Source organism: Mobula birostris, chromosome 15 (assembly GCF_030028105.1).
Source record: "Mobula birostris isolate sMobBir1 chromosome 15, sMobBir1.hap1, whole genome shotgun sequence".
Lineage (NCBI taxonomy): Eukaryota > Metazoa > Chordata > Chondrichthyes > Myliobatiformes > Myliobatidae > Mobula > Mobula birostris.
Window position 1 is genome coordinate 61,093,908 of NC_092384.1, and position 144,179 is coordinate 61,238,086.

Sequence of the window (144,179 nt, forward strand, 5' to 3'; positions counted from 1 at the left end):
TTTGATAACTACACAGTTACAAGAGATTAAAAATGATTTTCTGCACATAATTTATATGTAGCTATTCTGTATTTTTCTTTTAAAGGAAATTACCTTAATTGGGAGGGTTACTGTAGTGCCTGTTTCTTCAGCACTTAAAAATTCTTAGGTTCAGAGAAGATTGACTTTGTGCAGACTATACTGTCTATGTGAGTCATATTCTGTCTCACCTCCAACTTATTGCAGATGGGGTGTTGTCAACAATAGCTTATGTATTTCCTGTTATTTGGAGAACTACATTATCCACAAAGTTCTCTGGGATGTCCCTTAGAATAAGTAAAAATTATAGTCTGCTTGTTTGTCATTCAGTGGTTGTGTGTTGTGATTGTAGCATAAATAGAAATACAAGACTTTCTTTCTCCAGTCTGTTGTGTGGTATTTTTTATTATGGTGATAGAGATACATCAGAGCATTATCTTATGGCAAATCATTTTGATGGTAATAATCTACACCAGTGATTCCCAATGGGGGCGGTACCACCACCCAAGGGGGTGGTTACGTGTCCTAAGGGGAGCATGAGGGGAAAGAGAAGTCATTAATTCTTGGAGGGTGGGGTAAGCAGCACCCTACTTGAAGCATGGGACCTGACCAACCGTTGGTAGAGCAGGCACTTCCATAAAAATGAATGAGGCACTGGAACACAGGAAGAACCATAGCTCTGCAGGTGGTGAGCACTCATCATCACAACACGTCTGAAACTCAGCAATCTCATCGGACCTGACCTACCAAACAGACACTATCCCGGATGCATAATTTAGCAACCAGAGTGCCCAGTAGTTCCCCTTGACTCACAGCATGGAGTGAGTTCATGCAACTTAACAGTTGTAAAGTCAAATACACCCTGTCAACTTTCTCTACAGATCTACAGAAAACAGGTCACACAATGATACAGGACTATCTAGAACCATAGAAACTACAGCACAGAAACAGGCCTTTTGGCCCTTCTTGGCTGTGCCAAACCATTTTCTGCCTAGTCCCACTGACCTGCACACGGACTATATCCCTCCATACACCTCCCATCCATGTATCTGTCCAATTTATTCTTAAATGTTAAAAAAGAACCCACATTTACCACCTCGTCTGGCAGCTCATTCCATACTCCCACCACTCTCTGTGTGAAGAAGCCCCCCCTAATGTTCCCTTTAAACTTTTCCCCCCTCACCCTTAACCCATGTCCTCTGGTTTTTTTTCTCCCCTTGCCTCAGTGGAAAAAGCCTGCTTGCATTCACTCTATCTATACCCATCATAATTTTATATACCTCTATCAAATCTCCCCTCATTCTTCTACGCTCCAGGGAATAAAGTCCTAACCTATTCAACCTTTCTCTGTAACTGAGTTTCTCAAGTCCCGGCAACATCCTTGTAAACCTTCGCTGCACCCTTTCAACCTTATTTATATCCTTCCTGTAATTTGGTGACCAAATCTGAACGCAATACTCCAGATTCGGCCTCACCAATACCTTATACAACCTCATCATAACATTCCAGCTCTTATACTTAATACTTCGATTAATAAAGGCCAATGTACCAAAAGCTCTCTTTACGACCCTACCTACCTGTGACGACACTTTTAGGGAATTTTGTATCTGTATTCCCAGATCCCTCTGTTCCACTGCACTCCTCAGTGCCCTACCATTAACCCTGTATGTTCTATGTTGGTTTGTCCTTCCAACGTGCAATACCTCACACTTGTCAGTATTAAACTCCATCTGCCATTTTTCCGCCCATTTTTCCAGCTGGTCCAAGTCCCTCTGCAGGCTCTGAAAACCTTCCTCACTGTCTACTACACCTCCAATCTTTGTATCATCAGCAAACTTGCTGATCTAATTTACCACATTATCATCCAGATCATTGATATAGATGACAAATAACAATGGACCCAGCACTGATCCCTGTGGCGCACTACTAGTCACAGGCCTCCACTCAGAGAAGCAATTCTCTACCACCACTCTCTGGCTTCTTCCATCGAGCTAATGTCTAATCCAATTTACCACCTCTCCATGTATACCTAGCGACTGAATTTTCCTAACTAACCTCCCATGCGGGACCTTGTCAAAGGCCTTACTGAAGTCCATGTAGACAATATCCACTGCCTTCCCTTCATCCACTTTTCTGGTAACCTCCTCGAAAAACTCCAACAGATTGGTCAAACATGACCTACCACGCACAAAGCCATGTTGACTCTCCCTAATAAGCCCCTGTCTATCCAAATGCTTGTAGATTCTGTCTCTTAGTACTCCCTCCAATAACTTACCTACTACTGATGTTAAACTCACCGGCCTATAATTTCCTGGATTACTTTTCGATCCTTTTTTAAACAACGGAACAACATGAGCCACTCTCCAATCCTCCGGCACTTCACCTGTAGACAGCGACATTTTAAATATTTCTGCCAGGGCCCCCGCAATTTCAACACTAGTCTCCTTCAAGGTCCAAGGGAACACTCTGTCAGGTCCCGGGGATTTATCCACTTTAATTTTCCTCAAGACAGCAAGCACCTCCTCCTTTTCAATCTGTACAGTTTCCATGGTCTCACTACTTGATTCCCTCAATTCCATAGATTTCATGCCAGTTTCCTTAGTAAATACAGACGCAAAATACCTATTTAAGATCTCCCCCATTTCCTTTGGTTCCGCACAAAGCCGACCACTCTGATCTTCAAGAGGACCAATTTTATCCCTTACAATCCTTTTGCTCTTAATATACTTGTAAAAGCTCTTTGGATTATCCTTCACTTTGACTACCAAGGCAACCTCATGTCTTTTTGCCCTCCTGATTTCTTAAGTATTTTCTTGCACTACTTATACTCCTCAAGCACCTGATTTACCCCCTGTTTCCTATACATTTCATACAACTCCCTCTTCTTCTTTATCAGAGTTGCGATATCCCTTGAGAACCAAGGTTCCTTATTCCTATTCAATTTGCCTTTAATCCTGCCAGGAACATACAAACTCTGCACTCAAAATTTTCCCTTTGAAGGCTTCCCACCTACCAATCACATCTTTGCCAGAGAACAACCTGTCCCAATCCACGCTTTTTAGATCCTTTCTCATTTCTTCAAATTTGGCCGCCTTCCAGTTCAGAACCTCAACCCTAGGACCAGATCTATCCTTGTCCATGATCAAATTGAAACTAATGGTGAAATATAGCCAGTCAGTGAACTTCCAACCCTGAGGATTCCTCTTGAGGTGTTCAAATAAATTTTCTTTTATAAAAAAGGTAAAAACAAGTATCAACAGAGAACCAATCCACGACAAGCTCAAAATGTATATTGAGGATAAAAGTCTTTTGATTAGGAACATGATTTCTTCTGCAACAGATGGAGCAGCATATATGATAGATCGCATGCTGGTTTAGTGACATTTTATGAAAAAAGAAATTCAAAAGTCTGTTTGCAATCCATTGTGTAATTCATTGTCAACATCTCACAGCTGAAAACCTCAGCTAGCGCCTTTTTTCAAGCGTGACTCTTGTAGTATCTGCTATCAACAAAATTAAAGCTCATTCATTAAATAGTAGAATATTTCACCAGTTATGCCGAGATAACGATGAAGAGTTTGAACGCTTGCTTCTTCACACTGAAGTGCGACAGCTGGTGAAAGTCTGCTACTTAAAACATTTCTTTGATCTTTTGACACTGGTTGAATGTTTGCTTAAAGTCAACAAAACCTTGGGAAACAAAATTAAACTTTTGCAGGAGATGTGGTGTACCTGGCTGATGTTTATGACAAAATGAACATTCTAAATATGAAACTGTAGGGTGAAAATTTCAATTTGATCCAGACAATAAGTGCTGTGTCTTCATTTATTAGAAAATTGGAAATATATAAGCAAAACATGGGGAGTGGCACACATCAAAGTTGCTGGTGAACGCAGCAGGCCAGGCAGCATCTCTAGGAAGAGGTGCAGTCGACGTTTCAGGCCGAGACCCTTCATCAGGACATGGGTTTCCCTGCATGGAAAGTAAGGCACTCTTTTACAGACAATGATTTGCAAGATCTGGAAATTCCGGACTGGGTAATTAACAGACTTCATTGCAAGGTGGAAGAACAGGAGGAGAGCTTGCAAGAAGAAATTATTGAAATTCAGAATGGTGAAGCAGCAAAAATGCTTTTTAAAAATGTTGGCTTTTTTGGTATGGGGCTAGACTGTCATATGAAGGTTCCTGGTCTTTGGAGAAGAGCCAAATTGCTCTTCATTGCTTTTCCATCCTCATAACTTGTTGAAAGAGGTTTCAGTGCAGTGAACTACATACTCACAAAAAACAGAAATGGGTATTGTTACACATAGGGCCTTAAGGCTTTTGCTGTCACAACTTGAACCAGTAGGATAAAAGTGATGCAGCCTTCATCTGAAATTCTGAATTTCAGAGACACTGGATAACATGGAATCAATATTCTGACTGCTCTTAGGGACACCAATGAGGGATAAGTTGCTAAGCCCTCCTGAGGATTCCATATAAAAAAAGTAACAGGCAGTTCTGTGTTTGTCCTTTAAGCAGTCTGAGTTCTGCCTTAATTTTCTAAGTGCTTTTTTATCACCAAGCCACAGAGCTAAGATAGTGACAAATATAACCCATGAGTGATCAGCACTGTTTCTCTTGAGTGCCCATTGAACCTATGCAGAAACTCAAAATGGTTTCCAGATGGCTGATTTGTTTACCACAGTAATCTATCTTCTGCTCTGTCTCTCTTACTTGCTCTTTAAAATCTTTTTTGAACAGAGTTGGTGGAACTGATTTGATTTTCATCCCAAGAATTTCTGATCTGTTACCACACTGCCAAATTTTGGATTAAAAACTAACAATTAAATTTCCCAGCTGTTTCCTAGCATGGTAGCATAGTGATTAGCACAACACTTTACAGTACCAGTCACTAGAGATTATACGTTCTCCCTGTGACTGTGTGGGTTTCCTTCAGATGATCTAATCTCCTCCCACAGTCCAAAGACGTACCAGCCGGTAGGTTAACTGGTCGTTGTAAATTGTCCCATGATCAGACTAGGATTAAATCAGGAGATCATTGGGTGTCGCAGCTCAACAGGCTGGGAGGACCTATTCCACACTGTATCTCACAGAAACATAGAAAACTTACAGCACAGTACAGGCCTTTTGGCCCACAAGGCTGTGCTGAAAATGTCCTTACCTTAGAAATTACCTAGGGTTACCCATAGCCCTCTATTTTTCTAAGCTCCATGTACCTACCCAGGAGTCTCCTAAAAGGCCCCATCATATCCACCACCTCCACCATTGCTGGCAGGCCATTCCACGTACTCAGCACTCTCTGCATAAAAACTTACCCCTAACATCTCCTCTGTAACTATTTCCAAGCACCTTAAACCTGTGCCCTCTCATAATAGCCATTTCAGCCCTGGGAAAAAGCCTCTGAATATCCACATGATCAATGCCTCTCATCATCTTATATACCTCTATCAGGTCACCTCTCATCCTCCGTCGTTCCAAGGTGAAAATGCCGAGTTCACTAAATCTATTCTCATAAGGCATGCTCCCCACTTCAAGCAACATTCTTGTAAATCTCCTCAGCACCCTTTCTATGGTTTCCACATCCTTCCTGTAGTGAGGTGTCCAGAACTGAGCACAGTACTCTAAGTGGGGTCTGACCAGGGTCCTATATAGCTGCAACATTACCTCTCGCCTCTTAAACTCAATCCCACGATTGATGAAGACCAATGCACTGTATCCCTTCTTAACCACAGAATCAACCTGCATAGAAGCTTTGAGTGTCCTATAGACTTGGACCCCAAGATCCCTCTGATCCTCCACGCTGCCAAGAGACTTACCATTAATACTATCTTCTGCCATCATATTTGACCTACCAAAGTGAACCACCTCACACTTACATGAGAAAATCTGCAGATGCTGGAAGTTCAAGCAGCACACACAAAAAATGCTGGTGAACACAGAAGGCCAGGCAGCATCTATAGGAAGAGGCACAGTCGATGTTTTGTGCTGAGACCCTAGACCCTTCATCCTGACAAAGGGTCTTGGCCTGAAATGTCAACTGTACCTCTTCCTATAGATGCTGCCTGGCCTGCTGCGTTCACCAGCATTTTTTGCGTGTGTCACCTCACATTTATCTGGGTTGAACGCCATCTGCCACTTCTCAGCTCTGTTTTGAATCCTATTAATGTCCCGTTGTAACCACTGACATCCCTCCACACTATCTACAACACCCCCAACCTTTGTGTCATCGGCAAACTTACTAACCCATCCCTCCACTTCCTCATCCAGGTCATTTATAAAAATCACGAAGAGTAGGAGTCCCAGAACAGATCCCTGAGGCACACCACTGGTCACCGACCTCCATGCAGAACATGACCCATCTACAACCACTCTTTGCCTTCTGTGGGCAAGGCAATTCTGGATTAACAAAGCAATGTTCCCTTGGATCCCATGCCTCCTTACTTTCTCAATAAACTTTGCATGGGGTACCTTATCAAATGCCTTGCTGAAATCCATATACACTACATCAACTGCTCTTCCTTCACCAATGTGTTTAGTCACATCCTCAAAAACTTCAATCAGTCTCGTAAGGCAGGACCTGCCCTTGATAAAGTCATGCTGACTATTCCTAATCATACGAGGGGTGATTGATAAGTTTGTGGCCTAAGGTAGAAGGAGTCAATTTTAGGAAACCTAGCCACATTTATTTTTCCTACATTTACACACTTAGTCCAGTGGTCGTGGAGCATATGGATCCTTTCTTTGTAGAAGTCGGCATCTTGGACCTTCAGAAGTGGTCCACAGCAGGGGTAATTGCTAAGTTTGTGGCCTGAAGTAGGAGATGAGGAGAAACTTCAGACTTTCTGCATTTTCACTCAGAGCTGAACTGCATATGCATGTAATGAGGACTGTATAACTCATATCCTTCTATTACCTTAGGCCACAAACTTATCAATCACCCCTACTGTGGACCACTTCTACAACCGCTCCACGGTTGTAACTGGACTAAGTGTGTACATGTAGGAGGGGACTATGGTGAAAAATAAATGTGCTAGGTTTTCTAAAATTGACTCCTTCTACCTTAGGCCATCAATCACCCCTTGTATTATGCCTCTCCAAATGTTCATAAGTTCTTCTTCTCAGGATCTTTTCCATCAATTTTATCAACCACTGAAGTGAGACTCACTGGTCTTTAATTTCCTGGGTTATCTCTACTCCCTTCCTTGAATAAGGGAACGACATCTGCAACCCAATAAGGGAACAACATTCATAATCTCAATAAATAAATAGAATGAAAGAAATTCATTTTGATAATCTGTTTTACACGCTGATTCCTGTTCATTAACATCACTTGCAGTGAAGAGACAAGTTTCATGGATTCTCCTCAAATGTGATACGCATCACACTGAGCTTCATACTCATTTTTATTTCATACTGCGTCTGGTACCATCCTTGAGCTCAATACACTTGTGGCTCCCATTCAGATGAGTGGCTGCTGACCTGCCCCGTTAACTCTATTTCAATCCATGCAGATCTGTCTGCTCTGCTCAACACACAGCATTTTCTGTCTTCATTTTTGAGTTGCAGCTTTTATAGTATATTGCTTTTGCGTCACTGATCTATGCTAGCTTGGACAATGACGTTAACCATTTACAGTGAGCTGTCAATTACAAAAGAAATGCTATACTTTGCTAGAATGCCCGAGACAAATGGATGAAATTGATGAGATTTCATGTGTTTCTTTCTCCAATCTCTGTTTTCATTTCAAGTGCAAGTTGAAGATAGTTAGGAGCAAGCAGTTTGTTGCAAGTGATGCATTTAATTTGTTCCATTTTATGCTGTCATTTCACGAAAAAATTAAATTGGATTAATGCGTCTGGGGGTCCAAATTAGGGTTCGAACTGTATGCAGGTTCAAAGTTCAGAATGCAGCAGATAAAATAACCTAAGCACAAAATAATCTGCAGATGCTGGGGTCAAAGCAACACTCAACACGCTGGAGGAACTCAGCAGGTCGGGCAGCATCTGTGGAAAAGATCGGTCAACGTTTCGGGCCGAAACCCTTTAGACGAAGGGTTCTGGCCTGAAACGTTGACTGATCTTTTCCATGGATGCTGCCTGACCTGCTGATTTCCTCCAGCGTGTTGTTAGATAAAATATCCTGATGCAAGGAAACAGAGCTAATCATAGGAAGGCTGAAGCAATGGGCCCAAAGTGATATTAATAATAAGCTGCTGTCTGTTACACAATTAAATAACCCTCATTTCATTTACCTGTCTTGTTATTAACTTCTTTAACCTTGTACTGTCATCTTCCTGTCTCTTAATCTCTCCAGTCTTTCACACAATCATAGGACTTCCCTCTTGATCTCTCTGAAATTCACCAGCATCTGCATGTCTCTGATTTTTATAACTCATCGTGAATTTATTATTGCAAAATAGTGCAGGAAAATTAGACAAACAAATTGATGCTAATCTAAAAGATGATCTACATGTTTCTGATTTTACCAAGTACTGGTGAAACGTCACTTACTTGAAATGTTAAATTCTCTTTTTCTTTTTGCAGATTTATTTATTGAGATATAGTGATAAATATGCCCTTCTGGCCCTTTGAGCCACACTGCCCAACAATCCCCTGATTTAATCCTAGCCTAATCATGAGACAATTCACAATGACCAATTAACCTACCAACTAGCACATCTTTGGACTTTGCGAGCAAACTGGAGCATCCAGAGGAAACCCATGCTTTCAAGGGGAGAATGTACAAACTCCTTACAGTCAGTCTGTGGTGTGTGGCCAAGTGGTTCGGGTGTTGGACTAGCGATCTGAAGGTCGTGGGTTCAAGCATTGGCTGGGGCAATGTGTGTGTCCTTGAGCAAGACACTTAACCACACAATGCTCCACTCTACCCAGCTGAGAATGGGTACTGGCAAAAATGCTGGGGCTAACCTTGCAATAGACTGGCATCCTATCTGGGGGGGGGGGTGGGGGGGGGAAGAGTCTCGTACTCTCAGTTGCTTCACGCCATGGAAACTGGCATAAGCACTGGCTTGATGGACCACAAGGCTCGTGACAGACGTTAATCTTTAATCCTTACAGTCAGTGGCAGGAACTGAACCCACGTTGACCTGTGCTGTAAAACATTTTGCTAACCATTATGCTATCGAGTAGCCCCATATGGAAGACTATAGATTTTAAGGGTAGAGTTTATAATTTTATTAGAAATCAATTCCTCAAATTCAAATCATAACTTATAGAAACAGCTTTTAGTTTAGCATCAATTTGTTTGTCTAATCTCCCTGTACTATTTTACAATAATAAATTCACGATGAGTTATTAATATTTTCATTGTCCCTGTTATTGAGACTGTAGAGACACAAAATGATCTTTTGAAATCCTTATTGTTATGAACTGGCACATAATTTCTAGCAGAAGTTAGTGCACAGCACCGATGCTGAATGAGCCACATTACTTCTCCTCCTTTGGGAGAGAGTTATCCAGAGCCAGTGTAATGAGTCTGAAACTAATATGAATGAAACTGGAACAGAAGGCTATCATAGTGATTCAGTAAGATTATATTAGTGAAAAGATGAGCAACGCATGATTCCAAGCTTTGTGCTTTAATCATTAGCTTTTGTTGAATTATAATTGGTATTAGTTCACTTGAACATTGCACTGGTGTGATTGCAGTAGCAGCTGAGCTTGTAAGTTAGGAGTTTGAGAAGATTTGATATGTCTCCAAAAACACTCAAAAGTTTCTACAGATGTACTGTGGAGAAAATTCTAACTGGCTGCATCTTCATCTGATATGAGGGTGGGGGGTGGTTACTGCACAGAATCAAAGTAAGCTGCAGAGAGTTGTAAACATAGCTCCTTCAAGAGCAGTAGCCTCCATAGTATCCAGGACATCTTCAAGGAGTGATGCCTCAAAAAGGCAGTGTCCATCATTAGGAATGCTCATCATCCAAGTCATGCCTTGTTCTCATTGCTACCATCAGAAAGAAGATACAAAAGCGTGAAGGCACACACTCAATGATTCAGGAACAGCTTCTTCCCCTCTGTCACCAGATTTCTGAATGGACATTGAACCCATGAACAATATCACACTACTTTATTTTTTCTAATTTTGCACTACTTATTTAATTTAGCTATTCACATTTTTTCTCTATTACACCCTATCCTCATTATATGCAAGGGGTACGTTCCTCGAAGTTGATGTATAATGTGAAATCGCATAATGTGAATAGTTATTTAAATGGAGAAAATAGGGATGCATTCCAGAGGTCTTCCTAAATGTGTTTTATCTGTAATTTATTCACATTTTTATACCAATACGACACAAAAGCAGACAACATTTATATTATATTTTTATCAATTTAAGGTAATATTCAATGTAATAAATCATAGAAAGTTAACATCCTCTGGTGTACAGTACTCCAACAGTGGCAGGTGTGCTCGCTTCGGGAGATGAGTGGTTGTTGTGGTGCTGGGCAGCTTTACACAGATAAGGTGGATGGTTGTGGTCGTCAGGATCATATCAAGCACAGCAAGAGGTGAAGGAAGACTCACAGAACTCTTAGAACTCCCGGCAACAGAAGATTACAGCGATTTGCATAATGTGGTGAGGGTTGTTTGCTTGGCAGCATTTTGTTTTTCAGCATAAATTTGCTTGTAGGGAAGAAGGGCTGATGGCAGGGAATGACCGAAATGCTGACTCTGTTCTAAACTTGGGTTCATGTCCATCGCCATTTGTGCCAAGTGTTCCGACTTTCACCATTCCCTCACCGTTGGTAAACTCATGGGATTTTCGTCTGTTGCTTGCAGCATCTGAGAGATAGTTCGCCATTAAAAAATAGGTACGCCTTGAATGTGGATCACACCGGTCCAGTGGTTGAATCAGCGATGTTGTGTTAGGTGGCAGGAAACACACTGTTATGTTAGGATGAATGCTGTCCAAATGTTTAGGATGGGCTGGCGCATTGTCAAGCAACAAAAGAACTTTAAAGGCAAGATTCTGTTCCTGGCAGTAGCGTCCCAGAGCTGTGTTACCTTCAGCTGATGCCGCGCTGTTTATAATTTCCAACTTTTTCTCAAGTGTTTAAGCGGTTCTCTGCTGCTTGGCTGACGGCCCAAGACATGACATCGGATGCTTAGGGGGCATAGTTAAATATTTCAAGCACAAAATCACTGCACCGTAGGTAAAACCAACAAGTTTAAGATTGTGCATCCACACCTTGCCAAAACCAATGTGAGAGTGGCGGGAGTGAAATTGTGAGGTCCGCGCACCTGACTTGTATTAGCGGGAAAGCAGTGCTCCTCGCATAACTGTGAATTTTGGACGCATATAATGAGATGTTAGTAGAAATAGGTTCCTCGCATAACTGTGAATCTGCATAGTCTGAGACACATATAACAAGGATAGGGAGTACTATGTATTGCATTGTACCGCTGCCACAAAGTCAACAAATTTCACAACATATGCTGGTGATGTTAAACCTGATTCTGATATCCAAGGAAGAACCTAAGATGCTGACTGACCTGCTGAGTATTTCCAACTTTTTTCTCTTTTGATTTACGGTGATAAAGGGCTATGAAGTCTGCATGAAGGGTTGTTGTGTTGCCTGAACAATCCGTTAAGCTGCTCTCTCCATTCTGGTGTATATTGTACTTGACACTAGTATGGGAGTTTCGCAAGTTAACAAGGCTAGCATTCACTTGTGCATTCTGGAGCCTAGATTACTGCTGGGTGATCTATTCATTATTTAATTTTCAAGCAATATGGGATTCTTTCAAATAGGAAATTCAAACATGAATATTTTATAGCCTTAATATTTTCTTTTATTGCTGTTAGGTTTCTATGCATTTATAAAAGGGTTATGTGTCAATGTTTAATTCATGCTATCTGCAAATCCAGTCAATGATTTAATAGAGTAAAATTATGGATTCATACCAGCTAACTCTAGCTGATCTGGCTTTCAAAATTCTTGTCCTTTTTTGGTGTTATTCTTGAGCAGTTTTGTTTACATTTCAAAACTTTGAAGCATCTTTGTGTTTTCAGTTTCGCAGCCCAAAAAATCCATCTCAAAAATTTCTGTGATAACCCTCCCAGAAAAATACTGATAAGGTAATTCAAATGGTTAGTTTTTCCAGGTAGTAAATTTGGTGCTAACCATACACCATACATTGGTCTGCAGGATCACAGTGTCAAGCATTGCATGGCAGCAGTTTAGCAGGATTGCTGTTCTGTAAAGCATTATTGTAGATTTTTAAAATCAATTATTCATAATAAAAATATAAAAATAAACCATGCAATGCCTTTTCTGTCAAAGACAATGATGTCAGTACTGTTCTACAGTAATGTAGAATAATTATATTGCAAAAAAACTTCAACAAACAGCTACACCAATAATTTTGGCATCTAACTTACCAAGACTCTGTTTCCAACACTCTTCAAACTCACGGCAGGCTCTGTTTCCAGCATACCTGCTAATCTCTCTGGATTTTGTTTCCCATCCAAGTAAAATGAATTAAAAGTGGGTTGTAATATTTATGGGAGCACCATCCAACAGTCCAGAAAATCTGCTGGTCTGTCACCACTAAGTTGCTGGGTGCTGGATTGTCAGAGACCCACGCTCAATGGTTTAACTTCTCTCCTCTGCCGTCATATTTCTGAACAACACATACACCCATGACTATTACACTATTTTATTTGTAACTTGTAGTATTTATTTTAAGTCTTGCATGGTACTGCTGCCACAAAATAATAAATCTCACAATATATATAATGGTATATATAATTATCTGGATAGACAGGGTCTGATTAGGAACAGTCAACATGGATTTGTGCGTGGAACGTCACCTGATAGAGGTACTTAAAATTATTAAGGGGATAGATAGAGTTGACATGGATAAGATTTTTCCATTGAGAGTGGGGGAGATTCAAACAAGAGGACATGAGTTGAGAGTTAAATGGCAAAAGTTTAGGGGTAACATGAGGGGGAACTTCTTTACTCAGAGTGGTGGCTGTGTGGAACGAGCTTCCAGCGGAGGCAGGTTCGATGTTGTCATTTAAAGTTAAATTGGTTAGCTGTATGGACAGGAAAGGAATGGAGGGTTATGGGCTGAGTGCAGGTTGGTGGGACTAGGTAAGAGTTTGGCACGGACTAGAAGGGCCGAGATGGCCTGTTTCTGTGCTGTAATTGTTATATATAGTTATATAGCAGTGATAATAAACCTGATTCTAATTCTGATGCTATGTAGAACTCACCAAACTGAAGTGGCCAGTACATTCAGGTTAGTACTGGTCTTCATACTTCACATCATTTTCCTACTGTACTTCATCTCACCCAAACGATATATCTCTGTAAATCACCTTGCTTCATGCACTCACCTAGCTTCCCTTTAAATGTATCTACAGTTTTCACCTTAACCATTACACATTATATTAAGCTCCACACCCTTATCTGTCTGTAAGCACGCCATGGTTCAATGGATATATGGCTGGACTACTAACTCAGCAGCAGTAAGTGTAGAGACTGTCCATTGTGAACTGTTAAAATGAATCTATTCATGTTAATTTTGAGAAATACAGATTCAATTCAGCAACAGCACTGATGTTGTAAATTACTGGGCCACTGAGGGAGAGTCAGGAATAGAACTTAGCTACAAAATAACAGGAATTCTGCAGATGCTGGAAATTCAGGCAACACACATCAAAGTTGCTGGTGAATGCAGCAGGCCAGGCAGCATCTCTAGGAAGAGGTACAGTCGACGTTTCAGGCCGAGACCCTTCGTCAGGACTAACTGAAGGAAGAGTTAGTAAGAGATATGAAAGGGGGAGATCCAAAATGATAGGAGAAGACAGGAAGGGGAGGGATGGAGCCAAGAGCTGGACAGGTGATTGGCAAAAGGGATATGAGAGGATCGTGGGACAGGAGGCCCGGGGAGAAAGACAAGGTGGGGGGAAACCCAGAGGATGGGCAAAGGGTATAGTCAGAGGGAGGAAAAAGGAGAGAGAGAGAGAAAGAATGTGTGTGTAAAAATAAATAACGGATGGGGTACGAGGGAGAGGTGGGGCATTAGTGGAAGTTTGAGAAGTCAATGTTCATGCCATCAGGTTGGAGGCTACCCAGATGGAATATAAGGTGTTGTTCCTCCAACCTGAGTATAGCAGTGTCCCCATCCCTCCCCACTGATCTCCTTTCTGGCACTTATCCTTGTAAGCGGAACAAGTGCTACACATGCCCTTACACTTCCTCCCTTACCACCATTCAGGGTCCCAGACAGTCCTTCCAGGTGAGGCGACACTTCACCTGTGAGTCGGCTGGCGTGATATACTGCATCCGGTGCTCCCGATGTGGCCTTCTATACATTGGCGAGACCCGAGGCAGACTGGGAGACCGCTTTGCTGAACACCTATGCTCTGTCCGCCAGAGAAAGCAGGATCTCCCAGTGGCCACACATTTTAATTCCACATCCCATTCTGACATGTCTATCCTCGGCCGCCTCTACTGTCAAGATGAATGCACACTCAGGTTGGAGGAACAACACTTTATAGTCCGTCTGGGTAGCCTCCAACCTGATGGCATGAACATTGACTTCTCTAACTTCTGCTAATGCCCCACCTCCCCCTCGTACCCCATCCATTATTTATTTTTACACATGCGTTCTTTCTCTCACTCTCCTTTTTTCCCTCTGTCCCTCTGACTATCCCCTTTGCCCATCCTCTAGGTTCTTCTCCCCCCCCCCCACCCCCGTCTTTCTCCCCAGGCCTCCTGTCCCATGATCCTCTCATATCCCCTTTGCCAATCACCTGTCCAGCTCTTGGCTCCATCCCTCCCCCTCCTGTCTTCTCCTATCATTTTGGATCTCCCCCTCCCCCTCCCACTCTCATATCTCTTACTAACTCTTCCTTCAGTTAGTCCTGACGAAGGGTCTCGGCCTGAAACGTCGACTGTACCTCTTCCTAGAGATGCTGCCTGGCCTGCTGCGTTCACCAGCAACTTTGATGTGTGTTGCTTAGCTACAAAATAAATGGCTAATCATATAAAAACTGAGATACATAGACATTTCTTCTCTCAGAGGTAGGAATTCCCTACCTATGAGGGTGATGGTGGTCAGATTATGAGATATATTTATGGTGGAGGTAAGTAAATATTTGAAAAATCATGGTATTGATCATAGTGAATGGTAGGGCAGGACTGAGGGGACTAGTAGCATACACCTGCTCCTACTTCATTGAATTCTTACAAAATTATTGATGTTGACTTCAGTGAACATTTATTGATCATCCCTGATTATAAAGCTGGAAATATAGTACAGCTTTATCATCTGTAGTAATACAGAGAATTACAGATTTTTTGGTTGTGAAGTGGAGATACGTCTCTACCTAAGGTGTAAGGCACTCCTTCCCTCCGATGGTCTGCGGGTCACTCTTGGGCAAGGTGTAGCATCTGCTTTGCCCCCTCAATCAGGGTTGCGTGAAGCCATGGAAGCAGGTGATGGATGATCGTATGAGCAGCATATGTAAATCACAATTCCTGGTTATGTGACCACTGATACCAGGCAGGCAATCTCTGAAGATTATTGATAATGGCTGGGATACCTGTCCTGTGAAGACACTGCCCAGAAGAAGGCAATGGCAAAGAACTTCTGTAGAAAAATTTACCAAGACCAATAATGGTCACTGATGTCATACGATATGATGCATAATGGTGATGATGAATTACCGATTATCTGTACTTTGCTGTGCATTTGATGAAGATGCCACAATGGTCAATGAGGAGTTGCTAAGGACTGAATAAAAAGGAGAAGAAGCATATATTTTGGACAGAATGATTTGTCTCGGAAGGAAAGTTGAAAGAGGCAATGTTCTCTTTATGGCATTGTTCTTAACCATTTTGTGATTAAGACCATTGGTTTAAGAATTGCTGTCAACAATGTAGACAATTGCTGCAGCATTTTATAGATTGTATATACTACTCCCAATATATAGAGTATGTGAAACTACCACCAAGGTCTGGGCTATGCCAAATTGTGCATGCAATGTGCTCTGGGTATTGGAGAGGTGGCTTCAAGATCTGAATCATTAAATAGAATGTCCACGAAATAGGAGCACACTGCCCTTCTTACCCTCTTTTTTTATGTGGATTAGAGAGAACAAGTTGTGGGAATCAAAACAGAATGATGGCAGTGTCAGAAAGTGTTTACTTCCAAAGAAGATTTAGAGCCAAAGTAATTCTTTGTTTACACTAGCATTTGGATGGCAGAGAGCATACAGCATCTGCCAAATCTCTTTCCTTGCGATAAACATAGATGATTCTGAGCTCTATATCTATAGCCAGAATCTGCATATAAGGACAAATTTTGAGTACTTTTGTCTGATGTGAGGTTAGTTGTGGCAATGCCATCTGTTCTGTTCAATTTTACCACCGTGATAAGTATCCATCTGACATTGATGGTCACAACAGGCATTATCACTGAACACATCTCTGCAAGAAGGGCAAATTCTATTCAATGTCATGCAGTGCATTTGAACATAAAGTCAAATATAAGCATGCAAATGTGTCTGATTCTTAGTTGTGAGCACTGGGTCTAAGGTAAATTCAGGTCTATAAACGTGGCTCAAACAGTAGCATAGCCTCAGGGATGGAAGATATCTGGATTCTAGTTCCACTTCAAAGATTTGAAGGTAACTCCAAGGGTGGCTTCAGTGATGTCCTGAGGGAACATTACAATATCAATGGGGTGATCACTTAGCTGAAGAGTTCAAATCACCTTCCCATCTTCTCACCCAGGTGACACATAAGATGATATGTTTCTTTATCAAGGAAGGATAAATATTTGAATAAGTACTTTGATAATAAATTTTGACTTCAAACAATCAACATCACTAGATCAATCTCACTAAAGACAGATGAGTGTTTGAGTGAACTTGAAGTCAACCAAAGTTTTTGGAAACTGAGTTTTACCAACAAAAGATGAATTTCTATGTATTATGGATTCCTATACTTGAAGCTGAGTTTGTTGTTTGCATTAATATCCACTGTCCCATTATAAGCACTGATTCGGAATCCATCTTTGACAGAAGTGACTCTGTTCAAAACAATGGAAGGAATTAGCAGAAACTATTCAGCAAACATGTGGCAGTTTCAAAACAGCATTTTCACAAGTATGTGCACAAATACTTACCAAGCACAAGGGAAAAATAAAATCAGAGGGAATCTAAAACAAGACCCAAGTTTCAAGATTATTTCATGATGTACATTGAAACATGCAGTGAAATGCGTCGTTTGTATTAACAACCAGCACAGTCTGAGGATGTGCTGGGGGCAGCCTGCAAGCTTTGCCATGCTTCTAGTGGCAACAATGTTCAGCAGAACAACATGCAGCCAGCATACAACAAGACCAACATAACAAAAGCAAAACAAACCATTCCTACCTACCACAGATGCAAATAAGAAAAGTGGATCAAAGTACCTCAAATCTGATTGGAACTAATAACGATCTGTTAAACATTGCGAAGTGCATTCTGACTCCTGTCATTTGAAAAACAATTAGCCACAATGCTATCCATTCCCATTTGTACTAAACTGAGTGAGTGAGGCTTCCATTGGTCAGGGTCAACCGTGGATATTGCATCCTAGCTGTCTAGCCTGGGCAGTACAATATAGGAGAACAGGCTGTTGCCCGTGTGGCAAGCTCCCCCTCTCCACTGATCCGATGAACCCAAAGAAACGGCAGAAACCGATACATTTTGGCACCAGCAGTCATCGCAGGAGTTGCCAGTCAGCGCTGACCCCAGCTTCTGGATTTTTCTCTTGTGGTTTACTTCCAGAGTCTTCCTCATGAGTGGGTTTTGCCAGAAGACAGTGGAGGCTTGACATCAGAGTTTTCCTTCTCCTAGATCAGCTGCCAACTCAAGTTGTGCTTTTTGATAAATTGTACTTGTTGAATTTCTGAAGCTGAAACTTGCGTGGTTCTTACCCCTTGGTGCCGAACTTTTCTGTCTTGTGACTAATCAAATGCAGATCCTGTATTTAAACTAAAATTTATAGTTTGCAAGTAGTCAGGTTCTGAGTGCTGTCTGCAGGTGTCAGATAGAATGATAGAACACTTACTTCTAAGGTACCCCCCCCCCTCCCTTGTCCAGCTATTGTCACCTTGTGAGGAGTGGAAGTAAGAGATGCATACTTACATCTCCTGCACCTTGGTGATCAGGACAGATTGGGAGATGGGGAGAAAGGTGAAAAGGAGAATGAGCATAACATTATATTTGGTTATTGATGAGTTACTGTTGTCTAAAAATCTGTGGCAGTGTCACCAAAAATAAGCAGTACCCTCATCTTCAGAGTAGTGAGTTGATGGACACAGGCTTACCCCTCAATTTGTCTATTGCTGTTAGCCCTGCTTATATGGCAAAATTTCCAGCAAATGATAAATTATAAATGATGTACTGTGTCTGGGTGTTGCTTGATAAGAATTGTATTGGTACTTGACATGGTTAAATATCTGCCAGTATGTGGTCTGGGAATATGGTTTGGTCCTGTAGTATATGTGTGATGGTGTGTGAGACCATTAAATCATAGGTATTCCTTCCTCCTCACATGTCCATATGACAGAATCACAGATCTTTTCATTAGCAGCTACAATTTGGCTAGTTTACTAGGGGCATAGTAGGAACATAGAACATAGAAATCTAGAGCACGCCCAGGCCCTTCGGGCCACAATGTTGTGCTGATCATGTAACCTACTCCAGAAACTCCCTAGAATTACCCTACCGTATAGCCCTCTTTTTTATTTTTTTTTTTTAAGCTCTATATTCCTATCTAAGGGTCCTTTAAAAGAGCCTGTTGTATTCACTTCCACCACCGTTGCTGGCAGATCATTCCATGCACCCACCACCCTCTGTGAAAAATTTATTCCTGACACCCCTTCTGTACCTACTTCCAAGCATCTTAAAACTATGCCCCCTCATGTTAACCATGTCAGCCCTGGGGAAAAAGCCTCTGACTGTCCACATGATCAATGCCTCCCATCACCTTATGCACCTCTATCAGGTCACCTCTCATCCTTCGTCACTCCAAGGAGAAAAGACCGCGTTCACTCAACCTATTCTCATAAGGCATGCTCCCCAATCCAGGCAACATCCTTGTAAATCTCCTCTGCACTCTCTCTATAGTATCCACATCATTCCTGTAGTGAGGTGACCAGAACTGAACACAGTATTCCAAGTGGGGTCTGACCAAGGTCTTATAAAGCTGTAACATTACCTCACGGCTCATGAACTCAATCCCATGGTTGATGAATGCCAACACACCAAACGCCTTCTTAACAACACTTCAACCTGCACAGCAGTTTTGATTGGCCAATGAACATGAACCCAAGGTCTCTCTGATCCTCCACACTGCCCTTAACGAGTTTTACCATTTAATATTATATTTTGTCTTCAAATTTGTCCTAACAAAATGAGCTACTTCACACTTATCTGTGTTGAACTCCATCTGCCACTTCTCCATTCAGTTCTGCATCCTATTGATGTCCTGCTGTAACCTCTGACAACCCTCCAGGCTACCCACAGCAAACCCAACCTTTGAGTCATCAGCAAACCTACTAACCTGCCCTTCTACTACTTCATACAGGTAATCTATAGAAATCACAAACAGAAGGGATCCCAGAACGGATCCCAGAACAGATCCCTGCAGGACACCACTAGTCATCAACTTTCATGCAGAAATTGAACCATCTACAACCACACTTTGCCTTGTTGATGATGCAAAAATCATCACCAGAGGCTCATCAATCTCTTCTCTCGCTTCCCACGGTAGACTAGAGTATATCTCATCCAATCAATAGTTTTCAATTGGTACATTTAATGTCAGAAATGTATATAATATACATCCTGAAATTCTTTTTCTTTGCTACATCCACAAAAACAGAGGAGCGCCCCAAAGAATGAATGACAATTAGATGTTAGAACTCCAAAGTGTCCCCAATTCTTCCCTCCCATGCACAAGCAGTAGCAAGGCAATGACACCCCACCCCCTCCCCCAGTGACTTATCTAACTTGATGCTTTTTAAAAGCTCCAGCACATCCTCCTTCCTAATGTCTATATGGTCAAGCGTTTCAGTCGGCTGTAAATCATCCCCACAATTGTCAAGGCCCTTTTCCCTGGGAAACAGGACACCAGTTAGCAAACTTCCCAAGAATGCTTGCTGTGGTCCAGCAGGAATCCTAATTGCTAGATATTTTTCATGGATGAGTGATGAGAGGTCAATGCATTTAGAATTTGCAAGGTTACTGGTGTAGTTGTAAGGAGATGTGATCTTATGATGTATTCACTTTCCTAAACCATGGAGGTATGTCATTAAACCTCATGAAGAATTACCTGCCAGTACTTGGGTTAAAATCATGGTATCGATCTTGAGTTACATTTGCTCATCTGTCACTCTATTGATCACCTGGTGAGATCTCTGGACTTCTGCAACTGGACGTCTTATTTTCTCTCCATTCTTTGGGAACCACAAAGGAAGTTGAAGTGATTCCTGTCGCTTGTGCTTCTGGTAAAAGCTCTTGCATTGAAACATTAAAAACATTTCTCCTTCTGAAGCTGAGGAGTTTCCAGTTTGTATTTGCATTTCATGCCTTCAACTAACTTGCTCAAATTTTGGAAATGATTTTCTGTACTGTTTGTTGGCAATGAGCACCTCTATCTTAACGTGTGGAGCCAAGTTGATGCAAGCCACTCAGGAGATTGGACCTTGCAGGCTGAGATTCCTCTGTATTATCATTTCAGAGGATCTGTCTGGGCACAGCATGTAAGTTCCATTATGAAGAAAGCATGGCAGCATCTCTACTTTCTTACAAGTTTGCGAAGATTTGGCAAGGCACCTAAAACATTGATAAACCTCTAAGGACATGCGGTGGAGGGTATATTGACTGGTTGCATCACAGCCTGATATGGAAACACCAATGCCTTTGAATGGAAAAGCCTACAAAAATTAGTGGATATGGCCCAGTCCATCACGGGTAAAGCCCTCCCTGCCATTGAGCACACCTACATGGAGCTTGTTACAGGAAAGTAGCATCCATCATCAAGGGTCCCCACCATCCAGGCCATGCTCTCTTACTGCTGCCATCATGAAGGAAGTCCAGGAGACTTAGGACCTACACCACCAGGTTCAGGAATAGTTATTACCCCTCAGCCATCAGGTTCTTGAACTAGAGGGGAAAACATCACTCAATTTCACTCGTACTATCATTTAACTGTTCCCACGACATATGGGCTCATTTGCAAGGATTTTTCATCTCATGTTCTCAATATTCATTATTCATTCATATATTATTTCATTTATTATTATTATTTTTTTTTTCTTTTTGTATTTGCACAGTTTGTTGAGTTTTGTATTGGCTGTTTGCCCTCCTGTTACATGCTGTCTTTCTTTGATTCTGTTGTGTTTCTTGTACTTACTGTGATTGCTTGCATGAAAATAAATCTCAGAGTTGTATATTGTGAGTGACATGTATGTACTTTGATAATAGATTTACTTTGAACTTCGATCATGTTCTAAAACAATAAATTATGTATTTATAAACACGAGATTCTGTAGATGCAAGATCTCTTGAGCAACACAAAGCGCTAGAGGAACTCGGCAGATCTGGCAGCATCTGGGGAAGAGGAATAAACAGTTAACAGTTTAGAGAAGACATGATGGACTGAATAGCTTAATTCTGCTCCTATGTCTTATGGTTTCTTTTAAAAATCAAAAAACTTTTCTTACCAAAAAGAACACAATCTATGTGGATTGGAAATTATATCTCCACGTTGCTGATAATCAACACTGGCACACCTCAGGGATGTGTGCTTTGCTCACTGCTCTACTCTCTCTACACCCATAACTGTGTGGTTAGGCACAGCTCAAATACCTTCTATAAATTTGTTGACAACACAACTACTGTAGGTGGGATTTCAGATGTTGATGAGAATGTGTATGGGTGATATATATCAGTTAATTGAGTGCTATTGTAGCAACAACCTTGCACTCAGTGTTAGTAAGACCAAAGAAATAATTGTAGATTTCAGAAAGCATAAGACGAGGAAACACAGCAGTCCTCACAGAGGGATCAGAAGTGGAATGAGTGAGCAGTTTCAAGTTACTGGATGTCAACATCTCTGTCATATCCTGGGCCCAACATATCGATGCAGCTACAAAGAAGGCACAACAGCAGCTATATTTCATTAGGAGTTTAAGGAGATTTGGTATGTCACCAAAGACACTTGCAAATTTCTACAGATGTACCATGGAGAGCATTCTAACTGGCTGCATCACTGTCTGGTATGGTTGGGGGCGGGGGGTAGGTGGTCTACTTCACTGATTCGAAATAATCAGCACAGCGTTGTAAACTTAGTCAGCTTCATCATGGGGATTAGCTTCCATGGTATCCAGGACATCTTCAAAGAGTGAAGCCTCAAAAAGGAGGCATCCATCATTCAGGACCCCCATTGCCTAGGACATGCCCTGTTCTCATTGGTACCATCAGAAAGGAAGTACAGAAGCCTGAAGGCACAAACTCAAAACAATCCATGAACAGCTTCTTCCCCTCTGCCAACTGATTTCTGAAAGGACATTGAACCCACGAACACTCCCCCACTACTTATTTTTAAAATTTCTATTTTTTCATTACTTATTTAACTATTTAATATATGTATACTTACTGAAATTCAGTTTTTTCTCTATTATTAGTGTTGCATTGTACAGCTGCCACAAAGACAACAAATTTTCCGACATATCCCAATGATATTAAACCTGTTCTGATTCTAATAATATAAAAAAATACTTTCACAAATAAACTAAGCAATGCCTTTTCACTCTTACATTCATAGTTAATGCTTTCAGTACTGTTCTGTTACATTCCATAACACCAATAGCATTTCTGTCATTCATGTGGCTCCCCAGGGTGGTAATTAATGGGCTTCTTCCCTTAACCCAAACTTGGGCCAAGTCCCTTTATCAGGCCCCACACACCTTTCCCTTCACGTGGTGCTGCCTTCACCTGTCAGCTTGTACTCCTCCCACCTACATTCTTATTCTGATTTCTGCCCCCTTTCCTTCCATTCCTGATGAAGGGTTTTTGCCCAAAATGTCGACTGAACATTCCCCTTCCCATAGTTGCTGCCTGACTTGCTGAACTCCACCAACATTTTGTGTGTGTTGCTCAAATTATGTGCTTATTGCCAGGCAGTTGAAATTATTGTATGGTGTGGAATTGTCCTAGGTCTGGCCTATTGGCATCGGTCCCCTTGTGCTGTTCAAGATTTGGGGTGGGGAGCGCAAATAAGCTGACCCTCTACACTTGACATCAATCCTGTGACGTAGATTGGCTCTGTACTTCATGTGTGTCTTGGGAATGGATCCTGTAATCCAATGCCTTTAGAACTGATTTTAAGTCTCTCATAGCCGGAGGAAATTTAAAAAAAAAAACCATTCAGATAGACTTCAATAATCAAAGTTTAGGAATTAAGAAAAAAGTAACAAAATTAGAAGCACAATAAAATAATAGTAAAATTTAAATACATTGAGATAAAATATACGACCATTAATAATTCTCACTTTTCTTTTCCCAGGCTTGGTAAACCTTTCGAAAGCCAGACATGAAGTGACATTGATCCCTCAATTCAATGTTACACTGCTCCGTCATTGGGCTTGATGAGTCCATGTAAGGTCAGATGACTTTGATTTCTGTCTTTAGCTGACTATACATGAACTCCAAGACTTGAGGAGTTGTACAGTACAGAATTTAGAACATAGATCAATAAAATACTGGAAAAGGTCAATCAACCCATGATATCTGTGCCAACCATGATGTCAAATGACACTCAGTGGCATTTTATTAGGTACACCTGTACACCTACATGTAAATGCAAGTACCTAATCAGCTAATCTTGTTGCAGCAACTCAATACAAAAAGCATGCAAACATGGTCAAGAGATTCATTTGTTGTTCAGACCAAATATGTGAATGGGAAAGAAATGTGATCTAAGTGACTTTGACCGTGGGATGATTCTTGGTGTCAAATTGGGTGGTTGGGGTACCTCAGAAACTGCTAATCTCCTGGGATTTTCATGAACAACAGTCTCTACAGTTTACAGAGAACGGTAAGAAAAACAAACAAAAAAAAAAATAAAAAAATCCAGTGAGTGATTGTGGGCAATAACACCCTGTTATTGAGAGAGGTCAAACGAAAATGGTCAGACTCATTCAAGCTGACGGTGACTCAAATAACCATGTGTTATAACAATGGTATGCAGAAGACTATCTCTGGATGCACAACACATTGAATCTTAAAGCGTTTAGGCTACAGCAGCAGAAGACCATGAACATACACTTAGTGGCCACTATAGAGTGCAGGGGGTACCTTATAAGGTGGCCACTGAAATGTGAGCTAAATCTCTTTTGCTTGCCCATAATCCATACCCCTCCATTCACTGCTTGTGCGAATGTTTATCTAAAAGCTGCTTAAACACCATTATCATATCTGCTTCCAGTTCCAAATCTTTATCAAGTACATCCAATTTAGCTATCAGAACCCTAATACTATTTTGTCTTGGATTTTCATCTGGCAATTAAACAATTTATACTTTAAAAGGCCTTGAATACTTCTATCCTGAAGTAGGCTGCAATTAACTCTACCAATCACGATGAAGTTCACATAATATTTAAACTGTCATGGAATCTTGGTATTATAGCTTCTGTTACAGCTTCTCTCTTAACCTGATTATTTTAGAATATGTTAGAAGTGAAACATAGAAAATAGGTGCAGGAGTAGGCCATTCGGCCCTTCGAGCCTGCACCGCCATTTATTATGATCATGGCTGATCATCCAACTCAGAACCCCGCCCCAGCCTTCCCTCCATACCCCCTGACCCCCGTAGCCACAAGGGCCATATCTAACTCCCTCTTAAATATAGCCAATGAACTGGCCTCAACTGTTTCCTGTGGCAGAGAATTCCACAGATTCACCACTCTCTGAGTTAAGAAGTTTTTCCTAATCTCGGTCCTAAAAGGCTTCCTCTCTATCCTCAAACTCTGGCCCCTCGTTCTGGACTTCCCCAACATCGGGAGCAATCTTCCTACATCTAGCCTGTCCAATCCCTTTAGGATCTTATACGTTTCAATCAGATCCCCCCTCAATCTTCTAAATTCCAATGAGTACAAGCCCAGTTCATCCAGTCTTTCTTCATATGAAAGTCCTGCCATCCCAGGAATCAATCTGGTGAACCTTCTTTGTACTCCCTCTATGGCAAGGATGTCTTTCCTCAGATTAGGGGACCAAAACTGCACACAATACTCCAGGTGTGGTCTCACCAAGGCCTTGTACAACTGCAGTAGTACCTCCCTGCTCCTGTACTCGAATCCTCTCTCTATAAATGCCAGCATACCATTTGCCTTTTTCACCGCCTGCTGTACCTGCATGCCCACTTTCAATGACTGGTGTATAATGACACCCAAGTCTCGTTGCACTTCCCCTTTTCCAAATCAGCCACCATTCAGATAATAATCTGTTTTCCTACTTTTGCCACCAAAGTGGATAACTTCACACTTATCCACATTAAATTGCATCTGCCATGAATTTGCCCACTCACCCAACCTATCCAAGTCACCCTGCATCCTCTTAGCATCCTCCTCACAGCTAACACTGCCACCCAGCTTCGTGTCATCCGCAAACTTGAAGATGCTGCATTTAATTCCCTCATCAAAGTCATTAATATATATTGCAAACAACTGGGGTCCCAGCACTGAGCCTTGCGGTACCCCACTAGTCACCGCCTGCCATTCTGAAAAGGTCCCGTTTATTCCCACTCTTTGCTTCCTGTCTGCTAACCAATTCTCCACCCACACCAATACCTTACCCCCAATACCGTGTGCTTTAAGTTTGCACACTAATTTCCTGTGTGGGACCTTGTCAAAAGCCTTTTGAAAATCCAAATATACCACATCCACTGGTTCTCCCCTATCCACTCTACTAGTTACATCCTCAAAAAATTCTGAGATTGGTCAGACATGATTTTCCTTTCACAAATCCATGCTGACTTTGTCCGATCATTTCACCATTTTCCAAATGTGCTGCTATCACATTCTTGATAACTGACTCCAGCAGTTTCCCCACCATCGACGTTAGGCTAACTGGTCTATAATTCCCCGGTTTCTCTCTCCCTCCTTTTTTAAAAAGTGGAGTTACATTAGCCACCCTCCAATCCTCAGGAACTAGTCCAGTATCTAACGAGTTTTGAAAAATTATCACTAATGCATCCACTATTTCTTGGGCTACTTCCTTAAGCACTCTAGGATGCAGACCATCTGGCCCTGGGGATTTATCTGCCTTCAATCCCTTCAATTTACCTAACACCACTTCCCTACTAACATGTATTTTGCTCAGTTCCTCCATCTCACTGGACCCTCTGTCCCCTACTATTTCTGGAAGATTATTTATGTCCTCCTTAGTGAAGACAGAACCAAAGTAATTATTCAATTGGTCTGCCATGTCCTTGCTCCCCATAATCAACTCACCTGTATCTGTCTGCAGGGGACCTACATTTGTCTTTACCAGTCTTTTCCTTTTTACATATCTATAAAAGCTTTTACAGTCCGTGTTTATGTTCCCTGCAGTTTTTATGTTCCTTTATGTTTTATTCCCTCTATCGGTAACTTAAATGTTATGGATAATTTGGCCACAAGTTTAGGCTTTTTGGTTCACTTTTGGTAGCCATCAATGTATATTCAGGATTGAATATTGTGCTAGACTAGTAATTCCATCTCATACAGAGACGCTCGCTACTGCTGGAAGAGAATTTCTAATACAGAATAATTTCACACGTACCTGCACATCAAGGCATAAATGATAAATTATTTTGCTCGCTCTGAAGTATTGTGGTATTAATTGGATCTAGGTCTGCAGTAGTCTCAACATTCCCAGACTGTCATACACCTTTTAGTCTGCAGCTCTCAGTCAATGCCATTTCAATGTGCACGCATGATGAATGCCAAATTTTGATTGTGAATATCATGGAAGAAAAATTCAATACCATTTTTGGCGTAATCAGGACATGAAACTTTATCTAGCAGGAAACTGAAGCAAAGCTGGTTATTAAGTTCTTTGTTCCAAAAATATTTTGCTCAAAATTGCCTCATACTTTTGTTGACCCCTCCTGTGATTAATTCAATGAATCCTGAATGACTTAGTTTGAATAAGCAATTAGTAGCAATGGGCTGTCAGCTCTAGTGCTCTATCAAGATCAAATTTAATATGATGATTTAGATCGTGCTGGAAACATAATTCTCCATTCAGCAAGCAAGGCAAAGCAAACATCTGGAATCATGGATATTTTGTCAAGACGATTGGGGATTGCGGGAGCAAACACTTTCTGATACTGAAGGGTATGGTGACTTCAACAGATGCTTTTGTAGTTGGAAACTTTTTTGACTTGAGGTAAAATTGAGTAAGCTGGGGCTTTCCCCTTTGCAGCAAAGAAGAATGAGAGTCAACTTGATAATGTGTATGAGAGGTTGAGATAGAATGGGCAGCCAACATCTTTTTCACAGGGTAGCAATGACGAATATCAGAGGACAACATTTTAAGGTGATTGGAGGAAAGTTTAGAGGAGGTGTCAGTGGTAGGTTTTCTACACAGAATGGTAACTGCCCTGAATGCACTTCCATGGTGATGGTAGAGGCTGATCCATTAGAGGTACTTTAGAGGCTCTTGGATGAGCACATGGATGAAAGAGAAATAGGGAGTCATGGGGTATGTAGGTTAGATTGATTGTGGAGTAGGTTAAAATGTTGGTACAACATCATGGGCTGAAGGGCCCGTACAATTCTATGGCTCCTAAACCAAGATTCAGTACAAGTTAAACTATATTAGTAGCTGTTACTCAAGCATGTTTATGTATTACTATCAAACTAAATTTATTTTCGAAGTATGTGTATGTTACCACATACTAACTTCAGAATCATTTTCTTGTAGTCATTTACAGGAAAATAAAGACATAAAATTGAATTTGTGCAAAAGCTATACATAAATAAGGACTGACAAAAGTGCAAAAGGAAACAGGTTGTGGAAATAAACAAAATGCTGAGAACGTGAGTTGTAGAGCCCTTGAAAGTGAGCCTGTAGGATGTGGAATCAGTTCAGAGCTGTGGTGAGGTAAACTTATGCATGCTGGTTTAGGAGCCTGATGCTTGTAGGTTAGTAACTGTTCCTGAACCTGGTGATGTGGGAGCTAAGGTTCCTGTACCTCCTGCCTGATGGTAATAAGAAGAGAGCATAGTATGACTTACTTTCCTGAGACTCTGAATTCTAGTTCTTGACTCCTCAAGGGGAAGATATTCTTATAACATCTATCCTGTCAAGTCTTGTCAGCATCTCATAAGTTTTGAAAAAATCGTTTTAGATTCTTCCAGAATCCAAAAGAATTACAGTCTAGGACCAGAGAGCACACCCTCAGAATTCAAGGACATCCCTTTAGAACAGATGAGGAATTTCAAATGAGGGAAAATCTGCAGAAGCTGGAAATCAAAGTAATACACATACAAAATGCTGTAGGAATTTAGTAGGCCAGGCAGCATCTATGGAAAAGATTGAACGGTCGAATTTTGGGCTGAGACCCTTCATCAGGACAAGAGGTAGAATCTCTTTAACCAGAGAGTCATGAATCTGTAGAATTCTTTGCCACAGTTGACTGTGGAAGCCAAATCAATGGGTATGGTTTATTTAAAGTAGAGATTAATAGGTTCTTAATTAGTAAGGGTGCCAGAGTTTATGGGGTAGAGGCAGAAGAATGGGTTTGACAGGGAATATAACTCAGCTATGGATTGAATGGAAGAACAGACTAGATGGGTTGAATAGTCTAATCCTGTTCCCATGCCTTCTGGTTTTATGGATACCATTGAAGTCCAAAGTTTCCGAGAGAGCTTGATAATCTACAGCATGTTTCAATGGATTAGCCATGCATATTGAGAGGAGGAGGAGGTTGTGAATTTTTGGAATTGTCTACGATAAAGGCCTGTAGGTGCTCAGTCAATGCTGGGATGGATAGATTATTGGAAAGTGTGAGCTGAAATCAGATCTTATTGAGTGGCATGCTAAGGATGATGGGGCTGTAGATCACCTCCTACAACATACTTTAATACTTTTCATATAGAATCCAATGGTTCAAGAAGCAAATACCTTAACATCATTAGCTAGATTTAGAGGTAAGCATTGGTCTCATCAAGTTTTCAAACCATGCACAGGCTGTCCTTGAGCACTGAGCAGACTGAAAGGTGTAGGCTTGTGGATTGCCCCTAGCTTATTCTCTTTCTTTTTCAATATTTTTATTAATTACTTGTATAGATGAATATAAAATACATTATGATATTATGGAAACAGAAACAAGATTGAATCTCCCCATAACTATGTACTAGACAACGGGGTGACCCATTGGGGCACCCTTTGACAGAAGGGTAGTGTGGTATAATGTGACCAGAATGAACATTAAATTTTCCTGAATGCTATTGCTATCACTTTGCTTTGGAAACTAAAGTAGAAAACCTCAGTTTGTTAAAGAAGAACGACATGTAGCAAAGCAAATATAGCTCCTCGTTTAATGAAGGACATCATTTCTGGTTTATCTGCCACCCTTGTGCCTCTTGTTGTCATTCTGGAGACGTGCAGTCCTTTCATCCCCTATCTCTTCACCTCTTCTGCTGTTTGTTCTTTGTCTCTGACCCTGGAGATGTGCATTTCTCAGTTCCTTTGTCTTTCTCTCTCCTCCTCCTGTGCCTGTTTTTGTCATTCTGGAGATGTGCAGTCCTTTCATCCCCTATCTCTTCACCTCTTCTGCTGTTTGTTGTTTGTCTCTGATCCTGGAGATGTGCATGCCTCTCCTCTTCTTCTCTCATTTTTTGTCCTGACTCTTTGATCCTGGAGTTGTGCGGCCCTGGCCTCATCCGATTCTTGTTCTCTCCCTCTCCTTGCCGCTTCCCGACGAGGTTTGGCGTCATCTGTTGACCATAATGTCCCCCTTCCCTTTCCATGCTGCATAATTAGGCTGACCATTTTTTTTTTTTTTTTTTTACCCTAATGCTGGATAGAAGATACGAAGCAGTAACACCAAAGACTGCAGGATGCTGATTGTTCTTGATGATGTGGTTGGTGCTCTCCTAAATAGACGTGATATAGTCACCACTGTCCTTTGACTGCAGCAAAGGGTTTATGGGTGTCTCGAAGTACGTCATTGCAATAAGATTTAATTATCTCTTATTGGTGGGTGGCAGTTAGATCTGTCCCAAACCTCCACATGCTGATGGTGATTAGCAAAATATGACCCCTCGAAATAGAGCTGCCCTGCTCTTTTGCTCCAGTAGGTGTCGCTGCTGAGGCTGGCTGTGCGCATGCGTCGGGCTGTCGCGTCTCGATTTCCATGATGGCCGATCGGATCTCAGGTGAAAGCCAGCCTGTTGATTTTTGGCCAATGAGCAATTTTATATGAATATATAACCTTGAACTTTGCCTGCATTCTATAAGTTAGCACATTTTAATTTGATTTAGCCTAAAAAGTGTCACTGTAATGCACCGTTTGTGCTAATTGGAGGTCACAAACAGACAAACAGAGCATGAGAGCTTTAGTAGTGTATAGATTGTAAATTAACCATAATATTGAAAAGGTATATTTTATTCTAATCTAAAGCAAAATCAAAACCCCATAACAAAATAGAAAAACGAGAGAGAAAAAACAGCTGTTTGGTTAAAAGAAAAGTAAAATAATCTCTGACATATAGTCGTAAATTCAAACATATAATAGCCATCATTGCAGACCAAATCAAAAATTGTGAAAGTAGTTCCAAAAAAGTCCCCATAATGTGAAAAAATCTTGTCTAGGTATAGAAATAGAACACCTAATCTTCTCTAGATTTAAACATGACATAACATCAATCAACCAATGGGCATGAGTAGGTGGAGCAGCATCTTCCCATTTGAGCAACAAAACTCTTCTGGCTAAAAGAGAAATAAAAGCCAAAATATGCAAATCATTCGGCTTAAGAGTAAAATCATTTCCTCCAACAATGCCAAACAAGGCAGTCAGAGGGTTGGGTTTAAAGTTTACTTTAAAAAGCTCCGAGAAAGTTTGAAATACTTCTTTCCAAAATTCATCAACCTGCGGGGAGGACTAAACATATGCATTAGAGAGGCCTCTTCGACATTACACCTATTACAGTATGGAGAAAAATCTGAGGAAAAATGAGAGCTTATCTTTAGTCATATAGGCTCTATGAACCACTTTAAATTGTAAAAGAGAGTGACGCGCACATAACGAAGAGATACGAACAAGTTAAAAATTTTCATTCCAAGTATCCTCATCAATTGAAATCTGTAGGTCATGTTCCCAGAGGTTTTTAATTTTCTCCAATGGAATGTTTCTCAATGCCAACAACATACTGTAAATATTAGAAATAGATCCATTATGAAAAGGTTTCAAAGAAAAAATGGTATCAATTAAATTCTTATCTGGACACTTAGGGAATGTGTAAAGTTGAGAACGCAAGAAGTCTCTAATTTGTAAATATAAAAATGTGGGCTTTATGAAGATTATATTTAATAGATAGTTGATCAAATGAGGAAAGACTATCTCCAACAAATAGATCCCGAAAACATTTAATACCTAGTCTATTCCACTCTTTTTAAAAACTACATCAGCCAAAGAAGTTTTAAAAAAATTAATTAGGAAAAATGGGACTAGAGAGTGAAAAACCAAAAAACCCAAAGAATTTTATAAATTGTAACCAAATCCTTAAAGAATGTTTAACTACAAAATTATCAGTTAAATTACTTAAGAATAGAGGAATTGAACAACCAAGAAGAGAAATAATAGAAAATTTATTAACAGAATTAACTTCTGAAGAAGCTCAAACCTGACAGTCTTCATGATTAATGTAGTATATCCAAAACACAAGGTAGTGTATGTTGACTGCCCAGTAGTAAAACCTAAAATTGAGTAGGGCCAATCCCCCATTTTTTTAGCTTTCTGAAGATGAACTTTGTTTAATCAGGGGGTTTTTTTTCTTCCATAAGTAAGAAGATATAATCGAATCTAAAAAGTTGAAAAAGGATTTAGGAATAAAGAATTGAAATAAGTATAAAAAATTTAGGCAAAATATTCATTTTAATAGAATTAATACGTACAATCAGTGAAAAAGAAAGGGGAGACCAATTTGATAGTACCTTCTTAACATATTCCAAAAGAGTGATAAAGTTTTCTTTAAAAAGAAATTTATAATTCTTAGTAATTTTTATACCCAAATACATAAGTTGATTTCGTACAATTTTAAAATGAAGGTCAGAGTTGACTGATACCAAATTATTCAAAGGAAAAAGTCCAGTCTTATGAAGATTAAGTTTATATCCTGAGAACTCAATAATTTCAGAAAGTAAAGAGTATTGACGGTAGAGAGGACTCCATATTAGAAATGTAGAGAAAAAGGTCATCAGCATAGAGCGACACCATATGAGTGATACCCCTCCTTAAAATACCTGAGATGTCAATGGATTCATAAAACGCGATGGCAAAAGGCTCTAGAGCCAAATCAAATAGCAAAGGACTCAAAGGACATCCTTGTCTGGTTCCATGTTGGAGATTAAATGGTTTAGAACTCTGAGAGTTAGTAAGAACCTGTGCAGTGGGAGATGAATAAAGTAATTTAATCCATTGAGTAAAATTGGAACCAAATTTAAATTTTTCTAATATTTTAAATAAATAATTTCATTCAACCCGGTCAAAGGCTTTCTCATCATCCAAACAAATCACGCATTCCAAAGTTGCTTTAGAGGGAGAATAAATAACATTCAGTAAATGACGAATGTTAAAGTGAGAATAATGATTTTTAATAAATCTGGTCTGGTCATCAGAGATAATAAAAGGCAGAATGTTTTCTATCCTATGAGCCAAAAATTTAGATAAAATTTTAGCGTCAACATTAAATAAAGAAATAGGTCTGTAGGAAAAACAATCAGTTGGATCATTATTCTTTTTGAGAATGTTACATGCTCAAGGAGATCTGTTTTTTTGAGAATGATGTAATGGTCTTTTGGAGGTCACCTGATGTGATTTTCCTGCCGATGTGAGGTCATGTGATGACACGTGCCCCGTGACTATATAAGGGTCGACTCAAGTGACGCAGTGGGATTTTTGAGTTTGTAGATTTCCAGGTGGAACGTGTTGTGCGTCCATTTCTGTTGCGTTTGTTTTTGTGACGCAGTTTCATTTTTAAAACGGAAGGTGCGTTCTCTTACAAGATGTTGTATTATTGGACCGGAAATTTTTGCTGGATGTGTTGATTTACTCAATTCCAACATTCGAAGGGAGAGTGAAGAATTCATCGAAGTGCAGGATCGAGAGGAGTCGGCATCATTTGGCAGTTTAATAAAGGATCGACCTTATTGAGTCTTCGTTTGGAGTAGTAGCTACTTGCATCGAGATAACTCTTGCCAGAAAGATCAATGAGTTCATGCAAAATGGTGCTCTCTCTCTAAAGGAATTTAAGGATAGTCGATTTAAACTGTTTATTTTTGGCATCGTGAATCCTGTGGACAGAACCAGCAGTAAAGGTACGTCTGTGAAGAAATCTTTCTCCAGAGAAGTCTCTCCCAATTGAATGTGTAAATCTGTTGGACTTTTGAAGTTATCACTTCAAGAACTATATCTGACTGTCGCTTTAAGAACTGTTTTTGCATTTAACGCTTTAAGAACCAGAGCCGAGTGGAGTTGGTGAACGGCTGCCTATCTGTTAACTTCCGGTTAAAGTTTCCTTTGTTTTTTTTTCCGTTATCGTTTATACGTGTTTAATAAATGTTTGGTTGTTTTTATATAACTTGTCTCAATTAATATTCGTTGTTGCTGGTTACGTAACAAGAACAAGTGAAATAGAGGTATCATAAAAAGATTATAGCAACCTACCTAATTTAAGAGTCAGAAAGAACAGAAAGTAAGTGAGGAATAAGCAAAGGAGCAAAAGCCTTGTAGAACTCTCCAGAAAATCCGCCAGGACCGGGAGCCTTCCTCAAACTCAGAGAATGGACAAGCTGGGCAATTTCCTCAGAAGAAAAAGGTTGATCTAACCGTTTTTGATTCACCTCAGAAAGTGAGGGAATACCTAAACAATCTAAATAATTATTCATTGCAACATTGGCTTTAGGGGAATCTGAACTATACAGTTTAGAGTAAAATTCTCTAAAAGTATCGTTTATTTCTAATTGATCAGAAGCTTTATCGCCATTCGCTTTGGAGATTTCCTTAATTTGACGTTTAACTGTTAAAGTTTTAAGTTGATTAGCCAAAAGTTTGCCCGTTTTATCACCATGAACATAAAATTGACTTTTATCTTTTAAAAGTTGAGTTTCAACAGCGTTATTTAAGAACAGATCATATTTAGTTTTAACTGCCACACGGGTTTTTTATACAAAACAGGATCCGGATCAGAAGTGTATTTTTGACCTAAATATTTCAGCTGATTGGCTAAATCAGTTCTCTCCTTATTAGATTTTTTCTTAATACTTACTGTATAGGAAATAATTTGGCCTCTAATATAAGTCTTGAAAGCATCCCAAATAATAAGACTAGAGGTGCCAGCTAGCATATTCTCTTCAAAGAAAAAAGTAATTTGACTCTTAAAAATTGTAATAAAAAAAAAGCCTTATCCAATAGTCAAATTGGATTAAAACACGAAAATCTGTTTGATCGAAAAACACCTGGAAGATTTAAAGATAAAAAAAATGGGGTCATGATCTGAAACAGCAATTTCTTTATCATCACAGGATCGAACAGAGGGTATCAAATGACCATCCCCAAAAAAATAATCAAACCTGGAATAGGTATGGTGAACATGAGAAAAAAAGGAATATTCTCTACTTGTTGGGTATAAAAACCCCAAACATCAATAATGTTACATTTCATTAGAAAAGATTGGATATAGAAGGCAGATCTACTAATATTCGATCGTTTCAAAGAAGAACGGTCTAAAACAAGGTCAAGACAATAATTAAAGACCCCTCCCAAGATCAAAGAGTACAAATTTAAGTCTGGTAAAAATGAAAAAAAAATGTTCAAAAAAGCCAGGATCATCTATGTTCAGAGCATAGAGATTAGCAAAAAACGTTAGTTTATTATCTAGTTTCCCTGAGACTATAACGAACCACCCATTGGGGTCAGACATTACATCATGTTGAACAAAAGCAACTGAATTATCAATCAAAATCAAAGTATCTCTGGCCTTGGTTTGAAAGGAAGAATGAAAAGCTAGACCATTCCAATGTTTGAACAAATGCCCACAGTCAGATCTGCGAACATGTCTTTTGAAGAAAAAAAAAATATTGAGGCATTCAATTTCTTAATATAGGTAAAAATCTTATTGTCCTTCACAGGGTGATTTAAACCTTTCACATTTAAACTAAGAAAATTAATATTGTATACCATTTGATTATGTTTAAAACAGAGGTTAAACATATAAACCACTGGAATATACCAAAAATCCAAAGCTTAAAATTCAAAAAAATTGACCAAGCAATAGATAAGTCAGGGGTAACAAAACAGCTGATAAAAAGGAAAAAAAAAGCCCACTCCTGTCCACCCCCCCCAAGGAAAAAAATCACCCAAGTGAGGGTGAAAGCTAATCTACTGATAAATCTCTCTCCCAGCATCTTCCTGGCAAAGCTGCAGGAGAAGAAAAGATTAGCACAGAATGAATTCCAACCTAGACTAAATAACCTTCAAAACAACTAAAAAAATTCAAAATGTAATGTTTGCAAAAAATAATTACAAAGAAAACTTACTGAAGTTAAGTCTATTAATTTCCTAAACAGAAAAAAATAAAAAAAGATGAATTATTCATGAAAAATATATCAAAAAAAAGAATTATTCTATGAGAAAAGTAATAAACACAAAAACTGCACAATTGCAACAAATTGATCAGTCAAACTGAGGGAACAAGGTTATATGAAGCAGAAATAAACATTTAAAGTTCTGGAGTTGATAGACTAAATATTATTCCAAAGAGCTAAAGAAGAGTTCAAAATGTCATGTTGAAAAAAATTAACTCAGCAAAGAAAGTATGATAAGAACAGAAACTAATTATAAGAGTATACAAGAATAGAAGAGAGAATTGTTCAAAGGATGTACTCAACCATTAGATTGCAAACATCCAACAACAATGAATCGGTCAAACTAAGGAAGCATAATTTATATGATACAGTATTAAACAATTAGTCTTCTGGACTTGATTTGGCCTGAAAAAAATTGTGCACTTCCTCAATCGAACGAAACCACTTAGGAGATCCTTTTTCCAAAATGATCCTGAGGCGAGCGGGGTAATTTAGTGAAGGTTTATAGCCTTTGTTGTATAACTCCGCCATAACCTTTTTATACTTAAAACATTCATTTAATACCTCAGGCGAATAATCTTCGACCAGCCTTATCTTATAATCTTCAAAGTTAATCATACCTAACCGATGAGATTGGTAAATTATAGAAATCTTAGTTTGGAAGACACGAAAAGCAATTATCACAGGTCGAGGTTTTTGTTGAGAGGCGGGTCTAAGCGCTGGGATTCGGTGTGCCCGGTCTATTCTTCGTGGAGTATCCAAAACATCAGAAAACAAATGATTCTGCAGATCCCTTGCCTTCAACCAACTCAGGAAGACCCAAAATTTGTATATTGTTCCTCCTTGATCTATTCTCCAAAGCGACAATCTTTTGTCTTAAAGATTCAATGATTTTCAATTGTTTATCTCCAAGCTTTTCCAATTCATCCATCTTAGTGTCCAGTCTGGTTAAAGCATCTTCATACTCTTGAATCTGAGTAGTATGCTCCTGTAAAGTTTTTTGCAAAGTCTGCAGCAGAATCTCCGTTCGTTTAAGCTCTGTGGTAAATTTTAAACATACATCCGAAAGTTGTTCAGAGGTTTTGCTCTGAGCTTTCCTAATTAGTTTCACAATAGCTTCCATAGTCACAGAAGGATCCTCTTCTTCTTTTGAAGTTTTGTCACAAGACATCATAATACTCCAAAAGTAAGTTTTTTTGAAGCAGATTGGATTCAGTAATTTAAAAAGAACGGAGCTGTTCAAGAAACGTGTCTACTCCATGTAATGGCAGTAGGAGGAGTCTGCAGCATATTCTCATACCGTGTTGGTCGTTGACGCAAACATTGCATTTCACTGTATGGTTCAGTGTTTCAAGGTACATTTGACAAATAAAGCTAATCTCCAGCTGTGGTGGCTGGCTCCTCACTCCAGGTCTCAACTGTTGAAGCACAGCCTCTTTACCCATGTGGGTATGATTGGCATGGACTTTTCAGGTTGGACTGTCTTTCCTATGCTCTTTCAGGTGCTGCTGACTCTACTCAATACCCATATTAACGTTCATCAATTTTCCCATGCCACAGTGACCTTGATATTCAGCTTCCAAAATTCAAGTCTAAGTTTATTACCATCTTAGGCATATATGTGTAAGGTGACATACATATATCCATAAATGCCATGAAATTTGGCTTTCTACAGCAGCAGTACTGTCTCCTACAAGGACAAATATAAGATCACATAAATTAACTTGCACTTCATAAGACAAAGTGGATCTTATAAATGTGCAGGGTAGCCCCATTCACTGAGCAAGCCACACTTAGCCAGATACCATCAGAAGGACAATTTAAAGGAGGAACTAAGCAGAGGGCAATGGTAGGAAACATTGTGGAGTGGAAGTACCTTGTCTACAGAAAGGTATAAGGTTTATAAATACAAGGAGAAAATACCAACACTTAATAGACATGAAACCAGACAAGTATTGTCAAATTAACTGAGCCATACAGAGTCTGTTTCAAGGACATTCCTGAACAATTTCATATTCTGTTTAGAGGGTTTGATAATATTTCTAACACTTGTTTCGGTTAGAAACATAGAAAATAGGTGCAGGAGTAGGCCATTCGGCCCTTTGAGCCTGCACCGCCATTTATTATGATCATGGCTGATCATCCAACTCAGAACACCGCCCCAGCCTTCCCTCCATACCCCCTGACCCCCGTAGCCACAAGGGCCATATCTAACTCCCTCTTAAATATAGCCAATGAACTGGCCTCAACTGTTTCCTGTGGCAGAGAATTCCACAGATTCACCACTCTCTGTGTGAAGAAGTTTTTCCTAATCTCGGTCCTAAAAGGCTTCCCCTCTATCCTCAAACTGTGACCCCTCATTCTGGACTTCCCCAACATTGGGAACAATCTTCCTGCATCTAGCCTGTCCAATCCCTTTAGGATCTTATACGTTTCAATCAGATCCCCCCTCAATCTTCTAAATTCCAATGAGTACAAGCCCAGTTCATCCATCCTTTCTTCATATGAAAGTCCTGCCATATTGATGTTCTGGTTGACAGAACATCAATAGTATTGCTTACACTTTTAAATCTTTCATGCCCCAACACGTAGACGTTTATTGCTTTTAAAATGCATTCTGCAGTATTTGCATGTCAACAGTCAGTTGTCAAAATATTAGATGTTAATCTATCCAAAGCAGATCATATTTTAGAAAACACTTTTTACTCATTTATATTCTGTACAGTCTCAGAATGGAGAGTGAAAATATTCTTCATGTAATTTTGACTCAAGTTACTGAAATATGATACCATATTAAAGTTAAACATTTACACTGTTTTATGTCTGGGTTTTTGACAGATGCGAGCTTTAGCTTTGGGTTTGAATGAGATAATTTCTACAGACATTGAGAAATAGAATATGGATTTCAAATAACTGAAAGGAAAATTGAATGGGACCACCATCTGTTTGTTGAAGAGCTGACTTCCTTGTGCAATTTTTATGTGGCTGAGAAGCAGAAGGAGGTAATTCAAAAGATGTGATTGTTCTCTGACAAAGTGTTGTTACATCATCTATAGTCTTCATCTGAGACAATTAAGAATATGAGGTGTAATTGATAAGTTCATGGCCTAAGGTAGAAGGAGTCAATTTTAGAAAACCTAGCACATTTATTTTTCAACATATTCCCCTCCTACATATACACACTTAGTCCAGCGGTCGTGGAGCATACGGATCTTGGACCTCCAGAAAGTGTCCACAGCAGGGGTGATTGATAAATTCATGGGCCTAGGTAGAAGGGGATGAGTTATACAGCACTTGTTTCATGCACATGCAGTTCAATGCTTTGAGTGATTATGCAGAAAGTTTGAAGTTAATAGCTCAAGCTGTGGACACTTTCTGGAGGTCCAAGATCTGTATGCTCCACGACCGCTGGACTAAGTGTGCAAATGTAGGAAGGGACTATGTTGAAAAATAAATATGCTAGATTTTCTAAAATTGACTCCTTCTACCTTAGGCCATGAATGTATCAATCACCCCTCGTATATACAGTGGTGCTAGAAGGTTTGTGAACCCTGTAAAATTTTCTCAATTTCTGCATAAATATGACCTAAAATGTGATCAGATCTTCACATGTCCTAAAACTAGAAAAAGAGAACCCAATTAAAGAAATAACAAAGGACATTATACTTGTTCATTTATTTATTGGGAAAAAAATTATTGAGAAAAATGATACCATATTAGAAACATAGAAAAACATAGAGACATAGAAAACCTACAGCGCGATACAGGCCCTTTGGCCCACAAAGTTGTGCCAAACATGTCCCTACCTTAGAAATTACTAGGCTTGCCCATAGCCCTCTATTTTTCTAAGCTCCATATACCTATCTAAAAGTCTCTTAAAAGAACTTATCGTATCCACCTCCACCACCATTGCCGGCAGCACATTCCATGCACTCACCACCCTATGAGTAAAAAAACTTACCTCTGACATCTCCTCTGTACCTACTCCACAGAACTTTAAAACTGTGTCCTCTTGTGGCAACCATTTCAGCCCTGGGAAAAAAGCCTCTGACTATCCACATGATCAATGCATCACATCATCTTATACACCTCTATCAGGTCACCTCTCATCTTCTGTCACTCCAAGGAGAAAAGGCTGAGTTCACTCAAACTGTTTTCATAAGGCATGCTCCCCAATCCTGGCAACATTCTTGTAAATCTCCTCTGCACCCTTTCTGTGACTTCCACATCCTTCCTGTAGTGAGGCAACCAGAACCGAGCACAGTATTCCAAGTGGGGTGTGACCAGGGTCCGATATAGCTGCAACATTACCTCTTGGCTCCTAAATTCAATTACACTGTATACTTTCTTAACCACAGAGTCAACCTGCGTAGCTGCTTTGATCGTCCTATGGACTCGGACCCCAAGGTCCCTCTGCTCCTCCACACTGCTAGCAGTCTTACCATTGTTACATAATCAGCAACAATGAATATATAATTGAGTCAGGATTTTATAAACAAACAAACATTTATTAAACTCTGCTTAACAATAGTGAAAAGTATTTAAACAACTAACTTAACTGGAAGTTAACAGCTACACGGCAGCTCTGGAACAATTCTTAAAGTGGTAAATTTGAAAGTTCAAGTGATTTACACAGTCAATAAGGAGAGACTTCTCTGGAAACGGATTTCTTCGAAGACGTGATGTTACTGCTGATTCTCCAAAGGATTCACGACAAAGGAAATACAGCGGCTTAAAGGAACTGGCAACACACATCAAAGTTGCTGGTGAACGCAGCGGGCCAGGCAGCATCTGTAGGAAGAGGTGCAGTCGACGTTTCAGGCCGAGACCCTTCGTCAGGACTAACTGAAGGAAGACTCTTCCTTCAGTTAGTCCTGACGAAGGGTCTCGGCCTGAAACGTCGACTGCACCTCTTACTACAGATGCTGCCTGGCCCGCTGCGTTCACCAGCAACTTTGATGTGTGTTGCTTGAATTTCTAGCATCTGCAGAATTCCTGTTGTTTGGGCTTAAAGGAACTGACCTTTCTCTGGCGAGTGAACACTGCACAAACTTCCCTGCTCTTGCAGGAGTTACCTCAGATGCATGTCACTATTTCTGAACGAAGACTCAATATGGTCGATCCTTTATAAAACCGCCGAAAGACTCCAACTTTTTCCACTTCTTTCTTCATTCTCTAATCCTGGGCTGTAAAGGAAAAATTATAGATGCAACACACAAAACTGGCAGCGATTGGTGAAACTGTGAACGCTGATATTTGAACATTAAAATAGAAAGTAGAACTTGGTTTTAAAATGAAACTGCATCATGAGACAAATACGCAACATTACGGAGTAACTGATGAACTAAAAAACTGCGTAACAACAGGGGTTTCTTGTTATATACCTGTTCAGAACAGGTCATCATGTGACCTCACACTGGCGGGAAAATTACATCATGAGTTTGAGTACAGAGAGGAAATTGAGAACCTGTTGGCATAGTGCGAAGACAATAACCTATCTCTCAATGTCAGCAAGACGAAGGAATTGGTTGTTGACTTCAGAAGGAGCAGCGGACCGCACGACCCAATTTACATTGGTGGTGCGCAAGTGGTACAGGTCAAAAGCTTTAAGTTCCTCGGGGTCAATATCACAAATGACCTGACTTGGTCCAACCAAGCACAGTTCACTGCAAAGAAGGCCAACCAGCGCCTATACTTCCTGAGAAAACTGAAGAAATTTGGTCTGTCCCCTATAACCCTCACTAATTTTTATAGAAGCACTGTAGAAAGCATTCTTCCAGGGTGCATCACAACCTGGTATGGAAGTTGTCCTGTCCAAGACCAAAAGAAGCTGCAGAAGATCGTGAACACGGCGCAGCACATCACACAAACCAATCTTCCGTCTTTGGACTCAGTTTACACCACACGCTGTCGGAGCAGTGCTGCCAGGATAATCAAGGGCACGATCCACCCAGCCAACACACTTTTCATCCCTCTTCCCTCTAGGAGAAGGCTCAGGAGCTTGGAGACTCGTATGACCAGATTTGGGAACAGCTTCTTTCCAACTGTTACAAGACTGCTGAATGGATCCTGACCCGGATCTGGGCCGTACCCTCCAAATATCCGGACCTGCCTCTCAGTTTTTTTGAACTACCTTACTTTCCATTTTTCTATTTTCTATTTATGATTTATAATTTAATTTTTTAATATTTACTAATTTTTACTATTTTTATTATTTTTAATGTTTAATATTTGTAATCCTGGGAGCGGGAAGCGCAGAATCAAATATTGTCGTGATTATTGTACGTTCTAGTATCAATTGTTTGGTGACAATAAAGTATAAAAGTATGTGACCTCCACAAGACACTCAATTACATCATGGTCGTAAGACAGTCACAAGATAACCACGAGGTATGTAACACCATTAATTCTATATTCTGCCATCATATTTGACCTACCAAAATGAACGACTTCACACTTATCTGGGATGAACTCCATCTGCCACTTCTCAGCCCAGTTTTGCATCCTATCAGTGTCCCGCTGTAATCTTTGCCAGCCCTCCACACTATCCACAACACCCCCAACCTTTGTGTCATCAGCAAACTTACTAACCCATCCCTCCAATTCCTCATCCTGGTCATTTATAAAATTCACAAAGAGTAAGGTTCCCAGAACAGATTCCTGAGGCACACCATTGGTCACTGACCTCCATGCAGAATATGACCCATCTATAACATCCTTTGCCTTCTGTGGACAAGCCAGTTCTGGATCCACAAAGCAATATCTCCTTGGATCCCATGCCTCCTTACTTTCTCAGTAAGCTTTGCATGGGGAACTTATCAAATGCCTTGCTGAAATCCATATACACTACATCTACTGCTCTTCCTTCATCAATGTGTTTAGACACATCCTCAAAAAATTCAATCAGGCTCGTAAGGCACAACCTGCCCTTGACAAAGCCATGCTGACCATTTCTCATCATATTATGCCTCTCTAAATGTTCAATAATCCTGCCTCTCAGGATCTTCTCCATCAATTTACCAACTACTGAAGTAAGACTCACTGGTCTATAATTTCCTGGGGTATCTCTACTCCCTTTCGTGAATAAAGCAACAACATCTGCAACCCTCTAATCCTCTAGAACCTCTCCTGTCCCCACTGATGATTCAAAGATCATTGCCGGAGGCTCAGCAATCTCCTTCCTCGCCTCCCACAGTAGCTTGGGGTATATCTCATTCGGTCTCGGCAACTTATCCAACTTGATGCTTTCCAAAAGCTCCAGCACATCCTCTTCTTTAACATCTACATGCTCAAGCTTTTCAGTATACTGCAAGTCAGCACTATAATCACCAAGATCCTTTTCCATAGTGAATACTGAAGTGCAGTATTCACTAAGTACCCCTGCTATTTCCTTCGGTTCCATACACACTTCCCCACTGTCACACTTGATGGGTCCTATTCTTTCACGTCTTATCCTCCTCATGGTCCGGTCCGTGAAGTCTGCATTCCGGTTCACGGTCCGGTCCATAGAGCCTTGCTCCAGGTTTTCCTGTCTACCCTGTTTCAGTTCCTGTTGAGCACTAATTGAGGCAGCTGATTCTCGCTGGGGCTGGCTCTGTAAATACCTTCAGAGACCAGGGCGTGGCTGCTTTATTGTTCTTGTCCTTACTCCTTATATCCCTTCCCCTGCCTTCTGTTTCCTCGCCTGAAGCCCTGCCTTGTCTTGCCTGTAACTCTCGCCTTGCTTTGCCTCTAGTCTTGTCTTGGAGCCACCGTGTACCTAGCTCCCTTCCTGTCCCTTGCCTCCGCCGGGTAAGTCAGGCCATCTTGCCGTTACCTTGTGGTTGGTTCTGCCCCTTCCTGTCCCTTGCCTCCATTGGGTAAGCCGGGCCGTCTTGCCGTTACCTACGGTTGGTTCTGCCCCTTCCTGTCCCTTGCCTCCATTGGGTAAGCCAGGTCGTATTGCCATTACCCTGCGGTGGGTTCCGTTCCTTCCTGTCCCTTGCCTCTGTCGGGTGGAGAGCTGTGCCCTGCCCAGGTGATCTGCACCCTGCCCAGGAGGAGCTTCAAGACCCCAAGCCTCTAGCCAAGCTTCGCCTCAAGCCTCTAGCCGAGCCTCACCTCAAGTCTCTAGTTGAGCCTTGCCCCAAGCCAAGCTTCAAGACCCCAAGCCTCAAGACTCTAGTCTCAAGCCTCGCCTCAAGTCTCTGGTCTCCAGCCTCGCCTCAAGTCTGAAGACTCCAGCCTCGTCCTGCCTGCCAGCCAAGTCATGTCCTTGCCTAGTTATGGGTTCCGAGCCAGAGGCAAGACCCAGGTTCTGGGTCCTTGTCCAGTCTCTGGCTTGGTGTCCCAGCCCGGGCTCCTAGCTCTCTTGTCCAGTCCTGTTCTGGGTTCCCGGTTTTCATGTCCATGACTTAGCCCTCACCCTGTATCCTCGTCCTGTCCCTAGTACTTCAGTGTCTGTGTCTTGCACTTGGGTCCGTTCCCCCCGCCCACCCTATGACAATCCTCTTACTCTTCACATACTTGTAGAATGCCTTGGGGTTTTCCTTAATCCTGCCCACCAAGGCCTTCGCATGGCCCCTTCTGGCTCTCCTAATCTCCTATTTAAGCTGTTTCCTGTCAGCCTTATAATCTTCTAGATCCTTAACATTATGTAACTCTCTGAACCTGTTGTAAGATTTTCTTTTCTTCTTGACTAGATTTATTACAGCCTTTGTACACCATGGTTCCTGTACCCTACCATAGCTTCCCTGTCTCATTGGAACATACCTATGCAGAACTCCACACAAATATCTCCTGAACATTTGCCACATTTCTTCCATACTTCTACATAATATTAAATACATATTCTGTACATATTACATTTATTTCTTAGAAAAAGTATGTGAACCTTTGCTTTCAGTACCTGGTGTGACCCCCCTTGTACAGCAATAACTTCAACCAAACATTTCTGGTAACTGGTGATCAGTCCTGCATGTCATTGTGAAGAAATTTTAGGCTATTCCTTCTTACAAAACTTCAACTCTGGGATGTTGTTGGGTTTCCTTGCATGAATAGCTTGTTTCAAGTCCTTCCACAACATTTCTAAAAGACTAAGGTCAGGACTTTGACCTAGTCATTCCAAAGCATGAATTTTCTTCTTTTTAAACCATTCTGTTGTTGATTTACCCTTGTCTTTCAGATCATTGTCTTTTTGCATTATCCAATTTCTATCAAGCTTCAGGTGATCGACTGTTACCCTGACATTCTCCTGTAAAATGTCTTGATACAATTTGAAATTAATTGTTTCCTCAATGATTGCAGGCTGTCCAGGCCCTGAGGCAGCAAAGCAGCCCAAAACTATGATGCTTCACAGTTGGGATGAGGTATAGGTGTTGGTGTGCAGTGCGCTTTTCCCTCCAAATAAAGCAAAGTTCATTTCTGTCTAAGAGTTCAACTTATGTTTCATCTGTCCACAGAACATTATCCCGGAAGTGTTGCAGAACATCCATGTGTTCTTTTGCAAAATTCAGATGTGCAACAATGATTTGTTTTTTGGAGAGCTGTGGCTTTCCTGTGGTGTCCTTCCACGAACATCATTCTTGTTCAATGTTTTTCTTATAGTGGACACATGAACAGTGACTTCAGTAAGTTCTACAGATTTCTGCAGGTCTTTTGCTAATACCTTTGGATTCTTTTTCACCTCCTTCAGCATTGCATGTTGTGCTGTTGGTGTGTTGGTTGCAAGACTCTTAGGAAGAATTGCAACAGTACTGGGTTTCCTCTATTTGTACAGAATTTCTCTTACCGTGGACTGATAAAAACTCAGTTCTTTAGAAATGTTTTTATTCCCTTTCCCAGCTTCATGCATCTCCGTTCTAAGTTGTTTTGATTGAGGCATGGTGCCCATAGTCAGATCTTTCTTAAGAAGATCAAGCTCTGTCAGTAACCTGACTGAATGTACCTTTTTTACAGGGCAGGATACCTGTACAACCCACACCTCCAATCTCATCTCATTGATTGAACACCAAAATAGTTTTTGAAGAAGGTGTAACCCAGAGGTTCATATACATTTTCCAACAAATACATAGATAGAGAAAGGTAGACACTTTATTGATCCCAAAGGAAATTATAGTGTCACAGAAACATTGCAAATGCACAGATATAAATACTAGGTGAGGAATAGAAAGAATAAAAAATAAGTTACCACAAACAGTCTAACAGGAGAGACCATCACTTTCCTGGTTATAGATTGACTCATTATAGAGCCTAATGGCCAAGGGTGAAAATGACATTATATAGCACTCCTTGGAGCGGCACGGTTGTCTTAGTGTATTACTAAAAGTGCTCCTCTCTTCAGCCAGGGTGGCATGCAGAGGGTGAGAAATATTGTTCAGAATTGCCAGGATTTTCTGTAGGGTCCTTTGTTCTACCACAGCCTCCAGTGTGTCCAGTTTGACTCCTACAAGAAAGCTAGCCTTGCTAATCAGTTTATTGAGCCTGTTGGCATCACCCGTGTTGATGCCATTGCCCCAGCACACCACCACATAGAAGATTGTAATGGCAACAACAGACTGATAGAACATGTGAAGACCTGCATACTCCAAAGGATCTCAATCTGCTCAGGAAGTAGAGGTGACTCTGGCCCTTCTCGTACACAGCCTCTGTGTTGGTGCTCCGCTCAATTCTGTCATCCTGGTGCATTCCCAGGTACTTGTAGGTCCTCACCACACCCACATCCTCACCATCAATAGCAACAGGGAGCAATGCAGATAATATTGGATCATTTTTCTTAATAAGTATATGAACAGGTATAATTTTTGTGTGTTATTTATTTAATTTGTTCTCTTTATCTAATTTTAGGACACATGAAGATCTGATCACATTTTAGGCCATAGGTATGCAGAAAAAGAGAAAATTCTACAGGGTTCACAAACTTTCTAACATCACTGTCTATCATGCATAGGATATAACAAAGTTGCCATTTTGTTTTAAAAATGCCCATAGCTACTTTAAGAGGGGGCAGTTATCCATTTAAGTTTTGTGGTGAAAGTGTGACTTTGCGTTTCCACGTGCCTGCTTCTCTTGTCCTTTGGGTCTGTAGAGTTAGAGGCTTTGCCATTCTGCTATATTGCATCTTATGGTTGGCACTTTGTAGCTGATTAAATGAGTTTTTCTGGCCTTTTTAGACTGTAAGACTATATGACATAGCGGCAGAATTACATCACTTGGCCCATCATGTCTGCTCCGCCACTGCATCATGGGTGATTTATTATCCTTCTCAACTCCATGCTCTTGCCTTTCCCTGTATCCTGTATGCCCTGACTAACCAAGAACCTATCAACCTTCACTTTAAACATATTCAATGATTGGCCTCAACAACAGTCCATGGCAATGAATTCCACAGATTCCCCGCCCTTTGGGTAAAGGAATTTCTTCTTATCACTGTTATAAATGGATGTCCCTCTATTCTGAGGCTGGGCCCTCTGGTCCTAGACTCTCCCTCTACAAGATATACTCTCACAACATCCACTCTATCTAGGCTTCTCAAAATTAAATTGGTTTTAATTAGTGGAAGTTAGAAATAAAATGTGAGTACCTGGGATAATTCTAACTTCTGCTAATGCCCCACCTCCCCCTCGTACCCCATCTGTTATTTATTTATATACACACATTCTTTTTCTTTCTTTCTTTCTCTCTCTCTCTCTCTCTCTCTCCTTTTTCTCCCTCTGTCCCTCTCACTATACCCCTTGCCCATCCTCTGGGTTTTTTCTGGGCCTCCTGTCCCATGATCCTCTCATATCCCTTTTGCCAATCACCTGTCCAGCTCTTGGCTCCATCCCTCCCCCTCCTGTCTTCTCCCATCATTTTGTATCTCCCCCTCCCCCTCCCACTTTCAAATCTCTTACTAGCTCTTCCTTCAGTTAGTCCTGACGAAGGGTCTTGGCCCGAAACGTCGACTGTACCTCTTCCTAGAGATGCTGTCTGGCCTGCTGTGTTCACCAGCAACTTTGATGTGTGTTGCTTAAACCTTTACCCAATGGATTGATACAAAGAAACAAGTCCAGAATATTTTTCTCAGGCATCTCAGGAAAGTCTGATATCAAAGGGTTAATAAAATGTCTAATCTGAAGATATCTAAAGAACTGAGTATTAGGTAGATTAAACTTTACGGACAGTTGTTGAAAAGTTGCAAAATGATTATCTATGAAAAGATCTTCAAAGCGCCTAATACCTTCTCTATATCAACCGTAAAATGTTGAATCCCACATAGAAGGTAGGAAAAGATGATTGTGTAAAATAGGGCTAGAGAGAGGAAAACCATGAAGACCATTAAATTTTCTAAACTGAGCCCATATTCTTAAAGTATGTCTAATAAGAGGATTAACAATGTCTAGGAAAATAACAAGGAAGTGAGGAACCGAGAAGTGCAGAAATTGAAAGAGCCTTAGTAGAGTTCAACTCCATTGCCACCCATTTTGGGCAGTCAGACTTATTATGGAAGAAAGACCAAAAAATAAGACAACGAATATTGGTTGCCCAGTAATATAAACGAAAATTAGGTAAGGCCATACCACCTTCCTTTTTAGATTTTCGAAGGTGAGTTTTATTAAGTCTAGGGCATTAGATAAGACGAAATAATAGATTCTAACCAATCGATAAAAGCTTTAGAAATAAAAATTGGTAAAGACTGAAATAGAAACCAAAATTTAGGAAGGATACACATTTTAATAACATTAATACGACCTACAAGAGACATAGACAAGGGTGACCACTGTGTCAATCTCTGTTTTGTAGAGTTTAGAAGACTGGTAAAGTTTTCTTGAAAAAGATTCATGAAGTTCCTTGTTACTGCAATACCAAGATAAGTGAATTGATTGCTAACTACTTTAAAAGGGAGTCATGGAATAATAAAGCTTGTGCTTCTCTATTAATTGGAAAGAGTTCACTCTTACGTAAATTATGTTTATAACCAGAAAGCTGACTAAATTTATTAAGTAGTGAAAACATTGAGGGTAAGGAGGTAGTCGGGTTTGATATAAAAAGTAAAAGATCGTCAGCATAAAGGGAAACTTTATGCTCAACACCTCCCCTCCAAATCCCCATCACTTCAACACAGCTACGAAACGCAATGGTAAGTGGCTCTATAGCCAGATCGAAGAGTAAGGGGCAACCTTGATGAGTGCCGCGTTTGAGGCTGAAAGTCTGGAATTACTGAGAGTTGGTCAAAACAGAAGCGGTGGGACATGAATATAGCAATTTAATCCACGTAGTAAAACTTTGTAAAATCAAATTTTTCTAAAACCGCAAAAAGGTCCACTCGACGCGATCGAACGCTTTCTCTGCATCGAGAGAAATAACACATTCAGGAGACCCATTTGAGGGTGAATATAAGATATTAAATAAGTGCCGTGTATTAAAAAAGGGAAGATGATTTTTGATAAAACCAGTTGGAGCTTCAGAAATAAAAAGGGTATAATGTTCTCTAATCTACGAGCCAAAACTTTAGCCAAAATTTTAACATCGACATTTAATAAAGAAATCAGGCTATATGAAGAACACTTTGTCAGATTTTTACCTTTTTTGGCTAAAAGAATAACGTATGCCTCATTAAATGATGCAGGCCATTTACCATGCTTAAACGAATCAGATAGAACTAAGAATAATTGAGACGAAAGCAGTGAAGAAAATGATTTATAAAATTCTGTAGAAAAGCCATCAGATCCAGGAGATTTACCGGACTGCAATACAGAGATGGCAGATGATATTTCCTCTAATGATAATGGTTCTTTGAGTTTTGCTTTAAAGTCAGGAGAGAGCGAAGGAATATTTAAACTATTTAAAAAATGCTCAACCGAGATATTCTCATTTAAAGATTCAGAAGTATAAAGTCGAGAATAATAGTTCTTAAATGTGTCATCGATATCAGAATGATTGGAGGTAATGTTCCCATTTCCCATTCGAATTTTTGTAATTTGTTGTTTAGCTTTAGAGCATCTTAGTTGTTTAACTAACAACTTACTGGACTTTTCCCCATGAATATAAAATCAGCTCTTACTTTCAAGAAGTTGGCGTTCAACTGGCCGAGTGGAGATGAGGTCAAACTTAGTTTGAAGTTCTACTCTCTTCTTATACATTTCAGGATTTTTGGTCTGGGCATATAATTGGTCTGTTGCTTTGATTTAATCAATCAAGTCTAAACGCTCTAAATAGATCTTTCTTTTCAGATTCACAGTATATGAAATTATTTGACCCCTCAGATATGCTTTCATGGCATCCCAGACAACCTGGGATGAGATTTCAGATTACATGTTAGTACTTAAAAAAAAAGTTACCTGATCCTTTATAAATTTTACAAAATCATTATCCGACAACAAGGTCAGATTAAAACGCCAATGTTTGTTCATTTGAGGAAAACCAGGGAAATTCATGGACAGGGTAACTGGGGCATGATAGGAAATCACTGTACTCTGATAATCGCAAGAGTGAACAGATGGAATCAGCTGATTATCCATTGAGAAATAATCAATTCTAGTAAAAGTATGATGCACATGTGAAAAAAAGGAATAATCTCTCTCAGTAGGATGGTGAAAACGCCACACATCAGAAATACCATAACTAGAAAGGAAAGAGTGAATAGATAAAGCAGGTTTACTAGGGAGTCTAGGAACAGAGGAGGATCGATCCAATACTGGATCTAACCAACAATTAAAATCACCACCCAAATGAGGGAATATAAACTCAAGTCAGGCAATAAAGAAAAAAAACAATCAAAAGTCCACATCATCTGAATTGGGAGCATAGAGGTTAGCTCAGACTACCCTATTATTATACAATTTCCCAGAGACAATAATAAAATGACCATTTGTATCCAAAATTTTGCTGTGAAGCTCAAAGAGAACATTCTGATTAATAAGGACATCTTTTCTTAGATAAGAAACCCAAAACTGCTCTCAAGTTTGTTCTGACCAATGCCTTATAAAGCCTCAGCATTACATCCTTGCTCTTGTATTCTAGTCCTCTTGAAATGAATGTTAACATTGTATTTGTTTTTCTTATCACTGACTCAACTTGCAAGTTAACCTTTAGGGAATCCTGCAAGTCACTTTACCCCTCTAATCTTTGAATGTTTAGAAAATAGTCTGCACCTTTATACCTTCTACCAAAGTGCATAACATTACTTTATACTTTATAGTTGCCAAACAATTGATACTAGAGCGTACAATCATCACAGTGATATTTGATTCTGCTCTTCATGCTCCCTGAAGTGCAAATCGATAGTAAATATTAAAAATTTAAATTATAAATCATAAATAGAAAATAGAAAAAGGAAAGTAAGGTAGTGCAAAAAAACTGAGAGGCAGGTCCAGATATTTGGAGGGTATGGCCCAGATCCGGGTCAGGATCCGTTCAACAGACATCACAGTTGGAAAGAAGCTGTACCCAAATCTGGCTGTATGAGTCTTCAAGCTCCTGAGCCTTCTCCCGGAGGGAAGAGGGACGGAAAGTGTATTGGCTGGGTTGTTCGTGTTCCTTAATTATCCTGGCAGCACTGCTCCAATAGCGTGCGGTGTAAAGTGAGTCCAAGGACGGAAGATTGGTTTGTGTGATGTGCTGGGCTGTGTTCACGATCTTCTACAGCTTCTTCGGGTCTTGGACAGGACAAGTTCCATACCAGGTTGTGATGCACCCCAGAAGAATGCTCTCTACGGTGCATCTATAAAAATTAGTGAGGGTTTTAGGGGACAGGTCAAATTTCCTTAGCTTCCTCGGGAAGTAAAGGTGCTGGTGGGCCTTCTTGGCAGTGGACTCTGCTTGGTTGGACCAAGTCAGGTCATTTGTGATATTGACCCCGAGGAACTTAAAGCTTTTGACCTGTCCTTTTTTCATCTTTTCTAACCACACACTTCCCTACGCTACTTTCCATCTGCTATTTGTTTACCCATTCTCCCACTTTGTTCAAGTCCTTCTGTAGACTCCCTGCTTCGTCAACTCTACGTCCTTCTCCGCCCTATCTTTGCATAGTCGGCAAAACTTGCCACAAAACCATTAATTCTGCCATCTTATTTATTGACATATAATGTAAAAACGAATGGTCCCAACACAGACCCCTGTGGAACACTGCTAGACACCAGTACCCAACCAGAAAAGGCTCCCTTTATTCCCACTCTTTTCCTTCTACCAGTCAGCCAGTGTGCTATCCATACTGGTATCTTTCCTGTAATACAGTGGACTCTTATGTTGTTAAGCAGCTTCATGTACGGTACCTTGTCAAAGGCTTTTTGAAAATCCAAGTAAACAACAGCCTCCTTTGTCTGACCTGCCTGTTATTTCCTCAAAGAATTCCTACAGATTTGTCAGGCAAGATTTCCCTTAAGGAAACCATGCTGACTGTGGCCTATTTTATGATGGCCTATTTTATTAAGAAAGCCTCATCCTTAATAATAGACTCCAACATATTTCCTATCACTGAGTTCAGACTAACTGACCATAATTTCCTTTCTTCTGCCACCCTTCCTTCTTAAATTTTCAATTTTCCAGTCCTGCAGAACCATTCCAGAATCTAATGATTCCTGGAAGATCATTACTAATGCTTCCACAGTCTCTTCAGCTATCTCCTTCAAAACCCTGGCGTGTAGTCCATTTGATCTACCTTCAGGTTTTTCTGCTTCCCAAGCTTCTTCTCTTTGGTAATGGCAACTACACTTATTTATGTCCCCTGACACTGTTGAATTATGTCATACTACTAGCGTATTCCACAGTGAAGGCTGATGCAAAATGCTTAAATTCATCCACCATTTCTTCACCCCCATTACTACCTCTCCAGAACCATTTTCCAGCAGTCCAATATCCACTTCAGCCTTTCTTTTACTCTTTATATATTTGAAAAAACTTTTGGTATCCACTTTGAGATGATTGGCTAGCTTACCTTCGTATTTAATCTTTTCTCTCTTTGGGGCCTTTTCAGTTGTCTTCTGTTGGTTTCTAAAAGCTTCCTAATTCTGTAACTTCCCATTAATACTTGCTATTTTATATGCCCTCACTTTTGCTTTTAAGCTGTCTTTGACTTCCCTTGTGAGCCACAGTTGGCTCATCCTTCCTTTAGAATGCTTCTTCATCTTTGGGATGTATCTGTCTTGCTCCTTCTGAATTTCCCCCAGAAACTCCAACCATTCCTGTAATGCCATCATCCCTGCTGCTAGTCCCATCCAATCAATTTTGGCCAGGTCCTTTCACATACCTCTGTAATTCCTTTTACTCCTGACTTTACATCTGACTTTATCTTCTCCCTCTCAAACTGCAGAGTGAATACTATTGTATTATGATCACTGTCTCCTAAGGGTTCCTTTACCTTAAGCTTCCTAATCTAATATGAGTCATTTTGTAACACCCAATCTAGAGTTGCCTTTCCCCTACTGGGCTCAACCACAAACTGCTCTAAAAAGCCATCTCAAAGTCATTCCACAAATTCCCTCACTTGGGATCCATCACCAATCTGATTTTTCCAATCTACCTGCATGACTATCATAACATTCCCCTTTATTACATGCCTTTTCTATTACACCTTGAAATTTATATCCCACATCCAGGTTACTGTTCAGGTGACTGTACATACAGTAACTCCCGTCAGGCTCCCTTGCAGTTTCTTAGGTCTATCCACAATGACTTTAGATCTTCCAATCCAATCTCATCTCTTGCCAAGGACTTGATATCTTTTTTTCTAGCATTACAGCCAACCAACCTCTGCCTATCTGCCTGTCCTTTTGTTACAAAGTGCATCCTTGAATGTTAATCTCCTAGCTTTGTTCTTTCAGCCATGATTCAGTGATGCCCTTAACGTCATGCCTATCAAATTCTAATTGCACTACTTATTCCATATCCTGCATGCATTCAAATATAATACCTTTGGTCTTGTATTCATCACTCTTTTCAATTTTGCCCCCATGTTACACTTCAGCTCCTCCAACTGACTGCAATTTTGCCTTATCATCTGCCTGGCCTTCCTCAAAATCTCACTACGCATTGCGCTAACTTGTTTACCAACTGGCCCATCTTCAGCCCTATCACTCTGGTTCCCATACCCCTGCCAACTTAGTTTTTGAATATTGCTGAAGCTGAGCCACTCCAGGTAAATAGAAAATACTCTGCAGCATTCCTGCCCTGTGGACGGTAAAGGGACTTTGGCCATAAAAAGTTAAGTTCCTCATTGTAGAGTACTCATTTGCTGAGCTGGTTAGGTTATTAAAGACTTTTGTTTGGAAAAATGTGATTGCTTCATTTGAGTTCTGGTCAGTTGCGAGCCCCAGCATCCCAGTAGCAAACAAATCAACACAGGGTCTGGAGAAGTTTTTAGTTTCTCCTTTGTTGGATATTATCATTCCTTGGCATTGGTGCGAGATGAGCATTATTGCTAACAATCAGTTTTGTATCATTGTCACCTAGGTCCTGGTTTGTGGAGTTATGTGCCACTGAAGAATGTACCTGGAGCTGAAAACCATTCAACCGTAAGAGAATTATTCACTCCAATCATTGCTGATTCTATTAAATATAATTGGTCCTAGGGATGATTACAGATGAAAAGATTAATTGTTAGGTTTATTCGTCTCATGAACATTGAAACATACAGTGACATGTGCTGCTTAGGTCAAATCAAATCAGTGAGAATTGTGCTGAGCAGCCTGCAAGTGTCGTCACTCTTTTGGTGCCAACATAGCATGCCGAGAACTCACGAACCCTAATCATACTTCTTCAGAATGTGGGAGCAAGCTGGAGCACCTAGGGGAAACCCACGTGATCATGGGGAGAATGTATAAACTCTTTACAGACAGCAGTGCAAATCAAGTTTGAGTTCAGTTTATTATAATTCAGCTGTCAGAAGTATACTGGCAAATGAAACAACGTTCCTCAGGACCAAGGCACACAACACTGTACATATAACTCACAAACATAACACATAGAGTAATATTACCACAAATAATTAGGTACATATATGATACAAGTTAAAAAGTGAACATTATTGTGCTACTGGTCTGGGGGAAGAAGCTGTTTCCCATTTTAACTGTTCTTGTCCTGTTTGATCAAAGAGATTGTTGGATAGATGAGAGGGGTCATTGACGATGCTAAGTGCCCTGTATATACGGCTCTCCTGATAAGTATCTCTAATGGGTAGAAGAGAGACCCTGATGATCCTCTCAGCAGTCCTTGCAACCGTTTGCAGGGACTTGCAGTCACATGCCTTGTGATTCCCCCATCTTACAGCTGGCATTGTAACATGCTGAACTAACCACTACTCTAACAAGCTGCTGTCCTGAGGATACCTCTCTCCAAAATTCTGGGCAGTTCTCTGACAGCTGAAAACTGCTTTGGTATCGGTCTTTACATCAGAGAGTTATTCTGATCACCAGTGCTTTCCATTTCTGTTACCAAAGTTGTGTGCTGTCTTGTTGGGACTCACCACTGGAATTCAGATTCTGTACCAAAATTGTGATGAATTTTGGGGCTGATGTATTGAGAACATTGATGAGCTGATACTATTTGAAAGTACTTTTGAAGAATTCTTCTATTGCTTTGCTGATAATTGTCAATAGGCTGATACAGTGGTAATTGGTCATGGTGGACATGGTGTACAGGTTTGCTAGAGAATTTGGTCCACAGTTCTGCATTACTATAACTGGAATGTCATTGGGACTTTTCATTTTAGCTTTTTGCTTTATTTGTCACATGTACATTGAAGTACAGTGAAATATGATTGTTTGTATCAAATCAAATCAGCCAGGACTGTTCTGGACAGTCTGCCAGCATTGCCACATTTCCATTGCCAACATAGCATGTCCACAACTCACTAATCCTAGCCATACATCCTTGGAGATTGGGAGGAATCCAGAGCACTTGGAGGAAACCCACGCAGTCACTGGGAGAATATCCAAATGCCGTACAGACAGCAGTGGGAATCGAATCCCGATTCATGATCGCTGGCCCTGTAATAATGTCATGCTAACTACTATACTACCATACTCCTCCTTTATTCCATGAAAAGAACTGACTCATTTTGTATCATCCCATAGACTGAAATTAATTGGTTGGAGACAGACATCTCAGGTATGGAAATCTAGAGTGGAACTCAGAAGAAGAATCCCATTTGGTGCTTCTGATACAGGTTTCTCCAAAAGCTTTATTCTAAACTTTTGCATTAACTGGGCTTCACCATTACAATAGTAACGGATATAAAATGTGCCTCTTTCTTAAGAGCTTAATCACATACGACCATTGAAATTTCTCCCTGTCCATAGGAAGGCTGCAGAGATTTCACTACAGCTTTTGGTTGGCCTTTTAGCTAACATTGACTGCATGAGAGATAGAATTGAAGGGAAGCATTTAGCCCCTCATGGCTGCTTTGCTTTTCAAGAAGATCATGGGTAATGTTCTACCCAGTATCCCTCCCCTGCAACAGCCCTCTATCCTGTAATCTCCTCAACAAAAAAATCCAATAATCTATTTTTAATACGTTTGAATATCGAACTTCAGGGAGAAGAGTTCTCTTCTCATCGCAAGTCTGAATGTTGACCCCTTATTTTGAGACTATGAGCTCTGGTTCTAGGTAGCCCAACCATTATTCGTGAAGCTGGCCTGTTGAGTCCTAAAAAAATGTCTATGTTTATTGAGACTGCCTCCAATTCTTCTGAACATCCACATAATCTCTCTTATGTGACAATATTCCCATCCCTGGAGCCACTTTGCTAATGTTTGTTTCACTGTCCTCTTAACACAATTGTGCTCTCCCATGTACAGAAAAATCTCAAACCAGCGCATAAATATAGATTAGATAAACATCTACCCTATTGGTTTGTCATCCTCCTCTCTCTATTTTGAATTCACTTATTCTTTCCACAATCAATATGTTGAAAATGAACCAACACACCAATTGTTTCATGAAGAAGAGTATTTTTATAAAGAAAAAAGTGATCTATTTAAAGAGTCCAAACTAAAACAAACAACTTTCTGAGGAAAGCATTATTTAGAAAGTGGTAAAATGCCATTCGATATGCACTTCAATTAACGTCATTAGGACTGTAGGTTTAGTTAAGCAATGCATTCTTAATTGTATAGAAAGTAACATAATTGTGATAATACTGACCAGACCATTTTGCTCAGTTATTTTATTGCTGTACTGTAATGGATTGAAAATATCAAACATGTCAAAAATTATAATTGGTATTTGACTTCAGTAGCAACAAAATAGTGAAAAATAATTGAGGCAGTAAATGTTAACATCCGCTTACTGCCTTATTCCAAGGCCAATTAAATGTGGATTGCATATTTTTCTGAAACATACAGCCTTATAAATCCTTGCACCGATATTCAAATAGATCTTCTTTGGCATCCTAATCACTTTATTAGCTCTTACAATTGTCCTTGAACAAAACAGATGCAAACAAACTTTTAGTTAATGTCAATCAGAAATACTAAAAATAAATAAAAGTCTCTCAGTCCTTTTATATCTTAAACACTGATTAACTTTTCTATGTAATTATTTCATCCTCAATGTCAAGTACAATTTAGTGCTGTTTCCCACTAGCAGATTAACCTGGCAGACTTTAACAATGAAGAAAGGCCCTGGGCAACAGCCAACAACCTCTCTTCTTTCCAAGAAATTCCATACTTCCACACTACCCCCTCTGCCCCCGCCGCCACTTCCCCATTGACCAACCCAACCTCCCACAGGCTGCTAAGTTCAAGATCTGGATGTGTTCAGTCTCCAAAGGTGTTGCCACAAGCATTCCAGTGACTGAGCCACACAAGTGACCCTGGGGTGGATTCCACCTCTGAAATTGACCCAAAGACCTGCCCTTAGTTTTGTCAACTGTGAAAGCTGTGAGAGATTTTTAAGAGTAATCTGCAGATGCTGGAAATCCAAGCAACACATGCAAATTGCTAGAGGAACTCAGCAGGCCAGGCAGCTTCTATGGAAAAGAGTACAGTCAATGTTTTGGGTCTCGGCCCGAAATGTTGATTGTACTCTTTTCCAAGGATGCTTTCGGCCTGCTGTGTTCCTCCAACATTTTGTGTGTGTTGCGGGGAACTTTTAATATCTTTTAGATGATGTGGATTTTCAGAGACTTAAAGATTGTTGACTTTCAAGTAAAATACTTAAACAAACCGGGAATTACTAATTTAAATAAATATAAAAAAATGTTAACTGAAAGCACTAAAAAATGATAAATTATTTGAAAACATTTGGTACATTCTACCTTCCTCAGTTGCATGAAGCAGATTTGCGCAGTCTTAACAGCGTGACTGTAAGCATGATTTTACGTTTCACATCATCTAAGGAAAGATACATAAACTCACTGTGTACAACCCATGGTGCTCTGTATGCTAAAGGGTACTTTGATAGATTACACTTAAATTGGAAACATTAGTTGACAACTGAGAATTCAGAAAATGCATTGTATTTGGAGGTGAAGCTCATACTCTGGGATCATATGAAGAAATTGTTGGTTGAAGAGATTATGAGATGGCTCCAAGATGAACTTCCTGCAGGAAGTGAAAATAAATGTATATGCTTAAGCAGGAACTTAGATCTCCTTGTATCATATTGTCCAGCCTTCTCCAATTCTAGGATTCCTATATAATACAAGATCACCATTTTAAGTTTTTGCTAATTGTCCAACAGTGTGGCAGTGTATATGCTAATCCAGCCGGAATATTTGTTTCTACTTCTAACTCCATGATTCAAAGATAATGTTCTAAACATCTAAATGTCAGATTTATTTACCACATGTACATTGAAACATGCAGTGCAATTTGTTGTTTCCAACAAATCAAATCAGCAGGGATTGTGCTGGGCAGCTGCAAGTTTTTTCCATGTTCCTGCTACCAACATAGCATGCCACATCTCACTAACTCTAACGGTACATGTTTGGAACGTGGGAGGAAACTGGAGCACCCGGAGGAAAGATACGAGGTAACGAGGAGAATGTATAAACTCCGTACAGGCAGTGGCAGGAATCGAACCCTGATCTTACAGGTCATGCTGTAAAGCGTTGCGCTGACACTACCGTACCATTTTTTGCACTAAAACTATTTAATCCATTGAACAATAAAGTTACAAGTAAGGCTAAATAAACTTGAGTATTCAGATGCTTATTTTTGAGAGATTGAATTAAATGGTTGATACATCCATAGGGCTTTCCTGATATTTTTTTTCTGAAGAATCAACGAATTTTGATTCTATTTAATTTGTGCACATTTGTAGAAATGCATTGATTTCTAATATATTTCCATGAGAGCAAATCAAATCTTGGAATAGAATCATAGAATGGTAACAGAACAAGGGGAGGCCCTTCAATTCTTTCTGTCCTAGCCAGCACTACAAGAGCAGTGCAGTTAGCATCCCTCTCTTGCCCTTGTTCTGTGGGTTTGGAATTCTCTGTTTTCAAGTTCAGATCCAATTTCCTTTTGAAAGTAGCCTCCACTGCTCTGCTGGGCATGCCAGATGTAAATAATTTAAAGTGGAAACTGTTTCTGGAAAGAAGCCCACTAACCTCAGTCCATATGTCAATGATACAGTTTGTACTATTCAGTGCTGACCTCCGGCATTTTCTCAAAAAAAATTGGAAAACTATTAAATGGGTTCTTGAACTAATATGGAAACTTGAATATCCCAATTCCTGACTGCAATTAATGAGAAAGTATACCCAACATTTATTCTGCATCCTCACAGATTTAGCACTGATGCAAGCTTCATATTTATACACCTCACAACCTGTCTACATTGCCAGTGGGCCAACCAGGACAACCACGTCATCCAAAGAATTATGTAACACTCAGTAATACATTTCCTTCCCTCAGGTATTGGCTTATTATTGTCTCATGTAGCAAGATACAGTGAAAAGCTTGTCTTGCACAAAGTTCATATAGTTCAGAACATTACACAGTGCATTGAGCTAGAATAATGTAAATCAATAGCAATGCAGAATAGAGGATAAAACCTACCAAAAAATGCAGTGCAGGTGCAAGAACATAATGAGGTAAATTATGAGGCCAAGAGTCCATCTTATAATACAAGAGTTTGATTACAGTTGGATAAGACCTGTCCTTGAGCCTGGTATAAAATGCCTTCCAGCTTTGGTTTCTTCCACCCAGTGGGAGAGGGGAGAAGAGAGAATGTCTGGGGTGGGTGGGGTCATTGATTATGTTGGCTGCTCAACCAGTAACACGTATACTGCGACAAGTTTACACGTGATCACAGCAGCTTCAACAAACCATTGGGGGAACAGAAATGGTCATAACACCTTCCCCATTTACAGGATGCTGAGATCACAATATTTGCAGCAGCCGTTACTAAAACTTAAGGTTGGAGTAGAATGGAAAGCTTAAATTATGACGATGTCTCATTACTTACCCTCTTCAGATCCCACTTCCCCTCATGTCAACATCAGCCTATTACCTCACAACCTGCTGCATGGCTGACAGATGATGCTACATACAGGACACTGCAGAAACTCTGTGGGCCAAGTGCCATCTGTAAAGGGGGACAATTGACATTTTGGGACAGGACCGTTTCATCAAGATGGAAGATGCTCACCTTCCTGCCTCTGCAATTCTGCCTCTCTTGTGTGTAACAAACTTTAATGAACTTCCATCTCCTCACATTCATGCACAACCACTGTTTCATGGCTCACATCGACACATTACATGCTAGCACTTCACCATAAGCAACAATATCCTTCCAAGGCACTTCACTATTATTGTCTCTAATTCCTTGTAGGAGAATGGCATGAGTACCTTGCTCCAGGGAGATTTTGCCTGAGCAGAAGAAACAATCTGTACATCCTCTCCCGTCAGGGATTGTGATATTATTGTGATGGGGTCAGGAGGTCAGGCATTTCTGGGTAGATATCATGTCCACTTTCTTCACTGGATCTATATCTCTTTACAAACGGGGAATCTAATTTCACTTAAAGGCATCCACCACCATTTAAGGCGTGCGCTCTGGCAACAAAGTGGACAAACGGACTTGAGGTGTGAATCAGCTATGATACAACTGAATGGCTTGATTAGCTGCTGGGCTGAATTAACTGTTCCTGTTCTGCAAGTTCCTATATTCTAAAAAGAGAACTAGCCTGGGTATTGATCTGACTTTCTTTTGAAGATAAATAATTGAAGTTTGATGGGTTGCTGCAATCATTCTTGCCATGTTATTGTGATCTCCAGTTAGTGAAGAGAATGGGAATAAAAAGATTACTATATGTAGACAACATCTGGAGGCAAAGGTTATCTCTGGTTAGGTACTCCAGACAGCACTGGAAACAGAATTGTCTCTAATAAAGATTTGGTGGCTGTCTGTAAAGAAAAAGATATTAATATGCGTTCATCCATTTTTTTTCTCTCATTAAAGGATGAGAATGTGGGTAGCTGGTCTATCATTTATTATTCATCCCTAAGTATCACTTAAAATGTCTGCAACACACACAAATTGTTGGAGGAACTTAGCAGGCCAGGCGGCATCTATAGAAAATAGTAGAGTCAATGTTTCAGGCCGAGACTCTTCATCAGGACTGGGGAAAAAAGGATAATGAATCAGAGTAGGAAAGTTGGGGGGAGGGGAGGAAGAACACCAGGTGATTGGTGAAACAGGGAGCGGGGGAGGGATGAAGTAAAAAGCTGAGAAGTAGATTGGTGAAAGATATACAGGGCTGGAGAAGGGGGAATGTGATAGGAGAGGACAGAAGGTCATGGCAGAAAGAAAAGGGGGAGGATCACCAGAGGGAGGTAATAGGTAGGTAAGGAGATAAGGTGAGAGAAAGAAAAGGGGATGGGGAATGGTGAAGGTTGTGGGACGGGGGTATTACTGGAATTTGAAAAATCAATGTTTATGCCATCATTGGAGGCTAACCTGATGAAATATAAGGTGTTGTTCTTCCAACCCGAGTGTGGCCTCATCGTGACAGTAGAGGAGGCCATGAATTAACATATCGGAATCGGAATCGGAATGGGAAGTGGAATTAAAATGGGTGGCCACTGGGAGATCCTGCTTTTTTGGTGGATAGAGTGAAGTTGATTAGCGAAGTGGTCTTCCAATCAGTGTGGGTCTCACTGATGCACAGGAGGCCACACCAGGAGCACCAGATACAGCAAATAACCCCAGCAGATTACAGGTGAAGTGTCGTCTCACCTAGAAGGACTGTTTGGGGCCCTGAATGGTAGTGAGGGAGGAGGTGTAGGAGCAGGTGTAGTACTTGTTTCATTTGCAAGGATAAGTGCCAAAAAGATCAGTGGGGAGTGACAAATAGACAAGGGAGTAGTGTAGGGAAACCAGAAGTGGCGGGGGGGGGAGGGGGAAGGAAAGATGTATTTGGTGCTCCTGTTGGAGATGGTGGAAGTTATGGAGAATTTTGTGCTGGGCACAGAGGTTGGGAGGGGTGGTAGGTGAGGATAAGAGGAACCCTGTCCCTGGTGTGGGAGTGGGAGGATGGGGTGAAGGAAGACGTTTGTGAAATGGAAGAGCTGTGTTTGAGGGCAGCATTGATGGTGAAGGAAAGGAAACCCCTTTCTTTGAAGAAGGAGGACATCTCCTTGGTTCCAGAATGAAGAGCCTCATCCAGAGAGTAGATGCAGTGGAGACGAAGGAATTGAGAGAAGTGGATGGCGTTTTTACCCGTAACAGGGTGGGAAGATGTATAGTCCAGGTAGCTGTGAGAATCAGTGGGTTTATAAAAGACATCAGTTGATAAGCTGTCTCCAGAGACACAGATCAAGACAGTGGAGGATGGTATTGGAAATGGACCAGATAAATTTGAGGGCAGGGAGGAAGTGGGAGACAAAGTTGAAGAAGTCGATGAGCTCAGCATGGCTGCAGGAAGCAGCACCAATGCAGTCATTGATGTAGCACAGGAAGAGTTGGGGAGAGATACCAGTGTAGGCTTGGAACATAGGCTATCCCACGTAGCTGACAAACAGGCAGGCATATCTGGGTCCCATGTAAGCACCCATGTCTACACCTTTTGTTTGCAGGAAGTGGGAGCAGCCAAAGGAAAAATTATTGAGTGAGGACAAATTCCGCCAGACGGATGAGAGTGGTGGTGGATGGGAACTGGTTGGGTCTGGTGTCCAGAAAGAAATGGAGAATGGAGATCTTTAAGGCATTGGCAGCAGAAGTGGGGGTGTGGGTTTGATTTCAACATTTAAGAGAAATTTGGATAAGTACATGGATGAGAGGGGAATGGAGGGCTTCATTTCATGTGCCAGTATTGAATTGAATTGAATTGACTTTATTTCTTACATCCTTCACATACATGAGGAGTAAAAATCTTTACGTTACGTCTCCGTCGTAATGTGCAATGTGCAAATTATAGTAATTTACAATAAATAGAACAGTCAATGTAATATAGAGTACACTCAAATCAGTGTAAGTTCATCAGTCTGAAGGCCTGGTGGAAGAAGCTGTCCCGCAGTCTATATTACATTGGCTGTTTTTTGCTGCGATACTGTATCCCGGATGGTAGCAGCTGGAGTAGGTTGTCGTTGGGGTGACTTGGGTTCCCAATCATCCTACAGGCCCTTTTTACACTCCTGTCCTTGTAAATGTCCTGAATCATGGGAAATCCACAACTACAGTTGCGCTGGGCTGTCCGCACCACTCTCTGCAGAGTCCTGCGATTCAGGGAGGTACAGCTCCCATACCAGGCAGTGATGCAGCCAGTCAGGATGCTCTCAATTGTGTCCCTGTAGGAAGTTCTCAGGATTTGGGGGTCCATATCAAACTTCCTCAACAGTCTGTGCTTTTTTCACCACACAGCTGGTGGGTACAGACCACGTGCGTTCCTCGGTGATGTGGATGCCAAGGAACTTAAAGCTGTACACCCTCTCAGCCCCAGATCCATTGATGTCAATAGGAGTTAGCCTGTCTCCATTCTTCCTGTAATCCACAACCAGCTCCTTTGTTTTTGCGACATTGAGGGAGAGGTTGTTTTCTTGATAGCACTGTGTCAGAGAGATGACTTCTTCCCTGTAGGCCACCTCGTTATAGTTTGAGATAAGGCCAATCAATATAGTGTCGTAAGCAAATTTAATTAGCAGATTAGAGCTGTGAGTGGTGATACAGTCATGGATATACAGGGAGTAAAGGAGGAGACTCAGTACGCAGCCCTGAGGGGCTCCTGTGTTGAGAGTCAGGGGGGTGGAGGTGAGGGACCCCACTGCTGGGATCCGAAAGGATCTATCTGCACAAGGTAGGGTCAAGGCCGAGGTCTCTGAGCTTCTTGACAAGCTTGGATGGAACTATGGTGTTGAATGCTGAAATGTAGTCCAAGAACAGCATTCTCACATAAGCATCCTTCTTCTCCAGATGTGTAAGGACGGTATGTAGACCAGTGGCTATTGTGTAATCTGTCAGTCGGTTGTGTCGGTAGGCGAATTGTAGGGGATCCAGTCTGGGTGGTAGCAAGTGGCAGATGTAATCCTTGACCAGCCTCTCAAAGCATTTGCTTATTGTTGAGGTGAGTGCAACAGGACGTCTGTCGTTCAGGCATGTTACCTTGGTCTTTTTTGGTACAGGGACAATGGTGGATAATTTGAAGCAGGAGGGCACCCTACACTGGGAGAGGGAGAGATTAAAAATGGCAGTAAACACACCTGCTGGTTGTGCTGCACACATCCTGAGTACTCACCCTGGGATGCCGTCCGGTCCCGCAGCCTTGTGACTGTTCATTCGTTGGAAGCACCTGTGTACCTCAGCCTCAGAGATGACCGGGTTGCAGATTGTAGCGGCGGCTTTCCTCGGAGGCTCAGAGTTAGCGACATCGAACCGAGCATAAAAGCAATTGAGCTCATCTGGGAAAGAGGTCGTGATGTTGGCGGCACCACAATGTTTGGCTTTGAAATCAAACGTTGAAGTTGATGAGACGTCATGTTTTTTACCACTAAAACATTGAACTAATTGAAAGCAAAAAGATGGGGGCAGAGGAAAATTTGGGTACTTTTTTTTACTTTAAACAAGGCATGTATTTATCACGTGGTAGTGTCATGATAGATGGAGGTCACGTATTTTTACATCTAACCCGTAATGAAATATTTAAATGAATGAGAATGTTTAATCAAATTATATATTTATATATATATACATACACACAATATTACTCAAATATTACTGAGATATTAAATATACAATACTCCTCCCTGCATAGCTATAAACTCAAACTCAATATATAATGCATCTCAACTGTATGTACACAGTAGTCTATAAAATACAACTATTATATAGACATTGACAGGACAATAAACTTTAAGTTATCCCATTCAGGCCTAAAGATTTAATCGCTATGGAGGCCTTATTACTCTTATGGGATAATGTCTTTCCTGACGAGGAGAATCACTCTGCTTGGCAGGTGAGATTTGTGGCTGTGAAACTGTCTTGGATTCTGGGACCTCTCTGTGGTATTTATAGGAACTGATTCTGAGGCCATAGGAAGTGGCTCTGATGGCTCTGGGTGATTTTCTTCTCCTTTTCTCCTCTCTCTTTTCATCTTCTTGTCATTCTTTTTCTCCGTCCTGTTGCTTCCTCTAGCTTCTTGTGAGCATCTCTGCATTTGCTAAATTCTTGAGAAATTAGGTTTCATTTATCCTCTTCTATTTCCATGGCACTTTTGTCATCCTCCATTTTCTTTTCCTGTTTCTTCTTTCTGGGATGTGCATCTTGATCTTGGGAAAGTACATTTAGTTCACTGGAATATGCTCATTAATCCTTCTATTGCTCCCTTTATGATCTGATCTCCTTTCTTGGTTTCCTCATCAACAACATCATCTGACGAATCATCTGTTTTCTTATTTCCATTGACTCCTTTCTTTTTGCCTTTCCATTTGTTCAGCTGGGCTTTGGTCTTTGGATCTACCTTTTCAAGCTGTTTTTCGTCTTTGACTTGAAGCTTGTGCAATAACCTTAATGCACACAGAGCAGATCCTGGTTCTTTATACTCACAAAATCCAAATACTTGCAACTTTCTTGAAGCTCCTTGAACCCTCTTCCAGCTTAAAATCAAGTCACATTTTGCAGACAACTGCCTAATTAACATACCAGAAACCTTCTCCGATATGTTGCCTACAAAACTAATTGCAGTTGGACCACTTTCATGCTTTCTTTGAGTAGCATGATTTTCCTTGTTCCAATATGCTTTCCAACCACCTGTCCCAACACCTGTTTGGGAATGGTTCATGCTTGTGGCATCATCCAGTACTTTTCATAATTTGCTTTCAGAGGGAATGTGGCATGGAAATGGTGAATAGATCTCCAATCAAGTTGTTGTCTCAGCCAATTGTGACCCCACAATGCTGGGCCTTCTGTTTTTAGCATATACAATGTGGCTTGTTTGTTGTTGTATTTCACCATTACAAATGTCATTCCCACAGGAATGATCTGTTCTGCGATGTAAGTTCTTGGTTGGATATCTGCAGGCTTCACCTCAGTATCTTTGAAATGCTGTTCAAACTGATTTTGTGGAATGACTGAAACAGCCAAGCCAGTGCCCAATTCCATTTTAGTTAATTTGCTGTTTATTTCTAGTGTAAGCCATATTGCTTGTCTATTGTTAGTTTTCACATTATAAATCTTAAGGCTACCCGATCCTTTGTCACTCTCATCGTTACCATATTTTTCATCAACAGCATGCAGATTAGTGCTTTTTCTTGAAACTGCAACTTGATTTTTTATCTTTTTCTCTTCCCTGTGCAGTTTTTCCCTCTTTTTATTGTTACCATCAGGCAGGAGGTACAGAAACCTGAAGACACACACTCAGTGATTCAGTAACAAGCTTCTTTCCATCTGCCACTGGATATCTAAATGGACATAGAACCCATGAACATGACATAACTTTGTTTTATTATTTCTGTTTTTGCACTATTTTTAATTTAACTAATTAGTATATACCTACATATATTTACTGTAATATATTTATTTATTTTCTATATTCATCATGCATTGCTTTGTATTGCTGCCTCTAAGCTAACAAATTTCATGACATATTCAGTGATATTAAACCTGATTCTGATTTATTTTTGTCTATCTAACATACTCTTTGAATGTGTCCTAAATTGTTGCAAGTTCTGCAAGTTTCTCCTTTAAATCTGCATTGATCTGGTGTATGTGAGGCCCTGCCACAATTTGCTCAGCCAGGCTGGTTTGTGTTCAGACAATACAATTTTGATCATGTTCACCTTCATTCCTGACTGCAACTCATTTGCATCTCACTCCTCTGTTTCCATTGGTACCAACTAGTTCAACTGCTTTTCTTTAAAAGTAAGCTATGCTTCAGTTAACAGCCATTTTCAATGTTTTCTCATAGGCTTCCACAAACTGAATGATCAATCACTGCAACATTATGCCCAGTACTGAACTGACAATGCTCAGACAATTTCTTCAATTCAGCCACAGGAAGGACTCCCCTTCCTTTTGATTCTGCTTATGCATTCTGGATTCAACAACTGTTTTGGTTCTAAGTGTTCCTGCATTATGTTCACAAAATCAGCAAAACTCATTTTAGCTGGTTCGGTTGGAGCGGTTAAATTTCTAAGCAAACTTTATGCCTTTAAGTCCAATGCACTCAGCAACTGGTACCTGTTTCTCATTGCCTATTTTGTTTGTTTTAAGAGTACAATATCTGGTTATCTGTGGTGTAATCAAACACACCAATCTTTCCCATGTAGCCATTGATTTCTGCTCTTTTTTAAAATGATTATAATCACCCAGTACTCAGTGTTCGTAAACCCATAAATCCTTTCATTTTCTGTCATTTTAAAACTCAATTGGCTTCTCCCCTTGCAAAGAAAAAAACCTGCTGCACTGCTTTTGTTTATTCAACTGTTTAACACTATAAGACCATACGATATAGCATCGAGTCTGCTCCGCCATTCAATCATGGGCTGATCCAATTCTTCCAGTCATCCCCACTCCCCTGCTTTCACCCCATACCCTTTGATGCCCTGGCAAATCAAGAATCTATCTGTCTCTGCCTTAAATGCACCCAGTGACGGCCTCCACAGCCACTCGTGGCAACAAATTATATAGATTTACCACCCTCTGACTAAACTAATTTCTCCGCATCTCTGTTCTAAATGGACGTCGTTCAATCCTGAAGTCGTGCCCTCTTGTCCTAGACTCCCTTACCATGGGAAATAACTTTGCCATTATCTAATATGTTCAGGTCTTTTAACATTAGGAATGTTTCTATGAGATCCCCTCCTCATTCTCCTGAACTCCAGGGAATACAGCCCAAGAACTGACAGACGTTCCTCATATGGTAACCCTTTAATTTCTGCAATCATTCTCGCAAATCTTCTCTGAACCCTCTCCAATGTCTTTCCAAAATAAGGAGCCCTAAACTGCACACAATACTCCGTGTGGTCTCACAAGTGCCTTAAAGAGACTCAACATTACATCCCTGCTCTTATATTCTATACCTTTAGAAATGAATGCCAACATTGCATTCGCCTTCTTTACCACTGACTCAACCTGGCGATTAACCTTTAGGGTATCCTGCACAAGGACTCACAAGTCCCTTTCCTTCTCTGCATTCTGAATCTTCTCCCAATCTAAATAATAGTCTGCCCATTAATTTCTTCCACCTAAGTGCATGACCATACACTTTCCAACATTGTATTTCATTTCCACTTCTTTGCTCATTCCCCTAAACTATCTAAGTCTCTCTGCAGGCTCTATTTCCTCAACACTACTCGCTCCTCCACCTACCTTTGTATTTTTGGCAAATTTAGCCACAAATCCATCAATCCCATAGTCCAAATCGTTGACTTACATCATAAAAAGCAGTGGTCCCAACACTGACCCTTGTGGAACTCCACTGGTAACCGGCAGCCAGCCAGAATAGGATCCCTTTATTCCCACTCCCTGTTTTCTGCCATTCAGCCAATGCTCCATCCATGCTAGTAACTTCCCTGTAATTCCATGGGATCTGAACTTGCTAAGCAGCCTCATGTGTGGCACCTTGTCAAAGGCCTTCTGAAAATTCAAGTACGCCACATCCATTGCATCTCCTTTGTCTACCCTGCTTGTAATTTCCTCAAAAAATTGCAGTAGGTTAGTCAGGCAGGATTTTCCTTTCAGGAGAATATGCTGGCTTTGGCCTATCTTGTCATATGCCTCCAGATACTCCGTAATCTCAACCCTAACAATTGATTCCAACAACTTCTCAACCACTGATGTCAGGCTAACAGCTCTATAATTTCCTTTCTGCTGCCTCGCACCTTCTGAAGTAGCGGAGTAACATTTGCAATTTTCCAGTCATCTGGTATAATGCCAGAATCTATCGATTCTTGAAAGATCATTGTTAATGCCTCTGCAATCTCTCCAGCTACTTCCTTCAGAACCTGAGGGTGCATTTCATCAGGTCCAAGAGATTTATCCACCCTTAGACCATTAGGCTTCCTGAGCAACTTCTCAGTTGTAATTTTCACTGCACGTACTTCACTACCCTGACACTCGTGAATGTCTGGTATACTGCAAATGTCTTCTACTGTGAAGAATGATGCAAGATACACATTCGGTTCCTCTGCCATCTCTGCGTTTCACATTACAATATCCTCAGCGTAATTTTCCATTGGTCTATATCTACCCTCGACTCTCTTTTACCCTTCATATACTTAAAAAAGCTTTTAGTATCTTCTTTGATATTAGTCACTAGCCTCCTTTCAAAATTCATCTTTTCCTTCCTAATAACCTTCTTAGTTTCCTTCTGCAAGTTTTTACAAGCTTCCCAATCCTCTATCTTCCCACTAGCTTTGGCTTCCTTGTATGTCCTCTCTTTTGCTTTTACTTTGGCTTTGACTTCACTTAACAGCCACAGTAGAGTTCTTCTTCCATTTGAAAACTTCTTATTTGGAATATATCTGTCTTGCACTTCCCTCATTTTTCGCAGAAGCTCCAGCCATTGCTGCTCTGCTGACCTATCTGCTAGTGTCTCTTTCCAGTCAACCTTGGCCAATACCCATCTCATGTCATTGCAATTTTCTGTATTCCGCTGATATACTGACACATTGGAATTTAATTTGTCCTTCTCAAATTTCAAAGTGAACTCGATCACATTGTGATCACTGTTCCCTAAGGATTCCTTAACCTTAAGCTCTCTCATCACCTCCGGATCATTGCACAACACCCAATCCAGCACAACCGAACTCCTAGTGAGTTCAACAATAAGCTGTTCTGAAATGCCATCCCTTAGACATTCTGATGAGCTCAATTACTTCTACACTCGCTTTGACCGAGAGAACAAGGAGGTCACCCTCAAAGTGGCTCTCACTTTCCACCTCCGATGTTTCTGCCACCCTGAGCAGGTTGAATGTACGGAAGGCAGCTGGTCCGGATGGAGTACCTGGCCATGTGCGTAGAGTCTGTGCAGGGCAGTTGGCCGGGGTCTTCACGGACATTTTTAATCTGTCCCTGGCCCAGGCAGTTGTCCCCACAAGCTTCAAGATCGCCACCATCGTGCCAGTGCCGAAGCATTCCACTGCCACGGGCCTGAATGACTTCCAAAAATTGCTTTGGGAGACTGGTTCTATCACATCTGAAATCCTGTCTGCCCACTACCCTGGACCCCCATCAATTTATCTATCGCACCAACAGGTCAACAGAACACGCCATCTCCACGGCACTTCACTCTGCCCTGACCCACCTGGACAGCCCCAACACTTACGTCAGAATGCTGTTTATTGACTTTAGTTCAGCATTCAATACTGTGATCCCCTCCAAACTGATTGCCAAACTTCACCAGCTTGGTATCAGCTCATCCCTCTGCAACTGGACCTTGGGCTTTCTGACTAACAGACCCCAATCAGTTAAGTTAGACAACCTCTCTTCCACTCTTATGCTGAACACTGATGTGCCTCAAGGCTGTGTGCTGAGCCCTCTTCTGTACTCCCTTTTCACCTATGACTGCATTCCTGTACGTGGTTCTAACTCCATAATCAAATTTGCAGACGACACCACGGTGGTTAGCCTGATCAGAGGAGTTGACGAGGTCCAGCACCTGGCCGCGTTATGTGCCGATAGCAACCTGACCCTTAACACCCAGAAGACCAAGGAAATCATTGTGGACTTTAGGCATGCTAGGAGCCACACTCACGTCCCTATCTACATCAATGGAGCTGTAGTGGAGCATGTATCAAGCTTCAAAGTCCTTGGTGTCCACATTTCCGAGGATCTCACCTGGTCCCAGAACTCCTGCATCCTGATCAAAAAGGCCCAACAGCGCCTTTATTTCCTGCAGAGCATCAAGAAAGCTCACCTCTGTCCCAGGATACTGACAGACTTTTACTGCTGTACTATTGAGAGCACACTCACCAACTGCATCTCAGTATGGCACAGTAATTGTCCCATATCAGACTGCAAAGCACTCCAGCGTGTGGTGAAAACTGCCCAGCAGATTATTGGCACCCAATTGCCCACCATTGAGAACGTCTGCCATAAACGCTGCCTGGGCAGGGTGAAAAGCATTATCAAGGATGCGTCACACCCTAACCATGGACTTTTTACTCTCCTCCCATCCAGTAGGCGCTACAGGAGCCTCCGCTCCTGCACCAGCAGGCACAGGAAGAGCTTCTTCCCTGAGGCTGTGACCCTGCTGAACCTCACATCACAGCGCTAAGCAGTATTGCACCCATATTGTATTGTCTCAGTACCTGTATATTTGTGTGCTGTAGCACTTACTTTTTATTCGCAGTTATTTTGTAAATAACACTATTATTTGCATTTCTGGTTAGATGCTAACTGCATTTCATTGGCTTTGTATCTGAACTCGACACAATGACAATAAAGTTGAATCCAATCTAATCTAATCTAATTCTACAAATTCTCTCTTTTGAGGTCCAGTACTGGCCTGGATTTCCCAATCCAGTTTCATGTTAAAATCCCCGACGATTATCATGACATTGTCTTTCTGACACAGCTTTTCTATCTCCTGCTGTCATTTGTAATCTACATCCCGGCTGCTGTTTGGAGGCCTGTATACAACTGCCATTAGGGTCCTTTTACCCTTGCCAGTTCTTAACTCAACCCACAGAGACTCTACACTTTCTGATCCAATGTCATCACTTTCTAATGATTTAATATTATTTCTTATACAGAGGGCCACACTACCCCCCCCCCCCGGCCTACTAAACTACCTTTCCGATACACTGTATATCCTTGGACGTTCAGCTCCCAATGGCAACCATCCTTTAACCAAGTTTCAGAGATGGCCACAACGTCATACTTGCCAATCTGTAGCTGAATTTCAAGATCGTCCATTTTATTTCCTATACATTCAAATATAACACTTTTAGTCCAGTATTTGTTGTTTTCTGTTTTAACTGCACCATGCCTCTATTGCCCTATAAATCATCCCACTGGCTGTGATTATGCCTCATCTCCTGCCTGTCCTTTTTATCATCTCTGTTGCATGCTATCTTTGATTTATTTCTGTTTTCTCCTTCCTCAGCCTTATCACTCCGCCCTGCCGAATTAGTTTAAACCCTCCCTAACAACTCTATTAAACCTGCCTGCTAGGATATTCGACCCTTTTGGGTTCAGGTGTAACCCATCTTCTTGTTGCGCTTTTTAAAACTCATACGTCTCGCTGTGCTTCAACAGGTAGGTAGTTGTTTCAGGTTCCTTTAAAATTTCCTCATCACCACTGTTGTGCTTTCTAACTCTAAAATATTAAACTAATTGAGAGCAAAAAGACAGGAGCCCAGGAAAACCCAAGTACTTCAATTTTTACGTAAGTGAGCTATGTACTTATCAGGTGGTCGTGTCCTAATGTATGCAATTTACCTATTTTTATATATAACCCATAATGAATTACTTAACCAAACAGGAATGCTTAGTCAAACAAAATATTTACAATATTACTCAAATATTACTGAAATGTTAAATACACAACAGGACTAGACAGAATAACAGTATGGCAAGGACTAGTTAAGCTAACGGACCTGTTTCTATACTTTAATGCTCAATGACACTATAACTTTTTATAGACATACAAACATTCAAATGTATGACTCAGGAGCAGGAGTGCGTTACCCTAACCCTTTGAGGCATCCCTGACATTTAATAAGATTGTGGCTGATCTGTTGTAACTGTGTGTTGTAAGGATGTTCAAGAACCAGCTAGATTTTCAAAAAATGCAATGGTTTTGTGATCACAATTCCTGATGACAGTTTTTCATTCCTGATTTATTTAGTTAAATTTCCCAGTTATCTAGATTAACGTAATCACTGTGGTGCTGTGCCAGGCCCCAATGGAACTTGAAGGCTTCAACTACTAGGAAGTTAAATAATCATAGAAATGTAATACAGATATTTGTTGACCTTCAGAGTAATCAGTAATAGAGAGTGATTTCAATTTCTAATATCATGAAGTGAGTGAATCAGCTCTGTATAGATCTTTAGCTATTGGAAACAATACCAGGAAATTCATCGTCAATTGACAGCACCACATGGGTTACATAATGGAATAAGTGTACAAGGCTGGAGATTCAATATTTCATCCTGACCAGAATCCTGAAAAGACCCCTTTTGTCTCTGATGGATAATTTTGCCATTGTAGATTTCTTGGGAATTTGACATAGAACATGGAACATAGAACATAGAAATCTACAGCACATTATAGGCCCTTCAATCAACACACATAAAAGTTGCTGGCGAACGCAGCAGGCCAGGCAGCATCTCTAGGAAGAGGTGCAGTCGATGTTTCAGGCCGAGACCCTTCGTCAGGATTAACTGAAGGAAGAGTGAGCAAGGGATTTGAAAGTGGGAGGGGGAGGGGGAGATCCAAAATGATAGGAGAAGACAGGAGGGGGAGGGATGGAGCCAAGAGCTGGACAGGTGATAGGCAAAAGGGATACAAGAGGATCATGGGACAGGAGGTCTGGGAAGAAAGACGGGGGGGGGGCACCCAGAGGATGGGCAAGGGGTATATTCAGAGGGACAGAGGGAGAAAAAGGAGAGTGAGAGAAAGAATGTGTGTATAAAAATAAGTAACAGATGGGGTACGAGGGGGAGGTGGGGCATTAGCGGAAGTTAGAGAAGTTGATGTTCATGCCATCAGGTTGGAGGCTACCCAGATGGAATATAAGGTGTTGTTCCTCCAACCTGAGTGTGGCTTCATCTTTACAGCAGAGGAGGTCGTGGATAGACATGTCAGAATGGGAATGGGATGTGGAATTAAAATATGTGGCCACTGGGAGATCCTGATTTCTCTGGCGGACAGAGCGTAGATGTTCAGCAAAGCGGTCTCCCAGTCTGCGTCGGGTCTCGCCAATATATAAAAGGCCACATCGGGAGCACCGGACGCAGTATATCACCCCAGCCGACTCACAGGTGAAGTGTCGCCTCACCTGGAAGGACTGTCTGGGGCCCTGAATGGTGGTAAGGGAGGAAGTGTAAGGGCATGTGTAGCACTTGTTCAGCTTACACGGATAAGTGCCAGGAGGGAGATCAGTGGGGAGGGATGGGGGGGACGAATGGACAAGGGAGTTGTGTAGGGAGCGATCCCTGCGGAATGCAGAGAGAGGGGGGGAGGGGGTTATGACTAGAGATAGCGGTGTTTGTTATCCAATGAGCAGATGTTGTTCTTTCTTGTGTGTCTGGGAGAGGGATTTCGTGGTCTTTTGCCGGGGAGAAATGAGGAGAGAAGACACGAATGGAGAGATTTGGTAGACCGCCAGACGGAGAGGACTTAGAGCGAGGGTCGAAAGGTCAGCAAAGATCCGAAGAGGTTGATAGACAAACGGCCTTATCAGTGAGCTCCAATGTCTGCACATTAGACTGTTTCATGAGAATGGGCCCTTTTCTTTTTTTGTTTCTTTAATAACCATATAGTCAAGTTAAAAATTATAAAGCTCAATCATTTAACCACAGGTTGTGTATTGTTTGTTATTTCATGGTACTGATTTGTAATAGGGGGCACATCGCGCAGCATCCACCCAAGCGAGATTTCTTAAGTTTGGCCAGGCCGGGGACTATCATCCCCTAGATTAAGCCGCTGGCCGAAATGAGAGTTACAATTGTGGGGCTTACGTTCAGGATTGATTCCGTTGGATGCTGTGTGATTATCCTGAGCATTGAACCGGTGGGGTAGATATTCGTACTCCTGATGAATTGTTAATTCGCCTGTTAAGTACTGTTAAAGTTGCGATTGTGGGCGGAGGATTGATGAAATGGCTGGTGCAGCTCTCGTTTTAATGCAGACCAGCGCTGACGTAGCGGTAGCTGGGGGCAGAGATTTCAAAGACAGGATTCTATCGTTTCTGAGAAGTGAGGGGAAGGAGTGGTTGGATTTGCAATATCTAGTTAGTCCCCATCCCCCAGGGGAGAATGAAAATTCTGAGGTAGTATCCACCCTTACTTCTCTGGCGAATAAATGGAAAAATCAGGTTCAAAGTCCCAGCTATGGTAGGCTCCGCCTATTCTCTGGAATAACGCCCACTCTAAAGGGGAGGAGGAGTATGAGACTTGGCAGAGTGGACCTCCCACTTGTTAGATGAGTGGCAGTGCTCTGATGATGTAAAGCGACAGAGATTGGCTGAAAGTTTGAATGGGTGGACCGCTGACCTTGTGAGAGCCATCAGGTTAAGGTATCTCATAGCGACAGCTGTCAATTACATGCAAACACTGGACAATGCTTTTGGCCCGACAGGAAGCCCAGTAGAGATCATGGTGGGGTTTCAGAACATGCGTCAGGAGAAAGGCGAGAAGCTTTCTGCTTTTATTTTTCGGCTAGGGAGGCAGCTAAATTGCTTGGAGTGCAGAGGGGTCATTCAGGCGGCTGAGGTGGATCAGTTAAGAATGGACCAGATAGCCAGGAGCACCCAGTCCCAGGACCTGATTGCTTGGGGTCTCCACCAGTCTCATAAGACGTGCCCCCTTCCATCTTTTGTTGAGCTGATCAGAGAGGTATGGGAAGAGGAGAACGCGTCGGAGGAGCTGGAGGCCTCCGTCAGCAGGGTACAGTCCTCGGGAATAGTCCCCTGCGGTGAAGTGGCCACAAATATCCTACCCTGGGGAGCGGTAGAGGAGATTGTGGCAGAGTTGAGAATGGAGATGTTTCGGCTATTATCAGTGGGTGTGACACCCCCCACCCCCCATATGATGGAGCTGATGGCGGGCCGGATCCCCCAAGAGGACGAACAATGCAGAGGGCTGCTGGCAGCGGGTGTCATGCCAGAAGGAGAGTGAGCCCCCGGTACCTAAGCAGAGATAGTTGTTGGGAAAACTTGGAGGAGACCCAGTGAGGAACTGGTTTCACTGGCCCCGGATGAAGTCGTAGGTTGAAGAATACTGCAAGCTGTGCATTCGTTGCATACGGTGGAAGACACTGTTTACGAGGGCAGCTCCCTTGACCCACTTGCAGAGTGTGGGGCCTGTGGACCTGGTGTCTATAGACTTCCTGTCAATAGAACCCGATGCCAGCAACACGGCAAATGTCTTAGTCATCACGGACCACTACACCAGATATGCTCAGGCTTTTCCTACCAAGGACTAGAGGGCGTCTATGGTGGCAAAAGTCTTGTGGGAGAAGTATTTCATCTATTATGGCTTTCCCAGGTGGATACATGGTGATCAGGGACAGGATTTCGAGAGCAGACTCATCCATGAGTTACTAGGCATGCTTGGAGTCAAGAAGTTGAGGACCACACCCTATACCTGTGGGGTGATCCCCAGCCAGAGAGGTTTAATCAGACCTTGCTAGACATGCTTGAGACCCTGGAAATCAGCAAGAAGAGCAAGTGGAGTCAACATTTTGGGCATCTGGCTCACAGTTACAACTGTACGCAAAATGAAGCTACTGGGTACACGCCGTAATACTTGATGTTTGGGCACAAGACGAGGTTGCCCATTGACCTTTGTTTTGGGACTGACGAGGGTGACTTACCACAAAGACTTATCTGAAGTATGTGTCTGTCATGAGAAGAGAGCTAGAAAGGGCTTATGAATTATCTGGGGTTGTGGCTGCCAAGCAGAATCAAGGAAATAAGAGGAGGTACGATCAAAAGGTGAGGTTCTCCCAATTGCTGCCAGTAGACTGAGTCCTCATAAGGAACTTGGGGCTACCTGCAAAGCATAAGTTGGCTGACCACTGGGGCGCTACGCCTTATGTGGTGGAGAGTCAGATGCCAAACCTACCAGTTTTCAGGGTGAAACCACAGGATGGGAATGGGCCTGGCAAGATTCTCCATTGGAACTACCTGCTGCCCCTGGGTCAAGGGGAGCAGGTAGACCCAGAGCCCGACTTGGAGCCTACACCTAGTTAGAGGACTCTTCTGAAGTGCAGGGCGACTGCAGGGCCCACAGCAGGTGAGGTTAGGCCGGCCCCCACCCCTGAGGGGGATACTGATTCAGAGGATGAGGACCTGGATGTGTGGTATATGCCGCCTTTCGCTGACTCCCCATTGACTGAGGAAGAGACTCCCGGCCCTTCTCCCGCTGAGTCAGGTGAAGTGGGGGGTGGGGGCTATCTGTTGGCAGCCTGTTGGGACACTGCAAGGGAGGAAGTGGGGCTTGGCTATAGGACAGAGGGCTCCAAGTTGCAGGTGGGCATGAGTGATAGATCGGGGAGGCCTCGCCAAGTAGACCAGAAGTATTCCCAGTAGTGTCCGAACCTGAAGAGTTGGATGAGGGGATGCGGAGGTCTCAGAGAATTAGGAGACCAGTGGATAGGCTGGCCTATGTAGCACCAGGGGAAAAGAATGTGACTCCTACTGTTTTGGGGAGCTATGTCACTGCCTTTTGCACCTGGATTGGGCTTTGTGTTTTGCAGGAAGGGTTGGCGAATTATCTCAACGTCATGAGGACATGACTAAATTTGGTGGCGGGGGTGGGGGGGGGGAGTGTAACATGCTGTAAGCTTTCACTGCTAAAGTAACGGTTTCTCTGTGGCAGCAATGTTTGGGTTATGACTAGAGATAATGGTACATGTTAGTCAATGAGTGGGATGTTGTCCTTTCTTGTGTGTCTGGGAGAGGGATTTCGCAGTCTTTTGCCGGGGAGAGATGAGGAGAGAAGACGCGAATGGAGAGAGTTACAAGAACAACTACAGCCAAAATCCACAGTCACAGCAATGGGTAATTCAGAAAGCAACACCATCTTAAGACACTTAAAAAATCTACTGATTCTTAAAATCGCCACAATAGCAGTATGGTCAAAAGAAGACAAATTGTGTATATACAGATAAACCATATAATAATAATAATATTGATGATTAAAAGAGGAAATTGAAAGACTTTGGAACATGAATAAGGTATACATTGTCCCGATAGTAATATCTACAACTGGTATCATCCCAAAGTCACTACACAATAGTATTAAACAATTAGGGCTAACAGTAATACGTATGTAAATCTTCAGAAAGCCACAATACTAAACACCACCAGAGTAGTTTAAAAGTTCCTAGCAATTGACAAATGAGCATACTTGGCTATGTCCGTACCTCAAGTTTTACCAGCTTGAGATGAGATCAAAAATAATAATAACAATAAATAAATAAATAGATAGATATATAGCTAGATAGATTGAGAACATGAGTTGTAGAATCCTTGAAAGTGAGTACATAGGTTGAGTGTTGAGGTGAGTGAAGCTATCCACTCTGATTGTTGAAGTGTAATAACTGTTCCTGAACCTGGTGCTGCAAAACTTAATACTCCTGTAGATCCTTCCCAATGGCAGCAGTGAGAAAAAAGCATGGCCTGGACGATGCTGGCCCTTGATGACGATGCTGCTTTCTTGTGGCAAACGCTCTTTGTAGATGTGCTCAATAGTGCAGGGGGCTTTTCCTGTGATGGACTGGGATCTATTCACTACGTTTTGAAAGTTTTTCCATTCATGGACATTGGTGCTTCTATATCAGGCTGTGATACAACCAGTTAGGATACTCTCCACTGTGCATCTATAGATGTTTGTCAAAGTTTTAGATGACATCCCAAATTTGTGTAAACTTCAAAGAAAATAGGGAGACTGCAATGCCATGCAATGCACTCAGGTATTCTGGAATTCCTGGTGGTTCCTTGAACAGAAGTATAATAAAGTTCTTCAATAGAGCTATATAGATTCTTCATATCTGAATGTTACACATATTGATGTAGTAAGTCATGAGAAAAGGATTCCTCTGAAGGGAAAATAAGTTAATTGCAAAATAGACCATGAATCCAATTTGAACAGAATGTTCACATTTGTTCATAAAAATGTTAGCAGAGCAGTTACCTCACTTCCATCTTGCAGCCAAGTTATTAATCATATACAGATTTCAAAGTGTAACTCAATAGCAGGAAGTGGTACTTCACCTCTGTCCTAGTTTAAATTATGTTTAAATAATGCTGACTTAAAACAAATACAGTGCCTAGAATTTAGATTTCATGTTTTATCTGGTGCCTTAAATATCATCGCATTTTTCTCTTATGAGAAAGACTGAAATTGAGCAAATCAGAAATATGAACCCATTATAATGATTTAAAATCAGAGATCAGTTCAGAAATAGGACAAAGCACAAGGGAACCAGGGAAGCAACCAGGTCACCACAGGAAAGGCCAAGTGGGAGTGGGCTCCATCTGTTGCTTCCAATTTTAAGAATCCCAAGTCAAGTAGAGCTAAATATCAAAACTCCATAAGAAACAGCATGAACTGCAGACCTCTGGAAACCTTTGAAATGATCTATTGTAACAATTAGATCAGAGATTCTTTCACTGACAGGTTAATTCACAGCAAAGAGGGATATGAGAGATTTAGGCACCCTTGGCTAAATATTGGTTGATAATATTGATGTTTAAGATTACTGTGTGAAGTAGTGATTTTGTCTGCATGTTCTATTATCTAGAATACCCTTCAAGTTGCTTCATCCAGTCAGTACCTCCTGCCTGCGCACTGACGTGTGATGAAGATGCCGGGACATCCTCCAGCAACCTTCCCTGTCATTCTGCTTCTTTTGCTCCAGCTGTTCCTGAGCTTGTTCAAAGTTCAAAGTAAGTTTATTATCAAGGTACATATGTGTCACTATATACAACCCTGAGATTCATTTCCTTGCAGGCTACTCGATAAATCCACAATAGAATAATAACCATAGTAAAATCATGAAAGACAGCATCAAGTTGGGCGTTCAACCAGTGTGCAAGAGACAACAAGCTGTGCAAGTACAAAGAGAAAGAAATAAAAACAAAAAATAAAGATAAATATCAAGATCATGAAATAAAGAATCATAAGATCATAAGACAAAGAAGCAGAAGTCGACCATTTGGCCCATCTAGTCTGCTCTGCCACTTTATCATGTGCTGATCCATTCTCCCATTTAGTCCCACTCCCCCGCCTTCTCACCATAACCTTTGATGCCCCGGCTACTCAGATACCTATCAATCTCTGCCTTAAATACACCCAATGACTTGGCCACCACTGCTACCCATGGCAACAAATTCCGTAGATTCACCACCCTCTGACGAAAAAAATTTCTTCACATTTCTGTTCTGAATGGGCGCCCTTCAATCCTTAAGTCATGCTCTCTTGTACTAGACTCCCCCATCATGGGAAACAACTTTGCCACATCCACTCTGCCCGTGCCTTTCAACATTCGAAATGTTTCTATGAGGTCCCCCATCATTCTTCTAAACTCCAAGGAATACAGTCCAAGAGTGGGCAAATGTTCCTCATATGTTAACCCTCTCATTCCCGGAATCATTCTAGTGAACCTTCTCTGTACCCTCTCCAACGTCAGCACATGCTTTCTTAAATAAGGAGACCAAAACTGCCCACAGTACTCCAAGTGAGGTCTTACCAGCGCTTTATAGAGCCTCAACATCACATCCCTGCTCCTATACTCTATTCCTCTAGAAATGAATGCCAACATTGCATTCGCCTTCTTCACCACCGACTCAACCTGGAGGTTAACCTTAAGGGTATCCTGTACGAGGACTCCCAAGTCCCGTTGCATCTCAGAACTTTGAATTCTTTCCCCATTTAAATGATAGTCTGCTTGTTTATTTCTTCTACCAAAGTGCATAACCATACACAATCCAACATTGTATTTCATTTGTCACTTCTTTGCCCATTCTCCCAATCTATCCAAGTCTCTCTACAGACTCTCCGTTTCCTCAGCACTACTGGCCCCTCCACCCATTTTAATGTTGTCAGCAAACTTAGTCACAAAGCTATCTATTCCATAATCCAAATCGTTGATGTACAACGTAAAAAGAAGCGGCCCCAACACGGACCCCTGTGGAGCACCACTGGTAACTGGCAGCCAACCAGAATAGGATCCCTTTATTCCCACTCTGTTTCCTGCCAATTAGCCAACGCTCTATCCACGTGTGTAACTTTAAAACCATATCCACACATGTAACTCTTTGAAAGTGAGCCCATAGGTTGTGGGAACATCTCAGTGAAGCGGCAATTGAAGTTGAAGTTGAAGCTTGTGCTCCAAATCTCATAGGTTCTGTAGTCGCTTTCCTGCTTTTCTTCAGACACTACTTGCCATCTTATAGGAAAGTAGTTGGTCTCACACATGTGGGCAGTGAACTATAAAGAAATTTTAAAGGCAGTAGAATCTCATTTTCAGACCTTCTTTGACACTTTCCCTATACTTGTATGACTGTTCTCTTAACAATCACTTGTATTAATTGCAAACTGCACTAATGTGCATAGCCAAGAACAGAAGTGCATCTCTCGCAGGATCAATTCCTGTGGCTAATGTAAGCTACTGACATCAGATGACAGCTTGGCCTCCCTGAGCAAGAGGATGATATGCATGTTTTGCAAAATCATGTTGCTGTCATCATTAACTTCTTTTCGTGATCCACAAACGGTGATCAAATCTCTTGCTGAGGAAAAGAACTAGATTGTCACTGGGAGCAATGATGGTCTTGAGTGCAGTCAATAGTAGCCGGGACATGAAAAAAGTCAGAATTTTGGCAAATCTCTTTGACTGAAACACCCCCAGAATCAAAAGCAGATGAAGAAATTTTTATCTGAATGAAATGTCTAGGTGGCCTCACTGATGCTGCAGTGAACAGAAATTTGAGGGATTACTGTAATCTACATATGGAAATGTTTTAAAGTAACAATAACCCTGACCGCAATGGAATCAACAATCTAGAACTGAACATGGTTTATGGAGTTCTTTCAAACTCAAAGAATACTAAGTTATAGAGTCCTTGAAAGTAAGTGTATAGGTTCACTGATTCAAATTCTTACCAATTAATGTGGAAACGTAGGTTTTGTAGGTTTTCTATGTTTCTATACCCTAGGTAATTTCTAAAGTAAGGAAATGTTTGGCACAGCATTGTAGACTGAAGGGCCTGTATTGTGCTGTAGGTTTTCTATGTTTCTACGTTTTCTATTTTTTTTTAAAATCCAGTTCTGTAATTTATTGTTCCAGAGAAGTCCAGGTAAAATTTGGTGCCTCTGGTCTCTGTGGGATTAGGCACTTCACTGCTGGGCATATATCCTTAGAAACTTTGTCCCATTCTCTGTGGCCACTCGTGGACTAAAGGAGTGTTGTCAGCCATGTCAACACTAAGGCACACCTGGAATGAGTATCTCAATACCAATATCAAGCACAAGCAACAAACTCCCAGAGCTAGAGGAAGAATGTCACAGAACTGCAGCGCTGGAAATTTAATGCAAAATCAGAACATACTTGAAACATTGAGCAGTTAGGCAGATCTTTGGAAAGGGGGATAGTGTGTGGTTCAGGTCTATCAGAACATTTAGTTGGTGATAATTCCATTCAATCTGAAGGAAAATGAACCTCAGAGTTGGATATGGTGACAAATATGTACCTTGATAATAAATTTACTTTGAACTTTGAACATGTAAATTTTGAATGATTCCTTGAATGCAGAACCGATGGTCTTCCATTGCTTTTGATCAAAAAAAGAGTCATATAAATAATTACTTAAAATATAATTCTAATCTTGAAAGTAATGAATGTCAAACGCTTTATCCTTCATCATATATTGCCTAGCCTTCTTATGTTTGACTGCAGGTATTGCTCCTTTTGAAAACATCCCAAACACTGCAACACTGCACTGATGGGAAGATGGGCTGTTGTTTTATCCTGATGAAGGGTCCCGGCCCGAAACGTCAGCTGTACCTCTTCCTACAGATGCTGCCTGGCCTGCTGTGTTTCATCAGCATTTTGTGTGTGTGTTGGCTGTTACTTTATCTTTGTTTTCAGTCTAGGTTTATCAATGCATAGATAAGTGTTACGTTTCTGTGTCATAGCTGGCAGAATATTTTTTCTGGTTTTATAGAAAGTATGAGAGAAACAGGGAGATAGGGGATTCATTATCACCATCTACAGGTTGCAAGAGATCTGTTCACTCTTGTACACCTCATTGCTGCCATCTGGGATTCTGCCAACAACAGTGGAGTCATCCAACACACATCAAGGTTGCTGGTGAACGCAGCAGGCCAGGCAGCATCTCTCGGAAGAGCAACAGTCATCGGTGACTTTATAGAGCTGTGCCCAGCCACACATTACAGGGAACCGAGAGAACAGAACAGTAGGCTAAGCATGTGTCCCGGTGGTGCACCAATGCTGATTGTCAGCGAGGAGGAGATGTTATTACTGATCCACACTGGCTGTAGTCTCCTAGTGAGAAATCATTGATCCAGTAGCAGAGGGAGGTACAGAGGCCCAGATTTTGAAGCTTGCTGTTCAGTACTGAGGAGATGTGTTGAACATCAATCTGTAATCAAGAAACGCCAGCCTGATGTAGGTTTGCTGTTGTCCAGGTGATCTAAGGCCAAGTGGAGAGCCAGTGGGATTGAGTCCGATATGGACCTGTTGTGGTGGTAGGCAAATTGCAGCAAGACCAAGTCCTTGCTCAGACAAGAGTTAGTTCTAGCCATGACCAATCTACGAAAGCACTTCATCACAGTAGATGTGAGTTCCACTGAGCAAAGGTTATTGAGGCAGCTCACCCTGGTCTTCTTGGATGCCCTTTTGATGCAGGTTGGAACCTCCAGATGAAGCAGTGCGAGACTGAAGATGTCCTTCAATGCCCTATCAAGTTGGCCAGCACTGACTTCCAGTACCCTGCCCTGCCAGATACATCTCTGGGGCTTCACCTTTTGAAGAATGTTCTGACATCACACTCCATGACAGGGATCACAGGCTTGCCAGACGCTATGGAAGTTCACACAGGCACGCAAAAAAAGGCATTGAGCTCATTGGGGCATGAAATAGCCACTTACGCTGTTAGGTTTTGCCTTTTGGGAAGTAATGGCATGCAAACTCTGCCACAGCTGTTGTGCATCTGATTATGTCTTTAACTTCACAAGGAATTGCCTTTTAGCTCTCACAATGTCCTTCCGTAGCTGGTACCTGGACTTTTTATAGGATTCAGGACTGATGGTCTTGAACACCACAGATCTAGCCCTCAGCAGAATGTGAATCTCCTTGATCATTCAGAGCTTCCACTTTGGATAAACTCACAAGATCAGAAGCTTGAGCCTCTAACTTAAATCATCCTGATTGTTAATTCACTATTAAGATCGTTAGATCTTATATACCTGGACTTCTTGTAGGGTTCTGGATCCCCAGTCTTGAATGCCACAGATCTCGCCCTCATCAGGCTGTGAATCCTACAGTTCATCGATGGCTTCTGGTTTGGGAATGTCTGGTGTGTTCTCAAAAGGCACACACTCATCCTCACAGGTGACTTTAACCAGGCCTGTTTGAAGAAAACCCTGGCCAATTATCATCAGCATCGAACTTGCCACACCAGAGCTCCCAACACACTTCTACACTGTGATAAGGAATTCCTATTGTTCCTTTCATAGACTACATTTTGGCAAATCACAGCATTTGACTGTACTCTTACTACTTGCATACACACAGAGCCTGAAAAGCAAGGCTCCAGTGACCAAGGCAACTAAGAGATGGTGGCGGGAGGCAGAGGAATGGTTGCAGGATTGCCTTGAGTCAGTGGACTGGGCCGTGTTCAAGCACTCATCTGAGGATCTGAATGATTACACCAGGATTGTAGCAGATGTGTGCTTAGCCCCGTGCTCTACTTGCATTACACCTATGACTGTGCGCCACCCCATATATAAGTTCGCAGATGAGACCGCCATATCAAAGGTGGTGAATCAGTTTACAGGAAGGAGATTGAAAATTTGACTGAGTGGTGTAATAACAACAACCTCTCACTCAATGTCAGCAATGCCAGGAGAGGGAAACCAGAGGTCCATGAGCCCATACTCATCGGAAGATCAGAGATGGAGATGGGTCAGTAACTTTAAGTTTCTGAGTGTCACTATCACAGAGGACCTGTCTTGGACCCATCACATAAATGTAATTGCAAAGAAAGCATGACAGCATATCTATTTCCTTAGGAGCTTGAAGAGATTCGGTATATCATCAAAAACCCTGACAAACTTCTATATCAAAGTTGCTGGTGAACGCAGCAGGCCAGGCAGCATCTCTAGGAAGAGGTACAGTCGACGTTTCAGGCCGAGACCCTTCGTCAGGACTAACTGAAGGAAGAGTGAGTAAGAGATTTGAAAGTGGGAGGGGGAGGGGGAGATCCAAAATGATAGGAGAAGACAGGAGGGGGAGGGATGGAGCCAAGAGCTGGACAGGTGATTGGCAAACGGGATATGAGAAGATCATGGGACAGGAGGCCCAAGGAGAAAGACAAGGCGGGGGGAACCCAGAGGATGGGCAAAGGGTATAGTCAGAGGGACAGAGGGAGAAAAAGGAGAGAGAGAGAAAGAATGTGTGTGTAAAAATAAATAACCGATGGGGTACAAGGGGGAGGTGGGGCATTAGCGGAAGTTAGAGAAGTCAATGTTCATGCCATCAGGTTGGAGGCTACCCAGACGGAATATAAGGTGTTGTTCCTCCAACCTGAGTGTGGCTTCATCTTTACAGTAGAGGAGGCCGTGGATAGACATGTCAGAATGAGAATGGGATGTGGAATTAAAATGTGTGGCCACTGGGAGATCCTGCTTTCTCTGGCAGACAGAGCGTAGGTGTTCAGTAAAGCAGTCTCCCAGTCTGCGTCGGGTCTCCCCAATGTATAGGAGGCCACATTGGGAGTACCGGACGCTGTATATCACCCCAGCCGACTCACAGGTGAAGTGTCGCCTCACCTGGAAGGACTGTCTGGGGCCCTGAATGGTGGTAAGGGAGGAAGTGTAAGGGCACGTGTAGCACTTGTTCCGCTTACAAGGATAAGTGCCAGGAGGGAGATCAGTAGGGAGGGATGGGGGGACGAATGGACAAGGGAGTCACGTAGGGAGCGATCCCTGCGGAATGCAGAGAGAGGGGGGGAGGGAAAGATGTGCTTAGTGGTGGGATCCCGTTGGAGGTGGCAGAAGTTACAGAGAATAATATGTTGGACCCGGAGGCTGGTGGGGTGGTAGATGAGGACCAGGGGAACCCTATTCCTTGTGGGGTGGTCGGAGGATGGAGTGAGAGCAGATGTGCGTGAAATGGGGGAGGTGCGTTTGAGAGCAGAGTTGACGGTAGAGGAAGGGAAGCCCCTTTCTTTAAAAAAGGAGGACATCTCCCTCGTCCTGGAATGAAAGGCCTCATCCTGAGAGCAGATTTCTCCCCCCTCCCCCTTGTCTTTCTCCCCGGGCCTTCTGTCCCATGATCCTCTCATATCCCCTTTGCCAATCACCTGTCCAGCTCTTGGCTCCATCCCTCCCCCTCCTGTCTTCTCCTATCATTTTGGATCTCCCCCTCCCCCTCCCACTTTCAAATCTCTTACTAACTCTTCCTTCAGTTAGTCCTGATGAAGGGTCTTGGCCTGAAACGTCGACTGTACCTCTTCCTGGAGATGCTGCCTGGCCTGCTGCGTTCACCAGCAACTTTGATGTGTGTTGCTTGAATTTCCAGCATCTGCAGAATTCCTGCTGTTTGCGATTTAAAACAAACTTCTATAGATGTTTTGTGGGAAGTGTATTGACTGGCTGCGTTACGGCCTGGTATGGGATCACCAATGCCTTTGAGTGGAAAATCCCACAAAAGGTAGTAGATTCGGCCCAGGACATAACGGGTAAAGTCCTCCCAACCACTAAGCTCATCTACATGAAACGCTACCGTAGAAAAGCAGCATCCATTATCAAAGATCCTCACCACACAGGCCATTCAATTTTCTCACTGCTGCCATGAGGTAGAAGGTACAGGTGCCTCAGGACTTGCACCACCAGGTTGATGAACAATTACTACCCCTCAATCATCAAGATCTTGAACAAAAGAGGATAACTACACGTATTCTATTTCTGGTGTTCCCACAAATGACAGTCTCACTTTAAAGACACTTTATCTTGTTAGTTCATGCTCTCGTTATTTTATACCATTTATTTATATTTGTATTTGCATAATCTGTTATAACTTGATCCTGTTTACAGTTGCTGTTCTATAGATTTGCTAAGTATGTCCGCAGGAAAAAGAATCTTAGGGTTTTATGTGGTGACATGTATGTACTCTGATAATGACTTTGACTTTGAGTTTGAGGTCTTGATGAAGTCAGTGATGACATTGGTATACTCACTCATATCTGAAGATGAATCCCTGAAAATGGTCCAGTCCACCAATTCAAAGCAATTATGCAAATGTTTTTTCACTTCTCCTGACTATACATTCGCCCTCCTCGCCACTGGTGATGTGGTCCTCAGTATCTGTCTATATGCAATGAGTAGAAATATGTCAGGTGATCAGACTTGCCAAAGAGTGAGTGTGAGATGGCAGGCATCATTCTTGATGGTGGGGTAACAGTGAATGAATATGTTGACTCCACTGGTTCCACAGGTGACATATTGGTAGTAGTTTGTCAGGGACATCTTCAAGAAACCAGACAGGAATGGGGAAAAGAGATGAAGAATTGTGTTCTGAATGAAAGATCAACATGTTAGTCTTGTTTTACTTGCCATAGACATGGCTTGAATTGTCAAATATTTCCAGCAGTTTCTATCATTAATGGAGGAAAGAGGATGTTAGAAGATATTTGGAGAAGACGCCCTTTGCAGAAAAAAGGGGTACATAATGAGAGAGCTAAATAATATGACATGTGAAAGGAAATGAAGCAACATAACTTGCAGAGAATGTGTATTGGTTCAAATGCCTTGTATTATCTTTGCCACTATTGCAAATCTTTGAATTTGGACCCTGTAGCTATTCTTTGGATGGTAGAAATTCCACTGACAGTTCATACTCCCTTCTAGCTCCATAAATTTTATGCATCACATGCACCAAAGGCTAAAAAAATGTATGCCAGTAGAAATTGTAAAACAATTTTTCAGGCACTACCATTTTGGAGGCATATCATGTACAAATCAGTCTACAGCAGATACAGAGCTGTCATGGGATGATTAATGACACTGTTGTTTGCATCGACAGATGTTCAGAATTATCAATCACTACATGTCTGAAGGGAAAAATGTTGTTAAGTACTTATCAAGTGCAAACAGATATCCAAACAAAACCACCCCACCTCTCAAAGTTAAAATTCTACCATTTAGTTTTCTTATGCATCTGGCCAAATTGTTTTATTCTGAGTGTATGAACACGTAGTATATATACTGCATGGGATATCCCTAAGCAGAGAATTGTTAATTAGCTTACCTGTGTGCATTATATAAATTTTGTTTTTCTATAGATTTGCAAATGTCACAATTTAGAAATTCATACCCACTCCTGCAGTCAGTCTTCCATGAATGTAAGAACTGGATTTCCTGTGAAATAATTGTTCCACAGCAACTTCATTGATGGGAACTTAAAAATTATAGGACAGAGTATAATGTTGGTCTAGTCACCACATGGAAGCAGCTTGTGAATGACACATTCCAAGCAGAAGGTCTTGGATTAGATTCTAATTCACTGCTGCCATAATAAAAATCCAGACATTCCTTTCAGTGTGTTTTTCCTGGTTCACTCATGGGATATAAGTGTATTTGGAGAAGCCAACATTAACTGTCCTCCTCTAACTGACCTTCAGATGGGTAGCACTGAGATCTTATATTTAACAGCTACAATCTACTGGGAGTTAAAATTTCTCTCACTGGATCATAAGATAGGGACTTACAGGGTTTGACCTAGAGATCAAAGAACACAGATGTATTTCCAAGTGTATAACTTGAACAGGAGCATGGTGAGATTCACTTGGGTGATGTCCTTTCAGCTTGTGCAGATTAATGTTTTAAATGGATACCCCTCTATCCTGAGGCTGTGCCCTCTTGTCCTAGACTCCCCTACTCTTGGAAACATCCTTTCCACATCTACCATGTCCCATGTCTAGGTCTTTCAACATTCAAAAGGTTTCAATGAGATCCCCCGCCTCAACTTTCTAAATTCCAGTGAGTACGGACCCAGAGCCATCAAATGCTCCTCATATGATAACCCTTTCATTCCTGGAATCATCCTCGTGAACCTCCTCAGAACCCTCTCCAATGCCAGCACATCTTTTCTTAGATGAGGAGCCCAAAACTGTTCATAATACTCAAGGTGAGGCCTCACCAGTGCCTTATAAATAGGTCTATATGAAGCACAATCAGTAGGATCTTTATCTTTTTTAAGAATTAAAGAAATAGAGGCCTCATAAAAAGTAGAGGGTGTCACCTTTCACAAAAGAATCCTTAAACATTTCCAACATATACGGAGAGAGCAACTTTCCAAATTTTTTGTAAACTTCTGTGGGATAGCCATCAAGTCCTGGGGACTTACCAGATTGCATTGAAAAAATAGCTTTATGAATTTTGGCTTCAGTAATTTGAGCATCGAGAATCTTTTGATCCTCAGCCGAGATTTTAGGAAAAACAATCTTGAAGAGTCCTGACGAAGGGTCTCGGCCTGAAACGTCCACTGCACCTCTTCCTAGAGATGCTGCCTGGCCTGCTGCGTTCACCAGCAACTTTTATGTGTGTTGCTTGAATGTTGATGCTGAGATTTTGTCAAAGATAATGGCCAATCGGTTGGAGAATATTTTGGGTAAAGTTATTTGTAAAGATCAAACAGGCTTTATAAAGGGTGGCTATTCCTTTTCAAATGTTCGGAGACTATTTAACATTATATATTCATCCTCTTCTAAAATTCCACAATGTGTTGTATCTTTGGATGCTGAAAAAGCATTTGACCGAGTCAAACGGAAGTATTTATTCAATGTTTTAGAGAAATTTGGCTTTGGTGTTAATTTTAATATTTGGATTAAAATGATATATAAAGCCCCTATTGCTACTGTTGTTACTAACAATTGTAGGTCTCCTTTCTTTCAGCTTTCACGGGAGACAAGGCAAGGCTGCCCATTAAGTCCTTTGTTGTTTAATTTAATATTAGAACCCCTTGCTGTTGCTCTTCGTGAGGCTAAAAATATCCATGGGATCTTTGTGAATGAGACCATGCATAAAGTCTCTCTTTATGCTGATGATTTATTGGTTTATATATCTAACCCTGACGAATCCATTCCTGCCCTGCTAAAATTATTTAATGAATTCGGGGGTTTTTCAAATTACCAGTGCCTTATAAAGCTACAGCATCTCATCCTTGCTCTTCAATTCTAGACCTCTTGAAATTAATGCTAACATGGCATTAGCCTTCCTCACCTCCGACTCAACCTGCAAGTTAATCTTTAGCCTGCTCTGCATGAAGACTCCAAAGTCCCTCTGCATTTCAGATTCCTTTATTTCTCCCCATTTAGAAAATAGTCTGCACATTTATTTCTACTACCAAAGTGCATGATCATGCAGTTTCCAACATTGTATTTCATTTGACACTTTTTTGTCCATTCTCGTAATCTGTCTATGTATTTCTGCTTCCTACCTATTTCCTCAACACTACCTGCCCCTCCACCAATCTTTGTATCATCTGCAAATGTGGCAGCAAAGCCATATATTCCATCATCTAAATCATTGATTTACTGTATAAAAAGAAGTGGTCTCAACACCGACCCCTACAGAACACCACTAGTCACCGGCAGCCAACCAGAAAAGAATCCTTTTATTTCCACTCGTTGCCTGCTACCAATCAGCCAATGCTCTAACCATGCCAGTAACTTTCCTGTAATACCATAGGCTCTTAACTTGGTAAGCAGCCTCATGTGTGGCACCTTATCAAAGGCCTTCTGAAAGTTGAAATATACAACATCCTCTGCATCCCCTTTACTTATCCTATTTGTAATCTCCTCAAAGAATTCAAACAGGTTTGTCAGGTAGGTTTTTCCTGAAGGAAACCATGCTGGCTTTGTACTATCTTGTCCTGTGTCACCAAGTACTCCATCACCTCATCCTTAGCAATTGACTCTAACATCTTCCCAACCACTGAGGTCAGGCTGAATTATTTGGGACACAATTGGATGCATGACAGGGTTTGCGTGCTATTCCTTCCTTTAAGGCAAAACCTGATAGCATTAATGACATTGATCACTCACTCCCTAATGACTTCAGTGCATTTTATGCACATTTTCAAAGGAAGAATAACACTACATCTTTGCAAATCCCCACAGCATCCTGTGTTCCAGTGATCTCTGTCTCAGAGGCTGATGTCAGAATATTCTTCAAGAGAGTGAATTCCCACAATGTATCAGGCCCCGATGGGTTTACTTGGCTGAGTACTGAAAACCTGTGCTGACCAACTGGCTGTAATGTTCGAGGACACCTTCAGCCTCTCACTGCTACGGTCCAAGATTCTCACCTGCTTCTAGAGGACAACAATCATACCAGTGTCCAAGAAGAGCAAGGTGAACTGCCTCAACAACTATCACCCTGTAGCACTCTCATCTACTGTAATGAAGTGCTTTGAGATGTTGGTTATAGTTAGAGTTAACTTTTGTCTCAGTGACAGCCTGGACCTGATGCAATTCACCTGCCGCCACCACAGATCTACAGTAGACAATTTCACTGGCTCTCCACTCTGGACAACTGCAATGCATATGTCAGGCTGCTGTTTATAAACTAAAGCTCAGTATTCAAGTCCACAATCCCCCTCAGTATTAATTACCAAGCTTCAAAACATGGTTCTCTATACAGAAGATTGAGAGATCACTGTCAGTACAAATTGGTGAAACATCTCATCCTCGCTGACAATTAACACAGGCAATTAACCTCAGGACACGCACTTAGCCCACTGCCCTCTTCTCTAACTCATGTCTGTATGGCTAGACACAGCTCAAATGCTATTTATAAATTTATTGATGACAGCACTGCTGTTAGCAACAAGGTGGCATATGGGACTGATAGAGATCAACTGGTTAAGTGGTGTCGCAAAAATAACCTTACATCAACAGAATTGAATGAGGGCTTCAGGGAGGAAGTAGGGAGAACACACACTCAAACTCACTGAAGACACAGCAGTGGAAAAGGTGGGAAGCTTTAAGTTCCATGCGTCAATGTCTCAGAAGATCTACACTGGGCCCAACTCACTGATACAATCATGAAAGCAGCACATCAAGTGGCTCCACTTTGTTAGGAGTTTGAGGACATTTGCTAAGTCACCAAATTTGATTATGAGAGCATTCTGATTGGTTGCATCACTGCCAAGGATGGAGGCTTTGATGCACAGGATTGAAAGAAACTGTGGAGGGTTGCAGACTCAGCCATTTCCAAAACAGGCATAACCAAAGAGCAACACACATCAAAGTTGCTGGTGAACGCAGCAGGCCAGGCAGCATCTCTAGGAGGAGGTACAGTTGACTTTTCAGGCTGAGACCCTTCGTCAGGACTAACTGAAAGAAGAGCTAGTAAGAGACTTGAAAATGGGAGGGGAAGAGGGAGGGGGAGATCCGAAATGATAGGAGAAGACAGGAGGGGGAGGGATGGCGCCAAGAGCTGGACAGTTGATTGGCAAAAGGGGTATGAGAGGATCATGGGACAAGAGGCCTAGGGAGAAAGAAAGTGGGGGGGGAACCCAGAGGATGGGCAAGGGGTATAGTCAGAGGGACAGAGGGAGTAAAAGGAGAGAGAGAAAAAGAATGTGTGCATATAAATAAATAACGGATGGGATATGATGGGGAGGTGGTGCATTAGCAGAAGTTTGAGAAGTCAATGTTCATGTCATCAGGTTGGAGGCTACCCAGAGAGAGTATAAAGTGTTGTTCCTCCAATCTGAGTGTGGCTTCATCTTTACAGTAGAGGAGGCCGTGGATAGACATATCAGAATGGGAATGGGATGTGGAATTAAAATGTGTGGCCACTGGGAGATCCTGGTTTCTCTGGCGGACAGAGAATAGGTGTTCAGCGAAACGATCTCTCAGTCTGCGTCGGGTCTCGCCAATATATAGAAGGCCACATTGGGAGTACCGGATGCTGTATATCACCCCAGCCGACCCACAGGTGAAGTGTCGCCTCACCTGGAAGGACTGTCTGGGGCCCTGAATGGTGGTAAGGAAGGAAGTGTAAGGGCATGTGTAGAACTTGTTCCACTTACAAGAATAAGTGCCAGGAGGGAGATTGGTGGGAAGGGATGGGGGAGACGAATGGACAAGGGAGTCGCGTAGGGAGCCATCCCTGCGGAAAGCGGGGGGGGGGAAGATGTGCTTAGTGGTGGGATCCCGTTGGAGGTGGCAGAAGTTATGGAGAATAATATGTTGGACCCGGAGGCTGGTGGGGTGGTAGGTGAGGACCAAGGGAACCCTATTCCTAGTGGGGTGGCGGGAGGATGGAGTGAGAGCAGATGTGCGTGAAATGGGGGAGATGCGTTTGTGAGCAGAGTTGATGGTGGAGGAAGGGAAGCCCCTTTCTTTAAAAAGGGAGGACATCTCCCTCGTCCTGGAATGAAAAACCTCATCCTGAGAGCAGATGTGGCGGAGACAGAGGAATTGCGAGTACATCTTCAAGGGGAACATGCACAACATGCTGAAGGAACTCAGCAGGTCAGGCAGCATCCGTGGCAGCAAACAGTCAAAGTTTCGGGCCGGGACCCTTCGTCAGGACTGAAGAGGGAGGGGGCAGGGTCCCTATAAATAAGGTGGGGAAAGGGTGGGAAGGAGAAGGCTGGTAGGTGCCAGGTGAAAAACTAGTAAGGGGAAAGATCAAGGGGTGGGGAAGGGGAAACAGGGAGGCGATAGGCAGATAGGGGAAGGCACAATGGATAGTAGAAGGAGGCAGAACCATGAGGGAGGTGACAGGCAGCTGGGGGAGGGGACAGAGTGAAACTGGGATGGGGGAAGAGAGGGAGAGGGAATTACTGAAAATCGGAGAATTCAATGTTCATGCCAAGGGGCTGGAAACTACCCAGACGGTATATGAGGTGTTGCTCCTCTAACCTGAGTTTGTCCTCATCATGGCAGTAGAGGAGGCCATGTCTGTTGTGGCGGACGGAGCGGAGGTGCTCGAAGAAATGGTCCCCAAATCTGCATCGGGTGTCACTGATGATGAGGAGGCCACACCGGGAGCACCGGATACAACAGATGACCCCAACAGACTCACAAGTGAAGAGCTGCCTCACCTGGAAGGACTGTTTGGGGCCCTGAATGGTGGTGAGAGAGGAGGTGTAGGGACAGGTGTAGCACTTACGCTTACAGGGATAAGTGCCGGGTGGGAGATCTGTGGGGAGGGATGTGTGAACCAGGGAGTCACGGAGGGAACGATCCCTGCGGAAAGCGGAGAGGGGTATACAGGGAGAGATGTGCTTAGTGGTGGGGTCCTGTAGAAGATTTTGGAAGTTGCAGTGGATGATGTGCTGGATCCGGAGGCTGGTGGGGTTGTAGGTGAGGACAAGGGGAACTCTGTCCCTGTTGTGGTGATGGGAGGATAGGGTGAGGGCTGTTCCTAAATCTGGCCATACGAGTCTCCAAGCTCCTGAGCCTTCTCCCAGAGGGAAGAGGGATGAAAAGTGTGTTTGCTGAGTGGGTCATGTCCTTGATTATCCTGGCAGCACTGCTCCGACAGCGTGCGGTGTAAAGTGAGTCCAAGGACGGAAGATTGGTTTGTGTAATGTGCTGCACCATGTTCACGATCTTCTGCAGCTTCTTCCAGTCTTGGACAGGACAACTTCCATACCAGGTTGTGATGCACCCTAAAGGAATGCTTTCTATGGTGCATCTATAAAAAATAGTGAGGGTTTTAGGGGACAGGCCAAATTTCTTTAGTTTTCTCAGGAAGTAAAGGTGCTGGTGGGCCTTCTTGGCAGTGAACTCTGCTTGGTTGGACCAATTCAGGTCATTTGTGATATTGACCCGGAGAAACTTAAAGCTTTTGACCTGTTCCACTTGCGCACCACCGATGTAAAATGGGTCATGCGGTCTGCTACTCCTTCTGAAGTCAACAACCAATTCCTTCGTCTTGCTGACGTTGAGGGATAAGTTATTGTCTTTGCACCATGCCACCAGGTTCTTAATTTTCTCTCTGTACTCAAACTCATCATTACCCGAGATACGGCCTACAATTGTTGTGTCATCAGCAAACTTATATATTGAGTTCAATGGAATCTTGGCTACACAACCATGAGTGTACAGTGAGTACAGCAGGGGGCTGAGTACACAACCTTGTGGGGCACTGATGCTCAGAGTGATTGTAGAGGAGAGCTTGTCCCCTATTTTTACAGCCTGGGTCCTGTCTGTGAGGAAGCTGAAGATCCAGCTGCAGATCTGAGTGTTAATGCCCAGGTTCCGGAGCTTAGGAGTCAGTTTATTTAGAATGATGGTATTAAAGGCAGAGCTGTAGTCAATGAAAAGGAGCCTTACGTATGCGTCTTTATTCTCCAGGTGTTCTAAGGAGGAATATAGGGCCAGAGAGATGGCATCTGCCGTTGACCTGTTGTCCCGATAGGCGAATTGCAAAGCGTCGAGGTTGACCGGTAGGCTGTGGTTTTTGAAGCACTATATTGAAACAATCTTATTGCTTTGAGAGGTTGGTCATAGCTAGAATCGACACCTGTCTCAGGAAGGACCTAGACCCACTGCAATTTGCCTACTGCCACAATAGGTCTACAGCAGACGCGATCTCAATGGCTATCACACGTCCTTGAATCACCTGCACAATGTAAATACCTATGTCAGGATGCTTTTTATTGACTATAGCTGAGCATTTAACACAATCACTCCTACAGTTCTGATCGTAAGGCTACAATACCTAGGCCTCTGTACTTCCCTCTATTACTGGATCCTCAACTTCCTAACTGGTAGACTGCAATCCATGCAGATTGGAAATAACATCTCCACCTCACTGACAATCAACACTGGTGCACCACAGGCATGTGTGCTTAGCCCACTGCTCTACTCTTTCTACACCCACAAATATTTGGCAAGGCACAGTTCTATTAATTTGCTGATGATACAGCCATTGTTGGCAGAATTTCAGACCAAAGGGCGTACAGGAGCCAGATGTACCAGTTAGCTGAGTGGTGTCGCAGCGACAACCTTGCCCTCAGTGTCAGCAAGACCAAAGAACTGATCGTGGACTTCAGAAAGCGTAAGACGAGGGAACACAAACCAATCCTCAGAGGGATCAGAAGTAGAGAGAGTGAGAAGTTTCTGGGTGTCAATATCTGAGGACCTAACCTGGATGCAACATATTGATGTAGCTATAAAAAAGGTAATATAGTGGCTATATTTCATTAGGAGGTTGAAGAGATTTGGTTTGTTAAATAAAACACTCGATAACTTCTACAACGTACCGTGGAGAGCGTTCTGATTGGCTGCATCACCCTCTGTAACGGGGGGGGGGGGGGGGATGGTGCTACTGCACAAGATAAAGTAAGTTGTGGAATCTTGTAAAATTAGTCTGATCTATCATGGATACTGGCCTCCATAGTATCCAAGACATTTTCAAGGAGTGGTGCCTTAGGAAGGCAGTTTCCATCATTAAGGATCCCCACCACCCAGGACATGCCCTCTTTTCATTGTTACAATCAGAGACAAGGATCAAGAGCCTGAAGTCACACACTCAAAAGAACAGCATCTTCTCCACCATCAGATTTCTGAATGGACAATGAACCCATGAAGATTACCTCACTACCTTTTTCTTTCTGTTTGTTTTGGCACTACTTGTTTTAACTTAGCTATTCAATAGACATAAATATACTTGCTGTAATTCAGTTTTTTTCTCTATATTTATCATGTATTCATGCATTTCATTGTACTGCTGCTGTAAATTTAATGAATTTCACAACATATGCCAGTGATATTAAACCTGCCTCTGATTCTGAAAGTTAGGTTATGATAGACCACAACACATGATAGACTATAGAACCTGTCAAATACATATCAAAAGTACTTTAAACTTCTCTGGGACACATTATAATTTTACAGATGCATAAATGTAGGAATGCATTTTGATCCCAACGCTTTGACTTGGAAACTGTTCACTTGCCAATGTGGTGCACAGAAGTGAAAAAACAGACTAAGATTTAGTTCAGTGTGCATTTATCATATTTTACAAGCATCTTCCAATATTTCTCCTTTAATTTTAGATCTTGACTTTTGATACATTGTAATCATCTGACTTGGCCAAAACTGACAAAATTTATTCTTATTGGCGGAGCATTCCTAATTCCACCAGTTTGAACGTGCTTGTTTAACTGTAAGGTTAATCTACAATATTATTGCTCTCCAAAAAAAAACACAAAACTGCAATTTCAAAAGTTATTGCATAACTATACATTTTTGACAATTACTACATCATTGCTAAATTTGTGGGCAATATTTTTAATATGTTAATATCATATAGTAGATTATGAAAATTAGACCGATCACATGCCCCTATGTTTGGTTAGACAGACTTTATTAACACAGAAAGCATAGTAGCTCAGATCATCTGGATTTACTCAAAAATCATTTGGAGAAAAATTAGAATCAGATTTATATTATCTTATATAATGTAAAATTGAAGAAGCAGAACTGTGCAAATACAGAAAACTACTATATAACAAAATAAATAAATAATGCAAAATAGGTCTAATAAGTTCATGGGTTCATGGACGATTGAGAAATCTGCATTTGAGTGGAACAAGCTGTTCCTAAGTCATTGAGTGTGGGTCTTCAGTCTCCAATACCTCCTCCCTGATGGTAGTAATGAGAAGGCGGCATGTCCTGGACGGTGAGCATACCTAGTGTTTGATGCTGCCTTCTTGAAGAAGCTCCTCTTGAAGATGTAAACACAAAATTCTCTGCAGATGCTGGGGTCAGTACCTATACTGGTACTGCTCCCCAACTTTTCCTTCGCTACGTTGATGGCTACATTGACGACTACATTGGTGCTGCTTCCTGCACCCATGCTGAGCTCGTCAATTTCACCGACTTTGCTTCTAACTTCCACCTGGCCCTCAAATTCACTTGATCTATCTCGGACACTTCTCTCCCCTTTCTCGATCTCTCGGTCTCTCGGTCTCCATCTCTGGAGACAGACTGTCCACTGACATCTTCTATAAGCCCACTGACTCTCATAACTACCTCGACTATACCTCTTCCCACCCTGCCACATGCAAAAATGACTCCCAGTTCCTCTGTCTCCACCACATCTTTCCAATTGTGATAAAACTGCTGAACGGATCCTGACCTGGATCTGGGCAGTACCTTCCAAATATTTGGACCTGCCTCTCAGTTTTTTTTGCACTATCTTACTTTCCATTTTTCTATTTTCTATTTATGATTTATAATTTAAATTTTTAATATTTACTATCGATTTGTAATCCAAGGAGCGGGAAGCGCAGGATCAAATATTGCTGTGACGATTGTACGTTCTAGTATCAATTGTTTGGCAACAGTAAAATATAAAGTAAGCAAGAACAACAATTATAAGGAAATAACTTATGAAGCATTGGATTCAAACGATTTATAGGGTATACTTTTGGTGAAATTCATAAATATTTCAAAAAATTTAATGATGACATTGCATAAAAAACCTTTCTTTACAGTTAATGAATAAAAACAAAAATGGTGGTTTCCAAAGGTATAGTGTTGTGCATTTAATATTTAGCTTATAATTGAGTAACATTGTAAATATATTGTTTAATAAAGCATTCTTTGTTTGTTTAAATAATTTATTATGGTTTATATGTAAAAGTATATGAATGACATATGCCATCATGCCACTGCATATGTGTGCCACACTAAAAGTAGAAATCAAAATTAAACACACATACCTCTTTGATCCTCTGTTTGTCTTTCAATTAGTTTTATGTTTTGGAGTTACAAAACATAACAGTGGCTACAAGGAAATTTGAATGAACCCAAGATGAAAACTTACTTGTTGAAGTGCTGTGAGATGTTTGCATTAAATAAAAGTGCAGTGAGATATTCAAGGTAAAAAATTGCAGCACTTCTTTTTCTTCACTCAAAGAGAAATTAGAATTTAAAAAAGGCAGAAAACAGACAAAATCACAGGTTCGTAAACAATGAGAACCAGGTGATAAATAATCATAAATTTAACAAAAGAGCAGAAATGGCTGCCTACATCAGCAAGATAGACGCATTCAATTGAAGACGAAAATAAATGGACTGTATGGGAAGAAAAAAGATAAAAGGTGAAGTTTCATTTGCAAATGAGCACTAATCTGCATGCTGTTGAAAAATATGATTATGATGAGAGTGACGCAGGACTGGTATGCCCGAGAATTGCAATGTAAAAACTAGCAAGAGACAAGCAATGTGGTTTACACCACAAGTGAAGAGCAAATTAATCCATATAGAATTGGACTCTGGTTCTGCTGTCTCAGTCATTCCACAAAATGAGTTTGAAAGGCATTTCAAAGATACTGAACAGAAGCCTGCAGATATCCAAGTTATACTGGATAAAAGATAACTCCTGTGCGAATGGCATTCATAACAATGAAATGCAGCAACCAACAAGCCACATTGGGAAGTCAGGAGGCTCAGCATTGTGGGGCTGTGAATGGCTGAGACAACTACAACTCGAGTGGAGATCCATCCACCATATGCATGCCACATCCCCTGCAACAGAACTGAAAGCTAAGTAAGGAAGATACTGGATAATATCACAGCAGTGTTCAAGTATGGCACTGGAAAACTCAAACACATCAAGGGTAAAATAGTGTTAAATGAAAATTCCACACCCAGATTTTACAAAGCCCATCCGTTTTTTTTATCCATCCATGATAAAGTAGCTGGTGAGCTAGAACGCATGGAGGCTGAAGGAATTCTTTCCAAGTTTGAGTGGAGCCCATGGACAATACCAGTGGTCCCAGTAGCTAATAGGAATGCGTCTGTCAGGATTTGTGGCGATTTTAAGGTCGCTATCAACCCAGTACTGAAAGCAGATCAATACCCTCTGCCCAGGGTAGGGGATATCTTTGCAAGCATTTCTGGAGGAAAACACTTCAACACCTAGAGTCATAGAAAAGTACAAAACAGAAACAGGCCCATCAGCCCAACTAGCCTGTACCAAACCATTTAAACTGCACAATCTCATTGACCTGCATAAGGACCATAAGCCTCCATGCCCTGCCATCCATGTACCCATCCAAACTTCCCTTAAACATTGAAAGTGAGCTCACATGCACCACTTGACTGACAGCTCATTGCACACTCTCAAGACCCTCTGAATGAAGAAGTTTTCCTTCATGTTCTCCTTAAATGTTTCACATTTCACCCTTAACCCATGACCTCTAGTTGTAGTCCTGCCCACTTAGGGGAGGCCTACCTACAGATGGAGATGGAAAAGAGTCCAAAGTGTTTTTCATTGTCAATACTCAAAGGGATTTATCACTATAATAGGCTTATTTTTGGAATACCATCCTCTGGCAGAAAGCTATGGACCAGGTGTTGCAAGGCTGCCAAGGCACTTATTTCCAGCTGGATGACATTGTTACCTGTAAAGATGACAAGGAATATTTTTAAAATCTCACGACAGTGTTAAAAAGATTGGAAGAGTTTGGGCTCAGAACATAGTGCAACAAGAGTGAATATTTTAAACCAAGTAGCCTTACTTTGGTGACACCATTGGCACACAAGTGTGTCAGAAAATTCAAGCAGTACTGGAGGCCCTAATGCCAAAGGATGTGTCACAGTTGTGGTCCTTTTTAGGATTTGTCAATTACTACAACAGGGTCCTGCCAAAGGTGGCTACTGTGCTCCACCCCTTGAACTCATTACTACAGATAGGGAAGAAATGACAATGGACAAAGCAGTGTGAGGTGGCTTTCCAAAAGGCAAAGGAAATGGTGGCAACAGACACTGTACTCAGAAATTATAATCCACATTGCCCAGTGAAGCTTGCCTGTGACACCTCATCTTATGGTATAGGTGCAGTCATGTTATGAGTGATGAACATGAACATCCCATATTACTGCAGAGAAAAAACATGCACAGCTTGACAGGCCTTGAGTCTGGTTTGAGGAATAAAACATTTCCATCAGTACTATGTGAAAGAGTTTACCCTCATTACTGCTAATCAACCATTGATGTCCATTTTCAATCCACAGAAGGGTGTTCCACGAACAGCAGCAGCACAAATGCAGAGATGGACTGTTTCTAGGAGGACACAATTACAAGATCAAATTCAGGAGGACAAATAAAACTAGGTGGATGGCATAAGTCATTAAAATACTGTGTCATTAAATGTAGAAAACTAATCATAATTATCTCTTGACTTATGTGTTTGTCTTTCAATTTTGGAGTTACAAGGTAGAACATATAGGGTCATACAGCACCACAGCACAGAATCAGGCCAGTCCGCCTATCTAGTCCGTGCCTAGTTCCATCAATCTTCATCTGGACCATAGCCCTTCATAACCCTCCCATGCATGTACTCATCTAAGCATCTCTTAATTGTTGCATTCAAACCCGCATCCACCACCTCCGATGGCAGCTCGTTCCACTTCTGCAGCTCCCTCCAAGTGAAGACGTTCCCCTTCAGGTTCCGTTTAAATATTCCACGATTCAACCTTAACCTATGACCTCTACTTCTAGTCTTACCCAACGTCAATGGGAAAAGCTTATTTATGTTTACCCTATCTATACTCCTCATAATTTTGTATGTTGTTTTTCAATCAAATCTTTCTTTATTCTTCTGTGCTCCAGGGAATAATGTCCTAACCTATTCAACCATTCTCTATTGATTCGTCTGAAGTTCTTTATCTTATGGTGAATTGAACAAGTCAAATAAGTGTTTAGTTGAACTAAAATGCACCAGCATGTGTAACTTATACTGAAAAAGTTATTTTATTTAGAGTTTCTGTTGGAATGCCTGTGCATGGTGTCATTCTATTCTTGCCACAGAATCCAGATGATAAGTTGAACGCTATCAAAATTACACTCTACATTTAGCAGAGTATCTGCAGGATGTTTTGCAATACTCATAGGCAGATCAATCAAAATGACAGCCAAAGATAAGCGGTTCGAGGGCTTGTAGAATAATTCAAATGCCTGAACAGAGAGGCTAGGAAAAGAGTTGATAATGGACTTTGGACTTTTCAGTAAATGTAGATTCCTGTCAGCTGGGTTACTGCCAAAGAGGAATAAAAACTTGGCTGTTAAAGGTTGAGAGAGGGGAGAATAGCTGGGAAAGGGCAGAAAAGAATATCAAGGAAGAAATATAGAAAACATACAGCACAGTACAGGCCTTTCAACCCACAAAGCCGTGCTGAACATGTCCTTACCTTAGAAATTACCTAGGGTTAGCCATAGCCCTATTTTTCGAAGCATCATGTACCTATACAGGAGTCTCTTAAGAGACCATATCATACTCGCTTCCACCACCACGGCCAGCAGCCCATTCCACACTCTCACCACTCTGCGTAAAAAACTTACCCCTGATATCTTCTCTGTACCTACTTCCAAGCGCCTTAAAAACACGTCGTCTCATGCTAGCCATTCTAGCCCTGCGATAAAGCCTCTGATGGTCCATACGATCAATGCCTCTCATCATCTTATACACCTCTATCAGATTACCTCTCATCCTTCATTGCTCTAAGGAGAAAAGGCCAAATTCACTCAACCTATTCTCATAAAGCATGCTCCCCAAACCAAGCAACATCCTTGTAAATCTTCTCTGCACCTTTTCTATGGTTTCCACATCCTCCCTGTAGTGAGGTGACCAGAAATGAGCACGGTACTCCAAATGGGTCTGACCAGGGTCCTATATAGCTGCAACATTACCTCTTGGCTCTTAAACTCAATCCCACGATTGTTGAAGGCCAATATACTGTATAACCATAGAGTCAACCTGTGCAGCAGCTTTGAGTGTCCTATGGACTCGGACCCCAAGATCCCTGTGGTCCTCCACACTGCCAAAACTCTTACTATTAACACTATATTCTGCCATCATATTTGACCTATGGTCTGGCTTGGTGGCACAATAATATCAACGCTAGACTCCAGAGCGAAGGTTCCCGAGTTCGAATCCAAGTTGGGTTGAGCGTTGAGCTAGCAACTTGGCCTTGTAAAAACAAGAATAGCTTGCTACAGAGACACCATCAAAAGACAGTGGCTCAATAACTCCATTGCTGAGTTAAGGGCTATTCTTCTTCTTCTTCGTATTTGACCTATCAAGGTGAACCACCTCACACTTATCTGGGTTGAACTCCATCTGCCACTTCAAAGCCCAGTTTTGCATCCTATCAATGTCCCGCTGTAACCTCTGACAGCCCTCCACACTATCCACAACACCCCCAGCCTTTGTGTCATCAGCAAATTTACTAACCCATCCCTCCACTTCCTCGGCCAGGTCATTTATAAAAATCATGAAGAGTAGAGGTCCCAGAACAGATCCCTGAGGCACATCACTGGTGACTGACCTCTATGCAGAATATGACTCGTCTTCAACCACTCTTTGCCTTCTGTGGGCAAGCCAGTTCTGAATCCACAAAGCAATGTCCCCTTGGATCCCATGCCTCCTTACTTTCTCAATAAGCCTTGCATGGGGTACCTTATCAAATGCCTTGCTGAAATCCATATACACTACATCTACTGCTCTTCCTTCATCAATGTGTTTTGTCACATCCTCAAAGAATTCAATCAGGCTCGTAAGGCACGTCCTGCCTTTGACAAAGCCATGCTGACTATTCCTAATCATATTATGCCTCTCCAAATGTTCATAAATCCTGCCTGTCAGGATCTTCTCCATCAACATAACAACCACTGAAGTAAGACTCACTGGTCTATAATTTCCTGGTCTATCTCTACTCCCTTTCTTGAATAAGAGAGCAACATCTGCAAATCTCCAATCCTCTGGAACCCCTCCTATCCCCATTGATGATGCAAAGATCATCAGCAGAGGCTCAGCAATCTCCTCCCTCACCTCCCACAGTAGCCTGGCGTACATCTCGTCCAGTCCCAGTCACTTATCCAACTTGATGCTTTCCAAAAGCTCCTGCACATCCTCTTCCCTAATATCTACATGCTGAAGCTTTTCAGTCTGTAGTAAGTCATCCCTACAATCGCCAAGGTCCTTTTCTGTACTGAATATTGAAGCAAAATATTCATTAAGTACCTCAGCTATCTCCTCCGGTTCCATACACACTTTTCCACTGTCACAATTGGTTGGTCCTATTCCCTCTTGCTCTTCATAAATTTGTAGAATTCCTTGGGCTTTTCCTTAATCCTGTCCACCAAGGCCTTCTCATAGTCCCTTCTGGCTCTCCTAATTTCATTGTTAAGCTTCTTCCTGCTAGCCTTATCATCTTCTAGATCTGTATCATTACCAAGTTTTTTGAACTCTTCTTTTTTTCTTGACTAGATTTACAACAGCCTTTGTACACCACAGTTCCTGTACCCTACCATCCCTTCCCTGTCTCATTGGAACGCACCTATGCAGAACCCCACACAAATATCCGCTGAACATTTGCCACATTTTTTCCATATGTTTCCCTGAGAACATTTGTTTTCAATTTATACTTCAAAGTTTCTGCCTGATAGCCTCATATTTCCCATTACTCCAATTAAATGCTTTCCTAACTTGTCTGCTCCTATCCCTCTCCAATGCTATGGTAAAGGAGATAGAATTGTGATCACTGTCCCCAAAATGCTCTCCCACTGAGAGACGTGACACCTGACCAGGCTCATTTCCCAATATCAGATCAAGTACAGCCTCTCCTCTTGTAGGCTTATCTACATATTGTGTCAAGAAACCTTCCTGAACACACCTAACAAACTCCACCCCATGTAAACCCCTCACTCTAGGGAGATGCTATTCGGTATTTGGGCAATTAAAATCTCACCCCACAACAACCCTGTCATTATTACACCTTTCCAGAATGTATCTCACTATCTGCTCCGATGGCCCTGTTACTATTGGGGGGTCTGTAAAAAACACCCAGTAGAGTTATTGACCTCTTCCTGTTCCTAACTTCCACCCACAGAGACTCCGTAGACAATCCCTCCATAACGCCCACCTTTTCTGCAGCTGTGACATTATTTGTGATCAACAGTGCCACGCCCCCACCTCTTTTGCTTCCCTCCCTGTCATTGAGGCTTGTAATATATTCAGAGGCTGGAAAATTAGAGTGATTGTGGAGGTGATTTGAAGGTATAGAGAGAATGGTTGCAAAGTTTTAAGAACAGGCAAAGAGGCTGTGATTTTAATGTAAAATTTATATCCACAATCAGAAACATGTACTGTTGATTGTAACCTAATCTCTCTCTTTGAAAAACAGCTATTAGCTTGCAGGTAGATGTGTGAACACAAATGCTGATGATGCTTTGAATGGGCAGTATTTGAATGTGTTCAGGAGTATATCAGGTAGGAATCTTAACATGTTTAAAGGTTTTTGTTTGCCTCACCTTCAACAAAAAAAAACTTTAAATATGCTTAGACTCCTACCTGATATTTCCAATTCAAAATAGGTATGTACTTCCTGCCTGCTCTGTTTGTGGTTCAGGAAGTCAATACACCTGTGAAACTAAAGGCAATGGAGTTTCTCAGTCAATTCCTTTGATAAGAAATAGGACAAAACTTGCCAAGATATCACATTTGTATTAATAAGTTGGCTAAGCTGATAGGTCACAGCAAGACTGAAGACGATTACTTCTTTAAGATCTTCCTTGTTTACCAGGTAGTGATTTCTGTTGGATTCAGACAGCATTCTCATCATGAGATTGACACTTAACAGTTAAAATCTTTCCAGGGCTTGATTTGTGTGCCTGTTACTTCAAAGCCCCTGGCATAGAATGAGGCTATCACAAGGCTTAATGGTTGTTATTAAGTAGCCAAATATGGCAGTATTTGATACACAAAATTCTATAACATCGTTTACGAGAAATCTGCATGAAGGAAACAACAGTTTGTGCCAGTTTAGAGACAGTTGGCTGAAACAAAAGATAAACCAAACTACTAAAGAACATCAGTGATGGGAGGGAGGTCTGGTGGTTTTCATGCGTGCTTCAATCTTCAGTGAAATGCTTTGCATTGAAAGGTTTAACAACATAATCAGTCAAGCTGGCAATGAACTGTGTTGAACACATGAAAATCTTTAATTTATGTTGCAATCATTAACAATACAAAATGAGCAATTACTATTTTATGTGACCACCATGAGAAATAAAAACTAAATTCATCAGAATGTCACAGAACTCATGCCATGATAAACAAAAATCCATGAGTAGAGTGTCGGGCTGGAGGCTGGGGGGGCTACGGGTTGGCAGTTGATTCCCACAGAAGAACTGAATTCGAGCTGTTGCTCTCCTCAAGGCAGATGATATTTTCGAGTCGCCGAGACTCCATTTGATTATTGGTGTGGTCTGTATTTTATATGGTCTTCTTCAGTTTTCTATATTTTCTTCCTTTTTGCCGATTGGCAGGTGGACGATACGTTGATTTTTCGGCGAGGGATGTGTTGGGATCTGATGTTGCTGTTTTTCCATGTGGGCGATCTTCTGTTTTTTTTGTGGGAGGGGCGTGGGGGCCAGGGGTTTGATTTTTTTAGCTGCTGTGTCCAGGTGGGTGATCTGTCACTTTGGGTTTGGAGGATTTGGGGTTTGCAAGTTTTGTTTACTATTCTTTTTTGTGCGGGGGGAGGGGTTAATATTTTTTCTTTCAATGATCTCCATGGTTTTTTCTGTCTATCATGACTATCTGGAGAAAATGAATCTCAGTTGTAATCTGTGTATATATTTTGATAATAAAGTGAACCTTTGAATTTTTGAATCATTGAAAATAGAACAGCAGAGTACAGGCTCTTCAGCCCACTAAGGTATTCAGATTTTTTAAACATATTCCAATATAAATCTACCCCTTCCCACCCGCATACCCTTTATTTTTCTTTCATCATGTGATAAGAGTCTTAAATATCCCTAATGTATCTATCTCTACCAACACCTCCAACAGTGGGTTCCATGTTTAGCACTTACCATTCTCTGTGTAAGATGCCCATACTTTCCTCCACTTTTCTTAAATTAATGCCATCTCATATTAGCCGATGCCACTCAGGGAAATTGGTGCTGATGGTCCAGTCAATCTATGCCTCTTAACAACATATACTTCTCTATCAAGTCATCTCTCATCCTGCTTCACCCTAAAGAGAAAAGCCGTATCTTACTCAACCTTTCCTCATAAAACATGCTATTTAATCCAAGCAGCATCCTGATACATCTGCTCTGCACTCTCCCTAAAGCTTTTACATCCATCCTATAATAAAGCAACCAGAAATGAACACAGGTGTGGTCGAAATAAGGCTTTATAGAGCTGCAACGTTACGTTGTGGTTCTTGAATTTAATCCCCTGACTAATGAAGGCCAATAGATCATATGGCTTCTTAACAATCCTATCAGCCAGCATGTGAACTTTTAGGGATCTGGGGACACAGACTCTTAGATCCCCATGTTCCTCCACACTGCTCAGAATTCTGCAATTAAGCTTCCATGCTGCCTTCAATTTCAATCTTCCGAAGTGTATCACTTCACAGTTCTCCAGATTGAACTCCACCTGCCACCTCTTAGCCCAGTTCTACATCCTATCACCATCCATTGTAACCTACGACAACTTTCAACTCTATCCACAATACCACCAACCTTTGTGACATCTGCAAATTTAATAACCCACCATTTCACTTCCTCATCCAAGTCATTAATAAAAATCTCAAAGACTAGGAGTACCAGAACAGATTCCTGTGGAACACCACTAGTCACCAGGCAGAATATGCTCCAACTACAACCACCCTCTGTCCTCTTTGGGCAAGTCAATTTTGAATTCATGCAGCCAAGTTTTCCCTGGATCCTATGCACGTTGACTTTCTGAATGAGCCTACCATGGGAAACCTTGTCAAACACCTTACTAAAATTCATATATACCATATCCACTGTTCAACCTTCATGAATTTGTTTTGTCACTCCCTTGAAGATTCAGTGATTCAGTTCTTGTGAGGCACAAGCTGCTCCTCACAAAGCCATCCTGACTATCTCTAATCAAACTATGCTTCTCGCAAAGTTCATAAGTCTCCGAAAAATCTCTCCATTAGGTTTTGCACCACGAATGCAAGGCTCTCTGGTCCATAATTCCCATTTTTTTCCAAATTGCCTTTCTTGAAAAAAGGAATAACATATATTACCTTCCAATCTTCTACAACTTCTCCTGTGGCCTGTTAGGATGCAAAGATCATTGCCAATGGCAGAATCATTTCTTCCCGTAGTAATCTGGAGTTCATCATGTCTGGCCCTGAGGTCTTATCTACCCTATTGTTTTTTCCAAAAGTTCCAGCACATCGTCTTTCCTATCCTCAATGTGTTCCAGCATGCAAGTTTGCTCTATGCTGACCATACATTTAATGATTCTTATTTGTGGGATAACTTTACTAAAGAGATGGTGACATTTCCTTGATGCCAGAAACTGCATTTCAGAGGTAATCTGTTGCATATATAGTTGCTTATATGTTTTTGAAGCTGTAGAAGATATTATCTAAATGAAAGTTCTATTTCAACACGGTACCCTAAACTATGAAGAAAGCTAGGCTTCAAATATTTTATTTTAAAGTAACTGTTGAACTTGTACCTGAACCTGAATGTTTTCACATTTTACCAACCCTAATATAGCTAAATTTCTTTCACTGTCTTTCACCACGCATACACACTACACTCAGTGGCCACTTTCTTAAGTACACCTGTACACCTACATGTCAATGCAAAGATCTAATCAGCAAATCAAGGGGCAATAACTCAGTGCATAAAAGCATGCAGATATGGACAAGAGGTTCCGTTGTTGTTCAGACCAAACATCAGAATGGGGATGAAATGTGATCTAAGAGACTTTGATTGTGGCATGATTGTTGGTGTCGGATGGGGTGGTTTGAGTATCTCAGAAACTGTTGATCTCCTGGGATTTTCACACAAAACAGCCTCTAGGGTTTACAGAGAATAATACGAGAAAAAAAAACATCCAGTGAGTGATAGCTCTGTGGATGAAAACACCTTGTTCATGAGCGAGATGAGAGCAGAATTGTCAAACTGGCACCAGTAACTGACATCACCACACGTTACAGCAGTACTGTGCAGAAGAGCATTTCTGAATACACAACACTAGAAACCTTGAAGAAGATGGGCAACAACAGCAGAAGGCCATGAACATACACTCAGTGGCCATTTTATTAGGTGCAGAAGGTACTGAATAAAGTGGTCACTATGTGTACTGTATATCCGAGTTACTTGATTAATAATCCATAACACGTTCTGGGCTACAAGTTAAAATTCTACCATGGCAGCAGGGGAATTTAAATTATTGATTATATATACTTGGCATCAGAAACGGTGAGCATAAACCAATGGGACTGTTATAAAAGCCCATCTGCTTAATGCCCTTTAAGTGATCTATTATCTGATCTAGAACATCACTCATAGCCAGCTGGTGGCGTAGTGGCATCAGTGCCAGACTTTGGAGTGAAAGCTCCTGAGTTCGAATCCAGCCGGCTCCCTTGCATTCTGGGTTGAGCACCGAGCTAGCAACTTGGCCTCGTGGAAATAAGAAAGCCTGCTAAAAATAACACAGTCACAATGCCATCCCGGTGACTCCATTTGGAGTTAAGGGCTTTCTTCTTTGGAATGCCACTCAATAGCAAAATAGTACTGTGTACTGTGGGAGTATTTTCCATACAGAAAAAAAGCAAAGGGAAAGCAGAGAACTCTTGGCCAGTTAGGCTAACATCTGTTGTTTGGAAAACAGAGGCTTATACTTTATGAAGCAGTAATAAGAGACTTAAGAAAAGCATATTACAATTCAGCAGAATCAATATACTTTTATGAAAAGGAAAATGTTTTTTTGAACATGTTGTATTCAGGATGGATCAAGGGAAATGAGTGGATATGTTGCATTTGTTTTTCTAAAAGCCACATGAAAGGTCACTCCACAAGTTAAGGGCTCATATTATTGAGGGTATGGACAATCCACAGCCACTGTGTTCCTTTCTTTCCTTTCATCCGTCCCCTCACTCTCCTTATTCCAACTCTGCCCCCATCCCCAGCTCCCGTTATCTAGTTTCATTTCTCCACTTGGAACACCTGCCCATCACCCACACACTTAACCTAATGGGTCTCCTTTCGACTCCCTCAGCTGGTTCCATCTGTTCTTCACCTTCCCTTGTCTAGTTGCCTTCATTAGCTTCTACACATGTCACATTCCAGAACCTGCAGCTTCTCTCTCTACTTATTTTCTTCCAGTGTCTTGTCGAAACCTCTCCTGCTCCTCCTCCGCACTAACACGGCTTCATTTGCTCCTTTGTTTTTCACTCTCCTTCTGCTTCTATTTATAATCTACCAGCCACTATCTCTCAACTCCACCCATCTGCCCCGTTCAGCAGAAAATGAAGCAATCATTGCTACATGTAGCAAGAACCAGGTATCCTTCAGGCATTAGCTGATAAGAGACAAGTAACATATGTGCAATAAAACTGCAAAACATGGACCATCACCAAATAGAGACTCTAGAAATCAATCCTTGACATTCAATACATTACAACCCTCTTCATCTTCCTCCTGGGGAGGTGGGGTGGGGGTGTCCACATTTGTTGAGTAATTAATCCAAACCATTCCTTAACCATAGGTTTCAGTTTTGTCATCCATCAGAAATGTTAACTTTGCTTCTTTTTCCAACATTTCCATAAAACCAAAGATCGTAAGATATAGGGGCAAAATTAGGCCATTTGGCCCATTGGGTCTTTTCCGTAATTTCATCATGGCTGATCCATTTTCCCTCTCAGCCCCAATCTCCTGATTGCTCCCCATGTCCCTTCATGCCCTGACTAATCAAGAATCTATCAACCTCTGCCTTAAATATATCCAATGACTTGTCCCCCACAGCTGTCTGTGGCAACAAATTCCACAGATTCACCACTCTTTGGATAAAGAAATTCTTCGTCATTTCCATTCTAAACAGATGTCCCTCTATTCTGAGGCTGTGTTCTCTGGTCTTAGGCTTCCCTGCCATAGGAAACATTCTCTCCATATTCACTTTATCAAGGCCTTTCAATATTCAACAGGTTTGAATGAGGTCACCCTTCATTCTTCTATTCTTTTAAATTCCATTGAGTAGAGGCCCAGCGCCACCAAATGCGCCTCTATATGACAAGGCTTTCAATCCCTGAATCATTTTCATAAACCTTCTCTGAACCCTCTCCAAAGTCAGCACATCCTTTCTTAGAATGGACATTGATCCCTTGGACACTAACTCACTTTTTTTTAAGTATACAGTGTTGCTGTTCTTTTGCGCTTTTTAAAATCTATTCTATATAAATATATACTGTAATTTATTTATTTATTAATTATTATTTTTTCCATCTTCTATATTATGTATTTTATTGAACTGCTGCTGCTAAGCTAACAAATTTGATATCACATGCTGGCGATAATAAACCTGATTCCAATTCAAAACTGTTCACAATACTCCAAGCAAAGCCACACCAATGCTTTATAAAGCCTCAACATTACATCCTTACTTTTATATTCTGGTCAATTCCTATTTTATGTCTGTGTCAGAGTCATGGACCAACTGATGTGCTATAGACTCTCCTTTGTGCCTTTCCATAAGGCGCAAAATCAAGAGTGTGATGGAAAACTCTATAATTGCCTAGTGAGTGGAGCTCCAACATCTCACAAGATGCTCCTTTCAGCACCAAAGAGCCTGTTCCTTTATATCCATTTCGCCACTCCATGTGTTTCTGAATGATGTCATCTAGTAGTACTTTCTCACCAATAACCTACTCACAGACGGCAATTTGAGTTTTCCTCAAATTAGTCCACTCCAGACCTTATCACAGCCTTGGTCAAACTGGGACTAAAATGCAGAATTCCAGAGGAGAGGTGAATATATCTGTCTTTGATATTAACAAAACATTGCATTGCATGTGTAAGGGGTTTCTTCTTTTATGTTACTACTAAGGCTAATAAAATGGTTTTTTTGTTATGTTAGAATGAGATGGGTTCTCTGATGTTAACTGCTGAGACAGTGGTTCTCTCTCTAGCAGCTTGTTTGGGTTATAATTACTGATAATGAGAATTGTATTCATTTGCTAACTGATTGGGATAGATGTTATTCTTTCTTGTGTGTCTGTAAGCTATTGTTTTCGTGGGGTTTGGGCAGAAGGCGTGATGGGGACAGAGAGAGGAGACGCGATGCTGTAAGCTGGGCAATGGAAGAGTGGGAGATTGAGGACCAGGGTCTTCGGCGAGGAGAGGAGACGAGGACAGACTCGAGTAGAGCATTTGGTCGATCACCGAGGGTGGTCCCATTCGGAGTTCGGAGGACATCGACTGGAGGAAGGGGGACCTGGTTCTGTAAGAGCTCCAACAATGTGTGCATGAACTGGTTAATAATAATGGCGCCTTTTTCTTTTTTTTTTAAAAAACAGTTAAACAGTTATTATTTTGTTCCTTTACTATCTACACAGTCAAAGTAGGAGTTATAAAGTGTAATCATTTAATCGCATATGGTGTACTGTCTGTTATTTGGCGTGGTGGAGTACATCACACAGCATCTACACAAACTTGATTACCCAGTTTGTCGGGGCCGAAGGCTGCTCCCCCTAGACAAAAGCGAGCTGAGTGAGCCTGAGGCCTACCGGGGGCTACACATGTAACTTCAAGATGTTCAAATAAGACTGAATCAATGAGCAAGTGAAGAAAAGCACTCCTATGGCGAGAGCCATAGAACCTTCTAGAAAGAAAGAGGGCTGTGTCTCTCAGAGATAAATCATCTCAGCCTCAGGACATCACTGTTGGAGGTTCTCAGGACAGTGACCCAACAATTTAAAGTTTAGGTAAGAGTATTGCCATTGACTTTGGTAGAAGGAATAAAGGAGCAAACTATTTTCTAAACTGAGCAAATTCACAAATCAGAGGTGCAAAGAAACTTGGGAGTCCTTGAACAACAGGAATTCTGCAGATGCTGGAAATTCAAGCAACACACATAAAAGTTGCTGGTGAATGCAGCAGGCCAGGCAGCATCTCTAGGAAGAGGTGCAGTCGACGTTTCAGGCTGAGACCCTTCGTCAGTCCTTGCACAGGATTTCCTAAAGGCTAACTTGCAGGTTGAGTCAGTGGTAAGGAAGGCAAATGCAATGTTAGCATTCATTGCAGGAGGACTAGAATATAAAAGCAAAGATGTAATGCTGAAACTTCATAAAGCATTGGTCTGACTGCATTTGGAATATTGTGCGTAGTTTTGGGCCCCTTATCGAAGAAAAGATGTGCTGGCATTGAGAGGATCAAGAGGGGGTCACTAGAATGATCCCAGGAATGAAAGGTATGAGCAGCATTTGATGGCTCTGGGCCTGTACTCACTGGAGTTTAGAAGAATGAGGTGGGGGGGATCTCATTGAAAACCATCGAATATTGAAAGGCCTAAATAGAATAGACGTTGAGAGAATGTTCCAGTAGGACCAGAGGGAACAGACTCAGAATACAAGGATGTTCCTTTAGAACAGAGATAAGGAGGAATTTCTTTAATCAGAGGTTGGTAAATCTGTGGAAGTCATTGCCACAGATTGGGTATAGTTAAAACAGAGATTGATAGTCTTTTGATTAGTAAGGGTAACAAAGGTTACAGGGAGAATGCAGGAGAATGGTGTTGAGAGAGATTAAAATTAACCATGGAATAGCAGAGCAGACTCAATAGGACGAATGGCCTAATTCTGCTCCAATGCTTAATGGTCTTATGTACTTTTTATGATTTTCCAAGCTCTCACTTCCTAGGGATCACAACTGACTGCAACCCTTAAGTTAATTTTTCTCCACCTGTATATATTTGTGCATCTATAAAGTACACTGCAGTAACTCACTCAAGTTATTCCAGCACCCTCTCCCATGTCCATAGGCTCTAGAGCCTAGAAGAATAAGGGCAGCAGGTGCACGAGAACTCCATCACCTTCAGGAACCCCACCAATTCCTGTAACACCCGAACTTGGCAAGTGTTCAAAGTTGAAAGTTCAAAATAAGTTGATTATCAAACTACATGTAGTCACCGTATACTCTCCTGAGATTCATTTTCATCTGGGCATTCACGATGAACATGAAGAAACACAATAGAATCAATGAAAAACCATACACAATAAAGATGGACAACAACCAATGTGCAAAAGACAGCAACCTGTACAAATACATAAAGGCAAAAAATTAAAATAATAATATTAAAGAAATATGCAATGAATATCAAGAACATTTGTTGTAAAGTCTTTGAAAGTGAGCCAATGTTTTATCGTTGATGGGTTTAAATCCTTAAACCACTTTCCTAACTGCTATTTGGTGCTGCCCAGCAATTCCCCAATTTAATCCTAGCCTAATCATGGGACGATTTACAAGGACCAATTAAACTACCAATCAGTACGTCTTTGGATTGTGGGAGGAAAGCAAAGCCCCCTGGAGGAAACCCATGTGATTACAGGGAGAAAACTCACAAGGAAAATGTACAAACTCCTTACAGACTGCGATGGGAATTGAACCTGGGTCGCTGGAACTGTAAAGTGTCGAGCTAACCACTGTGCTACTGTGCCACCACTACGGAGGAAAGTTCCCCAGAAAGACTACGGCCATTGTAAACGACAGTTCACCACCAACTTCTGAAGGAAAAGTAAGGAGGAACAAGAAATGCCAGCTTTGACAATAAGGTCCAAATTACAACAAATTAAGAAAATTTTGAAAAGCATAGTTGCTTGCTAGGTCAGTTCAGAGGATAACTAAGAATCATTGAAAAGGCTGAAGTCAAGGATGGTCCTGGCCAAGTAATGATGACAAATTTCCTTCTTTAAATGATATTTATAAATTTGGCAGGTTTTCATGATTGTCCAGTAGCTTTACAGTGACCCATTACGCATACTAGCTTTTCTTTCCACACTTCTTTAGTTCTTGGATTTATGTTCTTCAGCTGTCAGGGTGAGATTTGAATTCATGTCTCTAGATACTGTTTCAATAACCTTTTACCACAGCATGCCAAGTGAAACAAAATATTTTGTAGTTTTTATTTTAAGTTGAGCTGCTTTTTTATTCTAAAATGAACAACAAAACATTTTTCTCAGCTCTGTCTACTGTCAAAAGAACATTTCAGAAAAAAATCATGCTGCTTGCAAGTAACCCAATTTCTGCTTTAAACAACCGTGAAATATTTTGTAAGATTTTGTAAATAACAAAACAATATAGTCTGTGAATTAGATAGCTCTAGCAGTTTCTGTGTTCCTAAACTGTCGACAACTTTGTTATTCAGATTAAAATATATTCTGTTATATTCCGTTGAGCACCTCCACTCCATCCGCCAAAAGTGGAACTTCCCAGTGGCCAAACATTTTAATTCTGACTCCCATTCCTGTTCCAACATGCCAGTCCATGGCTTCCTCTTGTGCCAAGATGAGGCCACCCTCAGGGTGGAGGAGCAACATGTTATATTCCATCTGAGTAGCCTCCAACCTGATGGCATGAACATCGATCTCTCCTTCTGGTAATTTTTTCCTTCCCCCTCCCCTCTTCTTCTTTTCCCCACTCTGGCCTTTTACCTCTTCTCACCTGCCTATCACCTCCCCCTGGGTCCCCTCCTCCATCCCTTTCTCCTATGGTCCACTCCTCTCCTATCAGATTCCTTCCTCTCCCACCCACCTGACTTCACCTAACACCTTCTAGCTATCCTCCTTCCCCTCCCCCTACCTTTTTATTCTAACATCTTCCCCCTTCCTTCCCAGTCCTGAGGAAGGGTCTTGGCCCGAACCGTTGACTGTTTATTCATTTTCACAGGTCACTGCCTGACCTGCTGAGTTCCTACTGCATCTTGTGCGTGTTGCTTCTTCAGGTAGATGCATTTTGTCTTAATTCTTTTGGTAAATATTGCCAGATCTTAGCAGTTTCTGAAGGGAGGTTTAATTTATGTATAAGGTATTGCATTCTGCTACACTTTTTGATGCATTGTCCATGGATAAAGTCATAGAATAAAATATGAAGTTTAGACAGAGATGATAAATTTATGAAACAAAACAGAACTAATGAAAAGCCCTCGTTTTTTAAAAAAAATTCTCTATCGAATATTGGAACAACATCATTTTCAAATTGGTCTTGAAATATTAGTTTCAAATGACATTTGATTTGGGCCATTGCTGTATTAACCACAAGGTTACAAATATTTGGCTATAGCTTATAAAATTTTGAAGTATCTCCAATGGTTCAAGTTCCTTGCAAAACCTGACAGGTGCTGTAGGTATAAAGCCTAGATTATTATTTTTGAGATTTCCCAACCACAAGCAAGAAAGTCCAACAAGCAAGGCAATTCATCCAGAGCTGAGATATTAGATACTTCTTGACCAATTGAAAATCAAACGATTATATACAATTAGAGGAAAGTATAAGGGGGATGTTAGAGGTAATTTTTTTATATACAGAGAGTGGTGGGTGCGTGGAACACTCTGCCAGTGAGGTGGTAGAGTTAGATTTATTGGGACGTTTAAGAACCTCTTAGATAGGCACATGGCTAATAGAAAAATGGAGGGCTGTGTGGGAGAGAAATGTTACATTGATCTTAGAATAGGTTAAAAGGAAGAAACAACATCATGGGCCGAAGGGTCTGTACTGTGCTGTAATGTTCCATGTACTATTTTCTATGTAGAAGTTCTAGGTTGCTCTTTTCCAGTTCTGATGTTTCTCTTTCCATCGATGCTGTCAGAGCTTCTGGGTATTTCCAACAATGATGCTCTTCGTTCAGTTAGATTAGATTAGATTATTTTTGTTTGTCACACGTACAAATGCATGTCAAAACATACATTGTCGCGGCACTTGCACAATCCTCGCTGACTGATTTGATGCAGACACTTCTAGCGGCAACATAGCATCCATACAACTCACCAACTCTAACCATCTTTTTGGAATATGGGAGGAAACCAGATCACCCGGAGGAAATCCATGCACATGCGGGGACAGCATAAAAACTCCTTACAGACAGCAGTGGGACTGGAACCCATGTCTTACAGCTGGTAATGCATAGCATTGCACGAATTGCTATGCTACCGCGCCGCCTCCCCCCCCCCCAGTTATCAATATACAATACATTCTACTCTGTTATTAACCCATTTAGATCAGCCAGGCTGTGTTTATTATTATGTTCAATGTCAGTAAAACGATGTTTATCTGTACTGTTTCACTCCCTTATTCCCATTTCCACTTAGCTATTTCTCCAATCTGAACTCAAATATTGACATTTTTTCTGCCTGGACGTGAGTTACTCAGCACTCCATATAACAAGAGTTTACTTGAATTATTTCTGTCCTCTGACTCTTGTTTATGGCTCTACATCTGCTGGGGAAATATTCTTCTTTTATCTGCACCAAACATATCCTTGCATCATTTTAAGCATTACTATCGCACATCTCCCACATTGCACAATCTCTCTTGTTCAAGTGAAAACAAAACACAATCTAGAGTTAGTCAACAAATAGCACAATAAGTGCAAGAAAGTCAAAGACAGGTTTATTGTCCTATGCAGAAGTAGATGTTCTCAATGATGGAGCACCCATCAAGAATACAGCCCTCCCCACCATTGAGCACATCCACATGAAGTGCTGTGACAGCAAAGCAGCATCCATATTTTGGGCTGAGACTCTTCTTCAGGACTGAAAAGGAAGGGGGAAGATGCCAGAATAAAGAGGTGGGGGAGGGGACGGAGCATAGCTAGAAGGTGATAGGTGAAGCCAGGTGGGTAGGAGAGATAAAGGGTTGGAGCGGAAGGAATCTGACAGGAGAGGAAAGTGGACCATTGGAGAAAGGACAGGAAGAGGGGACCCAGGGGGAAGTGATAGGCAGGAGAGAACTGGTTAGAGGCCAGAGTGGGGAATAGAAGAAGAGGGGAGGGGAGGGAATTTTTTTTTAACTGGATGGAGAAATCAATATTCATGCTATCAGTTTGGTGTCATAAGGGGGTGGCTGGGAGCGGACCCAAATACAAGACACAGACACTGAAGTACAAGGACTAGGTTAGTCAAGAAAGCAAGGGAAGTGGGGAAGAAAGGATGCTGGACATGACACAGGGCCTGCACGAGACAAGGATACAGGGCCTGGGCTAGGACTTCACCAGGATAGCGGAACCAAGACATGGAACTTGGAACTAGGAGCCTGGGCTAGGACTCTGAGCCAGAGACTGGACAAGGACCTGAAACCTGGGTCTTGACTCGGGCTTGGACCCCGGAACTAAGTGAGGACAAGACGTAGCTACAGGATGAGGAGAGGCAACAGGACAGGACGTGAGACTCCTGGACAGGACAAGGGAACCTCAGCACAGGATGAGGGAACCCCAGCACCGGGCTAGGCAAGATACTTCTGGGATGGGCGAGACACATGGACAAGACAAGAACACAAACCCATGGCTTGGACAGGACAAGGTTCTTGGATCGCGGCTAGGACTGGACGAGACCCCAAAGTCTTGACTTGGTCAAGGGAGAGACAGGAACATGAAACACAGAGCCAGGACCCCTCCTTGGAAACAGGGCGTAGGGCCGGGACTCATTACACAGAATGCAGAATACGACGAGACGGTTCTCAACACAGGGTAGCAGCAGACGGCCGGACCTACTTAGCAAAGGCATGGACACAGACAGTTCTCAACACTAGATAGTGGCAAATGGCCGGACCTACCTAGCAAAGGCGAGGACACAAAGACAGATCTCAACACTAGGTAGCAGCAAACAGCCAGACCTACCTAGCGAAGGTGTGGACACAGAGATAGTTCAAAACAATGATAGACAGTTCCTTATCTTGCTCCAGTGATTGAACTAGACAGCAGTGCAGGTGAGGGTTACAGGCGAGGCGAGGCTTCAGACACAGGTTGCAGGGCATAGCAAGACTTCAGGGGTAAAGGGCAGAGAAGGGATTCAGACAGGGGGTGAGAACAGGAACAATCCAGAGGCTGAATCCTGAAGCTATTTATGAAGCCAGCCCAAATGAGAATCAGCTGCCTCAAAAGATACTGGGGAAAACGGGAAAACCTGGAATAAGAAACATGGACTGGACCATGAACCGGAATGCAGATTTCACGGACTGGACCATGACATTTGGAGGCCAACATCAGGGACTCTTAGCACCCAGAACATGCTCTCTTCTCACTGCTGCCATCAGGAAGAATGTACAGGAGCCTCAGCACTCCCACCATCAGTTTCAGGAAGAGTTATTACCTTTAAACCATCAAGCTCTAGAACCAAAGAAAATAACCACTCAATCTCACTTGCTCCATATTATGGATATTATTCTATAGATTTATTGAGTATGCCCGTAAGAAAATGAACCTTTAGGGTTGTATATTATGTACTCTGATAATAAGTGTACTTTGAACTTTGTACTTTGAAGTACATGTATGCAGAGGGGCAATGAAAAACTTGTAGCAATAACACAGGCACATAGTTTCTGATAAGTGGCATTCATAAGAGAAATATAAACACTATTTTCACAAGAAAAAATACAATTAGAACAAAAGAATAAATGTAACAGAGATGAAGGAACTGAGAAAAGGGAATAGCATTTTTATAGGAGCCAGGGTGGGAAGAGTCAAGATAGACGTAGGAATTGGTAGGTTCATAAAAGTTTGTCTCCAGAGTTAGAGGCAGAGAGATCAAGGGAGAGGTATCAGAAATGGTTCAAGTGAATTTAAGGGCAGAGTGGAAGTTGGAGGCAAAGTTGATGAAATTGATGGTTATACGCATTTAGAAGAAGCATGCAGTGTGGGGTAAAGGAACTATGAGTTTAGAGGCAGTGGATGGGAGTTCTCCAGAGTTGAGGTCAATGATTGTGTTGGAGACAGTTTTCTGATAGTCCAAAGTGAGGTGAAACAGCACACATTCAGGTAAAGAGGGATCTCTGAGGATCTAACCTGGCCCCAACATATTGATGTAATTACGAAGAAGGCAAGCCAGTGGCTATATTTTATTAAGAGTTTGAAGCGATTTGGCATGTCAACAGATACACTCAAAAACTGCTATATTTGTACCATGGAGATCATTCTGACAGGCTGCATCACTGTCTGGTATGGAGGGGCTACTGCACAGGACCGAAAGAGGTTGCAGAAGGTTGTAAACCTAGTCAGCTCCATCTTAGGCACTAGCCTACCCAGGACATCTTTAAGGAGTGGTGTCTCAAAAAGGCAGCGTCCATTAATAAGGACCTCCAGCACCCAGGGCATGCTCTTTTCTCACTGTAACCATCAGGTAGGAGGTACAGAATCCTGAAGGCACCCACTCAGTGATTCAGGAACAGCTTCTTCCCCTCTGCCATCTGATTCCTAAATGGATTTTGAATCTTTGGACACTACTTCACCTTTTTTTTAAATACGGTATTTTTGTTTTTGTACGTTTTTAAAATCTGTTCAATATACGTAATATATTTACTTGTTTATTTATTATTATTATGTTTTATTTTTTTTTCTCTCTACTAGATTATGTATTGCATTGAACTGCTGCTGCTAAGTTAACAAATTTCACGTCACATGCCAGTGATAATAAACTTGATTCTGATTCTAATGAATGTTTCTGACAGAACCAGCATATTCAGGTTTATATGCATTTAGATGCTAGTTTTCCAATTCTGGTTCGTACTTCTTTTCCTTCATATCAGACATCATCGCTGGGAATCTACAATAAAAACCTTAATATTCAAGAGAGAAAGCAATTTTGATCTTTCATTTCAATTAGGTGTGAAAGCAATCCAATTTTCTGTTTTATTGGAAAACTGCTTATCGTGCATTTAGCATATTGTACTATAAGTTGAGTTTTTCTAAGGTTTTATATATTAACCTTTGCTATATATTGTAAATCTTTTGTGTAAAACAAAAGGAAAGCCTTTAGCCACTTCTTAATATTTCAACTGCAATGTTTTCTGAACATTAACCCCAATTGTTCTGGTTCTGGACAATGCTAAGCCTACATTTATTCAGAATATAATAATTATTATTTTATAGCTACTGCGGGGAATTATATGTGCAAGATTTTATACACATGGGATTTAGGTATCTTCAGTCCTCTCAAGGGCTAACTGTACTTCCTGTTTGGGAACTAATGGCAAACTTTGCCCTTGTTTCTCAGAGCCAGCATCAAAATCATTTATATAGATTTTGACAAAAGTAACTTCAGAACCAGTTTCAAAATGAGTGAAAACATTTCTCCCAAACCAATTATAATCTGCTAAATTTATCACTACTAGCTTCTTTTTTCTTTAATAGAATATACCCTGAGTCAACTATATTAGGTACCCCTTGTACTTAATAAAGTCATCACTGACTGTATGGTTGGGGTCTCTTACTGCTTTAGCTCCTCCGTTTCTTGGTTTCGTTGAGATCAGAGGTGCTTTTCTGCACAACACATGGTTATTTGATTTACTGTCACCTTCCTGTCAGCTTGAACTAGTCTGACCATTCTACTCTGACCTCTCTCACTAACAAAGTGCTTTCACTCATAGGACAGCTCCTCACTTGATTTTTTTTTTGTATTTCACAACATTCTCTGTAAACTCTAGAGACTGTTATGCATGAAAAACTCAGGAGATCAGTAGTTCATGAGATGCTCAAATCATTGCATCTGGCACCAATAAACACTCCATGGTCAAAGTCACATAGATCACATTTTCTCCCCCAATCTGATGTTGGGTGTGGACATCAAATGGACCTTTTGATTATGTCTGCATGCTTTTATGCATTGAGTTGCTGCCACACGATTGCCTGATCAGATATTTGCATTAACAAGCAGATGTACAGGTGTGCCTAATAAAGTGGCCAAATGAAGGTCTATCCTGCCTCTTTGTAACCTTTTCAAAGTAACCTCCTGCCATTTCTTTGCAGTCCCAAGCGAAAGTTTAGTCTTTTATTTGAAGTCAGCCACAGCACTTCTGGCTTTCTAAAGTTAGTCCTTTTATAACCTGAGGTTCCGGATTTTGTTCTGGGTTTTTCCATTGTTAGCCAGTCTGCTTGGTGTCCCACAGCTCATTCACCAGGTTTAAATGAGGCCAGTGCCTTAACACAATGGGGCCTTTTGGCACAGCAATGGGCACCTGAACAGCTTACCTAAGGGATAAGACTGACCCCACCAAACAGTTCCCTGCCATTCCAGAGGCATGACACCAGCTGCGAGAAATAGTGCATATACACTAAAGGAAAGTTGTTATATTTAAATATGAGGACTTGGAAAAACTGAATTTCAAAAATCATTTTCCATTAACATTTTTCCTAATGTTGCTGTATAGGGAATCTTGCTTCATAAGATAATTAAAGTTTCACAGGACTACAGGCACTATTGGATTGTGCACTGTCACAATAGTCTTTTGCTAACTATTAGAAAAAATAATCCTCCACAAATAGCTTGAACTTTCAGCTAGATATTATTCAGAAAACAGCAGGTTTGATCTTTACAATGACCAACCATGCAGTTCTGGAACCACTTCCACACAAAAAAACCCACCAGATATCAATTAGTTTCTCAAGCAATTTCAAGCCGCAGCTAAGACAGGAATCATTTCAAACATCCATTTTCACCATGGTGTTGATGTGCACGATATTAAAACAAATGATTCAGCAACACAAAGAATCTTTCCGACATCAGTTGCACAAGTGTCAGTTAATGTTTAGGCAGGAGGGAATTTTGTTCAGAAACATACCAGACAAATGATCCATCAGACTGATTCTCGATGTAGACACTCATCTGTTTTCCTTGACTAATCATGTCTGTTGGTTGAGGTGAGATCCATTCATTACACACAAACCTCAGCCAAAATGGTAATTGAAAGGAGTGCATGATTGCTGAATTCAAACTTGGTGAAACTTGACAAGAATTGAAAATGAAATGACTGATATCATTTCTTTCCCCCTATAACATGTGTTTCTAGCTCAGGAAGAAATTGGTGGTCCCAAAGGTTCCTATGGAATAGGATTATCATTTCCAGATTTTGAATTGTTAACCATTCCTGATTCTATGGAATACACTTGAAGTGATGAATATTTCAAGTGATTTGACGAGAGGAGGGGGTGTTGTGCAGAAGGAGAGAAGGAACATGTTAGTGTAAGACTTAAAATCACCTTATCCACTGTAAGCTCCAGTCAAGCAGCACAGCGATGGCATGAACCCAGCCATCTGAAATTTTATCTGGGTTAAAACAAAGCATGAATCCATTTGAAACTCAAGTGGTTATCGTAGATAGTCAACGTGGCTTTGTGCATGGGAAATCATGTCTGATAAATCTGTGATTTTGAAGAGGTGACCAAGAAGATGGGTGGGGTAAATGCAGTAGCTGTTATCAATGTGAACTTTGGCAAAGTAGACTGGTCCAGAAATTTAGATTACCATGGAGTTGAACTAGCCAATAGGACACAGAGTTAACTTGGTGATAGAAGACAGAAGGTGTTAATGGAGGCTTGTTTTTCACATTGAAAGCCTGTGACCATGAATACGCCATAGGGTTCACTGATGGGTCCATTTTTGTTCATCATTTTTATTAATGCTTTGGATGGGAATGTAGGAATGGCATGGGCAAATTGGGCTAGGGGCTTGTTTCTATGATTTATAGCTGTATGACCTACACAAGAATAGCCACGGAACATCTGATCAAGTTCTGTGCATCTAATAATCATACCAGTTCAGCCTATGTACAGTAATAAACAGTCTTTTCCATGAATTTACTGGCCACAAAGTTTGTCTAAAATTAATAACTGGTTAAAAGAACACCAACTCAGAACCTCCAGTGAGTGGAAGGAGCATTTCTAAGAACAATTTCTGGCACATGAAAGTTACCTCTTTCCCTTTGACAGGATTCTGTCCATTGTATCAGTCATCTGTAGCTTGTTAAGAAACATTACTCATTCGCTAACATTCACCCAGTAATCTCAGTTTTGTTGCAGCAAGATATCGGACTAGATATTCCATCTTAAGGACTAGAGTGTGGAGTTGCTAATGGCTGGGAGACACAACTTTACTCATTCTCTCTCCATACTTTCCTTTGCTACTGCTCCGTGACTCCACTAAGTGTGGGAAAAGCATAACAGAGGGATGAAACTTGAGGATAATGATGATGAGCAAGTAAAGTGATAGTCTACTAAAGTGCTAGTCATGGTTATAGACTCCAGGTGAGCTCAGAAACTGATCTGGTGCTGGATTTTGGATTGGGGTGTGGTGGTGGTGGTGGGGGGGGGGGGGGTGTTGGTCACAGACCAATGACTGTTAAGTATGACCAGCAACTAACTAGCAGTAAATACAATACTATCCATTTGCATCATTAAATTTCATTCATAATATTTCTCATTTTCAATCTACTAACACTTATTGTGATCTTGATATGGAGAAATAATAATCATTACACCCTGCGAAGAGTGTATTGCATCTAATTTAATGAGCTTAAAACTGAATAAAACATTTGTTTGGCCAGATTTGAAGTATTGAAGTTCTGATTGCCAAACTATAGGAAGAATGTGGCGGGTTAGGAGAAGAGGTTTTCGGGGAAGAAAGTTTAAAGGATATTTGTGAGGTAGGTGTTTTTTTTACACAGAGATTGATAGGTGCTGGAATGCGCTGCCAGAGTAGGTGGTAGAACAGAAAAACACAGCAATATTTAAGGGGCATTAAGGCAGATGCAGGAATAGGCATGGAATAAAGAGATGTGTACCATATGAAGGCAGATTGAATTAGGTTAGATCAGCAATATGGTTGGTGAAAACTTAATGGGCAAGAAGGCCTGATCTTGTGCAGTACTAATCTGTGTTCTATCAATGCCTGGAACATTTTGTAAAAATTACAAGTGTAACTTCATATCTTGATTGTCGGGTTACAAGCTATCTGAACAACTATTAACACCGTGCTTTCATTTCTTAAGAAATCTAGGGCTATGCTGAGATAGGAGATATCAAGGGACCAAGCATGGACTTTTGCATGGATACAACACAACTGAAATCCTGAGTGATCCACTCTCACTTTTATTTTACATGGTTGTTGTGCTCTTGTGACAATTTTTTCACTCTTCAAAACAGAAAAAGAAAAGTAAGAACCACACAAGGGAAACCCAACGGGGAGCGGGGGGGGGGGGCGGGGGAAGAAGATTTTCAAAGTAACGTCTGATTATAAACTTAGAAGTGAGGACTGCTTATTAAGATTAATCATTGAAGTATAATCAAAGCCAGATTTAGAATTCAGCATTGTAAAATGTTATGGTCAGAACCAGAGTTCTATTGGGATATTTTAATGAGTTGAAAGCATTTCCTTGGATGTAAGTGAGATACTAGACAAACACATGGAAAACGAGATTTGCTTTAGGCTTAAGTGAAGATGCATTTTTGATGGTTGTATACTGTGCAAAAAACTGGGCAATTCATATTTGTACACATGAAAGATTTGCACAGATAACTTCATTTATTACCTGTATTTTTTCTATAGCATTGCATAAAACTATTGTTCAAAAGTATAATTTTTTAAAAGATGCCTTGACTTGCTTAATATATTTCATTTTAGGTTCAAGACACAATAGTCAGCAGATGCTTGAAACTACAGCAAAAACAAGCTGCTGGATGGGTAGCATCCGTGGAGGGAAACAGACAAAATCATTACCATTACCAAATCGCTGACAATCAATGTTTAGGATGTGACCATGGACTACAAAATCAATTGAGCTGTCACGCAAGGACAGATTGGAGGGTGGGGATCCTGCAGTGAGCTATTCACCTCTTGACATATCACTTTTCAGCAGTCTACAAACCACAATCAAGAGTGTGATGGGATATCAGGAGAAGTTATTGGTAATATGTCAATGTCAACGAAGAGTGATCCCCCCCAAAAAATGAAAAATGCACATATCTGCCCAAATTCTTAGCATTCATCCCAAAACATAATCATACAACTTCCACTCACAACTCCATATTACATTTTACGCGCCAACTCATAAACTGTTCTGAGTGTTGAATGGATTGTATAAAGGTCAGACTTGAAGAAGCCCTCCACCAAACAAGAGGTTTTATCAAGTTTTAACTAAGAATGGAGCATATAAACTAAGATGTTGAATTGTTTAGTAAGTTTATTACTGTCTGATGGGAAATAGTTGCAAGCAGCCTGAAAGTAGCAGGGAATAACCTACTCTCTTATTGCAGTATATATCACAGTTTTATTCAAAATGTACCAGTAAAGTAGGCTGCAAAAATTCCCTGAGTTAGATCCAAACAACATCCTGCCTTTTCTGAGTATAGTCAAGACGTTAAGCTGACACATAAAGAGGTCCTAACTCACATTGTCATTCATCTTTTGATGATATCACTGGGTGTTGACTTTTTGGCCATTGGCTGGAGAAGGAATGTTGCTGTGTCTTTTCCATAAGGTGAAGGCTGGAAAGAAAAGGAACCAAGGGAGATATCTCTTGTAGGGCCCTGAACAGCAAAACCACCAGAAGGGAAGTTTAAGGTTCCTTGCTACTAAATCAGATAGTACAAGAACCCAAGTGAAGCATCTGACCCATATTTACCTGAATGCCATTGATAGCTTTGGCAGGAATGTTTGAGTTTCAAACACAAAATACTCTGCAGATGCTGGGGCCAAAGCAACATGCACAAATGCTGGAGGAACTCTGCAGGTCGGGCAGCAGCCGTGGTAACAAACAGTCAACGTTTCGGGCCAAGACCCTTCGTCAGGACTGAAGAGGGAGGGGGCAGTGGCCTATAAAGAAGGTGGGGGGAGGGTGGGAAGGAGAAGGCTCGTAGGTGCTAGGTGAAAAAGCAGTAAGGGGAAAGATCAAGGGGTGAGGGAGGGGAAGCAGGGAAGGGATAGGCAGGAAAGGTGAAGAAGGAATATGGGAAAGCATGATGGGTAGTAGAAGGAGGCGGAACCATGAGGGAGGTGATAGGCAGCTGGAGGAGGGGGAAGAGTGAAAATGGGATGGGGGAAGGGAGGGGGAGGGAATTGCAAATTCTCCAACTTCCGGTCGAATGTTTCACCCCTCTTGTTTGATAACAAGACACTTCAAGATACTAGTAATCAGCATAAGTACACCAATCTTACTGGCACGCATGAAGTCACATAACACCCGAATATGAATCTGAATGGGTGTTGAATCTACTGCAAGCAACATCCAGCAATAATCAGCTATGGAAGATTTTTTTTGTGTGTGATTTGCAGTCTTTAGAAGAGATGAAAGAAGATGCTTGCCTTTCACAATAATCTTTAGTTACCTCTTTGATGTGGGTGAACATGAAGGATTGACTAATACTGTTGTCATCTCCAATAGTGACTAGATATTAAACAGAAGGGAGCCGGGTTATTAAACACAAAGAGTTTAAAAGCCACACACAGTAGATATGGATACTTCTGGATATTTTACATACCCATTACCCTTCCAATGAACCAAATCTCCTGGCACATCCTACTCCACATCTCTTTTCCTCTACAAGGTCAGGAAATGGATTTTCAGTATGCAAAACTTGTCCAAGAGGCACCCAGTTACAGTTGCTGCAAAAAGTTCCTTGTGGAACATAAAATTTTAGATCATCTTTTAAGTGAATCCTATCATTGGCTTCCTCAGAAAGACAAAAGACTGTTCATGTTGGTGATATTTAATGGTATCCATACTGACTATGTCAAACTTTTACCTGCTGCTGCATTTGGAAAGTAAAATCTGAAGAAACTTTGCTGAAGGGTCAGATGGAAATATCAAACAAACTGAGTCGTCAGTCCTCACTACTATCTTACTATTCAGTTGCTTCACCACTTCTGACTAAGAATATCGTAGTATTATTCTTATGTGCCTTTCTAAATTTATGATTGTACAATTGTTTTAGACCATACAGCTGAATTATTTTGGTTTTTGATGGTCTTGTCAGTTAAGATGTGCTCCTATTATAAGTATGCAAGTCTATGGAACTATGTGTCTACATCCAAAATTCTGTAGTAAATGATGCAACTCATGGAGGGGTATTCAGTCACCTGCTATTATCTTTGTACTTAAAGGAGCATGAAATCTCCATGTATGCGTCGTGTTTAGAGATGGGGATTCCCCCACCAGGTGTCCCCTGTGTGCTGAATGTGATGCTTACAGCTCCATGTGGCTCATTCAAAGTCACAACATCGGGATGCAACAGTGTTCATGTGGAGCATAAACAGCTTTGCAAATCACCTGATTTTTTATATATATTAATCAGCTTGATTCTGTTTCCTTGAAGCAAGGAAATTCTCAGACAAAATGTGCCAGTATTTGCTGATTTCTTGCAGGCGGAAAGGGAGAACAGGTCATTGCCACAAGAACAGTAAAAGCATGAATGAAAGCTTTGAATTTCCACTTGATCGTCCTTAAATCTTTCAACCTTTCTACAATCTTCATTTTTTTTTAGATTATGGGGACACTGAGTCCTCGTTTATTGTCACTTAGAAATGCATGCATTAAAAAATGATACAATGTTCCTCCAGTATGATATTACAGAAACACAAGACAGACCAAGACTAAAACTGACAAAAACCACATAATTATAACATATAGTTACAACAGTGCAAAGCAATACCATAATTTGATAAGAGCAGACCATGGGCACGGTAAAAAAATGTCTCAAAGTCCCGATAGCCCCAACATCTCACGCAGATGGTAGAAGGGGGAAACTCTCCCTGCCATGAGCTTCCAGCGCCACAAACCTGCTGATGCAGCATCCTGGAAGCACCTGACCACAGTCCAACTCTGAGTCCGTCCGAAAACTTCGAGCCTCTGACCAGCCCTCTGACACCGAGCACCGAGCACCATCTCTGCCGAGTGCTTCGACCCCACCTCGGCCACCAAGCAACAAGCAAAGCCGAGGAGTCGGGGCCTTCCCATCCGGAGATTTCAGATCACACAGTAGCGGCGGCAGCGAAATAGGCATTTCAGAAGTTCACCAGATGTTTCTCCGTGCTCTCACGTCTGCCTCCATCAAATCAGAATTGTGCACGACTTCCTACTTGACAGATAACAGATACTCATCACCGGAGAGGTTGCGCGTGCTGCGTCGCGCTGCCATCTTCTTCTCCTGGTTTCATGAAGTCTTTGTCACTATCATTGCTATTTTTCTTCGTTGCTCTTGTCATGGTCCAGTCTGTGAAGTTCACATTCTGGTTCACGGTCCGGTCCATTGTTCCTTATTCCAGGTTTTCTGGTTTCCCCTTGTCCTGTTGTGTGTCTTAATTGAGGCATATAATTCTCATTTTAGGCTGGCTACATAAACAGCTCCTGGGTTCAGCTTCAGTTGCTGGTCTGTTCCCTCCCCTTCCCCTTCCTTCTGAAGCCTCGCCTGCTACCTTCACCTGAAGTCTTGCCTGCTACCTTCGTCTGTGTCCTCATCTGTAACGCTGTCAGGTTCAACTGCCAGGGCAAGATCGGAGCCTTGTTGTGTCTAGATAAGGAACTGTCTTTCATTGTTTGGAACTATCTCTTTGTGTCCTCACCTTCGCTAGCTAGGTCTGGCTGTTTGCCACTACCTTGAGTTGGGAACTGTCTCTGTGTCCACATCCTTGCTAGGTAGGTCTGGTCGTTTGCCGCTACCTTGAGTTGGGAACTGTCTCTGTGTCCATGCCTTCGCTAGGTAGGTCCTGCCGTTTGTCGCTACCTTGAGTGAAGATCTGTCTCTCAGTTTCCTGTGTATGAGTCTCAGCCCTACGTCCTGCTCCCTAGGAAGGGTCCTGACTCTGTGTTCCATGTTCCTGTTCTCTCATGATCAAGACTCTGCATTCCTGTCTCCCTAGACCAAGTCAAGGCTTCATGATCTCATCCTATCCACGTGCCTCACCCAGCCCAGGAGTACCTCGCCCAGCCTGGTGCTGGGGCTCCCCCATCCTGTGCTGGGGTTCCCTCATCCTGTCCAGGAGTCTCACGCCTAGCCCTGTTGCCACTCCTCGTGCTGTAGCCATGTCTTGTCCTAAACTAGTTCCGGGGTCCGAGCACGAATCAAGACCCAGGTTCTGGGTCCTTGTCCAGTCTCTGGCTCGGAGTCCTAGCCCAGGCTCCTAGTTCTCAGTTCCTTGTCCAGGTTCCGTGTTTCTTGTTCATGTCCTAGCCCAGGCCCTGTATCCTAGTCTCATCCAGGGCCTGTGTCATGTTCAATGTCGTTTCTTCCCCACTTCCCTTGCTTTTTCGACTAACCTAGTTCTGTTCCTTGTACTTCAGTGTCTGTGCCAAACATTTGGGTCCACCATCAATGCCCCCCTTATGACAGCTCTCGTCTTACAAAACAAGTTGGATTAAGTTTCAAGTTTACTGGGATTCCTGTGGCTGTAGTACTTGCACCAGACCTTGGTACAATAGTTTATAGCTTGGTGCTTCAGTAGTGTGCTCATTGCTTTATCCATTTGAATCAGTAATCAATTTTATTCAATGTTATTACCACTTTTCATTAGATTCCAGTTTAGTTCCTTGTTTTATAACCAAAGCAAATTTGTATGTTGTGAGCTGTTTTTTTACAATCGCAATATGTAGTCTGTGTTTTACTTCCTTCTGTATTCTCCATGCCCAAGTGCAACTATTTCAATAGTTACATAGTTCACTTCAGTAATGTCAATGTAGACATGTGATTCCATAGAATTACATATTTACAATGGGAGCATATCTTAACTGACAAGATAATCGAAAACTAAATTAGACTCAATGGCTACTTTATTAGATACATTGGCCCACCTGCTTGTCAATACAAATACCTAATCAGCGAATCATGAGACAGCAACTCAATGCCTAACACATACAGATATGATCAGAGGTTCATTTGTTGATCAGACCAAACATCAGAATGGAGAAGAAATATATTCTAAGTGACTTTGACAATGGAATGATTCTTGGTGCCAGACAGGATGGTTTGAGGATCTCAGTAACTGTTGATCTCCTGGCATTTTCACACAAAACTAGTCTCTAGAGTTTCTGAGAATGATGTGAAAATAAACAAAACAAGATGTCCAGTGAGTGGCAGTTTTAGAAACATAGAAACATAGAAAACCTACAGCACAATACAGGCCCTTTGGCCCATGGTACTGTGCCAAACATGTACATACTTTAGAAATTACCTAGGGTTACCCATAGTCCTCTATTTTTCTAACCTCCATGTACCTATCCAGGAGTCTGTTAAGAGACCTCATCGTATCCGCTTCCACCACCGCTGCCAGCAGCCCATTCCATGCACTCACCACTCTCTATGTAAAAAAAACTTACCCCTGACATCTCCTCTGTAGCTACCTCCAAGCACCTTAAAACTGTGCCCTCTTGTGTTAGCCATTTCAGCCCTGGGGAAAAGCCTCTGACTATCCACGTGATCAGTGCCTCTCATCATCTTATACACCTCTATCAAGTCACCTCTCATCCTCCGTCGCTCCAAGGAGAAAAGGCCGAGTCCACTCAACCTATTCTCATAAGGCATGCTCCCCAATCCAGGCAACATCCTTGTAAATCTCCTCTGCACCCTTTCTCTGGTTTCCACATCCTTCCTATAGTGAGGAGACCAGAACTGAGCACAGTACTCCAAGTGGGGTCTGACCAGGGTCCTATATAGCTGTAACATTACATCTCGGCTCTTAAACTCAATCCCACGATTGATGAAGGCCAATGTACCGTATTCCCCACAGAGTCAATCTGCACAGCAGCTTTGAGTGTCCTATGGACTTGGATCCCAAGATTCCTCTGATCCTCCATGCTGCCAAGAGTCTTACAATTAATACTATATTCTATCATCATATTTGACCTACCAAAATGAGCCACTTCACACTTATCTGGGTTGAACTCCATTTGCCACTTCTCAGCCCAGTTTTGCATCCTATTGATGTCCCACTGTAACCTCTGACAGTCGTCTACACTATCCATAGCACCCCCAACCTTTGCGTCATCAGCAAATTTAATAACCCATCCGTCCACTTCCTCATCCAAGTCATTTATAAAAATCACAAAGAGAAGAGGTCCCAGAACAGATCCCTGAGGCACACCACTGGTCACCAATTTCCATGCGGAAATTGCCTTCTCTGAGCAAGCCAATTCTGGATCCACAAAGCAAGATCCCCTTTGATTCCATGCCTCCTTACTTTCTTAATAAGCTTTGTATGGGGTGCCTTATAAAATGCGTTGCTTTAATCCATATACACTACATCTACTGCTCTACCTTCATCAACGTGTTTAGTCACATCCTCAAAAAATTCAATCAGGCTCGTAAGGCACAACCTGTCTTTGACAAAGCCATGCTGAGTATTCCTAATCATATTATGCCTCTCTAAATGTTCATAAATCCTGCCTCTCAGGATCTTTTCCAACAACTTATTAACCACTGAAGTAAGACTCACTGGTCTATAATTTCGTGGGCTATCTCTACTCCCTTTCTCGAATAAAGGAACAACATCGGCAACCCTCCAATCTTCCGGAACCTCTCCCATCCCTATTGATGATGCAAAGATCATTGCCAGAGGCTCAGCACTCTCCTTCCTCAGCTCCCACAGTAGCCTGGGGTACACCTCATCCAGTCCTGGAGACTTATGCAACGACGCTTTCCAATAGCTCCAGCACATCCGCTTTCTTACTGTCTATATGCTCAAGCTTTTCAGTCCACTGTAAATCATCCCTTAAAAATGCCAAGGTCCTTTTCCATAGTGAATACTGAAGCAAAGTATTCATTAAGCATCTCTGCTGTCTCCTCCAGTTCCATACAAACTTTTCCACTCTCACACTTGATTGGTCCTATTCTCTCACATCTTATCCTCTTGCTCTTCACATACGTGTAGAATGCCTTGGGGTTTTCCTTAATCCTGCCCACCAAGGCCTTCTCATGGCCCATTCTGGATCTCCTAATTTCATTCTTCAGCTCCTTCCTGCTATCCTCATAACTTTCTAGATCTCTAGCACTACCTAGTCTTTTGAACCTTTTATAAGATTTTCTTTTTTTCTTGACTAGATTTTCATCAGCTTTTGTACACCCCAGTTCCTATATCTTACTGTTCTTTCCCTGTCTCATTGGAACATACCTATGCAGAATGCCGTGCAAATATCCCCTGAACATTTGTCACATTTCTGCCATACATTTTCCTGAGAACATCTTCTTCCAATTTATGCTTCCAAGTTCCTGCCTAATCGCCTCATATTTCCCCTTACTCCAATTAAGTGCTTTCCTAACTTGTCTGTTCCTATCCCTCTCCAATGCTATGGTAAAGGAGATAGAATTATGATCACTATCTCCAAAATGCTCTCCTACTGAGAGACCTGACACCTGACCAGGTTCATTTCCCAATACCAGATCAAGTACAGCTTCTCCTCTTGTACGCTTATCTACATATTGTGTCAGGAAACCTTCCTGAACATACCTAACAAACTCCATCCCCTCTAAACCTCTTGCTCTAGGGAGATGCCAATCAATATTTGGGAAATTAAATTCTCCCACCATGACAGCTCTGTTATCATTACACCTTTCCAGAATCAGTCTCCCTATTTGCTCCTTGATGTCTCTGTTCTTATTGGGTGGTCTATAAAAAACACCCAGTAGAGTTATTAACCCCTTCCTGTTTCTAACTTCCACTCACAGAGACTCAGTAGACAATCCCTCAATGACTACCTCCTTTTCTGCAGCCGTGACACTATCCCTGATCAGCAGTGCCACGCTCTCACCTCTTTTGCCTCCCTCTCTGTCCTTTCTGAAACATCTAAAACCTGGCACTTGAAGTAACCATTCTTGCCCCAGAGTCATCCAAGTCTCTGTAATGGCCACAACATCATAGCTCCAAGTACTGACCCATGCTCTAAGCTCATCTGCTTTGTTTATGATGCTTCTGGCATTAAAATAGACCCATCTCAAACCATCAGTCTGAGTGCATCCCTTCTCTATCACCTGCCTATCCTCCTTCTCGCTCTGTCTCCAAGCTTTCTTTACTTGTGAGCTAACAACCCCTTCCTCCATCTCTTCAGTTCAGTTCCCACCCCCCAGAAATTCTAGTTTAAACTCTCCCCAATAGCCTTAGCAAACCTCCCCACCAGGATATTGGCTTCCCTCAGATTCAAGTGTAACCCATCCTTTTTGTACAGGTCACACCTGCCCCAAAAGAGGTCCCAATGATCCAGAAATCTGGCTCCCTGCCCCTTGCTCCAATCCCTCAGCCGTGCATTTGTCCTCCACCTCACTCTATTCCTATAGTCACTGTCACGTAGCACAGGGAGCAATCCCGAGATTACTACCTTCGAGGTCCTGCTTCTCAACTTCCTTCTTAACTCCCTGTTGTCTGATTTCAGGACCTCTTCCCTTTTCCTACCTATGTCATTGGCACCAATATGTGCCACGACCTCTGGCTGTTCGCCTTCCCACTTCAGGATATCGTGGACGTGATTTTGCTAGCAAAAGTACCTTGCTAATGAGAGAGGTCAGAGGAGAATGGCCAGACCGGTTCAAACCGACAGGAAGGAAAATTCCTGACAAGAAAGGAAGTAACTCAAATAATCACACATTACAACAGTGGTGTGCAGAAGAGCATGCTTTAACACACAAGTCAAGCCTTAAAGCAAATGGGCTACGGCAGCAGAAGACCTTGAACATGCAGTCAGTGGCCACTTTATTAGGCACCCGAGGTACCTAGTAATGTAGCGCCTGAATATATTTCACTTATACGGTCTAAAAGCTTCTGAGCTTTTACTGTTTAACATGCTCTATATGGCAAGCACTGTGGTGTAGCGTGCATGGTCTTTGTGATACACAGCAGTTACTAGAATAGATTACACTGACAGCAGCTCTTCAGGTCCAACACTTGAGCGGACAAAGATAGCAGGCATATGGGAACACTGCCGCCTCCGTGTTGGATATCATCCAGATTTGGAAGTCTATCACCATTCCCTCATTGAGGAATTCCTCACTCAATTGCACTGTGCGAGTACCTTCACCAGAAGGACTGCAGCGATTGAAGACTTTTTAATGGGCAGTAAGTGCTGTGCTTGTCAGTAATAACTGATGAATGAATACATAAATAAACAACAGATTCAAATGAAAACTGGGCCAAACTGTTTAGTTCTGCTCTCATGGTCTAAAAATGAATCATGGTCCATTTTACTGTCTTATCCAGTTGGGAAGTGTATAGTTTTTGTGCCTTTCATGTGAAGTCAGCCAAATTTTCCTCCAGGCAACAATTTAAACAAAGAATAAATTGAAAACTGAAAATCACTCATCTTATATAGGAAGCGACTATACAAACACAGCCCTTATCATCAGAAGGCAGATAAATGGGAGCTGTATATTGTAATTATAAAACTAGCACTCAAGGAGGTTTTATGGAGTATTGATGAAGTAGTTGTCAGTGTTCAGGACTATTGTGTGGAGTAACTGGCAGCAACTTAGTGATCTCTGTGCACAATTTTACAACTGTGAATACACCACAGTTGCCAGCAGTGACTTGCCAGGGAAGAGCAGGTCGATCTCCAATTCTGAATATCACATGGTGTTTCGCATAGATGAGGAACACTTACATCATGAATGATTATGAATTGCATGTTGGGTTCGAGGTTATGGAAAGAACATATGTCCCACTTTGCTTTGAAAAGTAAGAAGTGGTTGAAAGAGTTCATGTAAGGGCTTAGTCATTTAATTTTTTCATTTATTTAAATTTAAAGATACATCACAGTATCAAGCCCATCCAGTCCAATGAGCCCGTGCTGCCCAAATACACCCATGTGACCAACTAACCTACAAACACATGTGATTTTGGAATGTGGTTGGAAGTTAGAATACCTGGAGGAAACCCATGTGGTTGAGGAGCAAACATACAAACTCCTTATAGACAGTGTCAGGAATTGATTCAGGGTTGCTGGCACTGTAAAGCATTATGCTAATAGCTACAATACTGTGCTAGAAGAGGAGGCCCATTTTAAAAGGCAATTAGATAGTTATCAATTCTTTTAAAAGGGAATTTTAAATCTGTAATTGGCTGGTTAACTTTATATCTGAAAACGTTTCAATGTGGTTGAGGTATTTAGTTTATTGTAAACGTTATGAGCTTTGTAAATGCTTGTGAAAGTTAAAGAGAATCAGAAACATTCAATGCTTTTAAAAGATTTCAGTTTATAGTTCTGACTAAATTTGAGGGTGCGTTTTAGCGAATTGTCAACTTTTATTTGTATTGTATGCTTGCTCTGGGCACTCTGTAATGCACAAAACACATCCTGACCACAAAGAACCCTTCCAGATGTTTCTGCAAAATTCTTCCTTGGAGGATTGCAAAAGGTCTGCCATAATTTACCAAGGTCAGCAAGAATCCGGCAGTGCTTATAAAACTTACCCAAATATGAACATATACTTTACAGGGTTTATAAATCATCTTACATTTTAAAGAAAGTTATATGTTTAGACAAGCAAATAGAACATGTACAGTATATGTTTATAAGCATATAAAATATATAGAATGCTTTTCAGTTGGCTACAGAGTATCCTTAGAAAATCTGCATATTAGACATCAGTAGATCTGCAAAATCTGTTTTGTGTTGAAGCACATACCCTCCCATAATGTAAAAGATCTGTACTGGACTGAAAACAAGTAGATTTGCTCAAAATACTGTTTCAACAGTATTCCAACGGCTTATACTCATTGGAATTTAGAAAATTGAGGGGAGATCTCATTGAAACACATAAAATCCTAAAGGGATTGGACCAGCTAGATGCAGGAAGATTGTTCCCGATGCTGGGGAAGTCTAGAATGAGGGGTCACAGTTTAAGGATAAAGGGGAAGCCTTTTAGGACCGAGATTAGGAAAAACTCCTTCACACAGAGAGTGGTGAATCTGTGGAATTCTCTGCCACAGGAAACAGTTGAGGCCAGTTCATTGGCTATATTTAAGAGGGAGTTAGGTATGGCCCTTGTGGCTAAAGGGATCAGGGGGTATGGAGAGAAGGCAGGTACAGGGTTCTGAGTTGGATGATCAGCCATGATCACACTGAATGGCGGTGCAGGCTCGAAGGGCTGAATGGCCTACTCCTGCACCTATTTTCTATGTTTCTATGTAACAATACTTTTTCTTGGTTTATATTCTTATCTATCCTAATGCCCGGGCATTAGGGAACTTTGAAAACCTGTTCTTGGCTTGCTTTTACTTAAACCTATACATTTGTAAAATAACGGGATCCTTCACAAATCAATTGATATTGCTGGAATTTTTTTATTTACTGGAATGCTTGCTCAGCATAGCACAAGGAGTCAGAAAAACAACTTGTGAATGCAGTTATCCTAAAGCTTTTTGGAGGCCTAAGGCCTATCGTAGGGATTGTGGAACTGTCAGAGGTATCTGAGAATGTGAATCTCCTCAAACATATCAACGTAACCCAGTCTGGATTTTATCACCATTTTCCATGAAGACTTAGAATACTTTTGATTAATGTTGTGAAAAATTCAGAATCAGGTTTATTATCACTGACATATATCATGACATTTGTTGTTTTGCAACAGTTATATATGCAATACAAAAACATATAAATTACAATTTTAAAAATATATTTTATTTAAATAAATAATCCAAAAAAAAGAGCAAAAATAATGAGGTAATCTTCATGGATTCATTGTCCCTTCAGAAATCTGATGGTGGAGAAGAAGGAGCTATTCCTTTAGGTTTCCATTCCTTCTCTCTGATGGTAGTAATGAGAAGAGGGCATGTCCTGTGTGGTGAGGGTTCTTAATGATGTATGCCGCCTTTTTGAGGCATCGCCTTGTGCAGATGTCATCAATGGTGGGGAGGCTAGTGCCCATGATGGAGCTGGCTATTATCTTCATGTTGACTGGACTGGAGTCGCAGATGCTCTATTCTGGAGATGAATGATTCATTATAATCATTCTAGTCCCTTTTTGGTTATATTCCATTTGATGTATTGCATGACCAATACATGAAATCAATATAACTATAAAAGGAGGGCTATCATGAGTCATCGTTGATATCCCCCACAATAACGGGGAAGTCATCAGTGTGTGCTGTTTCATGCCTCTTAATCATCGATCTCAGTTCTTCTGCCAGCTTCACGTTTGCCTAGGGTGTAATGCAAGCAGGATAACAGCAGATAACTCATGGGCATCATGGTAGCATAGCAGTTAGCATGATGCTATTACAGCTCGGGGAACTCCAGAGTTCAGAGTTCAATTTCAGTGCTGTAAGGAGTTTCTGTACGTCTTCCCCATGAAATGAGTGGGTTTTCTCCAGCTCCTCTGCTTTCCTCCCACAGTCCAATGATGTTTCAGGTGGGTTACTAGGCCGCTGTAAATTGCCTCATGATTAGGAAAGAGTTAATCGGTTTGTCGGAGGTGGATGGGGTGGTATTGCTCAAAGGGCTGGAATGGTCTACATAGTGCTGTGTCACTAATTAAAATAAAATTTTAAAACTCCATTGGCAGGTGGCATGAACGACATTTGACCTCCGGATGTTTCAGATTGGGGGAGCAGGACTGAGACAAGCTGTTGTGTTTGAGCACTACCATGAGTTAACAAAGCTGCAAAAGCCACCTTTATCTGATGATGCTGATCCCAAACCTGAGGGATTGCTTAAGAAAGAGAGCAGTTTGCAAAGTAAACAAATCTACCATATTTTTCAACAGTTTTAGTTGGGAATACAGTACTTTGGAATAACTTAATGAGCTGGTCTATGACGCTTGAGGATGACAATTTCTTAACAGGAACATCTTGCACACATTCCAATCATCCAAACAACACTTCATTTGGACCACAGATCAATAACATGTCATTGAACAATGAATGCTTCAGGGAGATTAGGAAATATTAAACTAGGTAGTTCGGTCAGATGATGCCATAAATCACAGAGAGTAACTGGAGAAGTTTATAATCATTAATTCCAGGTTTGTGCACGTATGCTCAATTTTGGCCATTTTTCTATCTAAGCAGCAGTTAGAAGTCGTTTCTACTTGATGGAATTTGCATCAAAAGACCAAAGATTAACACTGGGTTGGAATTTTTTTTTGTTGTTTATTCATGATTCATAGCAACATGGTCAAAGTGAATAAGAAAGCAAACTATCAAAGCCAGGAAGTGGCACAGAGAAACAAATAGAACACTTCAGATGTTAATAACAAAAGAACAAGAACAAATGTAGCGGGAGCAAATTTTACGTGGTCATTAGTATTAAGCACACAATATAGTCTCAGCCATTGCAGCATTCCTGTTGTGAAGCTCAGCTCCAGTGGAACTAATCTATGAATATTTGGGTCATCGCATTTTTCTGTTTTTTGTCAATCTCTGTCTTGTGTGCCTCCTATGTTGGATTGTTTTCATCTGTCTGATTAATTAGTTTTTGTGTGTGCTTTATTATTATGATGCTATTACACTGGATCTAGGTTATAAATAGAATATTATATTGGTCTGAAAGTTTGACAAAGATGGCTAACAACCATGGTCACTGGTTGCTTGGTTGCCCAACACATATTTACATGGAATGGGCCTCCAGTGCATACTTCAGTAAGGAAACTACCTCTGAACTGATCAGCAAGGCCCTGAACAATATTTACCATAGTTTTGATAGCTAGCTATCCTACTGCTTTGAGAGTCAGTTAGGCTGCATCCCTCCAGTCTGAACCAGCTGTGAAATCCATCAAAGAACTTGAATGTTTCTAAATATTCACATTCATAAGTGGTTAAGGCGTCGGTCTAGTGATCTGAAGGTCGCTAGTTCGAGCCTCAGCTGAGGCATCGTGTTATGTCCTTGAGCAAGACACTTAACCACACATTGTTCTACGACGACAGTGGTGCCAAGCTGTATCGGCCCTAGTGTCCTTCCCTTGGACAACATTGGTGTCGTGGAGAGGGGAGACTTGCAGCATGGGCAACTGCTGGTCTTCCATACAACCTTGCCCAGGCCTGCGCCCTGGAAACCTTCCAAGGTGCAAATCCATGGTCTCACGAGACTAACGGATGCCTATATAAAAAATTCACATTCAGGAACTAATAAAATTGAACATCTGATTAACAGGTTAAAACAATTAAATGGTTAAAACAAATACATTTAATTTTGAATTAATTGATTTGTTAAATTACCTCTCTCATGCAATTATTCCTCCCCCACTCATCTGACACAAGTACCGTGTGCAGATTCTACATGTAAATACTATGGAACTGCAGAATTTTGTATCCCACCGCTGGAACCTATGAAGGAAACATTGTGCTCATGTCATTAGGGCTACTGATTTATCAGAATCAAGTTTAATTACTCTCAATAATTTCTCCTTTGGCACCCCCCACTTCCTTCACACAAAAGGTGTAGCCATTGGCACTCACATGGGTCCCAGCTATGCCTGCCTTTTTGTCGGCTACATGGGACAGTCTATGTTCCAAGCCTACACTGGTGTCATTCCCCAACGTTTCCTGCACTACATCGATGACTGCGTTTGTGCTGCTTCCTGTACCTATGCAGAGGTCGTTGACTTCATCAACTCTGCCTCCAACTTCCACCCTACCCTCAAATTTAGCAAGTCCATCTCCAACACCTCCTTCCCCTTTCTTGACCTCTCTGTCTCTGTCTCAGGAGACAGCTTATCTACTTTTTATAAACCCACTGATTCTCACAGCTACCTGGACTATATCTCTTCCCAGCCTGTTACTTGTAAAAATACCATCCCCTTCTCTCAATTCCTGCATCTCTGCCGCATCTGCTCTCAGGAAGAGGCTTTTCATTCCAGAACAAAGGAGGTATCCTCCTTTTCCAAAGAAAGGGACTTCCCTTTCTCCACCATCAATGCTGCCCTCAACTGCATCTCTTTCATTTCACACACGTCTGCCCTCACTCCATCCTCCTGTGACCCTAGGGATAGGGTTCCTCTTGTCCTCACCTATACCACTCCATCAGCCTCCGCATGTGTTATGATTATGATTATGATTATGAGCACACGCAGTCCTCTTTTATTGTCAATTAGTAATGCATGCATTAAGAAATGAGACAATGTTCCTCCAGTGTGATATCACAGAAACACAAGACAGACCAAGACTGAAAAACTGACAAAAACCACATAATTATAACATATAGTTACAACAGTGCAAGCAATACTGTGATTTGATAGAAGAACAGACCATAGGCACGGTAAAAAAAGTCTCAAAAGTCTCTCGATAGTCCCAACATCTCACGCAGATGGTAGAAGGAAGAAAACTCTCCTGCCATGAGCTTCCAGCACCGCAAACTTGCCGATGCAGCATCCTGGAAGCACCCGACCACAGTCCGACTCTCAGTCCATCCGAAAACTTTGAGCCTCTGACCAGCTCTCCGACACCGAGCACCGAGCACCATCTCTGCCGAGCGCTTCGACCCCAGCCCCGGCCGCCAGCAACAGGCAAAGCTGAGGATTTGGGGCCTTCCCTCCGGAGATTCTCGATCGCACAGTAGCAGCGGCAGTGAACCAGGCCTTTCAGAAGTTTCTCCAGATGTTCCTCTGTGCTTCTCACGTCCACCTCCATCAAATCAGGATTGTGCACGGCCCCTATTTAACAAATAAAATATCATTTCACCGGAGAGGCCGCGCGCGCTGCGTCGCGTGGCCATCTTCTCCTTCCTCCTTATGTAGCACATAATTCGTCGTAACATCTGCCAACTCCAACGAGATCCTACCATCAAGCACAACTTTCCCTCCCCCACTACCTTCAGCTTTCCGCAGGGATTGCTCCCTAAGTGACTCACTTGTCCATTCATCCCTCCCCACTGATCTCACTCTTGGCACTTACCCTTGCAAGCAGAACAAGTGCTACACCTGCCCTTATGCTTTCTCCCTTATTGCCATTCAGGACCCCAGACAGTCCTTCCAGGTGAGGTGACATTTCACCTGTGAGTCTGTTGGGGTTAGCTACTGTATCCGGTGATCCCGGATTGATGTTCTGTATATCGGTGAGACCCAGAGAAGGCTAGGAGACCATCTTGCTGAGCACCTATGCTCAGTACGCCGGAAAAATTGGGATCTCCCAGTGGCCACCCATTTTAATTCCACTTCTCATTCTCATTCCGACATGTCAGTCCATGGCCTCCTCTACTGTCGCAAAGAGGCAACACTCGGATTGGAGGAGCATCACCTTATATTCTGTCACCTCCAACCTGATGGCATGAATATTGATTTCCAAACTTCTGGTAGTACTTCCCCCGCCCCACTTCAAACCCTTTCCCATTTCCCTTTCTTATCTTATCTCCTTACCTGCCCATCACATCCCTCTGGTGCTCCTTCCCCCTTTTCTTTCTTCCATGGCCTTCCGTCCTCTTCTATCAGACTCCCTCTTCTCCAGCCCTGTATCTCTTTCACCAAGCAACTTTCCAGTTCTTTGCTTCACCTCTCCCACCTCCATCCCATTTTCACCTATCACCTGGTGTTTATTCCTTCTTTCTCTGAATCCTTATCATTTTTTCTCCAGCCCTCATGAAGCGCCCCAGTCTGAAATATCGACTGTGCTCTTTTCCATAGATACTACCTGGCCTGCGGAGTTCCTCTAGCATTTTGTGTGTGTTGTTTGGACTTCCAACATCCGCAGATTTCCTCCTGTTTGTTAATTACAGAGGAAATTACACAGGCATGAGAGGGGAGTTGGCCAGAATTAATTGGAAAAGAACACTGGCAGAGCAGCAATGATTGGAATTTCTGAAAGCAATTCAGAAGGCACAGGATATATACATTCCAAAGAGGAAGATGTATTTTAAAGGAAAGTCTAATAACAGTAGTCAAAGCCAACAGAAAAGCTAAAAGGATGGCATATCATCGTGTCATGGTCCCGACCGTTAATTCATCTGATTATCCTAGTTCCCTTTTCCCCATGTTCTCCTGGGCTCCTTGATTGTGGCACCTGATTCTCTTCTAAACCTGCTGCATAAAAACCCCGGCTCCGCATCCACTCGTTGCCAGACAGTTGCTTCAGTCAGTGCAGTAATTCACGATCCCAGCCACTTAGAATGGTGTATTCTGAGTTTAACTTCAGTACCAAGGTTCCCCTGTGAAACTCTGTCTCTCCATGTCAAGATAAATATACTAACTTTTTACTTCAGTACCAAGGTTTACCTACGAAATTCTGTCTCTTCATGTCAAGATAAGTATTCTAAGTTTTACTTCAGTACTGAGGTTACCTATGTAACTGCATCTCTCCGAGTTAAGAAAAGCTTTGTCTGCCGCATGCCTTTCGACACTTTGTGTCAAGATAACTGTTGCCTGCCGCCAGTCTCCTGTTTGCCATTCAGCTCCAGCAAAGCCCTGTGTCAAGAAAAGTATTGCCTGCCGTTTGCCTTTTCATTTGATACTCCGTATCAAGACAAGTGTTACCTGCTGCCTGTGTCCTGTTTGCCGTTCAGCTCCAGCAACTCCCTGTGTCAAGAGAGGTTTTGCCTGCCTCCTGCTCCTCCATTCACTTGCACTGTTTGCCTGTGTTAATTCTGTCTCTCGACCACTTAGAATTGTGTATTCTAAGTTCTGTTTGCCTGTGTTAACCCTGTTTCTTGGCCGCTAAGAATTGTGTATTCCAAGTTCTGTTTCTGCGCTGTTTGCCTGTGTTAACTCTGTCTCTCCGTGTTAATAGGAGCATTACATGTCACCGGTCTTCCCGTTCGTCCTTCTGCCTGCTGTTCTCCTCAAGCTACGCTCGCACCCTGGTCTGCATCCCTGCTCTGCCTTGTTCCGCCGCCCGCCTACACTCCCCGTTGGCTCGGTAGTTAAATGCTGCATTCCCACCATAGCGACTTGGGTTCAATCCCCGGTCAAGCCTTCCTCGCTCCTTGGCTTTCCCTGTAACCGTTAATAAACACTTTAGATTACTCTATCTCTGTGTCTGTGTCCTGTGTTTGGGTTCGTCCCGTTCCATTGCAACACATTGAGCAAAAATTAGTGAAAAGTTAGAGGATTGGGAAACTTTAAGATCCAACAGAAGGCAACTAAAAAGTCATTGAGAAGGTAAAGATGGAATATGAAAACAAGCTAGCCAATAATATTAAAGAGGATACCAAAAGTTCCTTCAGGTACATAAAGTTTAAAAGAGTGTTGAGAGTGGATACTGGACAGCTGGAAAATCATGCTGAAGAGGAAGCAATGGGTGACAATGAAATAGAGGACG